Consider the following 144,179-nt stretch of genomic DNA (forward strand, 5'->3'; position numbering starts at 1 on the left):
ACGTTCAACTGGTTAGACTAAAAACCATAAACCCAAAACTAAAAAGGACCCAAAGTCATAAAGATAGTGTCAAAGTCAAGAAAAAAGTACAAGTCTCCTATTTTCTAATATATGGCTATCTCCATTCGTAAGAGGGAATAAGTGATTCCCTCTTTGTTTTTATTATTTATCTTTAAAAAAAAATCTTAAAATCTTTATTGACTTTTCCAGACAGGATCCAACCAATACCACATGTGAGTACACACGAGTGCTACATACTACTAAATTCTACTCCCCCTCTCTCTCTCTCTGTCTCTCTCTGTCTCTCTCTCTCTGTCTCTATTTCTATTTCCTCTCATTTATCCCACTTTACCCTGTCTTCACTACTAAGTAGTTTTCACATTATTTTTGTGTTTCCTAAATCCCTTATTTAATAAGAGAGGTAAGGTCAAGTGACATATATAATTCCAAGAAGAGATTTTACTTGATCTTCTCTGTGCTTCTCCAAAGACTTAGGAGAGCTAGAATCATAACTAGGGCTTGTATTACAAGGCTGGCTGTGTGCACCAATCTGATGGAAGAGACATTAACCTTCACAACTCTTTTGACCGCCTCTCTTTATGATAAGCTGCCATCAGTCCCAACAAAGTTTCTGTGCTCTCTCACCAGCTGAAGCCCTCCCATCCCTTAGTTGCCACCATAAATTATCTGTCCACATCCCAATCCGTGATAGACATGCTTTCTCCTACGGCCTGTAGAAAGCTATGATTCACCAGGTCATTTGAATGTAGGGTCCCTCTAATATCCACTGGGAAGATTGCCACTCACCTCTTTCTTTGGGGGTCATCCCTGCAATGGGATGAAGAGGGGTGAAAGCCAGTGTTCACTTGAACCTACATGTCAAGCCTACAAACCCTAAATCAAGTTCAGCCTTTGCAATCTCTGATAGCTTCTCTGAAGAGATTCTCCCATTCCCTTGTGATGTGAGCTGACAGAAAAGCAGAGGTATAACTTTCTGAAGTTATTAGTTGCCTTTATAAATGATAAAGAATCTGAGCCAATTGTTCACTCATTATGTCCTCTGTCCCATTCTAAATGTACCAATTTTATCTTACAGTGAGTTGCTTCCGGGCTTTCCTAAAACTATTAGTTGGTGTGTCTGTCAAGATAAAACTCAAAACACACAGTTAGGACACAAGTCACTGAATGTCCCATATTCAGTCACTCCTTCTCTACCAAGGCCCCATATGATTCTAGAAACTATTCTTCAAATAGTAAGGAACTCTTTGCTGCAGATGGTATTGTCCAGCCCTAGAAGCCTGGGATCTGTGCTTGCTGTAAACCCCACACATCTGTTCCACTGCAGACATCTCCAACACAGAGATCTGCCATGCATACCATCAAAAAGTCAGGACAGATGGCAGCTCCTAATGCTTCTACTGCAGAGAACTCTTTTCTTCTGAGTCTTACTCAAATCTGGAAGCCTCTCTATCAATCATAGGTCAACTTCAAGCTTCTAGCACAGAATAAGTTGCCTTCAGAACCCAAGGAACCCTACCAGGTACTGTGCCTCCTTAGTGATGAGATGCCTTTATTTTGAAAGGGATGTCTTTTCAGATGTCACCCATGACCCCTCGAAAGTAAGAGCATTGCAAAGGAAGGAGAGTCCAAGAGGCACAGCTCAAACAGTACCTTCCTGCCTGAAAGAGTTCAGGTAGCCATGTGTGTAACCAAATCATTCAGCCACAGAGAAACTCAGCCCTTGAAGAGTCCTGTTATCCCTATCACCCAGCATCTACACACACACACACATTGAAACCCTTCTGCAGGCCACTGAAGGTACACTATTACATATTACCCCCTTACCCCATCCCCACTATGACCTGTAAGTGCTCTGGACTCTTTCACAAGCTGAGCAGAACAAGGAAGTGGCCTGTTGTGGGAGCATGCCCCCACCTGGCAATACTAAATGCTTGAAGTACTAAATCCTAGACCTCCCATGCCACCCACCTAAATTCACCTGCCCACTCTCACCCCCATCCTAAACCAGAGTCAGAAGCCCAAGGCCAAAGAAGAAAATAAGAAAAGAGAAAGAAGAGAAGAATTACAACAGGGGATTTAACTTTACAATGATTTATAACTGAAAGTGGCTGAATACAAAATAAAAAACTAATTCTTAAGCAATAAGGTGTTTGGGAGCTACCTGAGAATTTAATATGTGGTTTGGGCAGCTACATTAAAAAGAGGAATACCTTTATCCAGACTGGATTTCATATGATACTACATGTGAAGAAACCTGGGAATTAGCTATATTACTAGTGATTAAAAAGGAGAACAATGATGGGGAAGTTCAGAAAAATAATCTTGAGTTTCCTGTACCTTCTTGATGTGCCTTGTTTTTGTACGAATGCATGTCCCAGTCTGTCGGCTTAATCAGAACTAGCCTTTCCTTAATCATCTCTCCATAGTCACCCAAACACTGGAGGGATCCACCTTCTCGTGCATCATGCAGATTCTCAGGTTCCTCAGGTACCTCTAGCCAAGTTAGCATCAGCCTTCCTTTCTGCCATCTTGCTCTGCTTGATGAACAGATCTGTAATACAGAGGTGGTTGGGAGGAAGATGTCTCTCCCACATCAAGCTCCTGCCCCCACATCTTCCCTCTCCAGGCATCAGGCTCAACCCTGACCTCCTTCTTACTGTCTACTTCATTGTTGCCACGTAAGATAAGGGAAAAGGGAAAGGGAGGCAAACCCCATCCTAATACCCTAGAGAGCCCCTAGCTCTGCCTCTCTATCCCAGAATAGAGACAGAATAGGAGGGGAGGGGAAAGCAGGTCTCAGAAACTGGAAGCAGAGAAAAAAGAGAAGAAAAAACTGCAACTTTCTCTTTAGCCCCCAACCTAATTCTTCATCCCCTTAGGTTCCTTCATAGCCAACCTTACCTCTTCTGTTCTCAGAGAGGTGTTCTAGCCTTCTCCCCTAAGTTCTGGAAGCCACGCACCTCTCCCCCACCTCCCACAACCAGAGCCTTTCTGAAGAATCTATTTTTAAAAACCTGTTCTCTCTCTGTCAGTAGATTTGAGCTGGGAAGTTCAAGTTTCTCAGCGCTAATCAAGAGTGGGAAGAGAAGCCTGTGGGCAAAGAGGGACTCCTACTTCAAATGCTGTTCTATGTGATGATAGGAGCCTTGGAAACATGGAAAATAATTTCCAGGCATTAGTGGTGACGGTAGTGAGAGTGGATTGTGACCCGTGCAATGATGACAACCAGTCACACAAGGTCCTGCTGTGACAAAATGTGTTCAGCCCCACACTAACATGCACCAAGTGCAAAATGCAGTAGACTATAGTGTGCCACCAGGGTTATAAAAATTGTGGACTTCTGCCCTATCCATTTATATTTTGACTTACAACCACAGGAAGCAAATGATTTAAGCTCTGTCGGCTTTTTTTTTTTTTTTTTTAGTAATTACCTCCACATTATTAGTGACTAGGCTCAGTGCTGGTGCTTAATTTGACAATTTAGACATTTTATTTTGACTTCTTACTTTAGAAGATAAAGATTTGGTGATTTTACCTCTCTCCTTTCTATCCCAATATGCAAACATACATGCATCTCTCCACATCTTCTCAATGTAATTTTATCACAGATTGGTTGTTTTGGTGAGTCAATCTTTGGTTTTCATATTATACATAATATGCACATTTATATGTGATAATACCTCAATATTATTAATATTTGAGCCTGGTAGTGTAGAATGACTATATTTCTTTTCTTGTACAACCCGCTTATTTTTTCTGAAGTTATTAGTTGCCTATCATTTTTTATTAATTTTATTTTTCATACACCTATCCCTACATTATCCCCAAATTCTCTGCCAAAAATATGAATCTTTTCAGTACATTTAGGCACATCAGAATTCTATGAGTTTCATCTCTTACTTGGAGAGATATTCTTTCTATGAAACTTCTATCCTGCTTCTCCAATCTGCTCTAGGTTTGCTGCACAGCTGCTACTCAGGATACCACCAGGAACCTGGAGATTTCCTTACCCTCTTTCCTACATTGCATACTTTTTTTTGTGATAACTAATCTTCTCTCATTATTATAGAAGATCACATGCTCAAGTAGCTGAGAAAAGTGCCCTGAAGACATATTTCTTGAAGCTTTGCATATCTGAAAATCAATTTATTTTATACTCATACTTGATTAATGAATTGGCTGGATGTATTATTCCTGTCTGGAAAAAGACTGGAAAACATTCCCTCTAAATTTTCAAAGTACTGCTCCACTGCCATTCAGTGCAATGTTTATTCATTATCCTTTAGGTGTGACCATTTCCCTCTGTCTTATAAAAAAATTCTACTTCTTTTTATTATGAATTTTATGAAAATCTACAATTATATATACTTTTTATAAATTTTTTCATTGTGCTGAGCATACCTTAAGATTGTTTGAACCTCAGGTTCATGTTTTTCTGCTTTTCTAAATTATCATATTCTTTAAAACTTTTTTCTTATTTCTCTCTTCATATTTTTTAGAATTCTAATTCATTGAATGATAGACAATCAAAGTTGATTCTCTTCTCTACATTATGCTTTACATTCTGGGAAATATTCTCAATTTTATTTTGCAATACTTGTTTTAAGTCGTTTGAACCATTGTATTATTTAATTTAAAAGTGTTCTTATTTTTGAATATTCCTTTTTATTGCCTATTGTTCTTGTTCCATGGATATAATATCTTCCTCAATCTCTTAGAAAATATTAATTGAGAAGGTAAATATTTTTTCTGTTCCCGTTTTGATTTATTTTGTTTTGTTTGCTTTATATTTTGTCATTTACATTAGAGGTTTTCTTCTACTATTAATTTTGGGCTATCCATTCATACGAAAGCTCTGTCTGGTTTTTTAAGAAGTAATGTTGATTTGTTCAGCTCCCTGGAGATGTCTTTTGCTGCTTTGTGGAGGATGGAAGGTATCAGGATGCAGCTAGCTGTGTAGGATTTTTGTCTGAACTTACACTTTTCTTTGGTTTCCTTCCCTTCCCTGACCTATTACCTAACCTCCTTATTTATCTCCTATGAGAATGCTTCCTTCATAAAACACTTGCAAACAAGTTCTTGTCACAGGATCTGGGGCATCCCCACCCTGAAAAAACTTCAAAACTTGTATTTTCAAGTATGTTATACTTCAAAAAGTCCTAGCCCAGTCTTCACTGATACTGTCAATACATTAGGTACTTAATACATGGTTGATAAACAAATGAATGTTTTGCAATAAAATTTAAGAAATGGCATACCCTTTCAGTAATGTAGATGGAAAATCATTTTCTCCTCTCTATATAGGTGTTCGATATTAATACATAAAACACTTTACTATGATTTGCTAATGAGTTTTAAAAATGTGTGCTTCTGAAGAGAAAGATAATACAGAAATCATCACAATATAATTTGTTAACACATGAAAAATCAGAGTAATAAGTGTTAAGTCAAAAATTATCAGGCAGACAAATTCTAAAGTATTTGAATAGCACATTAGAAAAGCTAAAATTAGTCCCCCTTAATAACTGTCATAACATTGAGCTTTCCCATATAATTTAATAAATGTGAAATTTCTGAAAAACTTTTAAAAAGTACCTTTTTTGGGCTCTCTGAATATCGTACCAACACACACATTATATACATGTCACCAGCACATACACATTCTCTTCGTTATGGAGCAAAACACAGTAAGAAAAAATATTTGATAATTTTCAGAATCCATTTAGAATTTATTTAAAAGGATTCTCAAAATTACTGAAACTCACCTGGAATAATTCCAAGCATTTTAGAAAAAAAAAAAAGGCTGATTATCTTTAGCTGTGGCTTGAGCAATACCAATTGGACCACACCGTCAAATAAATAGGAAAGAGTTAAAAACAAGGTTTATTTTGGAAAAAGGTACAGAAACAACATTTTCCTTGTTTTCAAAGCTCCAGAGTAGACACTAATCATATAATGAATGACTTCTTTCTAGCTACCCTGGAAAGAAAACACCTGTTCTCCAAAGAGAATTACTAAACAATGAAGCCAGAAGTGGAAGTTGTGGCTTCTGGAGTTTTCATCGTTGGTTCCCAGAGGACCCAGGCCTCGGTATGCCTGCCAGTGCCCAAAGTCCCCTTACTCCCTGGCTTGCACTCGAACACTTGTGTGATCAGGGCAGGGCTGTGTGCAGTAAACTTTCTTGGGCTGTGCCAGATCCCGATGCGCTGCTGCCAAATCAAGCCTGAAGATCTAATTTCCAGTCTACCTCCACCTGTTGCCTTACCTGGCTTGAGCCCTGAGCCCAGACATACTGCTGGGTCCTCCCTACCCAAGTTAGGCCCTCAGTCTCTGACTACTGCCTGGTGCCAGCCTGGTACCCTTGGCCTGCTACCCTCCCTTCTGTTGACAGACTGACCATCACAGGTGGTCACCTGCACTCCATTTTGTCCTATGTTTTCAGTAAAACATTAGGGACTACCATGGATTTTAGTAGAAGAAATCACTTATCTTCAACAAGGAACTATTGTTTTCTGGGGATAAACACCATTTAAATTAGCTTAACCAAAAAGAGTGGGATTTTCTGGAAGGGTATTTCATGGTACCCAAAGCAGGTATGACAATAGAGCTTTAGGAAGGAGAAAACAATCAAGTTCAACTCTCCAGATTCATGGGCCTTGGTGTATCCCCTGTCTCAGCTTCTCTCTGAGATGGACTTTCCTTGCTTTAGCAAATCTTAGCAGACCTAGACCCATCATGTCTAATTCCAAGCTCTTGGGGAAGTGAATTCAATGGACTCTGCCTGGTAAAATCAAGCATAGCAACAAGACAAGAATTATGTAGCTTCTCTGGCTGATTTCTGTGATGCTGTGGGAGAGACATGCTCCTTGGGAGGGGGAGGGAGCAATGCATATCTCTAACAGGGCTTGCACTCTGGAAGCCCAGAGGATGAGTCATTCTGGAACACTACTTTGATAGTGCCAAGATTTTGTATAAACCCTAAATTATGTATAATCGACATCATATTTGTTGAAAATCTTTAAAACGTACATTTTAAGCTTCTCTGCCTTCCTAATCAGTATGCTCTGGGCATCTAAGTCTTTCTTTTATGACTCAGCTGTCCTTATCATCATGGTGTATTGAACATTCTGCAATACAGAGAGAGCTTCTAATCCTTTTTGGGCCACGGGGTTATTTTCACCCACATAAAATGGCACACGTTGTTATATTTTGGGGTCATTTGTCTGTTGTCAATAGCTTCCTGTTGCTTTCAGTGTACCTATTTCTAAAAGCCCTTTTTCTCATGTTTAATTTACAATTGTTATAATCCCTGTAGCTTTGCAAATTAAATCACAGAGGCTATTTGTTACGATCCATTAGTTTGCAACGAACAGTCATGTTCTCGGAATCTGCTGTTAGCAGAGGATAATATAAAAATACACAAAACATTTAAGAAGAGTCATCATTCACAGAGCCAGTTTCCATGGAGAACTAGAACGTTGTTCAGGGTACACAAACCAGCTCTTCTGACCCAGTTAGTTTGTTCCCTGTGGTGGCGGCAGAACGGGAGTGAGTAGGATGAAACTGAAGGCCCTGGTGCAGTTGCCACCAGGTAAAAGATTTTGGAACATGTTTCACATTTAGCCTTCTGTAACTGAATAGTGTTACACTTTTTAGTGTGCATTTAAATTAGCTGGGGTGCTTATTAAAATGCAGATTCTGATTCAGTAGAAGTGGGTGGGGTCTGAGGGTCCACATGGCCAGCAAGCTCCCAGGCAATGCCCATAACAGACGATTCTGATAACAAGGCTGTTGGGCATGGTCAGCTGTGGCCAAGAGATGACTTATATCCCTTGCAAGGACTTCAGGGAAACCTCAGGGACTAGATGAGACCACACAGATGTGGGATAGATCTGTAGCACTGTCAGGATGTTATGAGTGGCTTGTCCGGCTGCTGAATACCCTTGGAGTCCCTCTTCTTAGGACTCTGATCCCCTGCTTTTAAAGTGAAGTCAACATGTTTTCCCGGCCAGTACTGACAGAGCTCAGGGAAGTGCATATGCCTTTGATCCAAGGCACTTCCAGTCTATTTCTTTGGCAGCAAGTCTTCACCACCTTGACTGACCCAGTTCTGTTGACCCAATTGCTTTCTTTTTTCCCTTTCACTTCCCTTTTGCTACCAAATTATCCACCTCCTCTTTCTTCTTTCTCTGATTCTGCTTGCACATGGCTTCTATTGCCCTACATTTCTTGCTAATACTTTCCTCATTATGTATATCTGGGCTTCTGCAAACCCCTTATGCCTGCCTCTCTCTCACTGTCTCATTCTCAACACCCTACTGTCACCACAACACAGAGAATCTGGGTGTGCTCACCACCACCCAGTTTGGGCCAACCCATCTGAACAGATGTATTGCACAAGACCACCTCCTCAGTCACTGGTTCTCTGTATGTGGCTACTCTTGCTTCTAGTTCTGGTCTCTAAATAAGTGCTAACTAGCTATGGCTGGTCCCAAATATCATCATAGAAAGTGCAGATTTGAAAAGCAGAAAGGCTAATTTTGTAGCATAGTTATACCATTATTGTGGTTTGAATCTAGAACCTCTCCCAAAGTTTCATGTGTTCGGAGGTGTTGGTTTGGAGAAGTGATTGGATAAGGAAGGCTCTGATCTCCTCCGTGGTTTAATCCATTAAGAGCTGAATGGACTACAGGGAGGTGGACCCAACTGGGGGAAGTAGGTCACTAGAGGCATGCTTTCAAGGAGTTTATCTTCTCTCTGGACTGCCTCTCTCTCCCTCCCTCACTCTCTCTCTCGCCCTCCCTTCTCCCTCCCTCTCTCCTTCCTGACTGCCATAAGCTAGGCAGCTTTCCTCTGCCATGCCCTTCTACTTTATGTTCTAGAAACCTCACCTTGGGCCCAAAGCAATGGGGCCAGCTGACCAAGGACTAAGCTTTGAAACTCTGAGCCAAAACAAATCTTTTCTCTTGTTTTTCTCAGGTATTTGTCACAGTAACACAAAGCCAATTAGCACAGCCATTTCTGATGGCCCCCCTGGGGAATGTTAGCTAACATTTCTGGATTCCTATTTATTCACTTACAAAATGGAAATATCATTGCAAGGAGTAAAAGGGAATAGTTTATTTAAGGCATGATGGCTTTTTGATGTGTCAACTTGGTTCGGCTGAACTATAGCATCCAGTTTTTCACTGAAACACTCATCTAGGTGCTGCTGTGAAGGAATTTTGTGATACAATTAAAGTTCGTAATCAATTGACAAAGTTAGAGAAATTATCCCGTTCAGGACTGAATTATCCGTGGAAAGGAAATTGTCCTAGGAAGAGGACTTAATCAATTGCAAGGCCTTAAAAGGAAACTCGGGTTTCCCTTGGAGAGAGAAACTTCTGCCTGTGCACAACAGTGTTGGTCTGTGCCTGGGTTCCAACCTGCTCAGGTTAGAATGTTCCCCTCCTGACCACCAGCTCTGTAGCCTCTGTGCTTGCTTAGTCAGCCCCTGCAATCACGTAAACCAATTAATTGAAATAATCTTTATATTTTGTATTTATATACTCTCCTACTAAGGACACTTGTCTGGTTGAACCCTGACTAATCTAAGAACTAAGTACAATGCCTGTAGCATAAAGACAAATGTTCAACAGATTTTATCCATCATCATTATTATTATTAACCATGCATACGTAGACACTGGCATCTGTTTCTCTGAATCACTGTTTATCTGTGTGGTGAGTTCTCAGGCTGCCTTATTCTGAGATATCCAGTCAGATTCCAGGAAAAATGGATTCAAAATAAATGCAAAAAAAAAAAAAAAAAGCAGTCCTCAGAAAGAAGACCAGAGAGTGCATCTACTGATAAAAACCCATTTTATTTACACCTATTTACTATTTGGTTCTTGAGCTTCAGTGGGATAGACAAGTTGTTAGATTATAGCAGTGGTATTACTAAGCTTTAAAAGTTGATCTTGCTGAGTGTGGTGGTGCATGCCTGTAATCCCAGCAACTCGAATCTGAGGCAGGAGGACCGAGAGTTCAAAGCCAGCCTCAGCAAAAGCAAAGTGCTAAGCAACTCAGTGAGACCCTGTCTCTAAATAAAATACAAAATAGGGCTAGGGATGTGACTCAGTGGTCAAGTGCCCCTGAGTTCAATCCTGTTACCTCCCCCCACCAAAAATGTTGATTTTGATTATTCTATGTATGAATATCCTGTTTTCCTCTCACCATTTGTTAAAAAGACTATCATTTCTCCACATATTTTTTTGGCACCTTTGTCAAGTATCCAATGCCTGTATTTATGTGGATTTGCCTCTGTCCTCTATTGTATTCCATTGATCTTCATGTCTGTTTTATTGCCAATACCATGCTGGTTGGTTGGTTGGTTGCTTGGTTTTTACGATAGCTCTGTAGTATAATTTGAGATCAGGTATTGCGATGCCTCCAGCGTTTCTCGCTCAATATTCTTTGGCTATTCTGGGTCTTTTATTCTTCTAAATGAATTTTAGATATTTTCTAATTTTATGAAGAACATCATTGGTATTGGATGGGGATTGCGTTGAATCTGTATAATACTTTTGGTAGTATGACCATTTTGATGATATTAATTCTGCCTATCCAAGAACATAGGAGATCATTCCATCATCTAAGGCCTTCTTTATTTTCTTTCTTAGTTTTCTATTGTTTTCACTGTACAGATCTTTCACCTCCTTGGTTAGATTTATTTCCACGTATTTTATTTTTCTGAGGTTATTGTGAATGGGATAGTTTTTCTGATTTTCTTCTCAGCAGGTTCTTTATGGGAGTATAGGGAAGCTATTGGTTTTTCTATGTTGATCTATATTCTGCTACTCTGCTGATTTGTTTATCAGCTCTAGAAGTCTTCTGGTGGAATTTTTTAGTTCTCCTAGATATAGCATCTTGTCATCAAAAAGCAAAGATAATTTGATTTCTTCTTTTCCTATTTGCATGCCTTTAATTTCCTTCTTTTGTCTGACTATTCTGGCTAGAGTTTTAAGAACTATGTTGAATAGGAATGGTGAAAGTGGACATCCTTGTCCTGATACTGATTTTAGAAGAAACTAAAATCCTTATCATTTACTCTGAACTAGAGTCAACACAAACTGGAACAAAGACCTAGGTATTAGAAACAGAAACTTCATATCTGCTAGAAAAAAACACAGGGTCAACAATCCAACATATTGGTCAGATACCAACTTCCTTAACAAGAACTTAAAGCTCAAGAAATGAAACGAAGAATCAATAAATGGAACAGCATCAAATTAAAAAGCTTCTGCACAGCAAAGGAAATAATTAAGAGCATGAAGAGAGAGCCTAAGGAATGCAAGAAGTTATTTGCTATCTTCTCTTCTAACAGGGGATTAATATTCAGAATATATAAAGAGCTCAAAAAACTTAACCCAAAAAAAACCCAATCAATAAATAGACAAAATAACTTAAAAGACACTTCTCAAAAGAAGAAATACAAATAGTCAACTAATATATGAAAAAGCATTCAACATCCCTAACCATCAAACTCAGAAAACTTAACACAAAAAACAAAAATACAATCAATAGACAAAAGAACTTGAAAAACACTTCTCAAAAGAAGCAATACAAATGGTCAACTAATATATGAAAAAACATTCAACATCTCTAGCCATCAGGGAAAAACAAATCAAAACTACACTGAGATTTCATCTCACTCTAATTAAGAATGGCAATCATCAAGAATGCAAATATTAATAAATGCCGAATAGAACGTATGTAAAAAAGGTACACTCATACATTGTTGGTGATACTGCAAATTAGTACAACCACTTTGGAAAGCAGTAGAGGGATTCCTCAAAAGACTAGGAATTAAACCACCATAAGACCCAGTTATCCCATTTCTTGGTATTTATTCAAAAAAACTAAAAGCAACTATAGTCTAACAAATATATGAAAAAATGTTCAACATCTCTAGCAATTAAAGAAATGCAAATCAAAACTACTCTAAGATTCGATCTCACTCCAGTTAGAATGGCAATTATCAAGAATACAAACAACAATAAATGTTGGTGAGCATGTGGGGAAAAAGTACACCCACATTGCTAGTGGGAATCAAGTTGGTGCAATCACTTTGGAAAGCTGTATGGAGATTCCTTAGAAAACTTGGAACGGAACCACCATTTGACCCAGTTATCCCACTCCTCAGTTTATACTGAAAGGACTTAAAATCAATACATACTACAGTGACACAGCCACATCAATGTTTATAGCAGCTCAATTCATAATAACTAAACTATGGAATCAACCTAGATGCTCTTCAACAGGTGAATGAATAAATAAAATGTGATATATATATATATATATTTACATATATATAGTCCATATATATATATATATGATGGGATATTACTCAGCTTTAAAGAAAGAGTGAAATTCTGGCATTTGCTGGTAAATGGATGGAACTAGAGAATATCATGCTAAGTGAAATAAGCCAAAACCAAAGGCTGAATGTCTTCTCTGATATGCAGAAGCTAATTCATAATAAGGGGGAGGGATAGGGAAGAATATAGTTACTTTATATTAGGTAGAGGGGATTGAAGGGAGGGAAAAGTTTATGGGGAAAGGAATGATATAGAGTGAAAGACATTATTACCTATATACACTAAAAAAAATTTAAAAATTGATATTGAGAACTTTTTAATGGGTCAGTTATTTAAAGTGATTCATTCTTCTAAATGGGTAGGTGCAGATGAACAAAATGAGAATCTTTTTGTGGATTCTACTTGATCCCACCTGTGTGAGACATCTTTTATTTTTCTCCTCACCAGCATCCTTAACCCTTCTTCTAGCAGTAACATCCTGCTGCTAGAAGGATGAGAACATTTAGTCTCTCACAGTCCATTAGGTTGGGACTGGTAACAGCGAAGGCTGATAACAATGCAGTCCCTCATGTATCCAGGTGCAGACTGAGGTAACTGCTCCATGAGAGCACCCTGGACAGAGTGGGCCTGCGGTATACATCTGACACAGAAGAGTCCAATAAGAATTCCCTCTTACGATCTCATACATGGACCCTGGGAAAAACACAGTCTCTGTGCTAAATCATGAGCTAAGGATGTGAACTTGTGATTCCTGAAGACATCTCTTCTGCCCCACACAGAGAACTGGCTTGAGGACTATGATTAGGAAAGTAGAACAGAAAGCAAAATAATATGTTCCATTGATGATCACATTTGAGTCCCAGGATCAGTCCATGCCTGAAACTGTGTCCTACTTTATTAATAGTGTATTGCTACATAAGAAATTACTCTAAAACTTTGCAATTTAAAACAACGACGCATTATTTCCTATAGTTTCTAGAATCTGGAACCTAGGTGGCTCAGCGAGGTGACTTGAATTCAGGCTCTCATGCAGTATGGTCATCTTAGGTTTGTCTGGGAACAGAGAATCTGTTTGCAAGATGGCTATTGGAAGAAGGCCTCAGTTCATTGCCACAGGGCTGTCTGAGCACCTTCACCACAGGACTCCCCAGAGTGACTGGTGTAAGACAGAGCAGGCAAGAAGTCTCAGTGCCTTTTATGATAAGATCTCCAAATTCACACACTGTACTTCCCCTGCATTCTGTTCATTAGGAGTGAGTTACTTAATCCAGCCTCCCAGAGAGGAATGTCCCTAAGGAGTTTGTGGACATTTGAGACTAAAACACCAGCCCTGGACTTCCACATCATATGGTCCTACAATCTCCATGTTTCCTTTTTTTTTTCCTCCTAACACATGAATTCTTTGTTTTTAAAATTTGTTCTAATTTGTTGTGCATGACAGTAGAATGCATTTATACAGTTTGATACATATGTATCAAAATGGAGTGTAATCTCTCATTTTTCTGATTATACATATTGCAGGATCACATCGGTCATGCAGTCATACATGTTCATGAGGTAATAGTGTCTTTCACACTACTCTCATTCCTTCCCCCATGCCCCTTCCCCTCCCTTCACTCCCCTCTACCTAATAAAAAGTCACTCTATTCTTCCCTAACACCTCCTGAACTGTGAATTAGCTTCTGCATATCAGAGAAAACTTTTGACTTTTAGTTTCTGGGGTTTGGCTTATTTCGCTACATTGTACCAGACTTCTACCACTTGCTAAAAACGCTCAGGGATTTGGCAGCATGACACTCATTCCTCTGTGAGCTTCAACCTTGATCCCTCATTCTAATAAGTGTGGCATCCTTCTCTCAGGCTGTGTCACTTGGCATGCTTGTTCCCCAACTTGTTTGATAGTGCCTAAACCCCCATGCTGATAACTTCTTAGAGGTCAGTTACTCCTGATCCTGATAACTGCACCACCCATACCTTGAATGACTACATTTACCTGAAACTCCAAAGATCTTCTTGTTGAATGTTCTGACACTTGACTTGGGAAATTTTTTGTTCTACCTGCTTGCCTGTTATCAGTTTTTATCTTGCTATCTATCTAGATTTCCTCTTCTCAGCAACAGCAAGATCTGTGATTCCTTGCTATCTTGCCAGTAACTGCCTCTTCCCCTAGCAATGACTATTTCCAGACTGTAGCCCTAAAACGCTGGCCCCTCACTCTGCCATTGCCTCTTCTACACCTGTTTGATATATAACCTACACTATTCTATAATTCTTTTCAAAAGAAGTTTATTTAACTTTACTTCACAAAACCTTGACTTAAAAAGATATTGACACACTACCCCCAAATTATAAATTCACACTGCTAGAGTTGCAGTGCTGACAGCTAATTGTGCAACAATATTTTTTAAATTTGTTTAGTGCATTAGTTGTACATAATAGTGGGGTGGATTTTTAACATATTCATAAATGCATATAGCATAGTGTTCTCCCTTTCAATCCCCAGTATCTCCCCTCCTCCCTCCCCCAGATTCCCTTCCCGTATTCTTATTGGTGCTCTTTTTTTTTTTTTTTATTGTAAACAAATGGGATACATGTTGTTTCTCTGTACATGGAGTAAAGGCATACCATTTGTGTAATCATAAATTTACATAGGGTAATGTTGTTTGATTCATTCTGTTATTTTTTTCCCTTCCCCCCACCACTCCCACCCCTCTTTTCCCTCTATACAGTCCTTCCTTCCTCCATTCTTGCCCCCCTCCCTAACCCTAACCCTAAACCTAACCCTAACCCTAACGCTAACCCCTCCCACCCCCATTATGTGTCGTCATCCGCTTATCAGCGAGATCATTCGTCCTTTGGTCTTTTTATTTAAATTTCTTTTCTGATTAACTATACATGATAATCGAGTGCATTTTGACACGTCATACATAAAGGGAATATAATTTCTCATTCTTCTGGTTGTACATGATTAGAATCATGCCGATCAGGTAATCATATATATACATAGGATAATAATGCTTGATTTGCTCTATCCTTTCTATCCCCATACCCCCTCCCCTTCCTTCATTCCCCTCTGCCTAATCCAAGGTACCTCTATTTTTCCCTAGGTCCCCCCACCACTTATTATGAATTAACATCCACATATCAGAGAAAACATTTGTTTTTTAGGGGATTGGCTTATTTCACTTAGCATGATATTCTCCAGCTCCATCCATTTACCAGCAAATGCCAGACTTTAATTCTTCTTTAAGGCTGAGTGATATTCTGTTGTTTATATATGTTACATTTTCTTTATCCATTCATCTGTTGAAGGATATCTAGGCTGGTTCCATAGTTTAGCTATTATGAATTGAGCTGCTAGAAACATTGATGTGGCTGTATCACTGTAGTATGCTGACTTTAAGTCCTTTGGGTATATACCGAGGAGTGGGATAGCTGGGTCAAATGGTGGGTCCATTCCAAGTTTTCTGAGGAATCTCCATGCTGCTTTCCAAAATAGTTGCAACAATTTGCAGTCCCACCAGCAATGTGAGAGTGTGTACTTTCCCCTACATGCTCACCAACATTTATTGTTGCCTGTATCCTTGAAAATTGCCATTCTGACTGGAGTGAAATGAAATCTTAGAGTATTTTTGATTTGCATTTCTCCAATTGCTAGAAATGTTGAATATTTTTTCATATATTTTTCGATTGATTGTATTTCTTCTTCTATGAAGTATCTGTTCAGTTTCTTAGTCCATTTATTTATTTGATTATTTGTGTATTTTGTTGATGAGTATTATGAGTTCTTTGTCTATCCTATAGATTAATGCTCTATCCAAGTTGTATGTGGTAAAGATTTTCTCCCTTTCTGTAGGCTCTCTCTTCGTATTATTGATTGTTTCCTTTGCTGAGAAGAAGCTTTTGAGTTTGAGTCCATTCCATTTATTGATTCTTGATTTAACTTCTTGTGCTTTAGGAGTTTTATTAAGAAAGTCAGATCCTAAGCCAACAAGGTGAAGAGTTTTCTTCTATTAGGATCAGGGTTTCTATTATAGTGCCTATGTCTTTGAACCAGTTTGAGTTTTGTGTAGGGTGAGAGAAACGGTTTAATTTCATTTTGCTACATATGAATTTCCAGTTTTCCCAGCACCATTTGTTGAAGAGGCTATCTTTTCTCCAATATATGTTTATGGCACCTTTATGTAGTATGAGATAACTGTATTTATGTGGGTTTGTCTCTGTGTCTTCTATTCTGTACTATTGGTCTAAATGTCTGTTTTGGTGCCATTACCATGGCATTTTTTTTTTTTTTTTTTTTACTGTAGCTCTGTAGTATAATTTAAGGTCTGGTATTGTGATGCCTTCCTCCTGTTTCACACTTCTTGCTAAGGATTGCTTTGGTTATTCTGGATCTCTTATTTTTTCAAATGAATTTTATGATTGCTTTTTCAAGTTCCAAGAAGAATGTCATTGAGATTTTAATAGGAATTGCATTAAATCTATAACACTTTTGATAGTATAGTCATTTTGATAATATTAATTCTGCCTATCCAAGAGCAGGGGAAATCTTTCCATCTTCTAATGTCTTCTTCAATTTCTTTCTTTAATGTTCTATAGTTTTCATTCTAGAGGACTTTCACTTCTTTTGTTAGGTTGATTCCCAAGTGTTTTTTTTTTTTTTTTTTTTTTGAGACTATTGTGAATGTGATAATTTTCTTAATTTCTCTTTCAGTGGATTCATCACTGATGAATAGGAATGCAACTGATTTATGAGTGCTGATTTTATATCCTGATATTTTCCTGAACTCATTTAGTAGTTCTATAAGTTTTCTGGTGGAATTTTTTGGATCTTCTAAATATAGAATCATGTCATTGGCAAATAGTGATAGTTTTGAGTTCTTCTTTTCCTATTGATGTCTGTTTGGTTGCTTTCTTCTGTTTGCTCTGGATAGAGTTTCCAAGACTATGTTGAATAGAAGTGGTGATAGAGGGCATCCTTGTCTTGTTCCACTTTGTAGAAGGAATGCTCTCAATTTTTCTCCATTTAGAATGATGTTGGCCTTGTATTTAGCATAGATAGCTTTACAATGTTAAGGTATGTTCCTATTATCTCTAGTTTTTCTAGTGTATTGGACATTAAGGGGTTCTGTATTTTATCCAATGCTTTTTCTGCATCTATTGAGATGATCACATGATTCTTGTCTTTTTAAGTCTATTGATGTGATGAATTACGTTTATTGATTTCCATATGTTGAACCAAACTTGCATCCCTGGGATGAACCCCACTTGATCATGATGCACTATCTTTTTAATATTGATGCATCACAGTTATATGTAAAACTGGAATGCACCATGGTATATTCATACTGCATCTAGTATAATTTGGTCAACTTCATTACCCAGTTCTTCCCCTTTCTCTCTGCTCTCCTTCATCCCTCATTTCTACTCTACTGATCTCCCTTCTGTTTTCACAAGACCATCATAGCCAATATGCCATAATTATCAAGGCTTTCAAATATGAGTCACTATTATAATGGAAAAACATTGATGACACAGATGAAATTAATATTTGATCTTTTAATGGATGCAATACATTAGGATGATTAAAAATGCAAAACATGAGGTTAATGAGAGAAAATTAATAGATGTAATTATTAGTGAAAAATTGTTTAAAACTATCTAGTTAATGCTTTTCTTTCACACATATGGGAACTGGCATTTTCAGAGAGGGAAAATGAATTTTTCAGGTTTACACAAGTAAGTGGAAGCAGTAGAAGCCACCTCCTACTCAAGGTTCTTGTCTCTTAAATATGTTATATTTTCTTTCACAACATAGAAATATGGCTTTATGCAGCCACATTCTAATTATTCTGACTTTCCAACTCATATATCTAATTGTTCATTTGAAAATTACACAAGGTCTCAAACTTAATAGACTAAAAAGTGAGCTCTTAATTCAGCCCCTAAATTTACTTGCTGCCCATTTTCTTCATCTCATTGATAAGTAACCTCCTGGAGTTGTTTCAAGATGGAAATATGAGAGTACAGCCTGATTCACATCAGTCACTGAAAGCTCTTGACATTTTCACCCCCAAACTGTTTCAGTTACATCTGCTTTTTTCCACTTTCTCTGCTACCACTGAAGTCACTAATACTTCCTGCCTGGAACTCTGCAATAGCACCCTACACAGTTGCCACTTTTCTCCCTAACTTGTACCAATCTACTTTCCTTACAATAGTCAGTGCTTTTTAAAATAAATCAGGGGGTGCAACTTCCAGCTTTCAGGAGTATCTCTTCATACAAGGGTTTTCACCACCTTCTCACTCTTGACATTTGGAGCCAAACAATTCTTTTCTCTGGGTCTTGTCCTGTGCACTGTAACAGGTTTAGCAGCAGCCCTGGTTTCTACTCACCAGAGGTCAGCAGCAGCCCCTACACACAGCATTGAAATTAAAAATATCTTAGGCCCCGACAAATGCTTCATGGGGAACAAATTCATCCCTGGTGGAGAACCACACCTTTTCTTACATGATAAACCTAAACCTCCACATTCAAAATGTGAATTGCAATGATTCTGTGTTCTCATGCTCAACCCATCCTTAAACGTTTGCCAAAGTTTTTCCAGATGTCTTTCTCCTTTTATACCTGTTCTAGATTGTCTCATCCACTTTAAATGATCTCAACAACTATCTAGTGCTGAAGAAATGCAATTCCATATTTGCAGCCCAGATCTCCTCCCTGAGCCCCAAGTATGTGCTTCCAATTTCCAACAGGTAGTCCACTTGTAAATCTCACAGATGCTTCAAATCTACATGTGCAGAACAACATCAAAGCCAGATCAGTTTTCAAATTCAAGTCACATAGCTGAAAATTTGGAGTAGGGTCTTACTAGGGAGCAGAATGATAGCTATTCAGGAAGAGAGAGATAAGTGGAGTTACAAACCCCCTGGGATTATAATCCCATGAACACTAGAGTGTGTCTCTGATCTGCCTTCATGAGGTTGTGGGTTCACAGTGTGTGGGGTGGTTTGGCCTGATAATAAAGACCAGATATGAAATGGGCAGAAATCATGCTTTGAACATTGAAGTTAACCCTGTGAACAAAGGTTCCATTTCATGTCTTTAAAGAAAACAACAAAATCAGGAAATAGAATTTTAACATTTTTACATAAAAACAAATGGTACCTTTTGATGTATTTGGTATCAAAACATAGTCTCATATTCCTAGAAATGACTCCAGGAAGTCAATGACTTTGCATGCTGTGATGCCAAGTCCCATACAGGTCAGACCACCCATCTTGACTTAAAGACAGTGTAACCTCAGGCCCCAGCTCTGCTAGCATGCATTCCTTGGCAAGTGAGCCCTGTGTTCACATTCTATTATCTTTTGGCTTTGGCACCTGGGCTATTGGGAACTAAAGAGCGGAGTGTTCTGACATAAATAAAGCAGACTATCCCAGACGAGGCTGCTCAGAAAGGCACAGTGAGCAACGCAGAAAGTGTTGACACAAGATTTTCTTGAAAATTAACCCGAGCAGGAACATAAGTCACTCCCAGAAGAGTAAGCTGCATGGTTTGAATTGGCTTCCATTGGCTTCCATTGCACTCCCACGGTACCACGGGTCTGTGATGGCAAAATCCAAACTCATTTCCTTCTAAACAAAGCTTCCATTTTACAGTGTATAAGAACTTCTTAGGAGAATTTCATTGCTTTTCAGCCATTTCCTTTAAGTTCTACATTTTCACAACCTTATATAAGCAATTCACAGCCAAGGTCAAACATTTGATGACATGGTTGTATTGCAGAACTCTACAGAACTGCACTGCACACCATTTAGAAAACATCACTGCAGCTACTGCCTCATGTTAGGTAAAGGAAGTTGACTTTCGGAGAGGTTAAATGGCTTCACCAGTTCACCCAGCCAGGTAGTGCAAGAGCATTAGCAATCAATCTTCTGCCTGTTGCAGTTCACCTGACTGTTTCAGATACTTGCAGATGGAATATGCCATGCTGATAGAACATCTAGGTGGAAATATTCAGGACTGGAATTTGCAAAGGAGGGAGATTTTAGAGTTTCCCAATTTGGAGTTATTCACATTGACACAAGAATTGAATCCATGTTGATAGATTAAATGGCCAAAATAGAAAAGAATTAGGAGCAATAGAAATCAGATTATAATTCCAAGCAAACACCTCACAACAAATTATAATCAAATCACTGAAAAATTACTTCAGAAAACATGAACTGAAGTGTAGCATAACAGAATTTTAGGACAGGAAAAAGTTTCCATCAGTTTTGTATGTATTGAATTTATTCAATTGATATTTATTTAGAGTCTACCAGCACAAAGTTACATCATGGGAATATGAAGATGTTTAAAAACTTTTGACATCAAGATTATCACCACCCACTGAGAAATCAAATGAACAATAAATTCTTAGGTCACAATAGAATCATGTTTAAAGTGTTACAGAAGACAGAAGATCATACTCAACTCTGCCTGGGGTAAAGTTCCCAATAGGATGGATTTTGAAAATGAAATGCAGTCCCAAATTTTTAGTGCAGTATGCAACAGTAATTTGGCAAGCACTTAGTCAAATGTTTTACAGCAGGATGCTAGGTAGACTGGAAAAATTCTCTAAAGGTAGCATAAGAGTAGCACTGCTTCCTTCTCTTTTTCTGTGCTTCACATTATTTCATTCTGTCTCTGCACAGAAACAAATTCTTAAGGTCATCACACTGTAGACACATGACCTCTTCTCTCACTAACACTAGAGCTATCAAAATAGAAAATAGGATTGATCACTCCTGTATGTGATCCCTAAAGAGTGACAGTTTCTCCAAGAGAGAAAAAAAGTTACACTGATTCCTAATCCACAGAATAAATGGAGCCATAGCAATAAAAAGAGAAAGATACCTGTTTGAAACTGCATTCAGTATATTTTTGGCAAATCAGTTTCATGAATAATGTCTTATGACCTTTTCTTTTAGCTATACCAAACTTTGTGCTAGTATTTCTTCCTGGTTCTGCACCCAGAAAACTGAGACTAGAACATGAAGGATCAACGGGAGCCGAGCACAAAGAACCCACAGGGTGGTACTAGCAGCATACCACACCTTGTCTCCACTCCACCTGAGCATGTCTAACAGCTTCCCCAAGTTCACTGTGCCAGTTATCCCCAAACAACCCAGGGCAGCAGGCAAGTATTATTAAACTCACTTATACATGTGAAAACTACTCTAATTCAAGGTTACAAAGCAAATTATTAATAATCCAGGTCTAAAACTCAGAGATGCTTTTCCTTACTAGTTCAGAAAATAACTCCTCCATGTTGGTAGTTGGTATCCTGGCTATAGAAGGCCAGGTGGCAAATATTTTAGGTTTTGTGGGACTTATAGTTTATACCTAGAATTGCTAGATTTATCAAAGAAAATCAGAGAACACAAATTTAATTTCAACTTCAAATAAACAGTAAATGATTTTTTTAAGGATATGTATGCAGCATATATATTTGTTGCTTACCTGAACTTAAATTTAACTGGGATCCTGTATTTTATCCGCCAACCCTAACTCTGCTTTTGGGTGCAAAAGCAGCCACAGGCAACATGTATATGAGCAAGTGTTTCTGTGTGCCAATAAAACTTTATTTACCAGCAGTGCTGATTTGGCTAGGGAGGCTGTGGTTGCCCATCATCTATTCTACATCACTGGCTTTGTCTTCACTAAGGGGTAGCCTGAGTAAAGGAAAAAATAAGCTGATATCATTGTTATATTTGATTAATAGACCATTTAAGAAGACTAAAGGTCATATTTTTCCCTGACAAAACAAATGACTTAATTTATCAAACATAATAAAAAAGCACTTCAGAGTTTCATGGGTCCCTCCTTTTGAACATTCTTGAACTGACATTCAGTTGCGGGACAATTTACTCAAGGTCATACTTGAATCAGCAGCAAAAACAAGTCTGTTGTTTGGAGATAGACAATCATTTAAATGTTATTTGTAGATTGTTATTATAATTGCTATTTGATTGTTGAAATACTGAAATTTACATCACCATAACACATATCCTAGACCTCATAGAACCAGTATTTCCTTCCCCAATAACTTTGGGACATAAAAAATAATAGGCATGTGGGAAAAATTAGAAAGTAGTTTGTTAAGTCAAAATTGCAACTACACAAGAGTGAAGAACTCAACAGGATTACAAACCTGGTTTCTGATTGAATAAATACGTAAGAATGTACATTTACTTGAATGTACTTGATAATGCAAATAGCATGTCAGTATAAAAGACTCAATATATATCATGGATTGGAAGTGTCATTTTTGCATTTGCATTTCAATTTCCCTTCTTCCTGTGTAATAGGTATCTGTCATTTTGTCTACCCAATATCTAAGCACTTTTCAAATTTGGAGAGAACTCCAAGATAGATGGGAACCATCTCCCACTGTAAAAGCAAAGGGGGGATATTATCTGTCCCCCCACTTCTAAAGAGTTGATGTCAGCCCACCCAACCAAATTCTGTCAGAATTTTTCATATTAAGGGTGAGATTCAAAAATACAGGGGGTCAATGACGTAAATACGCCACTGGTTTCCACAGAACTGAGAAGCCCATGGTGTGAAATAAAGATAGCCAAAAGTCCATTGGTGTGTTGGTGAGAGCCCAGCCACAGTGGTATACAAAGTAGCTTAAAAGACCCTAACGGGACATTATCACAAGTTCTTGGGTTGGTTTTACCTTCTGTAGTTCAGGCAAAATAAGAATTCACCAAATTCTTTGTCAATTCTTTGAGTCATCCTAAATTTTTCAATTAATACCTGATTCTACTTAACCCAATTGGATTCCAATTTTTATAGTCCAAAATCTCAGCTGATATAGCCTGAGATCAAATAATAGTGATGACCATATTACCTTAAAGAAATTAACATATGAGACAGACATCATTACCCTATGTACATGTCTGATTACTCAAATGGTATGAATCTACATCGTGTACAACCATAGAAACAAAATGATGTACCCCATTTGTGTACAATGAATCAAAATGCAGTCTGTAAAATTTAAAAAAAATTTTAAAGAAATTAATGTACATACACACACGGCAAATGCTTATTATTTCATTATTATAGTGCAGTCAACCCTCCATATCAACCACTGCAGATTGAAATATTTGAAAAAAAATTGCATCTTTACTGAACATGTACAGTCTCCTTTTCTTGTCATCATTTTCTAAACAATACAGCATCATAACTCCCTACACAGCATTTACATTGTATCAGATAATATAAGTAATGTAGGGATAATTTAAAGTATACAAGAGGATGTACATGGGTCATATGCAAATACTATACCATTTTATTTATGGGATTTGAGCTTCCATAGATTTTGGTCCCTGTGGGGAGGGTGGTGGATAGGAACTGAGATTAAAGGGAGACATTAATACCTAATTTCAAAGTCAGAACTCATAGCAGAAATTCTTATACCTTCTACATATAAACCCTCTTCTTAGATTTGCCATTTGTGTTTGAAACTATAATTCACCAGCACTCAATAAGAATTGTTATTAACACTGGGCTAGGAATTTTGTGAGCTATATATGACATCAAAACAATTTGTAATCCCAATAAGAAGACAAAAAAACCACAAACTAAGTTAAGGATAGATTTAAAAATAAGATGGACTATGATTAAGTTCTAAATAATGTGAATGAGAATATAAAGTCAAAGAAGGGTCACTTGAGAAGCTTTTATGAAGGGAGCAAGTCTACAGTATAAGCCTAAATTTTCGGAAGATGAAGGAAAACATGAAGATCAAGTCTAAGGTGAGGTTCAAAGGGAGGCATCATCTTTTCCCTTCGTTTGGGTTGGCTGGCCCTTCACCTCTTGCTCTGGCTCCTACCAATTAGAGACAACCACCTAGAACACCAGAGAGCCAGCCTCCTGGCTCCTGGCTGGCCTGCTGGCTCTTCCATCTCAGGAAGAGATGTCACGCCCTACCCTACTCACATCTTCAGGCCGGCCTCTTCTTTCTTCAGGGGAACACCATCTGTTCTTTTTCCCATTGCTTGTTGTGCACACATTCATGCACACATTCTTAGTCAGCTCTCACACTGAACCTTGAAGATCTGATTCCTGCCTTTATTTGTGAACTTGGGGGAAGTCTGTGATAGACTTGAATCCTCACTAACTTCATCTGTAGGGCAGGTGTTTATCTGGACCACCTATTTTTGGTCACATCTGCTAGGGACCCCTACATTTATGTAAGGGTCTTTTACAACCATGCACCTTCTATGGGTCCAATCTTTGCTTCCCAAGCCCCTTGTAGGTTATTAAAACCCAATCTCTGGGCTGTAGAGCCTACTGATGCCCCCGGGGAAAAGCTAGTGTTCAGTTTTGCCGATTGTCTCTGTTCAGGCTCATTCAGTTTTTACAGTATCCAAGGATTTACTCTACTTCCCAGTCATCTCAATAAGTATATTTTGAACTATTTATGGTTTTAAATGCTCTATATTGGAATAATTTCTCTGTACATTTACTAGTCATTTGGAAGAAGACAAAAGGTATACTCAAAAATATTCTCTTTTTTCTTGTTAATGTGTTTTCACTTTAAAATATTTCAAACAGAGAAATGCATACAGAATATATAACTTCAGATTTAGTGGATGTTAATGTTTCATCATAATTAGATCTTTTTTTTATATACATGCAAATAAGAGGTAAATATTATACTTGGTGTGGGTGATTCCCACCCTTGTTTTGGTATCTTACCAAATATATATGTATCCATAAGCAAATATATGGTGTTGCTTGAGATAATATTTATAACTTACTAAATAATATATCCTGAACATGCAACTGACATTTTTTTCAACCAATGTTATATTTTTGAGATATGAAAAATTCAGCACTTGTAGATCTAGTGCAGTAATTTAAAGGCTCTATGTTATTGTATTGTATGAATTAAACAATTTTTTCATCTTCTTCTTTATCCTCCTCTTTCACACCTACTCTTACAGATGATGCTACAGTGAATGTCCTTGTTCAAGTCTTCTTGAGGACACACTTGAGACAAGCTCAATGGTGTCTATGTAAAAGTAGAATTGCCAGAAGTGATGGGTAATGCATACCTGGATCTTTATGGATAATTAGTAAAAGGCACTCCAGAGTGTTTTTAATAATTATGCTGAAGTTTGTATGTGTGTTTCTTTTTTTAAGTTTCTGTTTGCCACACATCTCCACTAACACTTGGAGTTACCAAGTATTTTTATTTTTTCCAATATGGTAAGACTGTAGTAGAAACTTGTAACTTTAACTTACCTTTGTCTGTTTACTAGTGAGAGTGAGTCTCTCCTCAAATATTAGTTGGCTATTTCAATTTATGCCTGTATGAGCTACCTATTTTTCACTTTTGTTCATTTTACACATAAGTTGACTAACTTCCACAATGACATTAAAGTTTCTTTATATATCCTAAAAGCCGATTCTTAATCAGTTCTATACTTTCCAATGAATTCTCCCATCAGTAGCTTGCAAGTGAACTTTGTGGTTTCTACTTTTTATTCTGAATCTAGCTTACCAATATTTTATTTCATAATTTAGTTTCTGTGAATTATTAAAAAAAAATGTTTTCCTACCCTGGGATCGTCCAGAGTCTCTCTTGTGTTTATTCTTAAATTTCACACTTTTGTTTGTCATATGTAGATCTTTAAATGACCTCAAATTTATTTTTCCATGTGGTAAGAGATAGGGAACTAATTGTATCTTTCCCCATATCCAGAAAACTCTTTCAGCACTCTAAGTGTAGAATCTTTCTCTTCCCCTCTGAAAATGTAATGCCCTCCATCATAGACCATCTTTCCATACATCTGTGGAGGGTTTTCTATGTGTTCTGCTCCTTTTTTAATTGATTAGCTTGTTTGATCATTTGTTCATCTCTTTCTTTCTTTTTGTTTCAATACTACAAAAAATTTAGTTATTTAATTATTTAGCTCTGTAAGTTGTCTGCGCATCTTATGGAATGAGGCCCCACTTATAAAAAACATAATATTTTTATCTCTGCTCTTCTCAGACTTTGCCCATTCATCTCTTATTCCCAAGCCTTTGCTTATGCTCTTCCCTGCTTAGAATCTCTGTCCCATAATTCTCCATGTTTCCAAATTGTCTCTTTCTCTCAGGTCAAATGCCAGCCTCTCAAATATTGTCTCCCTGATTGTCCCATGTTGAAATTCTTCCCTTCTCTCTCTCCCCACCCCACTTAATCTGCACTTTGCTTTCACTTTTCACCAAATAACTACAGCATAAGTTCCTTGACAATGCCTTTGATATAGAAATTACTCCATAAATATTACTACTCAAAAGTCTCTTTGTCATTATATTTTTATTATTTATTAATGCAGTAATTTCAACAGGGCTACTTGAACATCTATGAATCATTTTCTATCTGCATACAATGGATACTCTTTTCTGCTAACTCACCTTTCCTTTCCTTTCCTCTTTCTCCCTTTTAACTGTATTTGGTTCAAGCATGTAGCTAAGCCTTAGTCAGCTCACATGATACCAGAGAAGCTAGATGTGTTGTTCTCAGTTTCAAAGAAGAAATTCCAACTATTCTAGACCAACCTATGTATGGCTTTCTTTGATCAGTGCTGATGATTAGGAAGTAGGAGTAAGACCAAGCTAGCTAATCAGACAGAAGGGAAAGGTTATTATTCTATAGTGGAGAATGGATTCCCTTACATTGACATGTGTACACACACATATATACACACACGTGCATAAATGCTTTATATAAACATTTAAACATATACTTATAATTAACTATTGTTACATAACAAATTAAGCCAAGACTTAATGGTCTAAAACAACATTACGTATCATCTTTTGGAGTTTCTGTGGATTAGAAATTCAATATAGTGTAGCAAGAATGGTTTTTATTTTCTCTATGATGGCTGGGGCCTCAACTAGAAGATTCCAAGACTGGGAGTTGGATTCCCTTGAAGGTTCATTCACTCTAGTTGCTGATGCCAGCTGTTAACTACAGCCTAACTGAGGTTGTGAGTTAGAACAACTGCATGTGGCCTCTCCATGGAGCCTGGATTTCCTCATACACATAAAGTGGTTTTTCTCATTCATGTGGTGATTGAGAAAGGCAAAGCATATCAAAAGATAGCAATCTCACATCAATAATAAGATAGGATAGACTGAGAAAAGCAGGACAGAAAGATATTGATAACTTGGTCTCAATCACACAACTAACCTGTGAATTAACCAAACATAATGCCTTTCCTTCCACTGGAATTTCTACATAGAATAAAACATTTACACAGGTTGAGTTGTGCTTTCTGTTATCTGTGTTCCAAACTACCTTAATTAATGCACTGCATTTCAACTATCAGTAACAGGCTAGCAGAAACAATTGTTAGGAATGCGGACCACACATCATTCTACATTTGACATTATACAAAACGTGGGTCTGTATTTGGAGGGTCCTCAATTCTGTATACATCTACATATCGTTTTTTTTATCTTATTTTTCAGTATGCACACCTACATGGTATAATTAAATTTCCACTGCAACAAGCAATGTGCTGTCTGAAAGCTTTTATGATGTTATCACTGAGCGTCCCATCCTGAAACAATTTAGAGCTATTGTGCCCTGAAGCCTGGTTATTTTGCTGTTTTATTCACAATATCCCATCTGGATATTGAATCTGTTCATTACTCAATTAAACTGATTGGAAAGAAAACACTAATATTATGGTGTATGCTACTGTTAGAATTTTCAGTCCAGGTCATTACTAAGTAGCTACAAAAAGATTATAATTCTGAGGATTTGCATCATTATTTTCAGTGTCCATGTGTTTTCCAGGATGCAGAATTTGCTCAAAAAAAAAAAAAAAATCCGGATCTATCCTCAAATTTTATATGCCTAGCTTTAGAACCAAGAAAACAATCTGGAGGAAAATGGGTGTTGCCTATAAATTGAAATGAGCACAGAGTTCAAATATTAATATTTTTATGCTACTTGATGCTCATTAATTTGAAATGGCATTTCTATTTAAAAGGTAATTTTCTAGATGATCAGGACATTATATTCATAGATGATATCTCTTAGAACTGTTTTAGTTTTTAAAATTATTTTATTGCAGACCTGTGAGTCAGCACACACTGTACTGCAGATAATTCAAATTCAGAAAACAAATCTCTAGGGTTTAAAGAAACAAATGACTTAAAGCAAGTTGAAATTTATTAAAAAATGACTCAGAAAATGTCAAGATGAAAATCTTTTGCCTTTCCTACACTTTATTATTATATCATAACAATTCTTAATAACATGTTGTATTTTACCTTTTCAAAACAGAGACAATACCCAACAGATAATCAGCTTTATTACCAATGAGTGAAAAAACATGGAAGACAAAAGAGGCCAGATCAAACTTCTTAGAGGAAGATAAGGCAGAAACACTAGCAGGAAACACATTAAATTTCTTAAAACCAAATAAAGGTGATTTGGAGATTAAATGTCATTAAAGTTTTATGATTAAACCTGCAAAATAGATTACAGAACTAATTGCATCTAAGAAAAACAAAAGAAACCTAATGGCCACAGTCATCTGGATATTGTGTTCATAATTCAAAAAAAAAAAAAAAAAAAGAAAAAAAGAAAAAAGAAAAGAAATGAGTAGACACTAAACAGCCTTGAAGTAAAAAAAAAAATGAAGCATCAAAAGGCAAAGTTAAAGAATAAAAATGGTTTGGGGCTGCATGTTCTTCACAGAACTATTTGGAAATAAAGTGCCAGTGATATGTCAAGTTTTGTTTTCTGTGAAGTAGCCTCTCTCTCCAGTGCAGGTCCTGTGCCCAGTACTTGGGTAAATGTCACTCTAGAAGGTGCTATTTTATAGAACAATAAGCAGTTATATAATATATCTATTTTCCCATTTCAGATCATCTTGTCCCCTTTCTTCTTAAAAATCTCTTCCAATCATCTCCCCCCCTTCTCTATCTTTTGTCTAGAAAGGAGAAAATAAATAAATAAATAAATATTCCAAATAAAGTGTTAAATGCCTCCTAGGAATAAGATAGAACAAAAAATGAGTGACTGAAAAGTTTGACAATCTCTCCAAGGACATGAAGGTCTATTGCACAGTGCTATGAGGGAAAATAAGAAAATAGCAGCCTTTGTGCTGATTGTTAAGAAAAATAAAAGCCCCCAAAGTAATAACTATGGATTTTTGATAAGATTTTTAGAATGTCACTTATTCATCATTTATTGATTGACATATTGACAAGAAAAATCATTATTTTGCAATTCTATTTTCTCACACATTTTTTCATGATGAACAGTTCATAGCAAAAGAGAGAAGGCAAGTAAAAGTCCTGACATTTTTTAAAATGATATTTTTTGGCTGCAGAATTATTCTGAATTAGACTTAACTGCAAATCCTTAGGGGGATCACTTGTGCCCACCTTAGGTATCCACCTCTCCACTCCTCCCTCCCAGCCTGTCCCAGCCCAGGACACTCCACTTCCACACATACACTCTATTCCTTTCTCCTTACTTGCGGATTTTAGATTACCCTTCACCCAATCCACAAGGCTACTCTTCAAGCCCCTATGGAGCTCTACCCTATGATTTCTTCAAAACTTGAAACATTTCTGTCTCAAGCAGCTTTCTTTTGCTAATTCTACTTCATAATGGAAATTTCCCCTCCTCTAAATAATAACACATCTATGACATGCTTGGTGCAGTGCCTGGATTTGAAAGCAACTTTTATTACTCTAACTTTGAATTTCTTCAGATGTTTCTTTGGTAAGTTTACTGTCCAAACTAGAATATCATAAAGGTCAACTCCAAATTAAATACATCAAGCATTCAGTTTTCTCCTTATCTTTACATTCCTGTCTTCCACTGAGTTATATATTTATGACTTGCAGTTTGTTAAACCAATTCTATCAGTAACATACACATGGTCAATTTACATTACAGTTCAGCATCAGTAAGATACATAACAATTACAAAAACTATATCCACTTGTGCTAAGATTAGGAAAAATGGCAGCAAACTAAAATCAAAAGCTCTGAAGATTACTACCCACCCTACATCTCTGCACTGAATCAGTTAAATGTTTAGGGCAGCTGTCTTTCCACAGTAAATGATGTTCATACTTTTATTTTTCACCTCAATGAAAAATCATCTTTCCTTTCTAGTGGGTGCAATTATTTGCCTAGAGATATCATGATTTCTGACACAGTTAATGTTCATTCTTTGATTTCTCAATAAGTTGATAAGGGTATTTGGAAACATCTGAAGAAACATATTCATAGGATATTGTCTCTTTAAAAAGGTTATAAGATATATTTTCTCTCTCTCAAACTTTATTTTACTGGAGGAAGGAGAATATGCTCTTGGTTCTCTATTACCTTGATGTTGATGAAGAAATTATGCCTTCTCAGGCATCACAAAACAGGTCTGAGAAATTTCTGGACTCATCAGCAAATGACAAGGTGATTAAAGTGGGCTCTGTTGCAGCTGTCTTGGGTGACTTGCTTAAAGTCTCAATATGGTTCGGATATGGTTCATTTATTAACCAAGTGATTATTAGAAGCCTGAAATATCAAAGTCACCTGTTAGACCTTCACCCAGACTGAGGATCATCTTTTTGTACATCTATTCCAATCCACCTGCTCTGTTCTCTCAGTCCCTATCTCAGCAGATGGCCACAGCTTCTATTGTCTTCTCCAGATGCCATCTGAGCTCCCACCTGAAGTTCAACATGTGTTTAGCTAATGTCCTTCTCCTAATCTGTACAGATCAACTAATGCTTTCCTTTCTTTCCATCCCACTTTTTTCCTCATACATTGATTTATTCAAATCATACTTATCTATAATTTCTATATCAAATATCTTTACTCATAAAGTTCAAAATTCACTGAACTCTAAACTCTAAATAGCTATGGATAATCAGGGACTGTTTCAATGAATAAAGGCTTGTCCCCAAATTCCTCTCTATCATAATCCCAAGAAACTGACATCCCTAAAACAGAGCATAAATTTAATCTCATACAAATAATCTTATAGCACACTTCAACCTTCTACTTACCATATGCAACCCATGCTGAAGAATGTGGAGGTATTCTCCTCTGATGGTTTAAGTTCACAGAGTCACTGAACTTAGTCATAGCACTTTTGAGGGACTCTGAGTTTACTACATCTTCATCCTTTCAGAAAAAGACTGTAATTCAGGTAAAGTGACTTCTCAGGGTCAAATAGCTAGTTTGCCACAGATCTAGAACTCAAAAAGTCTTTTTACTCTAGCCCAATGCTCTTTTCACTATTTTGTTAAGTCAGCAATATTCCAATTAAAGAAGTTACATAAAACAAATTGGATTCTGTTGAGTTTCTCCACAACAGAGCATCAGACTTTAGAAAAAAGAAAGAAATGCACAGATATAAATAAACACAAGTCACAATTGCCAAAAGTGCCCATAATGCAAGATGTTGCCAAGGCTACTCATCCATGTTGAAAGTGTGCTTGTGTCACACACACACACACCCCCATGGAAATCCCCCTCCCCCTGCCAAAAAAAAAAAAAAAAAAAAAAAAAACAAGTATCCCTTCTTTGGAAGGAGATGTATGAGATAATTACTGAGAAAATGCTAAAGGCTCTGGAGTAGCTTGAGGTCAAATATGACCCTAACAACAAAGGCTGGCCTGGAATATGCCATTATAAATAAATGTCAATCACTATAAATGATTGACAGCACTTTGAAAAGGCAAAGAAGATACTACAAGGATGACGTGTGGCCTGTAAAAGTAAAATCCCCTAATACCTTACCCTTAAAATAGAACCAACCTAGGATCATGCCTGCCCTGTCTTCTGCTTCTCTACCCATACCCCAACATAGCCCTCCTGCTCAGCCCATGTTCAGAGTCTTCCTGTAAGAACCGAGACTCCTTATTTCTCTCACAGAACAATCGAATGACTGGTGCTATGGAAGAACTGATTTATACCATTTCCCCACATATGAGACATCACTGAAGTAGTATCAAATAGACTCCTAGAGCTTCTGGCCTCGTGGGCTCTCGGGAGATACGAAATCTCTACAAGTTACTTTTGAAGAAAAAAGAGGTAGAATCAGTTGATCTGAGAGACCCACAGTCAACCTTTCCTCCCTTGCTCTCTCTTCCACCCTCCTCCTGTCCTCTCCTTCTCCCCCCACCTTCCTTTCTGCATTTGCTTCTACCTCCCATTTTCTCTCCCTTCCCTTTCTTCTTTTTATTTTTCATCCCTTTCAGATTATAGGAAGCTCAGTCTACAGAACTTTTTTGTTTTTTAATTTTTTACAGACTACATTTTGATTCATCATATACAAATGGGGTACATCATTTCGTTTCCATGATTGTACATGATGTAGATTGATACCATTGGTGTAATCATACATGTACATAAGGTAACGATGCCTGCCTCATTCCACTGTTTTTCATACCCCCCATTTCCTTCTACATAATCCAAAGTTCCTCCATTCTTCTCTCACTCCCCACACCCTACAATTGCTCCCTTCAAAGAACGACATAGTGAGCAGAGAGTGATTAACTAGTGCACCAGAATTGTCAGATGCAGAAAGGGAAAATAAATAAGATTTCACAAAAACATACCTAGAGAGGATATTTATTTTTTTGCAGGATGATGTTAGATTAAATAATACCCCTTCTCAACCTCCTCTACCCTCTCTACCTCACTCAGCTTACCCCTCCAGTCAGGGCCCATTAGGAAAAGAATTATCCCACCTTTGCAGATCAAACATTTCTTAAACACAGCTGTCGACTAGTCCATTTTGGTAATTCCTTCTAACTGCAGGAACAGCATATCTATCTGCCTGGGACACATTTTAAAACCAGTGCACCTGCCCTTAAAAATTTATATCACAAAAGTGGAGAAAAGTTGCACAAATACCCATCTCACTGGTTATGAGGTGAGTTCTGTGTAAGAGGGCTGTGGAAAAATAGAGGAAGGAGAGAGACTTTTGTCTAAGAGTTTGTCAGACCTTCTAGAAGACAAAGAAAGACTTCTAAACTCAGTGGACTGAAGTCTCTAATGAAGGTTTTTATTCACCATGCAGGGGTGGCTTGATGGAGACTTAATTTATAAGGCGTGTGGTGTGTTAACTTATAGGCACTTTGCTCATCCAGAAATTCACACCCAGGCCAGAAAGCACGTAGGGTGAGTGACATGTCTCAGACACACAGGTTTTAGCTTCAGACAGACCAGTCTGAATGCCTTCTTCTCCCAACAATCGTTGCATATGAAAAGTCCACAAGCTGCTTAACATTTTGGCCTTTAGATTCCTAATTTGAAAAATGGGAAAAGTACCAACTCATCTCTTTTTTGTGAGGTGTTCAAGATGTGGAACATAAGCACGCATTTAATAAGTTACAGCAGCATTCAATAGATCACTCTTACTATGTTACTACGGTGATGGCCTAAGAACAGCTATTTACACAAAACTGAGGCATATCTGAAATATAACAATGGAGAAATGAAACCCACACATGGCCAGTAGAAATCTGTGTGTTTTAGTACATCAATAAAATATCCAGGGCTCCAGTGCCTGTGCATGCTCCCCACCTCCACACATACCACATCTTTCACGTTGAACCTTCCCAATCCTCCCTCTACCCAACCTGCAGCAGGCGGCCGCATTATCAAACTGCAAAAAGAGTGTGTCTAAGAAGCTTGGCAGCTCGCCTGTCTAGCCTGTGCCACTTTGAGAACATAATGCTCCTCAAGCTGATTTACTAAATCAAACTGATTTGCTAAAATCGACTTCCTAGTGATCCAAATTAAAAAAAAAAAAAAAATCTTTTGCCTTCTTCCTGTCCTGCCTCACTTAGAAGTCTCCCTTGGTGAATCCTAATCCCACTGCATTGCAGGCTGAGAGGAGAAAAACAGGTGAGCAGGAGACTCAAATAAGCTGTGAAGCGTTGACTAGCATTTTCATTCTGTACAATATAAATGATGTTTGGTTGGTTGGTTGGGTGTTTTTCCCCCCTGACATTTCATTTGGTGGAGTAAGCAATATCTGAAAGTCTTTGCATATAGGAAAGGCTCTTTTTCATCTTCCAGGAAATAAAGTGAAGGATTTTAGTTTACACAACTTTATTTCAATACAAGAAGTAAGGAAGGAAAGGAAAAGTCTTGGGATGAAAACAAGAGTTCCTCCATGGTTCATAACTATGTGGCCCAGAGCCACTACTAGAGTTGGGAGGCCCACCACCCACACCCTCTCTTGAGGGAAACTGCCCACCCACAGGCCCTACAGAATAACTAGCCACATCCGTACCACGTGGCCCAAGCCTTAACTTGGGTCACAACCCGTCAAGTCAAATGGATCAGCCATGTTCCTCTAAAGACCTGGCAATACAACCACAGACTGACCCGGTAAGAAAAGATGTCGTGAGCCAATCAAATTCTACTCTCCAGAACTCGGAACTGGAAAAGACAGTAGAGGCAGTTAGCAATAGGGACACCCTGAAAGGGCCATCAACCCAGGTCAAGTGGCAGAAAGGAGCCAGCGACCACAGGTAGGTGATGCCAGGGAGCAGAAACTACGAAGAAGAAAGAAGAGGAAACAGAGAGAAGGAGACTGAGAATCCCTCCATCTTTATCCCACTTCTTCCTTCCTCTGCCCACCAGTTAAGGCTCCTAGTTAATGCCACCTGCCCACTTCGCTTCCCACACTAATATTTTTCCAAACAGACCTAACTTTAGCCTGGCTTTGGATCCAGTCAATTGCCAGCCACCCTGTAGCCATGTCCCAGGCCCTGTAGGCCACTTGCCTTTCCAGAAGATCAAAGGATCAGACTGAAATGTGAGAACTGATTTAGAATGATGGAAAGCATAGAAAGCAAGAGAAAGAACACCTTAGAAAGGAGCCAATGCAAACTTTCTAGGCCGAATACAATTTTGGCATTGCCCTGATTTCTTAAAACCATTTGCAGAATTGAAATCGTTTTTCATATATATGACACTATCAAAAGCATCCAGGCTGAATCATGCTCTCTGCTTTAATTTCCCCTCAAATCTGTTTCCAATTCCAATTATGGTCATCCTCCAAGTATAATTTCAGAACTTGGAATCTGATAGTGGTCAGCCAAATTTTTTGTTTCATGCTTCTCTCTTCCATGATAAACTGAGAAAATGAATGGAGAAGACTGAGGTCTCTAATGGCTGTAATAACATGATAGATACAACAACTTGAAATGACAGATCATTAATGTGATCATTGGAAAGGAAAAATATAGAAAAATATTTTTTATTTTTATTTTTTATATTTTAGTATCTCTGTTCTAAATGACAGTTCGTGTAGAAGTATCTTATTGAAACAAGAGTTAAGAAGAAAACTGAATAGATATTAGTTTTTTACTGCACACTTTGTTTTTCAGATCATCTTTAGGTTCACAGCAAAATTAGAAGAAAGTACAGAGATTTCCCATATACACTCTGCACCTACACGTGCATTGTAAACACCCCCACCAGAATGGTTACTTTTGTTAGAACTGATGAGCCTACTTAACTCACCTTAACAACCCAAGTCCATAGATATCAGTATGGTTCACTCTTGGTGTTGTATATTGTATGTGTTTGAGCAAATACAAAATAACATGTATCCACCATCATTGTATCCTACAGAATATTTTCTTTGTTCTGAAATCCTCTGGGCTCTGCCAATTCATCCCTCCTGACTCTGTAGCTCATTTTTTTTAATTGCCAAATAATATTCCCTTGCCTGAACTTATGAGAGTATAATTGTTCCATCACCTACTGAAGGATATCTTGGTAACTTTCAAGTTTGAAGAATTATGAATACGGCTGTTGTAAACATCCATATGTAGGTTTCTTTGTGAATGTGAGCTTTATATTCCTTTGGGTAATACAGAGGTGAACAATTGCTGGATTATATTTTAAGAGTATGTTGCATTTTGTAAAAAACTGCTGAAGTATCTGTCAAAGTGGCTGTAATATTTTGCACTCCCATTAACAGTGAATTAGAGCTCTCATTGCTCCACATACTCACCAGCATCTGATACTGTCTTTGTTTTGAATTTTTGCTATTCTGGTTGCTGAGAAATGGTATCTCATTGCTGTTTTAATTTTCACATCTTGGATGGCATATGATACAAAGTATCTGTTCATATGCTTACTTGCCACGGGTATAGATCTTCCTCAGTAAAGTGCCTGTTCAAGTCCTTCACCCCTTTTCTAACTGACTTGTCTTCCTATTGTTGAGTCTTTAGAGTTCTTAACTGTCCTTAGATCTGACTTTTGAAAATATTTTCCCCAGTCTGTGGCTTGTCTTATCATTCCCTTGATGCTTTCACAGAGTACTTTTAATTTCAATAATATTCAGCTAATCAATTATTAATTTCATGCATCATGCTTTTGATGCTGCATCTAAACATTAGCCACAATTCCCAAGGTCCTCTGGGTTTTCTTCTATGTTATTTTCTAGGAGTTTTATAGTTTTGTATTTTATGTTTAGGTCTAAGATCCATTTTGAGTTAATTTGGGGGAAAGATATAAGATCTTGGTCTAAATTAATTTACTAGTTCTAGTAGATTTCTATGGAGTTCTTGGAGTTTCTCTCTCTCTCTCTCTATATATATATATATGTATGTATATTTATATGATATATATTTGTACATGTCATATTTTATATAATTATATATCAAAAGGCACAGAGTTGTTTAAATATTCATATATTATATTTTTTTTCTATTATACATAACAATTTTTATGTATTTCAATATTTATACATATATACATATATACATATATACATATATATATAAAATCAGTTCATGTCATTTGCAAAGAATGACAAGTTGTTTTTTTCCTCTCAAATTTCAAGGGTCTTTATTTCTTTCTCTTGCCTCATTGCTTGGTTTGGACTTTCGATACCATGTTGAATGAAAATGTTCAAAGTGGGCCTCTTTACCTTTTTCCAGATATTAGAGAGAAAGCTTTCATTTTTCCCTGTTCATCATGTGTTACCTGTGGGTTAGTCATCCATGGCCTTTATTATGTTGAGGTATATTTCATCTATGTTTAATTTCTTCAGAGATTTTATTATTAAAGGGGTTGAATTCAATCAGAATTGTCTTCTACATGTATTGAGATGACCATGTGGAGTATGTCCTTCCTTCTGTCAATAGACTCCATCACATTAATTGATTCACATTATGCTGAACCATCCTTGTGTATTGGGCATGGTGAGTAATTCTTTTTTACATTGTTGAATTCACTCTGCTTATGTTTTGTTGAGGATTTTTGCGCTTATGTGTAGGAGACAACTTGGTCTGTAGTTTTCTGCTAATGACTTGGTCTGGGTTTTGTATTAGGGCAATGCTGGACACATAAAATTAGTTAAGAAGTTGTCCCCCTACTTCTGTCTTCTGAAAGAGATTGTAGATAATTGGCATAATTCTTTCCTAAATTATTGGTAAAATGCATCAGTGAAATTATATGGACCTGGTGTTTTTTTGTTTGGATGCTAAGTAATTATTAATTCAATTTCTTTAACAGATACATGTCCATTCAGATCATCTATCTCTTGTGTGAGTCTTGGTGGTTTTTTATCTCTCAAAGAATTAGTCCCTTTCATCTATATTATTAAACTGTGGGCATAGGATTGCTCATAGCATTTCTTTTTTATCCCTTTATCATTCATACAATTATAGTGATGTCCTTTCATTGCCAATATTAGTAAAGACTCTCCTTTTCCTTCACCTGACTAGATATTTATAAATTTTACTGATTGGTTTCATTTATTTTCCCTTTTGATTTCCTATTTTTATTTTCCTGAGTTCTGACTTAATTTTTTTTTTTTTTTTTTTTTTTTTACTGCTTTTCTGGGGCTTAATTTGGATTCAAATTATTTTTCTTTTTCTAATTTCCTGAGGTGGTAGCTTAGATTCTTGGTTTAATGAATGCGTTCAGTACTATAAATTTTCCTCTAAGTCTGTTTTTGCTGCATCCTACAAATATGATAAATCATGTTTTCATTTTTATTTAAAAATGTTTATAAGTTTCTCCTTTGACCTCATGTTATTTAGAAGTGTGTTGCTTAATTTCCATAATTTCTGGTCTTTTCTAGTTATCTTTCTGTTCTTGATTCCTATTTGAATTCCATTATGATCAGAGAACAGACATCATATGATTTCTATTATTTTAAATTTGTTATTGATTTTTTGCCTGTTAGATCTGTTCATTTCCGAGGGATGAATGTTGAAGTCTCCAACTTTACTAGTGAATTCATGTATTCCTTCTTGTACTTCTATCAGTTCTTGCCTCATGTAGTTTGATGTTCTATTGTTAGGCAAAGACATGTTAAGGAATATTATGTCTTCTCAGAGAATTGACCCCTGTATATTTTTGTAATGTCCCTCTTTATCCCTGATAGCTTTTCTCTTTTTTATTTGTTCTTTTTAGTTATACATGACAGTAAAATATATTTTTTAATTTGTTCTCGTTAGTTATATTATGACAGTAGAATGCATTTTAACACATCATACATAAATGGAGTAAAAACTTCTCATTCTTCTGTTTGTACAGACATAGAATTGCATCAGTCATGCAATCATATATGTAATAATGTAATAATGTATTTTGATATGTCATCATACATACATGGAGTATATCTCCCATTTTTGTGGTTGTACAGATGTGGAGTTACACTGGTCATGTATTGATATATGAACATAGGAAAGTTATATCCAATTCATTCTACTCTCTTTCCTATTCCCAAACCCCACCCATTCCCCTTTGTCTAATTCAATGAACTTCTGTTCTTCCCTCCCCACCATTATTGTGTGTTAACATCTGCACATCAGAGAGAACAATCTGCCTCTGGATTTGGGGGACTGGCTTACTTCACTTAGCATGATAGTCTCCATTTCCATCCATTTACCAGCAAATGCCTTAATTTCATTCTTCTTTATGGCTGGTTAATATTCTATTGTGTATATATACATTTTATTTACCCATTCATCTATTGAAGGGCACCTAGGTTGGTTCCATAGTTTGGCTATTGTGAATTGAGCTGCTGTGAACACGGATGTGGTGTCACTGTAGTACGTTGATTATAAGTCCTTTGGGTATAGGCCAAGGAGAGGGAGAGCTGGGTCAAATGGTGGTTCCATTCCAAGTTTTCTGAGGACTCTCCATACTGCTTTCCATAGTGGTTGCACCAATTTGCAGTCCCACCAGCAATGTAATGAGTGTATGTTTTTCCCACATCCTCGCCAACATTTATTCTTACTGGTATTCTTTGTAATTGCCATTCTGATCAGGGTGAAATGGAATCTCAATGTAGTTTTAATTTGCATTTCTCTAAATTGCTAGTGATGTTGAACATTTTTTCATATATTTGTTGATCAACTGCATTTCTTCTTCAGTGAAGTGTCTGTTCAGTTCCTTAGCCCCTTTATTGGTTGTGTTATTTGGTTTTATGGTGCTGTTTTTTTATTTTTTTAGTTGATAATGGGCCTTTATTTTATGTATTTATATACAGTGCTGAGGATCAAACCCAGTACTTCACACATGCTATGCAACTGCTCTGCCATTGAGCCACAACCCCATCCCTGGTGTTAAGTTCTTTGAGTTCTTTATATATTCTGGAGATTAATTCTCTAACTGAGGTGAAAGTGGCAAAGATTTTCTCCCTTTCTGTAGGCTCTCTCTTCACATTCTTGATTTTTAGTTTGATACCATCCCATTTATTGATTTTTTATTTTACTTCTTGTGCTTTGGGAGTCATGTTGAGGAATTTGGTTCCTAAGCCAACATAATGGAGAGTTGGGTCTACATTTTCTTCTAGTAGGTGCAGGGTCTCTGGTCTAATGCCTAGGTTCTTGATCCACTTTGAGTTGATTTTTGTACAGGGTGAGAGATGGGGTCTAATTTCATTCTGTTACAATGGATTTCCAGTTTTCCCAGCACCAGTTGTTGAAGAAGATAGCTGATAACTTTTCTTGGCATGAAGTCAGTTCTATCTTTAAAATCAACACAGTTACACTTGCTTTCTTTTTATTAGTGTTAGTAGGGTACGTTTTTCTCCATCATTTACTTTTAGTTTTTATATGTTCATATTTAAAGTGGATTTTCTCTAGACACCATATCATTCAGCTTTTTTCATCCCATGTGACAATATCTGTCTTTTAATTGATGCATTCAGTCCATTGATGCTCAAAGTGGGATCAAATTCTGTTTCCTTATAGGCAAGATGTTTATTTCCACTGACTTCATTCAGGATTTTTTTTCTTGCTCTATCTTTGATTTGCTGAAGTTTGAATATGATGATTAGTGTAGTATGTAAAGTTTTGTTTTTGTTTTTTGTTCTTATTTATTTTTGTCATTTTTCTTTTCCGTTTTTGACATATATCTTGCTTTAGGTTTTCTGAGTTTTCGGGACATGTAATTTTATATGATTTTTTTTTTTGGTATATTCTAATTTAGGACATAGTTTGGGAAAATTATGTTATTTTTTAAAAATATTTCTTTTTTCTCTTGGTATTCCCATTATACATTATACAAAAGATGTTGCTTTTGCATTTGTTGCACAGCTCTAAGGTAGTCTGTTCTTTTGTTTTCAGTCTTTGCTTCTTTTTAATTTTCAGTTTAGCAAGTTCTTCTTTGAGATATCCTCAAGCTTAGAAAAAAATTTATTTTTTTCTCAGCTCTGCCCAGTCTACCAATAAGCCCATCAAATAAATTTTTCATTTGTTACTTTTTTTTTAAATCTCCAGTGTTTCTTTTTGCCTCTTTCTTATGATATCTATATTTCTGTTTCATTGTCCATCTTTTCTGTACACTATCTACTTTTTTATTAGAACACTTAGCATATCAGTCACTCTTGTTTTAAATTCCTGGTCTGATTATTCTGACATCCCTGATGTGACTGGTTCCAATGCCTGTTCTATGTTTTCGGATCATGTATTTTGCCTTTTAGTGAGCCTTGTCACATTTTTCTTGGTAGCTGAACATAATGTACTGGGTAGATGAAACTGCTACCTAGGCACCTATAGGTAGGTATGGGAAAGGGGAAGCATTCTATAGTTCAGTAATCAAGACTCGGTGTTTTAATGAACCTGTCTCTGGACTGCTAAATTCATAAGTGCTTCTTAGTTTTCCTATCTTAGGTGGGACAGGATGTGTGTTAGCTAGCTTTTCATTGCTGTGACCAAAATACCTGACAAGAACAACTTAGAGGTGAAAAAGTTTATTTCAGCCTACAGTTTCAGAGGTCTCAGTGCATGGTCAGCTGGCTCCATTGCTTTGGACCTGAGGTCAGGAAGAACATCAAGGCAAAAAGGCATGACAGAGGAAGCTTCCTGAGTCATGTCAGCCAGGCAACAGAGAGAAGGAAGAGGCTGAAAAGAGATCAACTTTTCCTGGGCACACCTCCAGTGACCAATTCCTCCAACTAGGTTCCACCTCCCAGAAGTTCATTTGGCCATCAATCAATTAATCCAATTATGAAATCATAGCCCCCATGATCCAATCACCCCCCCCCCAAATCCCCACTTCTAAGCACACAAGATTTTCATGGATATTACACATCCAAACCATAACAGATGGCTAGAGCTGGCTGGAGTTGGATGTTTTCCTTCCCTCCAGGTCAGTTCTCTTATAAAGGTCATCAGGTTAACTCCTGGTTAAATGCTTTCTCCTGAGGAAAGAGCTTATTAAGAAAAACAGTATTTTGGCATATTTCAAAATTGTTCTTCCCACCTCACCCTCCCTAGCTGCTGCCACTGGAAGAAAGAGGGAAATTTTCTGTGACCTCCTATGACTAGTTCTCCCTGGAATCTTTAACCGTGCTGAGCCTCCAGCAATTTGCTAATTACAATTCAGGTTTTTCTACCTGAGCACTGGTTCCCAAAGCAATTTCCACTTGTGACCTCTGCTCAGGTAAGCTGTGATCTCCTATATTGGCCAGTCTGTCTTTCTAGTCTTGTGGCAGTGATTTTTCCTGTGTCCTGACCTCTCATAGATCCAAGGAGAGTTGATTTTTTATTGTTTCACTTTTCACTTGTCAGAACAAAGTGGCAACTTCCAAGCTCCTTATATATAGGAGCCAGAAAGTGAAGTCCAATACTAAGGATATTTTTTGTTTGTTTGTGTGGTGCTGGGTATTGAACCCAGGGCCTTGTGCATGGGAGGCAAACACTCTACAAACTGAGCTACATCCCCAGCCCAATACTAAGGATTTTTAATTAACTTTCATATGAAGTATAGGTAAAGTTATATGCTTCCAGAAACATATTTTGAAAAGGAGGTCTTGACAATGGGGTTCTAGATTCCTAAGATATGGTATTACTAACCTTAATATATAATATGATCTCCATAATTATGGTTTAGATATAAGGTATCCCCTAAAAGCTTATGTGAAGGACAATGCAAGAATATTCAGATGTGAAATGATTAGATTCTGAAAGTTGTAACCTAATCAGTGGAATAATCCACTGATCTGGATTAACTGGGTAATAACTATAGCAGATGGGGTGTGGATAGAGGAAGTAGGTCACTGGGGATGTGAGTTTGAGATTTATATTTTGTCCCTGGTGAGTGGAGCTCCCTCTCTGCTTCCTAGCTGTCATGACCTCAACTGCTTTCCTCTGTCACGCCCTTCTACCATGATGTTCTATCTTACCTTAGGCCCAAAAAGCTGGGGAGTTGGCTGACCAGAAACTGAACCTCTGAAACTGTGAGCCAAAGTAAACTTTTCTTCCTCTAAGTTTTCTCGTCAGGTCTTTGGGTCACAGCGATGAAAAAGTTGACCAAAACACACTCTTCCTATATAAATCAGTTGAGCTCAAAGATGAGGAGGACTAATACTTATTGCTCTGGATTTTAGATCAGGAAACTTAATTTAAATAGGCAATTAAAGGGAATAATTAATTGTGCAAAGGTGTTAACCTCTTTGAATCAATCTGGCGAATCAACAAAACTGATTAAACTCAAAGAACATGTAGCCATGTTCAAATATTTCTTGTCACAGAATGAAAATGAGCAAATGCAAGAAAAAGAACCACAAATATTTGTAAGAACTTTTAAAGTCTAGTGTGTACTTCCAAGTTTAACTGTCCACTCCAATGTTGAGAAGATCAGAATGAGAATAAACCTGCATTAGTCCATGTGTGCTGCCATAGCAAAATACCAAAACCTGAGGAGTTTACGGAAAACATAAATGTATTGCTCACAGTTCCATGGACTGGGAAGTCTAAGATCAGCTCACCAGAAAGTTGGTCATCTGGTGAGGACTTCTCTCTTTCCAAGATGGCACCTTGTTGCTACATGCTCCAGAGGAGAACACTGCATCCTCATGTGGCAGAAGGCAGAAGAGCAAGAGAGCTGAAAACTGCATGAAGCCTCCTCAAGGAGGGCCTTAATCTCAACCACAGGGAAGGGGCCTCCTGGCCTAATCACTCTTAAAGGCCCACTGCATATTGGTCATTAAGTTTTAATACCTGAATTTGGGAGAAACCAATTCAAATCCTATTGGAAACTTCATAGAATGATAGATGTTTGCTAACTCAGCAGGCTCACACAGATGGAGAGAAATTGTATGTAGACTGAGGTAAACATTCAGACAGCTGTGGATTGGAGCATGAGCCCCCTATTGAAGCAGCACAGAACTTTTGCTTGTAGGTGGGTCCTCAAAAAAGATAAAAATCACATAGAAGACAGACTTGCAACATCCAAACGTAGGGACAAGTACTGATGTTCCAAAGCAAACAGCATGCAGAAGAGCTCAGATTTACATAAGTTTCTGGTTATAGGGAATTTTTATTTTATTACCAGAAGGAAAGGTAAGCCTCAATAGCATCTCCATACTCCAGAAAAGATCGGACCACCTCTGTGTGAAAACAGAATTGGCAACAGGGAGGAGACATATTTCAGAAACTTTCAGTATATAAATGTCAAATCAAATTAGGCTCATTCTTTCTCCTTCATTGAGCCATAATTCAGTGAGAGTTTCATAATTCAAATTCACTGGAGAGCACAGGTCTCTAAGCTCTGCCAAATGCTCTTGTGCTACCATGGCAGTCATGTTGCTCCAGGAGGCAAACACGGTACCTCAAGGAGGGGAATTAGAGCCGATACAAAATTCTAATGCCCTCATCTTGCTTAATACAGTGACATCGTCAGAGAATGCACAATAAATAATACTCAGAGGCCATAGCATTCTGTGCCAAGTTAACAAGAATGAGAATGTGTTCCGAGTTAGCTATAAAATATTAGTCTCCCAAATACGTCTCTGGCTCAAAAGTTTCTTGAGCTTGTTTTTGTTACCATTTAGGCAAAGGGTAAATATCTTATGTTTGCTTCTTTTTATAAATATTACCATATATATAATCTTTCAAGATTAACTACCAGTTTCATTAGATGTAAATAAGTGTTTTCTTCACATTTATCAGAATATCTCAATTAATGGGACAAGGTGAGTTACTTAAGATACACTTATTCACACACACACAAGTGGCTTAAGAGATTAATGCTTCAGCACGCTTATGCAATCAATAAATTAGCTAAGTAATTTCCCAGAAGTTTAGAGACACTTTGAAAAATTTAAAACCTCTAACTACCTATGAAATAAACTCATTAACTTTAAGAAATTGCAATAAAGCTCAGTAATGTTCTTTAAACATAGCATTTACTCCAATCTCCACTTCTGGTAAATGCAATTCAAGTAATGATAGAAGAGCCAAAATTTTAAAAAATCCTCATTTCTAGCAAATGTTAAGAGTTCTTTTGGAATACATAATTTCAAATCTAAAACATTTTATTTTCCTGTTAGACTAATGTTGATTTAAGGGAACTAAGGCTTAGTTCAGTTGATGTAACTCCTCCTAAGCTATAAGGAAAGTCAAGTCCAAATTCTGCTGCCAGTCTCTTGTGACAACCCTGATCTAAAGGAAACAATAGTCAATAATGCTGCGAGTGCCACACCCTGAGCTATTCCTGGAGCATAACAATCAGATCATCTCTCTGCAGTGGAGACTCGATTGTCATCTAGTCTCAACATTCACCTTGCTACATGGAGCCCTCTCCAATAACCCCAGTACAGGACCATCCAGACCATGCTGAAGAATCCCAGTAATGACATGCCCATGGGTCATTCATACTATTACTGGGCTTTTAGAGGGTTTTCTATGTGACCTTGCTGTCTTAGATCCAGCAAAGGATCTATAGTATCCATGTATTACACTGCCAGAGACAGGGTACCAGCCTACAGTGCCCTGTATCTACCCACCCCCATGGCACTTATCCTGGGCTGAGAGACCATACTTTTGCTTTCCATTATTCTCAGAACACAGGTTCAGTACCAGAGCTCCTTGGGTCAACTTTCTTTAATGGCTACTTAGACAACTTCTTCCATATATCCTTAGTACACTCACAGGAATGTAATTTTTTATTTGCTCTTTGGCTCCAGATAGCAGTGAAACTATAGGCAAATGCTGTCTCCATTCCTGCCAACTTCTTCCTCATCCTGCCCTGACCAGTTCTCCCTCAAAAAAGCCCAAATCAGAACACAAAGAGATGAAACTAAAACTTCTCCAAAAGTTCTATTCACAAGTCCCTGTTCTATAATGTGAGACTAAACAGAACAAGATATGGTTTATAAAAAGCAGATCCAAGTTTATCAGAAAGACAGGACTTGGGGCTCCTATGTGCAAACAGATTAGAGTCTGCCATTATCTCATAATCAGGGGACCAGGCAGGAGAGAGGACAGGGGTAGAACCCCAAAGGCAGCACCAACTGTCCTGTTTGAGGCAAACTGTTTACCTAGCTCCTGAACCACCTCAACCATCCTGCTTTGGAACTGCTCCCACAGGACCTCTCTTCTTCTCTCCTAGGCGGCCATGCTTGATCCCTTTGCCCTCAGACCCTGGCATAAAACTCCCAGTCACATGTGCCAATTTCACATTATCTGTGTATTTTTTAATATTTTCTCTCCAACTCTGCCACTGCCACCTGATCCAGCCCCACATCACTTCACACTTACCTTCTGCACTCCAGCTCATTAGCCTCAAAACCATGTGGCCAGAGAGAGTTTCTAAAATGCAAAGTTGATCATTTCTTCTCCTATTCACCCGTTTTCGGGATTCTGTGGCCATAAGTCGAGAGTCCAAGTTCTTCCACAGGACAGACATGTACTCCCTGATCTGGTCTCAATGGACCTCACCTGCCTCACGTCTCACTGTCTCCTTTCACTAATATTCCAGACAAAGAAAAGTTGTTTGCTGTTTCCTTCATGTTCTGAGCAGGATGCTCAGCCTCAGCTTTTGCCTGCCCTGATTCTCTGAACCCAGGTTCAGCACCAGAGCTCCCTGTACCAACTTTACCTCTGTCTCTCTTTAATGGCCACTTACACCACTTCTTCCTTATACCTTTAGCATGCTCACAAGAACACAATTTTTATTCCAGGCCTTCTGCCTAGAATGCCCTTCGTTCACTTTCTCACTTCTGACTTGAATATTTCACCTTCATTCTCCAAAACTCCACTTGAACATCATCTACCCCAAGGAGGCTTTTCTGAATCCCTTGATCCAAAAGAAGATTGTGGGCTCTTGATAGCCAGGGCCTCTCCCTAACAGTGTTGTATTGATCATGACTGTTCACTGTCTGTGGTCTCTTGAATACAAGGTCTGTTTTATACCTCTCTGAATCTTGAGATCTGGTGCAGAGCCTGGTACATAGCTACAAAAGTAAAAAGTATTTCCTAAATAAATGTCTAAACAAATTCTACAAAAAATATTTAAGTGTAATTGGTTTCACAGACAAGGGCAAAACAAAGTTTCTAGGTAAGTTCTGTAATAGCTGAATTGATGATGCAGAATAATCATGAAACCCTGGGGTGGTTTAACAAAGTAGTCAATAGTTCTGAGTTGGCTAGAGAATAGGAGGTGGTTTGTTCTGATGGAAGTTGCATAGCAATTAGGTTAGAGAACATAAGGGAAACCATTGATCTGGAAATGAAGAGGGATCTGAGCACCCTGTATCCTTTGCTACCTGGGCTCTTAGATTCTAACACTGACCACATAACTAAAAGTGGTTTAGGTAGTAAGAAGAGTACGATGGCATTGTTCTCAACTCTTGAAAATGTTAGAGCAAAGAAAAAGGGAAGGAGAAGCCGAGACAGGGAGCGAATGTGAAAAGGGCCCTCCTGAAGGGCTATGCCCCTTCAGACATGGAAAGCAGAAGCGAAAACATGAAATCCAGTTCTAGTCTATTTCCTTGTCCTCTCCTTCCTCTCCTCTCCTCTCCTCTTCCTCTTCCTCCTTCTTTTGTTTCTTATACTTTTTATATTCCTCCTAGTGGCTACATAGACTTTACAAACACAGCAACAGGATCCAGAATATAGCTCAGGAGCAATCTTAGATTTAAGTGCTCCATATGAATTCTAGAATACTCCACTCCTTCTTGGAACCAATCCAAAATGATTACTTCAGGCATCCACCAAAGGATGACAATCTCAGTTAACTCTGCCATAACCCAGCTATATCTTAAATCTTTTAACCAAGAGTTGAGCTCTGTTGGGCTGCAAAAATTAAAGTTCAATTATGTTAATGTAATTTACATTTATATCATGAAGGAAATTCCTGATATTTTGCATATACCCTCCAATGTTCTCCCCCCAAAATCATGTATTCATGATTCATGGGGTGCCCGGTAAATTTCAGTTGAAAGCTAGATCTTTAGATGCTGTACTAAAAACCTGTTTAGCTAATTTTAATTCCTTTGGGTATAAACCGAGGAGTGGGATAACTGGGTCAAAAGGTGGGTTCATTCCAAGTTTTCTGAGGATTCTCCAAACTGCTTTCCAGAGTGGCTGCACCAATTTGCAACTCCACCAGCAATGGAATAGTGTGCCTTTTTCCCCACATCCACGCCAACATCTATCATCGTTTGTGTTCTTGATAAAAACCATTCTAATTGGAGTAAGATGAAATCTTAGAGCTGTTTTAATTTGCCTTTCTCTAATTACTAGAGATGTTGAACACTTTTTCATATATTTACTAATTGCCTGTGTATCTTCTTCTGTAAAGTTCTGTCCAGTTCCTTGGCCCATTTATTGACTGGGTTCTTTGTATTTTTGGTGTAAAGTTTTGTAAGTTCTTTATAAATTTTGGAGATAAGTGCTCTATCTGAAGTGCGTGTGGACAAGATTTTCTCCCACTCTGTAGGCTCTCTTTTCAAATTATTGATTGTATCCTTTACTGAGAAATCCCACTCCTCGGTTTATACCCAAAGGAATTAAAATCAGCATACTACAGTAACACAGCCACATCAATGTTTATAGCAGCTCAATTCATAATAGCTAGATTGTGGAACCATCCTAGATGCCCTTCAACAGATGACTGGATTAAAAAAAAAATCTGTGGTATATATACACAATGGAATATTACTCAGCCTAAAAAAAGAAAGAAATTATGGCATTTGCAGGTAAATGGATGGAGCTGGAGAATAAACCAATCCCCAAAAAACCAAAGGCCAAATGTTTTCCCTGATAAGTGGATGATGATATATAATGGGGTGGGGGGGGTGAGAGAAGAATGGAGGAACTTTAGATTACATAGAGGGAAATGAGAGGGGGTATGAAAAATGGTGGAATGAGACAGACATCATGACCCTATGAACATGTATGATTACAGGAATGGTATGAATCTCCATTGTGCACAACCACAGAAACAAAATGATGTACCCCATTTGTGTATAATGAATCAAAATGCAGTCTGCAAAAAATAAAAATAAAAAACAATTTAAAAAAAAAAAAAAGAACCTGTGTAGCCTGTGAGCCATGTTGTCTTCTTCTGGAGAACATAGGCCCTTTTCTTCTCTAGACAGGTGAATAGAGGCTAGCTGTCACGGTCCTGTCATCAAGGTTGGTTACTTGACGTTCTATCCTTCCCTGCAGAGCTTCTGCACCAAGAGTACAGCACCCCAGGAGTTCCACGCAGAAGCCTGTTGTGTTCTCCAGAGCCTCCCACTGGTTCACCAATAACCGCACCCTGTCTTCTAAGTCCAAAGGGCTGATAAACACTGCCTTCTACACTCTCCTTTAATAAAATTTCTCAGAAACCTGCCCACTTAGCATTAGTACTCAATAAATGCCTCAAGGGGGCCGTTGGCAGTGTGTTCTGTACCCTTCCCTCACAAAAAAACCATTCCGTTCCCTCAAGGATCTAAGGGGGGTTTTTGTCTTTCAAGATCCACTAAACTGATGTTTTCTCTCTCTTAGTAAAAACTCTCTGAAAGATATTTTTCCCAGATTTTCAACCTCTTGCCCCACACTTAGAATTGCCAAATGCCCCAAATATAAAAGCTGCTACACAACAATAACTAACCTCCCCATTTTCTGGGATTTTGTCCCTTAAGTATTAATTTCTCAGAAGCTCTCCAAAGCCTTTAAACATACACATATATATTTTTTAATCAACCTTTTCTAAATCTCTTTAAGCATTGGGGGGTGAACACTCACCGTAGCTGAAAGCAGATGTTCACAGTACGTGAACAATTCATATACGGGGAAACCCACTGGCCGAAGAGTAAAAGGACACATGTAGAATCTCATAAATGATCAGAAAATTGAAAACAAATATGATTAAATACCACATTGTACCCAATTTTGAGAAGTATTTAATATCTAGAGATAGGAAAGATGTGTCAAATCAGGAACTCTCTTGCACTGTTGGTAGAAGTGTGCACCACCACAGTCGAACTGGCATCCTCAGCAGCTTGAGCATCCTCACAGGAAGATGGGGACAGTTCTTGGACCTGGTGATCCCCCTTCTATGCACGTGTGCTCGCCATGGCATTGCTCTTAGTGGGGTGTTGGAGGCAACATAGGCGATCATCACTAGGTCAGTGGCTAAGTCAAGGTGAGAGGTGTGCACCGTACCGTGAGGCAGATGCACCATGAGGCAGGTGCAAACAAGGAAACAGATGCAAATACAGACGACATATACATTTCAAAAATATAGTGCTGAGTGATAAAGCAAGAAACAGTACAAAATGTGTGGACTAAGGCCAAGTCAAACACAGACACATCCACATTGCATATTTTAGAAGAATATATACATACTTAAGAACATGAACATATTAAAAAACAGGTTCCTATGGAAGTGGCTCTCAGGAAGGAAGGGGGAAAGCAAAAGAATGAGGATTTTTTTTCAGAGCTCTTACTAGGTATGTGATGTTGCTCTAAGTACTTTATATTAAATTACTTAATTCTCTCAGTGCTAACAGGCTAATGCTATTACAGACCCTATTTTACAGTTGAGGAAACTGAAGTACAGAATGATTAAGTAACTTGCTCAAGGTCACACAGTTAGAAAGTGGTAGAGCCAGGACTGAATCCTAGGAAATATGGAATGAGAGTCTGTGGCCTCCCTGGGAGGTGTCATTTCAACATCCATACTGATGCTCAGGAATGTAACCAATTCAAAGCTCTGCCCCTGGGGTCCCAAAACTAATCAACCAGTTGGTTTATATGTTATCAAATGCAGATATCTGAGCAAGGCTGACTGCATCTAACGTCTGTTTCTTCCAACAGAAGCTCATCTTTTATGAAAAATATTTTCCTCGTTTCCCCTCAGCATGAACACTATTAAATGCATAAACAATAAAAGCTGAGCAATGATTAGAATCCCAGCAGAAACCTGTGGTCTTTTATGTGAGATCAAGGTCATGATCTTTTACTGTGTGCAGCCTTCCATATGAGCCCCATAAAGTCCCCTAGAGATGGGGGCTAACAAGAACAAGTAAGACACCTTGGAATGTCCGGGGGAAATGACAGGAAGTCAAAGGTAGAAAGGAATGTAGGTAACTGAGTTTAAGGAGGGTTCAATACCATATATTGATTTGGATCCTAAGAATGGTCCTAAAAATGATAAAAATGTAAAATAAGAGATACTGCTGAAATAATTCTGAAGCCTACCGTCTTGATGATACTGTAATCAACAAAGGGAATGGTCGACGTCAGTTGAGCAGAAAGGAAGGAGACAGTCACCTCAAATTGTCGCTTGTAGGAATGTGCCTGTTGATTGAGAAAAGCTGTGCTTGGAGAAACAAATGTAAGGGGCTGGGGATATAGCTCAGTTGGTAGAGTGCTTGCAAGGCAAGCACAAGGTCCTGGCTTCAATTCCCAGCACCACAAAGAGAGAGAGAGAGAGAGAATTGAATGTAAGAAAAGGATGAAGGAGTGGAAGGAAAGGGTGCAATGGAAGCTTTGAGAAATAGCAGGCAGAAGGGAACAAGCGGGGAGGAAGGGAAAAAAGAAGGGAAGATGTGCAAGCAAAGGGGAGAGGGAGAAAAGGCAGGAGGAACCCGAGATGAATGATCAGAAAAAAAATTACATAGGATTTCATTAAGAAAAAACTCTTGTCCTTTTCATAGTGGCTAAAATTCTTTTCAGATCTATTCCTTGGGGAACTCCTACCACAGTGAACATCAATTGCTTCTACTCCCATCCCCCCTCAACACAGACACACAGCAGTGCTTATAGATGAACTCAAAGCAAAGGGTGCCAGATGTCATATTCATTTGCACTGGCTCATCACCTGAGATGGGCAGGTCCTTTACCTGTTTCCTCATACATCCACTGATGGTCATTGTTTCACAGGGACCCACAAACTACAGCCTTCTTTCACCTACTAGTTTTGGTTGTGTTGGCCAATGAACAGCAGGCTCTGCTGGGAGATGGGCAGTGGAGAAGAGAAGAAGCCAGAGTATTTCCCCCTCCCTTTCCTCATGGGAGGCAGCATCTCCACTGCGGCTGGGCCTCTTCCATGAGCTCATCTCTTCACAGAGAGAGATGCCTCCTCCATTCTTTCAGCAGGGAGACCCTGGCCCCTGGGCTCAGGTAACACCCCTTTTGCAGTACTCTCTGAGTGGCCTCACCTTCCTTTGTTTTAAGCTTCTGCATTCTCTATGTAACTAGGTTTCCTTGTTCAGTTCTCCCTACTGAACAACCTGGTACCACCCAACTTTGCTTCCTGGACCCCGTATGATAGTTATACTTACCTAGCAAGCTTCATATAATATAGTAGAGCATACAGTCCATCCTCCTTTTCTCAATTCTCTTGTGTGGTAAGCTGTATAATTTCCACTCCAACCCCAAGACAGCCACATCCTACACATCCAGGAATCTGTGAACATATTAGTTTACATGGTGAAAAGAACTTTACAGATGCAATTAAATTAAGGGTCTTGAGATGTGGAGATTGTCTTGTATTAGCCAAGTAATCTAGTGCAATCACGAAGTACCTTACAAATGAAAGAGGGAGGCAGGAAAGATAGAGTCAAAGAAGGTGGTGTGATAGGGGAAGCCAAGCTTAAAATGATGTGGTTGCTAGAAGAAATCTGGGAACCAAGGAATGCAAGAGGCCTCTAGAAACTGGAAAAGACTAGGGAACAGCTTCCAAAGACTGCTCCCCACACTCCGGAACCTTCATTTTAGCCTAGCGAAACCCATTTGGAATTTCCAACCTTCACAATTGTATGATAATAAATTTGCATTGTTTTAAGACTAAATTTGAACTAATTTTTTTAGCAGCAACAAGGAGCTAATACATCCTTCAAAGGTGATCTAGTAAGAGGACAAAAGACTAGGGAGCAGAAAACACTAAAAGAAATTATAGAGGCTCATGGAAAAATAAAAAGCATCATGTGCTCAAGGAGGAGCAGAAAGGGTAGAAAAAGTGACCTGTTTATTCAGGGACAACCAGTCTCAACACCAGGTCTCAATGAGCACAGACATGGGGGTCCATATATAAATTCTGGAATGATAAGAAGTCCTGCACAAACTAGATGTCCAGTAAAGCACATAATTTATCAGTAATGGAGCATAAGAATGTTATCAAAGTTGCATTTTACCACCTCACACACGGGGAATTTTTTTAGTTGACTATCAGGAATAATTGTGTTCCACCTGTTAGGTTTGATGTTTTCCTAGTGGATTCTGTGCTGTGAAGCTTGTTCAGGTTATGCTTCCCCTTTCCAGTTGCTTGGTAAAAGATTTGAGGTCCAAATCATGTCCTATCTCTGATAATAGTATACAATTTTATGTTATGCCCTTTGTGGTCTAAACTCACTTCTGTGAATATGTTGTATCTTTCTCCCCTGTTTTACCTTTCCGTGAATGTCTTGCTTTAAATTTATTTGTTCTTTATCATACATACTTAGAAAAAAATAAAGATCCTCTTGAAACAAGTTAGGGTATAAATAAATGAATGAACAAATCAATGATCAATAATAGATGCTACTAGCAAAATAAAATGGAAGAAGAGAATGTTATAAATGATAAATATCCCAAGATGAATAAAGTCATAAGTGAATTTCATATTACTGGGATGAACCTCTTTCTAATTAGGTCAGGTTGTATCTGCAAGTGCACCAGTCAAGTAAGAGGAAAAAGTACTCTTTTGTACTCTTGAGGGAGATGTACAAAGGTCTCCATTGGTTCTCTGGGTAGTACTATAGACAGATAGTAAAGGAGAAATGCTTGTGAAATATGACTAAAACTTGGAAAATCCTAGGTTGAAGACAAATATACTCAGATATGATCTCTAGCACCGAAAGTATTTACAGCCTAAGTTTTCCATTCCTTTCCATAAAAAGAAAAGAACCCATAGATACTTCAGGTCAAGTTCAACTTTGCACATGGGAATGTTCTTCTCCATATTACTTCCCATCTTAAAAATGAGATTTTGCCGAATGGTTTTTAGATCTGGGCAAAAACAGCTGAGACTCAAGCTGTTGCTATTCATAATGATTATTTGAAGATTTATAATATGCATGATATAATCACTTCCCAAATTAACACTCTAGACTACAGCATCAGGTAACTGATCTGCAGACCCAAAATATCCTGACAGCAGGGAACATAATTGCTTATTTATACAAATGGTCTGTGCACTCAGGCATTCTTTGTAAATAGATCATTATAGCCATTTCCAAGACATTATAATCCATTAGGTAAATTAGACATGCTTTACAAGTCCTAATGATACAACCCTAGGACCAAATATCTCCAGAAACATTTATCCGATTTATCTCCCAGACAGGCCTGGCTTTACATGAGGTCATTCAGCTGAAAAAACTACCAAGGGCTCCTATTTTGAGAAGAGGCAAGCACAGAATCTCAGGGTTGAGAGAGTCAGTGGCTTTTTTGTGTTGCTGAGCAATACAGAATCAAAACCTGCATTTACAGTCACTAAATGCTCATAATAACCAGACTGTTCTCTGTTAATTCATTACCTTCAACTAATGATTTTCTTTTGAATGCCCAAGGTAGATCTCATTTTTCCTTCTTGCTACCATTATTAATGACTGCTGAAGAACGGTAATGCCTGGGCCTTCTCCTGCCCCCGACCATCTCTTGCCTAGATTTTTCTGCTTGTCTCTAATTGGTCTTCTTGTCTCTGGCTTTTCTCCCACCACTCATTTAACACTTGGCAGCAGATGAATCTTCCTACATATATAAGAACTTCCTACATATATAAGAACTGGTACATATACTTTGTTTCACCACATGTTAATATGTACTTTTTTCATGTAATTATTGGAGTAATCTGAAGAAAAAAAAAAAAACCTAAATATTTCCCCTGATCAAAACTGTTTCAGGACCAAATATCTCCAGAAACATTTATTCGGTTTGTTTATATAGAAGGTGACCTTGAGTTTCAGTTTGTTCCAAATTGCATCCATTATTCCAGAACAATTCTTAAAAGCACTCCCCTTGCATTCTCAGGTGTCCCAGGTTTGGACAAGAATTTTATTATTCGAATATAAAGTAAAGCTGAAACTTGTTACCTTCAAGTTCATTCCTGTGCTGAACAGTAGCTTCTCCAACCACAATTCTGTTAACCACATACCCAGGACTTTAGAAAAATCTGAAGAGCCAACAAACCACCTTGCCACACTTTACCCTAAAGTCTTACAGGACTGGAGACTTCACTTAAGAATCATGGAGCCTTTGGCTAGAGGAGATCTCCCTATTCAAGCACCTCCATCATTTTGCACATCTAGTTGATAACAGAGCCAGACACAGGCACTGATGTCTCCTAACTCTTGGTCCAGGGTATTTGTCATGTTGCAAAGACTGCACATAATCAGCAGGCTGTGAATAGGGGGAAGACTTTTTATTCAGTATTAGGAATAAATTTTGGATAGAGCTGTTCACATTCCTCCATACCCAGTGGCTGTGGCAGTTTCTAAGCGGACTCTACAGGGTCAGGGGTGCAATCTGTTCTTGTGAAGTTCTAAAGCTAAATGACTCAGAGGAATCACACTCACAACCTTGATTTCATTATCACCACCTGTGCTTTAAAGAAAGAAGCCCGTAAGTATGTTTTAAATAAAAAGAAACTAGGGCCTCACACCCAACTGCCCAAACAAGAATATAAATGGATCTCTCACTTCTTTCACAGCACCTATTTCTTCTCTAATCCACAGGATCTGAAAGAAGCTTGGCTCTTTGTCCCTTATTTCCTGGTATGTCTTTCCTTCTCTCCTTGCATCTTTCCACCACAAATTGGAAAGACAGGCCTGAGTCTCCCTGACATTCCTGGGTCACAGAGGCTGAAAAAGTGATAACAATAAGTCACCTTAGCCAAGTTGCCTCAATGTCTGGCCTCTTTCTTTTAGGACTGGTTGCTGTCTAGCAACTGCATGTGACTTTTAGGAAAGGACTAAAAGTATGAAGTGGGTGTGATGGTCACTTGTTGGCTGGGCTTTAGACCTGATTGTTCAATCCAACACATCCAGGTGTGGCTGAGAAGGTATTTGGCAAGTGTGAAGAAAGTCCATCATCAGTTGCATTTAAGTTAGGAAGCTTATCCTAGATAATCTAGGTGGCCTGATTCAATCTACTGAGAGGGCTTAACGAGCAAAGCTGAGCTCCCCTGTAAGAGAAATTCTGCCTGTAGACAGCAGCTTCAGAGCGTGTCCACAAGTTCCAACCTGCCCTTCCTGTTGACCAGTCCTAGGGAATTCTGGCTTCCTTTGGATTTTAAACTTGCCTTACTAGCCCTTGCAATTTTAGAAATCAATTCTTCCCAATAAATCTGGTACTACATAACTCTCACTAGTATATTTCTTTGGTCAAACCCTAAGACAGTGAGGACAAAAGATCCTTGGATTTTTTTCCCCCATTTGTTATAGAATTATACAATAGGAAAGAATGAGATGGGTTTTCTAGTCAACATATATTCCAGGCCTGACCAGACCAGGCCCCGCTACAGGTAGGTAGATCCCAATAGAAATAGGGCCCCCATTGGAGTTCATCTTGCTCTTTTCACCTAAGCCCCCAATCTTTTATATTTGCCCTTCAAAGTTATATATTCTTACGACTTCCCAAAAGATGGTTTACTCCTAACCAGTGATTCTCAGCCCTAGTTTCACTTTAGAATCTTCTAATAGGCTTTAACAATGCTGAGAACAGAACCCATATCACATCACATAGACTGAACTCTGGAAATCCTAGATATGATTCTTGATGGACTTTGAGATGACTCTAATGGGAGCCACTGAACTCAACTGTACAGTTATAATTGCAACTTCAACCTCAGCCAAAATCACCCTGCCCAAGATAGTCTAGATAAGATTATTTAATCCCCATTCATCATTTGTGGAAAATTTAATGCTCTCACCAAGACTTATACAAATTTGCAAGGTCCCTATAGTAGGATTCCCAGATTTAGCAAATGAAAATACAGAAAATCTAGTTAAATTTGAAAAATAGTTTAACAGAGGAGTTTTGCAATTCATTGGTAAAAGGCCAAATACAAGAAAGTTAGGGCATCCTGATGAAGTCAAAACATGCTTCAGAACAAAATCATGAAATACAAAGGCCTCTTCTGTGTATACAGAATGCCTGTCAACCCTGTGACCTACGAGCACGTTCAATCCAAACTCTGTTTCTCTTTCACCAACAATCTCACATATTCTGCATACATGAATGTAGATGCACATTTCTCCTGTCCTATGTCCACAAAAGCAATGCAAAGCCCTTGTGGGTGAAGCTAACTTTGCTGAAGGTCTGAGGAAGGTGGGGAAGTTAACACTGTAGCAACACAAACAACTGAAGATTGAAGGTGAAGAACCTTATTCAAGATGGTGGTTATCACTTCACCATATTGTTTAATCATTTTTCTCTTCCTGTTCTCTCCTCCCTTTTCTTCTTTGCTCTTCCTGAACTCAAATTCCCAACCTGTTCCAAAGCAGAGTGATTTGTTAACCTCCATAACTTCCTTCTCACCTTCTCCCTGAAGTGCTTTACCCAGATATGGTTCTAAACAAAGATGGCCCCTTCTTTATGAGGGAATCTACATCAAGATAGAAAGACACTTTTCACCCAGTTCCATGATTATGTTAGTATTTTCTATGTCAACAAATGCTAACCTGGGTGTCCTCTGAGTTTCAGAAACTCTTTTGAATTTCCAGTTTTCAGTAAGAAGTTCCTACTTCTGTTTTACAATCAACACAGGCCTTCTTGGGTAGACAAATTTGAGCTAGAAAAGCTCAATTTTCTAAAACTGTACAGTCCATTAGCTGAAATGTACAATGCTACTAATTATCCTTTGGATTTAAGGCAGTTTTCCAACATATGCCAATCATTATAATTGCCTGGGCCTGTTAATAGTAGTTTCCTAATCTCAGCCCAGACATAGAAAATCAGAGTCATGGGAGATGATATGAATGATTATTCAGTTTTAAAAAACTTGAAGATCCTGTTAAAATTTAAATAAAGGCATTTAGAACATAGAAATATTGACATAAACTGATTCCACTGCAGACTCCTGGAGTGGAGCTCCAGAGTCACAGTTCATCTTGAACTTCCAAGTCTAATACCTTCCTGTTTGGTGACAGGCCTAGAATGATCTCCAAAGGTCCTTCAACTCTAGCATTCCATGACTCTGCACTTCACCACTACGATTCACTGGAGTCTTATAATAAGGCAACTACGCTCCTGGGACTAATCCATGGGAGGAGGAAAAGACTTAAAAGGAAGAACCCCCAAAATTGAGATGATGAGGTATTGAATAAAAAATTTGACTCTTACAAATGTCCTTCTGGAGAATGCCTAATAGTTTGCTAGTAGTTCACTGACTCTGGAGCCCAGCTGTTGGGATTTAAAGCACAGCCCTACCATTTGCTAGCTGTGTAACCTTAGCAAATCACTTAACCACCCTGTGTTTGGCCTCAGAGTGCAATGGACAGAATGCTAGAATATGTCTCAGGAGATGGTTGTGGGTCCTTTATGCCTAGCACCAAAGGAAATCTATATAAAGGACCAGTATTTTATCATCATCATTGCTGTTACTAAATTAAATAAATAAAATCCCTCAAAAGGACTGAGGAAACCTTTTTAACTGCCATTTGCATAGTTATTATTTTATCTTTAATTACTTTAATATTCTCATTAAGTCTCTCTAAATCATAGGTTAGTAAGTCTCAATATTTCTAAGTATAGATGGCTTATATCTCGAACCAATCTCAAGGACTCATACATAATAAAGTAACTTAGAGTAAATATTGCTTGAAAAAAACACATTTAAGTTTTCCAGTTGTTTTTCTAAATTCAACCAATTCAAAAGTTCAAGAAAAGAATCCCAAAAATGTTTCCAAATCCAAGCATCTAAAATAAAAATCACCCATATCATATTGCCATACATCCAGGCATTCTCCAAGTAGATAGAGAAACAAATAATTTTAGAAAAGAAATTTACATACCGGAGAGTATTACAGGGAGTTGAAGTGGAGAAGAAAAGAGAGGGAATATGTAATGACTCAGTCTTTAGGGATTTAGTGGAATCTTTTCCAGAATTCTCCCCCGTTTTGTTTGTAGGTTGCGGCAGCAAAAAAGGAATCCAAATCAATCCAGTGGACAAGATGGAGTACTGTACCACATTCTATCATAAACACATGTGTTAAAACTCCTCTCTTGAAAGTTAGAATTGATACAGTGCAGAATGTTCTTCCATCCCCATTAACCACAAGGACGGATCCTGACTTCAAAAGGCATCAGCCAAGAAGCTATAACCTCAGTAGTGACCATCTTGCCAAATACAGCCAACAAATTCTAAATCACTTGAAGTTCACTTCAAAATAAATATGTTTCTAATCAAAGTGTGTTTTCATAGATCTTCACTGATGTTGACATTCTTGGCTTGGCAAAAGCTCTTGGACTTTTATCTCTAAGGCAGGCAGGCCCATGCATGCAGTGGGGGAGGAGGGTGGCCATTGCATTATATGAACTGAGCTGCCACAGAAATGTAATTACTTTTGACATTCAAAAGTAAAAGAGAAGCAAGAGAATAAGATTAGAATGTTTAGCATTAACTGTACACATACAGACAGAATCTCTTCCACCATTTTGGTTCAGAATAGACAAACCATGTTCCTTCTATTTCATGGGTCTATAATGTCCATTAGCCCACAGTCAAAATGCATAAACATTATCTTAGCAATGAGACTTCCCAATGATTTATACAAAATTAGAATCCTTTCAGAGCTAGAGATTTTTGCATTTCCCTAAGTAGCTTATATTTTAGGAACTTCCAATGAAGCTATAAAACTTCTTTTTATAGACTGGCAAATACATCTGCCACAGGATGGTTTAACACATTTTTACAGATGTATTAAGAATTTACTCTTTTGAATTACCACTGTTGGAAAGGATGTATCTTAGAAAAATTCTGTACTAAGAGGATGATTTTAAATGATCTCTTGAAGAGAGTTTAGAAATTTTTTTACGATAAAACCTACAAAAGTCCATTTAAATTATATTTGGCCAATATTGCTCAAAATAAAAATTTAAAAATAATGATTCTTAACCATTGATTAATTTTGGCCAATTTCTGTGGTTAGGTCCAGTAGAGGAGAGAAGAGATCCCCTAACAAGGAATCCTAAACCAGCATGATAAATGCTCTACAAAAGGGAGGAAGCCCCGGGTACTTCACAGTACACAGGAGAAGCAACAAAATGTGCTTGGGTCAGAAAGGGCTTTGCAGAGTAGGGATGCCTACACTGAGACATAGAGGGTGACTTTGAGCAGTGTTTCTCAAAGTATGATCCAAGGATAGCTCTGAAGAAGGGGCCTAAGAAGTCCTGCCATTTCCATAGGTTCATGTTGGAGTGTTATCTTCCAAAAGAAACACAGTTAAGTCCTAATACCCAGTATCTCAGTGACCTTATTTGGAGACAGGTTCTTCAAAGAGGTAATCAATTAAAAATGAGATTATTAAAATAGTCCACAATCAAATATGACTGATATCCTTATGAAAAAGGGGAATTTTTCACTGAGAAACACCCACAAGCAGATGATCCCATAAACAATGTAGTTATGCTGCCACAAGCCAAGGAACTTCCAGAATCTTGGAGAGAAGACAGTCTCACCTCCCACCTTCAGAGGGAGCACCAACTGCTGGCTCCTTGGTTTCAGACGTCTAGCCTATGGAATTGTAAGGCCATACATTTTCGTTGCTTCAGCCACTCTGTTTGTGGCACTGTGTTATAGCAATCCTAACAAAATAATATCCTAACTGCATTTCTGTTTGAGGCCAGATCTTTTTAATGTGCTTCAACCAAACAACATATTGCAAAGATTGAATTCAGAAGCAGCTCTGAGACTCTTGCATCTCCTGGTGAGCCAAACATTGAAGATATTTATAAAAATGCAAAGCAATGCTACTCTTCTCACTACAGCTTTGTCTTGTCAAATACAGTCATTTTTATAGCATGTTATTTATGTATTGTCACTACTGTTGTTGAAAATTAATTAATGATATCAATGATAACTACTTTTTTTAAATCTTTTTCTTTCGGTTTCTAATATTGCAACTGTTGATAATATAACCTCTACCTAAAGGTCTTTGGGGTCCCCAATAATTTTACAGCTTAAAAAAGTTGTAAACCTAAAAGTTTTAGAACTACTAGAATAGAGTTTGCCAGGGGAAGAAAGTTGGAGAAAGACTGTCCAAGACAGGTACAGCATCTGCAAAGACCCAGAAGATCAACAGGAACTGCAAAATCAATGTAAAGAGAACACAGGATACAGGGGCCAAAAGGGGAGAAGAAAGCCAAAGCCAGACCACAAGGACCTTGTATAATTTGCAAGGGAGTTAAGCAAAGAAACCACTTGACTGGTGCTTTTGGAGAAAGTCTCCTGTAAACGCAAGGATTGATAGAAGGAAGAGTGAGGGCAAAGAACTAGTCAGAGGTTAAGTAACTGAGAAAAGAAAAAACAGTAGTGCTGGAAATGAGGGGAATATATGAATAATAAAGATATATAACAATTTGAATCAGAAGGACTTGCAGATTATTACATGTGAAAGGTGAGAGAAAGAGAGGGGGAGAGGGATTTACCTTAGAATATGAGTTTCAGATTTGGTCAGCTGAATGACTGGTGGTATTATTTAGTGAAAGGGAAAACAAGGCACAGGGTCCAGTTTAGAGGAGGGAAAGTAATTAATTCGGTTTTGCAAATGGTGAGTCTGAGATGCCTGGAGGATATCCAAATGAGTATAGACTAGTCAGCAATTTATCATGTGGACGTAGAGCTCAGGAGATAGGTATAGCTTGGACATTAAAACTATACTGACTGAAGTCATCTGAAATATTAGAGTAGTTTTGATTTGCATTTCTCTAATTGCTAGAGGTGTTGAACATTTTTTCATGTATTTGTTGATCAATTGTATTTCTTCTTCTGTGAAGTGTCTGTTCAGTTCCTTAGCCCATTTTTTGATTGGGTTATTTGTTTTTCAAGTTCTTTTTATATCCTACAGATCAGTGCTCTATCTGAGGTGTGTGTGGTAAAGATTTTCTCACATTCTTTAGTCTCTCTCTTCATGTCATTGATTGTTTCCTTTGCTGAGAAGAAGCTTGTTAGTTTGAATCCATCCCATTTATTGATTCTTGATTTTTACTTCTTGTAATTTAGAAGTCTTTTTAAGGAAGTACTGAATGTTCTCAACAAAATATGATTAAATGTGTTTGATTTTTATCAAATTTTATCTGTATTTCTCTACTTAATCTATTTCTGTTCCTAACTTTTTGCTTCCTACCATATAATTTGAAAATAATTTGATTGTTATTCTAGCTTCTTTCTGATACAAGTGCTTTAAGATATAAATGTTCATCTGAATACTATTTCATCCCAGACATCCTGATATTTTAAACTTTTATTATCACTTAGTTCAAAGCACTTTTTATTTATTCTCTTGTGCTTTCTTCCTTGACCTCTAAGATATTTATAAGTGTGCCATTTAATTTTGAAATAGTTGACATGTCAGGATGGGGCTCTATATATCCTTAAGGTGATTAATTTCTTTTTTTTTAATTTTTACAGACTGCATTTTAATTCATTGTACATAAATGGGGTACATCATTTTGTTTCTGTCTCTCACCCTGCACAAATCTCAACTCAAAATGGTTCAAGGACTTAGGAATGAGACCAGAGACCCTGCACCTAATAGAAGACAAAGTAGGTCCAGATCTTCATCGTGTTGGCTTAGGATCAGACTTCCTTAACAAAACTTCCAAAGCACAAGAAATCAGAGCAAGAATCAATAAATGGGATGGAATCAAACTAAAAAGCTTTTTCTCAGCAAAAGATACAATCAATAATGTGAAAAGAGTGTCTATGGAGTGGGAGAAAATCTTTTCCACATGCACTTCAGATTGAGCACTTACCTCCAAAATTTATAAAGAACTTATAAAACTTTACACTAAAAATACAAAGAACCCAATCAATAAATGGGTCAAGGAACTGGACAGACACTTTACAGAAGAAGACATACAGGCGATTAATAAATAAATGAAAAAGGGTTCAACATCTCTAGTAATTAGAGAAATGCAAATTAAAACAACTCTAAGATTTCATCTTACTCCACTTAGAAAGGTGATTAATTTCTAATGTAATAAATCATGCAGGAACCAGTCTATGATTTCAAATTTTTAAAAAAGGAATAGAAATGCTTTGTGTATTAATTGTATTGGTTACATACATGTAAAAACTGATCAAATTGCATATTTCAAATATGTGCATTTTATTGTACTTCAATTTTACCTCAATAAAGCTATGGGAGAAAAAGAAATGGCAATTATCGAGAATACAAGTAGTAATAGATATTGGCGAGGATGTGGGAAAAACAGTTCACTCATACATTGCCAGTGGGACTGCAAATTGGTGCAGCCACTCTGGAAAGCAGTATGGAGATTCCTCAGAAAACTTGGAATGGAATCACCATTTGATCTAGTTATCCCACTCCTGGGCATATGCCCAAAGAACTTAAAATCTGCATACTATAGTGATGTGGCCACATCAATGTTTATAGCAACTCAATTCTCAATAGCTAAGCTATAAAACCAACCTAGGTACCCTTCAACATAGAGATGGATAAAGAAAATGTGTTACATATACACAATGGAATATTACTCAGCCACAAAGAGAAATGAAATTATGACATTTGCCAGTCAATGGATGGAACTAGAGAATATCATGCTAAGTGAAACAAGCCAGTCCCCAAAAATCAAAGGCCAAATGTTCTCTCTGATATGTGGATGTTAACTCACAATGGAGGGGAGGGGATATAGGGAAGAACAGAAGTACTTTGGATTAAGCAAAGTGGAATGAAGGGAAGGGAGGAAGAATGGGAAGAGAAAAGACAGTAGAATGAACTGGACATTACTTTCCTATGTTCATATATGAATACATGACATATGTAATTTCACATCATGAACAAATAAGAAAGGGAAGTTTTATTCCATGTATGTATAATATGTCAAAATATATTCTACTGTCATGTATAACTAAAAAGAACAAATTTTTAAAAAGCAAATCACTTTTCCATGGCTACCTGCAAACTCTCCTTGTGTCCCATCAGACAGATTTGGGCTGCATGCCCCTTCTGGAACCAATCGCAGGCCAGGGTGTTGGGATTACACTTGGACAATCAGGCTTCCTTTTCCAGAGCTGAGGATAGATAACTGAAAGAACTGGCATTCTGTTAGGAAAGATGAGGCCAGAGATTCTGCTGGATAAGCAACTCACAGTATCCATAACTGTGTTTAAATACAAAAAGGTAGAAGCCAATAAGGGAAAGCTTAAAAACACACACACACAAAGAGAATTTTATTTCTAGCCAATTATTCAATTCTGGGCCAGCATCCATCAGCCTCCCATCAGCCCCACATCCTTGGCTTGGGTTGAGGGGAAACCACCTAATTTTAAGTGGCCAAAGCAATAGGTCACTGTGAAATTTAAAACTTCATAAAAACAAAGATTATATTTCAAAGTTGAATGTTAATGATTTTCAAAATATCTGCCATTTAGTACTATCAGTACCGCCACTGCCTCTGCTTATTTGCAATGGTTAAGAATCCAATCACCCTCACCCAGCCGCCTGCTCCACTCTCAGCGACATACTTAGCCCATCTCTTCGCCTTCAACTACCCCACGCTGGTTCGAGCCACCTTGGTGCAAGTGTGTTCTGAGCCAACCGTTCGAGCCTTGTTTGCTACAGATGGGTCACGATCTAAGAGGAAAGAGAAAGACTGCAGGCACAGGGTTTGGTTTGTGACTGAGCAGGAGACAAAAGATGTCCTTCAGTTACTGTTGTGTTTATCACAAAAACAGCTTGGGTTTTGAAACCCTCAGTGTTGAATATTCTAATTCCCCCACATGACTCCTTCTGTGGCAACCCAAAGGTCAAGATATAAAGAAGGAATTGGAACTCCACAAAGTTGTCTCTTCATGGAGCACAAGGAAACACAATGACAGCACAGAGTCGGGGCTGGTAATTAAATGAAACAAATCGTGCTGACATGGCTCCAGTCGACCCGCGGAATTTTCGGATTAGAAGAGAACTTCAAGACAATCTAGCCCTCTGTAGTAGACAAAATAAAGCACCCCCCGACCAAAAACGTGCATGTCCCAATATTCAGAACCTGTGATTACATCATTTTACATGGCAAAAGAGAATTGCAGCTGGGAGATTATCCTGGATCATTGGGGTAGTCCAAATATTATCACAGAGGCCCTTGTAAGTAAAAGAGAGAGTTGGAAATGCGCATGGATGGGTGGTGGAAGCAGAGGTCAGAGTGTTGCTAGCTGGAAGGGGGCTATTGGATCAAAGAATAGAAGCAATATGAGGGAGATAATAGTGAGCCCCCTGTTTTCTCTGTGGAAAGGGACACCATCTCCAAATAAGGGTGGCTTCCTGAAAACAGGTCCTGTGCTTCTGGACACAGGTGGACTGAACTAATCCCCCACTGAGACCACAAGGCAGCATACCAGGGGCGGGTACCCAATCCCTGGCAGGTCAAGATCTTTCCCCAAGGAGTTCACGTAATTGTTGGGAGAGCCCAGTATCTCTCTTTTGGTTGCCAGAAGTCATGTTCTTGCACGTTTCCATCCAAGTCACAGCTGGGAGCAGGGGGGAAACCTCAGAGAAGCAAGGAGGAACGGAAGATGCCTGGCAGGCTCAACCCTAGGAGGCCCCAGGGGTTGCCCTGTTTTTGTGACTCTTCATTGGGCATAGAGAACTTCGCCACCAACTCTCCCTGCACCTTAACCTGGGTAACCAACAAAAAGTGATGCAAAGCACATCTTGACCCCTGCTTCTTCTCTGTGCCATAGTTTCTCAGCAAGAGTTCTTCCTCCTACATGCAACACTTCACTCCTGCCAGCCTCTGCCCTCCAGCCTCGTGGCTGTGATGTGAAGTCTTGCCAATGTCACATATTTAGTGTTCCCAAGGTCACAGAAAATAGAGGAGAGAGGTGAGCTATAGGAGACAGGCAGAGGCAGCAAGAATTTCTTCAGATATGAATACTTCCTTTAAGGGATTCTAAGGACTATGCATGACAAACTTCTCAGTTTTGCCAGTTTTTATTGTTGTTAATCCAGAATATCATATGGCAGATAATACACACAGCCCAAACATTCATGAGGAGGTTCAAAGAGCGAGGGAGAGAAGGGAATTTCTTGAATAAAGCTCTTTTATTTGCTCAACCAATGAATCGCCTCTTTTGGCTAGAACAGAGTCATTAACAAAGTTCCCAGCTTCTGAGTGCAGCTTTCATTGCCTACAGCCTCTCCCACTGAAGTCCAAGGGTGTGTCACCAGCCCTCAAATGAGACCTCAGCCAACACCCCCAAGGGCCTGAGCTTCATCATGTGCTAAACAAAGAAGCAAATTAGACCTCAAACTTGTTCCAAGGACCTTTAACATGCAAGGTGCTGCCTCACGCCTTGAAGGTTCATCAGTATAGTCCTGGCCCTCAGGAAGCCAATAATAATGGTGACAATAATGACAACATTTACCAAGACCTTACCAAGTGCTGAGTCTATGTGCAGTACCTAATTTAAACATGAAAAGAAATCAGAGGAACACAAAAATTATCATTATAGTTATTTTATAATTGAAGAAGCAGACTAAGAAAAAAATTGTCCTGCTGAAGGTCATATAAAATGTAAGTGAGAGACTCAAATTTCGATATGAATTCCAAGTTTCTGCCCATAAGTCTTAACTTAGTAGAAGAAAACTTTGTTAACAGGGGGCAACCTAAAATATAGACTACAGAGATAAGTATGGATATCTATACATATAATATACATGTATACACATACACACACATACACAAGGTCCATAAATGTGGTGTAAAATCTGAACATACATAGAGAATCTGAGTGACAAGATATGAGTGTTCTTGCTCACCTGAGACTCAAAAGAAAAAAAAAAAAAGGATAAGCAATGTTATTTAAATTTTTTGCAGATCAAGTTTTTGCAACTGATGCTTCTTGCAGTGTTTCAAAAGTCATTGGTACAGTTTGTGCTCTAGGCATCTTCCTTCAGACGACATCCGTGGGAAGCAGAAAGGTAAATGTCACCGTATCGCCTGCTCTAAATTTCAGCATTATAAATTTGCTTTTGGAGGGGTTTGGGAAGAGTTGTTTCCCACATTTATTTACTGAAAAATATGCAATCCTTTAGAATGCTTCACAGACAGAACATTCACCTTCATAGCTCCAGTTCACAACTTTAGCATAAAAGAAAGGTTTATTTTCTCAGTAAGATAGAACCATGTATCTATCCAGGCTCAATTTGGTCTTGAAAATGCCTGTTTACTTCATTTTATCAATAGCAACAGTAAGGCCTTTCTAATACTCACCGAAAAAAGTTATCAATTCATTAAATAGTTCCTAACTACCATCCCTCACTGTGCAAATTAGTTAACCTCTTGGGCAATTACTGCATCTCTTGGTGCATTATTTTCCCAAGTTACAACATGTTGATGGGGATCCTGAGAGGATTCAATGACAAAATACGTATAAAGCTCTCGGAAAAGTACATAGAACATTAAAAAACCCTATCTGTACAAGCAACAATAAGTGTTGGCAAGAATGTGGGGGAAAAGGTACATTCATACATTGCTGGTGGGAATAAAAAAAAAAAAAAAACCCTATGTGTTAGGCATTCTATTATCATCATCACTGCTATTATTAATTATAAGCTTATTCCATGCACCTTCTATATGCAAAGCAAAATCACTATTTATGTGTAATATGGTTCAGTCTTCTCCTCTAATTTTCACAGGTCTTTCTCCCCAAATGTGTTACTGAAATTTGATAATTATACTTACTTTCTGTACTCACAATAAGACTCACAAAGCCAAATAAAGCTTTACAATTCTTTCTGTACAAGAGCAAAGAAAATATTTAATTCTATTTTATTCTTAATTAGAGACATTTGTTCTATATCTAATTGAAGAATTGTAAGACCCCATAGTTGGAGTGATTTTAAGATTCATTTTAAATCTTTCCAAATTCCCAAAGGGTAAACTCATGTCAAAATTCTGTGCATAATGAGACAAACTTTAGAATAACTATCAGAGCTAATCATAGGTTATTATATTTGAAAAAATGCTTGTTTTCTAAATATAAAATGCACAGTTTTCAAGCATTTTAATTTATTCCATGCAATGGAAGAAGTATATGGATATAAATGTTATAAAAATCAACACAGCTGAAAAATCAATATTCTTTTGTTTGCTTTGCAATAGTGATTTAGACTTATTAACATTAAGGGCAAGGAGTCAAACTCTCAAGCTGGGGTTGGGGAGATAGCGCAGCTGGTAGAGTGCTTGCCTTGCAAGCACAAGGCCCTGAGTTCAATCCCCAGTACTGCCAAATAAATAAATAAATAAAAATTTAAAAATAAAAATAAAAAAATCTCAATCTGGCAGGGATTGGGGTGGAAGAAGAGGTGAGTAGGTGGCACCTGGACCATTAGCAATTTATAGCTGTGCCGACCTGCCCCTGGGCACACAGCCTCCGAAGTGGTGATTTGCTCAGCAGAGGCCAAGGAAGATGAAAGAGCAGTCCTGGTAGCTGAGACAAGAAAGTCTCCAGCCCTGCTTTTGTCTGCTCTAACAAGGGGAGAACTTGGGCCAGGACCAGAGAGAGACAAAATGGTGAAGCCATTTTTATGTCTCCTCAAGCTCTGTCGTTGGTCCATTTACTCTTTGTCAGTAGCCCAGGCCGTTTTTACTTTGAAAACTCCTCTTCCTAGCAAAATGAGAACAAGACTCACGTCATCATTTGTACTTTGAAGTTCATTCACATCTCCTTTCTGTGGAATCTAAGAAGTCAAACCCAGAGGAGCTCAGAGAAGAATGGAGGTTACCGATTTCTGGGGGAGTCAGGGAGGATTTGAGAGATGTTGTTCAAAAGATACAAAATGTCAGTTAGATAGAGGAATCAATTCAGGAAACTTATTGTACCACAAGCTGACTATAGTTAGTAACAATGCATTATATACTTGAAATTCCCCTGGCACTGCAAAAAAAGAAAAAGAATAAAAGAAAATTGATTTTAAGAAAGTTAATTTTAAGTGTCCTCAACACAAATAGCTGACAAATATATGGGGTGATTCATATTAATTAGTTTGATTTAGCCATTATTGAATATAGACATTTCACAACATCACATTATATATCACAAATATGTACATATCATTTTAGTTTATCAATAAAATTATTGTTTTTAAATCAGCCCATAAAAATTCCAGATGAGCTTTACCCCATGCATGTGTTCTTTTCTATTCTTTCTTCCTAATTTTTAGATTTCATAAATCCTTTTGCCAAATAGTTACAGACCTTTGTAGTCTTTTCAGGTGACTGATCTTTATCTTTCATAGATGACAGCTTCACTCTGTTTTCATATTTTTAAAAGAAAACTAAAGTATCAGACATTTCTCTTCAATGACATTAGAATTTCTGGATCTTGCCCTATTTCTTGATTGTATTTTGTTAAGGAAATCATTGCTAAATCAGTGGATCATTACTCAAAATAACTTACCATTGATTTTCTATAAATTGAATCCATCTCTGTTTTATCAAGATTGAGTAAATAGAAAACTGATTAGAAGGTTCCTTTAGTAAATACAGTGCAGATAATGCAGGGATCTATTTAAATAAAATGTTTCTATGACTTTAAGGACAAGGCATTTCCCAAAACCTTGGCAAGCCAACTACTTACCCTGTCATCCATAGACAGAGGTGTGGTCCCAGTGGGGAGAAGGGGAGGAAAGGAGCTTATGAGCAGGAGGGGTGTGGAAATACACACAGAGTACTGCATGGCGTCTCGCTTTATGCAGGCTTTTTTTGTTAATTAGACTTTAAACACTGATAATAAGGTACTAATAACTTCCTTATAAAATGATTTTTATCCATACAGTTTCTTTGAAGAGCAAAATACTCTTATTTGTTCCACATCAAATAAGAAAAGTTCTATGCTAGGACAAGGGCATGAAAGAAGATTGTCAACGTTAATACCTCCCGACCTTTCTCAAAGGGCATATTCAAGAAAATATTGATACATTTTCTACATTATAAACAAACCCAAAATGCATATATCATCTGCACGATCTTAGCTAATATCAGTAAAACATACTTCTAATTGCAAAGCACTTTTATACTGACTTTTTATCCTTGCAAACCCATGAGGTAGATAGGAAAATGATGGGCAGAGAATCAAAAGCAGAGAGTCGTCTTCTTTCTGCTCTTAGAATGTATGCTGTTCATGGCATAACCACTGCAGGAGGACTGGTCTTTCTGCCCTGAGCCCCCATTAGGGCACTCTCTGGTGCTGATGAGAAGAGCTTGGCAACATTTGGCCACTGCCTGTTGGGACCTGGCCTCCGGCCTGCCAACAGCTCAGTGAATCCCCGGCTGCTAGACGCTGCTCGCTGCACTTGGCTGTCAGTCAGCTTTGTTTACCAGCACTCCTCAGCAAGGCCACATCCTGGAACTGTCTCTCACCTTCTCTAACACTTTTGCTCTGACCACCCAGCCTCAGCAAAGCATGTGCCACATCCACCCAGGTAAGTCCACTGTGTAACAGCTGCAGGTTTCATCCCTCCCACTTCTGAGGGCCTCCTGATCAAACAAGTGACATCGAAGCCCAGAGACTTTGATAAGGAGCTCACTGCTAGTGATGCCAGGACAAAAATACTGCTAAAAGCATGGAAACCAGGAGTTCCCAGCATTTCATCTCTCGCAATTCCTAACTCAGCCAAGTCTCCCCCTCATATATACTCACAGACACTCTCATCTTGACTCAAGGGGAGAGGTGGCCATGCTCCGTTTATTTACCCCTTTTAGTAGGCAATCTATAGCTCTGACTGCCTTAAGAATTGTTTTCTTAAACATTTTGCAAACATTTCTATAGCACCTCTGGATGCCTGACACTGTTCTAAGCCCTTTGCAAATAACTCACTGAATCTTCATAACAACCCACGTGTGCTGTTGTCTCCGTTGCACAGGTAGGAAAACTGACGCAAGATCCCTTGCCCTGCTAAGAAATGGGAGCCAGGTTTTGAACTCAAGGAGTTTAATTTCAGCATCCATCTCTCCACCCCTACACTGTATGAACTTCTGGTTGGAGCTTATAAGAAGGGATTTAATAAGAATGAATAGAGATGGATAGTATTGTAGGATGAACAGAAGGACAAGTGTCCTCGGGCTGAGAAGATAAGCGTGCTCTCAACAGACTCATAAGGGAACAGGGCAGATTCTCTGCCAACAAATTAAACATTACTTAGGTTTTTTATGCTTTGCAATTTTCTCAATATCCTCTTTTTCCTCTCCACCCCTACACACCCAAAATAACCAATGTGGAAACATCTCTCCAGCCATTTTCCTCCCAGCACACAAGGGAGTGCTTATTTATAATAGTGTCTAATTGTCAGGATGCAGAGACTTTATGGATTCACAAATGGAGGCATGCTTTGATAATTTATAAATAATTGTTTTTTGAGCTGCGGCATACCCACACTTCCCTTAAGCTGGCAAAGAGGAAAAAAGCTCAGTTGTCTTATATCTCAAATATCTATAACACCATTGTTTAGGTGGAGTTTTCTGAAGAGGTTGTTTTTGTTTTGGCTTAATTTGGTATTCAGATCATGCGGTTGTGCATTATGATGAGCTTGATCCACACTCATCTGTGGGTCTTTTGTGTGTGGTATCACACATATCTCACTATTCTCCATAAATTCTGGTTTATTTTATGATGACTTAGAGAAAGTGGTAATATTGTAACTGAAAAGTTTATGTTAAAATATTGGTCCTTTTCTAACCTTGAAAAGGCTGACTGTTCACCGTTCATATTGCTGCAGCTCCCTCCCTCACAGAGTTAGTGTTGAACTGTATCAAACCATCTGGGTGGGCTTCATTACAATGCCATCACCCTGGGGACAGACAAGGAGGACAACAGCAAAGCTTGAGGCAACGCTTCACGGTCATCTGGGGGATGATCTGAGGGCTCTTTGTGTTTGCTGTTCTTCTGGCCTCAAAGCTGATGATAAAGTATCCTTTAGATACTAAATAATTTATTGGGCTCTTGCTTACAGCAGGGTTCCACTGGTTTTTGACACTTTATTTTCACAATAGCAGTGACTTTGGAAACACATTAAAGACTTTTAAATTACACTGGTGATCCAAATGTCAATAAGGATCAGATTTTGAATACTTAGCCCTAAACCTCAGCATTAGAGGGGAAAAGAAGAAAGAGAAAGGGTGGAAAGGAAGAGAGAGGAAGAGTATATTATGAGGTACTTTGGATCACTGGGGGAAAAAGTCCTGGTATTTAGAAGTGAATATTAATTATACCTCTCCAAGTGATTAAAAGACAAGAAAATGAAAATGTTCTTAGGCTCTTATCTCCTGTATCCAAAAGCAAGAGACTGGATGAATTACTTAGATCTAGATTAAGCTGAGTTATTTTTTAAAATGGAGGAGCTGAGGATGTAGATCAGTGGTAGGACACTTGCTCAGCACAAGCAAGGCCCTGGGTTTGATTCCAAGCAACACACACACACACACACACACACAGAGAGAGAGAGAGAGAGAGAGAGAGAGAGAGAGAGAGAGAGAGGATAACAGGGATGTAAACACATTATAGAAATTCAAGGCTGTCAGCAGAGGACTCATATGGTGAATCCTAGTTCAGGGCCCAGCATCTGTAGCCCTTTTCCATTCTTAGTTTGCCAACTGATGGTTCAAGGTGGTTTCTTGAACTCTAGTCATCATATCTACATTTTAAATAATAGGAAAAAGGAAGAAATAAAGAAGCAATGTATCCCCTCCCTTGAAGGATCCTTTGCAAGTCTCAACAGACTTATTACCAAATCACAATTCATTGTCCAAACAATCACATAGCTGCACCTTGGACACAAGGAAGCAAGAGAAGATAGTTCTGTGCCAGGTAGCAAAGTGCTCAACCCAGGAGGAAGCAGAGATTGCATCTGGGGCAGCAATTGGCAATTCTACATAAAATTACAGGTGTCCCTTCTTGGATATTGAAATATGTCAATGAGACACAAATAGAACACTAAAAGTAAGGCATTTGGATAGCATAACACTGTGGTGGACAGCTTGCCCTCCTCAGCCCCTTCCCCTTCAACCTATCTTCCCCATCGTGTACTGTTGATATGGCTGACCAGCAATTTTTTTAAAAAAATTAGATTTTCAGAAATGACCCCTAAACTGACAGCATCTTCTGGGTGTTCCACTACTGTTTCTACGTCATCTGCCATTATGTAGAGGCATGAACTTAGCAGATGCTTTCTGGTGAAAAGATCACCGAAACATTGAAATGTGGGGATAAATATGATAAATACTAGAAGTAACTGGTAAAGTTAACTAACAGAACAGCATTCACTTCAGAAACTGCTGAAGATCAGGGAGAGAATGAAGGATTGGAATCCTGTTCCCAAGAGAGAGTCAGGGAGATAAAGAAAGCTAACGCCTAAGGGTCACATGAAGCATACCGGTATCATCAGGACTGTGCTGATCCTTTCACAGTGTCATTTGGTTACCTCAGGACCTTCTAAGATAGGTGCCTTGTTTTCTGCTATACTTTGCTTTATTGCTACAGTTTGTGTATTAAATGCCCCGCAAAGACTCACGTGTAAAAGGCTTGGTCCCCAGCATGACATTGTTGTGAAGTGGGCCCTAATGGGTGTTTTAGGTGATTTGGGTTTACCCTCAAAGGAGACCGTGGGACCACATCTCTTCCTGTCTCTTGCATTCCCAGTAATAAGGGGAATGGCTTTGTACTCCATGTCTCCCTGCCCTGATGTGCTGTCTCACCACAAGCCCAAAGCAATAGGAGTAGCCAATCACAGGCTTATGGTAACTAAGTCTAGTCACAGTATTATTGACAGTAGGAAGAACATCTTTTATTAGATATTCTTTGCAAACACATAGTGTAGGCCAGCACTCTATCTTCCAAGAGACTTTTTCCCAGGTAATACCATCTGTGAGTTTTCAGTTGACCATCACGTCATTCTAAACCACCAACTTCCCTAGGTGGTGGGGTATGTTGTAAGATCGATGGGTCTTGGTCGTACAAGCCTGTTTCATCCTTTGGCTCATTCCACATCTCTGGGGAGCCATCGCATTGGTTGACCCTAACTGTACCCAGAATCCTAGTACCATGGACGTCTAAGAAATATAGGTTTTCAGACAGTGAAATAGCTGAAATGTGTGGAAAGGAGATTGAGTGCTCATTACAACTGACAACATAAGTGTGCACAACTTGCTTTGTGTTAGGACTCTTCACAGACCTAACTTCTGTTAAAAAGACCTTCTCTGGTTCTTCAAAATAGCATCTCTCTTCCTTTATATTTCTTTTCTATGGTTTGTCTTACAGAGCAAATATGGTTAGCTAAAATAATGTCTAGCTACGTGTATACTTGTTTATTGCCCAATTCTCCTCCTAGTATGCAAGTTCTAGGAGAGTAGGGTACTCGTCCCACAATTCTAGAAAGAGAGGAAACCCTCAGATATTTGTTGAGTGAATGGAAAAGCTGATGAAGATTAGAGAGAATATTAATACCAGTAGTTAAACAAAGTTAATACATCATCAACTCAAACTGGATCAATGTCCTAAATATGAGCTAAAATCATAAAACTCTTTGAAGAAACAGAGGTAAATCTTCATGAGTTCAGACTTGGCAATGAATTTTTATTTATTTATTTATTTATTTATTTATTTATTTATTTATTTAGGTACCAGGAATTATTGTTGAGATAAGTTCCCAGCACTTTTTTTTTTTTTTTCTTAATTTTGAGACAGAGTCTCACTTATTCTTAAGGTCTCACTGAGTTGCTGAGGCGGGCCTTGAACTTGCAATCCCTTGAACTTCGGTCTCCCAAGTTGTTGGAATTACAGGCATGTACCACCACACCTGACTGGCAATGGATTCTTAAATCCACCAAAAGTATGAGCATTAAAAGAAAAAATAGATAAAGTAGACTTCATCAAAATTTAAGACTTTTGTGTTAGGACATTATGGAAGGTGCCTACAAAATGGAAGAAAATGTTTGCAGGTAATATTCAGAATGTATAACTCTTACAACTCAACAACAAAAAGACAAACAACTGAATTTTCAAATGGGTAAAGGGTTTGAATAGACATTTCTCCAAATGGGTTTACAAATAGAAAATAGAGACATGAAAAGATGTTTAGCATCATTAGTCATTCAAGAAATGCAGATAAAAACCACAATAAGATACCACTTCAAACACACTAAGATGGTTATGATTTTTTTAAAATAGAAAATAACCAGTGTTGCCAAAGATACACAGAAACTGGAACCCTTGTACATTGCTGGTGAAACTGCAAAATTATTGAGCATTACAGAAATCTCAAAAAGTTAAACGTAGAGATGCAAAATGACCCCACCATTGCACTCCTAGGTATATATCCAAAAGAACTGAAAAACAGGTTCTCAAATATACAGGTGAAGGTTTCTAGCAGCACTATTTACAAGAGTTGTTTATTGGGTGTAGGGTTTTAGTTTTGGTGAAAATATTCTGGAGATTGGCCACACAACAATGTGAACATACTTAGCACTACTAAACCCCATACTTAAAAGTGATAAAGATAGTCAATTTTATATTATAAGAATTTTACCAAAAGTTTAAAAAATTAAAGTTAATACACTGGTTTTAACCTCCTATGTTTAAGTACCATCCTCACTTCAAAAGTCATCTTATATCAAATATTTTAAACTAAAAATAAAAATTTGTTTCTACCTACTAAACATTTTTGCATACGTTATTTTATTTGAACCAAGAAATGATATTATTGTTATGGTGGCATTAGCCTTTCTCTAAGTTCTCATTCAATATTGAGAATACCATAGTACATTTTACATGTCAGAGATAAGCAGGATGGGGAATTACAGACCCTATGCTCATTGTATAAAAATGCAAAAGCTAGAGATTTTCGAAATATTTCTTTTTGGATAAAATTAGGTTCTTGTCCAAATCATTTTCCATAGACTGAACAGAAGACTAAGAAATACATAGACCATAATTTATTTCTATAATACCCACATTACCTCCTCCTGTGCACATCACCACCACCACTACCACATACCACACACTGGTTCTTCATAGGAAATCAAGTGCTGAGGTCTATAGTCTAGTTGTCATGGCAACACAGTTGACTCTCCAAGCAGCCAATTTACTCTCAGGCTACTAGGATTAAAAAAAAAAATAATTAAAAATAATTTTTTTTTTAAAAAAGCCATGAATTTATTGTTAAACCCAGACTTGAATGGATCTTTCATTTAAGATATTTGAGATTTGGGTACAGTTGGTATAGCAGAAAGAATAAGCATCCTAAGATCAAATATTTAGAAGCAGCTTCAAACATCAATTTTAGTCATGAATACATATGTTGCAGAATGGTGCGAATTTAGTCCCATACAACATGAGAACATTAAACCAGACCATAGGCGTTCCTTTGTTGCTTGCTTATGACACTTGGCAGTCAAGAAGGAGGACATTACCAAGGCACCTGACCCTTAAAATGTTTGATAGAAAAGTGTTGTTTCCAGATTCTACTTATTGTTATTGTCAAACATTTTCCTTGTCCTACTGACCCCTTAGCCAAGAACACAGACTCTCAAGTGTATTCTCTCTCTTACATTCTCAAAAGTTTAGAACCAAAGGTCCCTTATCCTCATCAAGGATACTCCACTAGAATGCATGGGAAATGGACTATACCTGTTTTTTTTAAAAATATCATTCCCTACTGTGATGCTTGCATACCTTGAAAGGGACTTCTCAATGACCAAACTGTGGTTCTTGCAGATTTTCACAACGAGTTAGAACAAGAAGAGGCTGCCATGGGCATTCAGGAACTCGTGGAATAACACCAGTAGTGAGTCAAAGAGGTTATCACATGAAGGCCAAACCCTTTCATGATCCCAGCCCTGACTCTCCTGAAATTCTTATTACCAAAGATCAAGATAGGTTGTAAACATATCCATGACTCACACCGTTTCCTCTGGCAGGCCTCCCAGTGTATGAAACAGCGACCATGAAGACTCTTGCTGGAAAGCTGGCTGAGTGTGTGTTTCCCATGTTCCTGAGATATGGAGACCTACACCTCCCAGAGAATTTGGATTTCTGCTTCCAGCCTGTCTGTGAACAGACTCAAAATGCTATACTGAAACACACCTGCAGAGCTGAAGATTGAAGAGACTGTTAATGAGTAAATAAGACCCCCAGGGGTATGACCTACTTCTGTCCGAGTTTGTGTCAAATTCATAGGGATAAGATTGCTTTGGAAAACATACTTCATTATAGCACCTTTGTCCCTGGGGCCTTGCTCTTGGGCAACCGTACATGGGCGCATCATCACCACAAATCAGAATCTTCTCTTGGTCTACGTTAGTAGGAAGGAAGAGACAGTGCTTAGAAAACTCTCCAAATGAAAGAATAGAGGAGAAGAGCAACTATATAAGCTTTTTTTGTTACTTGGGTTTGGATTTTATTTTTTCTCAAAAAGATGTTCAAATTTTCCAATTGCCTGGAATTGGGTCTACACCTCCAAAAACAGCTCATCTCTGTGTGTGGCCAGCTTGGGTTCAGAGGGAGCTCTTGGGTGGGCATGCTCATTCTAGCCTCCCAAGGGAAGGGTTTAAAGACCAGAAGGTTCCTGCTGCTTTGCTTCCCACAGAAACTGGGGGCGGGGGGAGAAAAATAAATACTAAATAATAAAATACTAAAACACCAGAGCCTCACTCTTGACAATTACTCAGCCTCCATACAGGGTTCCTCCCGTCTAGGGAAATGACTTGTTAATGTCTAGAGGAGGACCCTGGACTGAAGCAAACACTATTCCTTTTCTTGCCACCCTCTACTTCCTTCTCAGCAATAGCCTGATTCAAAATAATTCCATTAAATAGCAGTTCCCAGCAAGGTCTGCTAAGCCTTTTGCTAATGTTTCTTTAAGCCTTCAGAGTCATTCTTTTATAAAAGAACAAACTTGCTTTACCTCCAAAACCTGATTTAATAAATTATATATAAAAATTAGCTAGCTGAAACACTATGGTATTATGTGCAAAGAGCATCTGGAGAGAATAGAAATGGCCTATTGAGAGTTTGCAAGAGTCCTTTGTCATTGTCTCATTTATCTCCATGCCTGTACCTTCCTTTCTGCAATAGAACAATTGTCCCCCAAAAATGTTCATTTCCCAATCACTGGGGCTTTGGATATGTTACCTGACAAAGAGATTTTGCAGCTGTGATACAGATTCTTGAGATGGAGAGATTCTCCTAGATTACCTGAGTGGGCTCAGAGTAATCACCAGAGGGAGGCAAGAAGGTCAAAGTCAAAAAATGGAAAAGAGACCATGCAACCAGAGGATAAAATGATTCATTTTTTAGATGGAGGAAGGGGCCTTGAGCCGAGAAATGCAAGCAGCCTTAGAGACTGGAAAAGGCAGGAAAGCAATAATCCCCAGAATCCTCCAGAAGGAAGCCAGCCCTGCCAGCACCTTGACTTCAGACTCCTGACCTTCAGAACTCTAGGGGAATCAATCCGAATGATTTTAAACTGCTAAATTCTTGGTAATTTATTACAGCAGTAAAGGAAACTAATTAGACCTCCCCCTGCTCCTTGCTTGGCCTCAGGGGGTAATATCAGCAAACTATTTTGCAGGCCTCCTTGTTGCTTGCTCCAGTTCTGCTCAGTCATGAGAGGCACTGGAGAGGCACCAGAGATTGGGAGGAAGAGGCCAGGGTATCACTTCTCTCCCAGCTCTGGACAGTGTCTCTAGCAACTGCACCCTTCCACAGTCTCTTCTTATCCTAGCACCCAGGAACACAGGCTCTCAAAACACCACTGCCTCACTTTGTCCCTCCAGCCTGACCTCTTAGTGGCCTCACCTTCATCTGCTTGCTTGTATAGCTATTCAAATGCCTTTATTATGAATTTAGCATAAAAATTTTATGTAAAGTACCTGACCTGGGTTATGTTTCCTTGGCTGGGTTCTTTCAAGGATCTGCCACAAGACTAGTATGAACTTTACATGTATTTTCTGTCCTGGGGTTGCTTGTTCCCAGGGGGCTGAGATGATGCCACATTTAAAATCCTCTCTCTTTGAGGAAGGGAACCAAGGGGAGGAGGAGAAGAAGGGAAAGGAGAGATACAAGAGAATGGAGTTGATCAGATCATATTATGTGCATGTATGAATATGTCACAATGGAACACACTTTTACATATAATTTTAATGCACCAATAATATAAATAGAATAAAATCCTCTCCCTCACCTTTAACTCTCATCAGAGTAAAATTAATGGCTTTCCAGGGGATTGACAGTCTTGTCCTTCCCTTCATGTCCTTCTTATGTCAGCATAATAAATTGGAAAACTCCTCACAACAGTGGTTGAGCTGCAATTTCATTAGTTTATGCAAATTGTTTAATCCAGGTATGAATCCACAAGACTCTTTCTGTGATCTAGTGACCTAGAAAAATGAGAGCAATAATGATCAGTAAGAAATTTCTCACTCAATCAGCCTAAATCTCATTGGCAAATCAGAGCACACATGTTTTCAGTGTATGAACTAAAAGTTCGTCCTCCCTAATTGTGCTCCTTTTTCTACTGCTTAGGTAATTGGGCAAGATTTCATTTAAAACAGTGCTAAATGAGAGCATCACTTAGAACAATTCAACAGACTATTAGTCCTTGAATTTTATTTATTCATTAAGTTATGGGGAGTAGTGGTCTCTGGAGTCCTAGCCTCAGTCCCTGTAAGTAAAATCTCAAGATCTAACTCCTTCCTTGATGTTTAGTTTGCTATGGTTGCCATAATAAAGTTCCATGTCTGGATGGTTTACATGACAGAAATCAGTTCTCTCATTATTCTGGAAACTAGAAGCCCAACATCAAGGTGTCTCCAGGGTTGGTGCCTTTTGAGGCTGGAAGGAAGAACCCACTTTAGGCCCCTCCACCATCTTGAGGTTTGCCAACAATCCTTACTTTTCCTTGGCTTGCCTTAGAAGCATCACCCTAATTTCTGTCTGCCTTCATCTTCACATGGAGTTCTTCCTGTGTGATTATTTCTAAATTCCCCCTTTTATAAGAAGGACAGACAGATTAGATTAAAGACCACCTTAATGACCTCATTTTAACCCCACTACCTGTGTAAAGACCCAATCTCCAAATGAAGTCATGTTCTGAGGTCCTGGGTTAGGACCCCAACATATGGATTGGAGCAGGGAGTAGGGCACAAGTCAATCCATAATACCTGTTCTCCAAAAAAAGCTGTTAATAGTCACATTTATAATTCTGGTAAATTGGGTTTACATGATACAGGCTTTTATTTTAAATGTATTTACAAATTTCTTATGCACTAAAAAAAAAAAAAACTCATTTGAACCAATGGACTATTTATTTTTAATGTTCTTTTCTATGGGAATAAAACTGATGTTTCCTTTTAATCCTGAGGATACTGAGACAGATTGAAGATGTTTCTCTACATTCCTTTTATTATCATTTAGAAATTAAGAATCACTGTGATCTGGTATTATCAAGTTGTGGGTTCCTATTCATCTAGTCCTGAGAAGTTGGAATAAAGACATTTTCAGGCTATATGCCTGGAATAAGAAAAGATAGTACATTTTAGGCAGAGAAAAACATCCACTATCATAGGATTAATGCATATTATGGTTTAGATATTAGGTGTTCCCCAAAAGCTCATGGGTAAGACAATGCAAGAGGATTTAGGGGTGAAATGATAGGGTTAGAAGAACCTTAACCTAATCAATGCATTAATCCACTGATAGGGATAACTGGGTAGTAGCTATAGGCAGGTAGGGTATGACTGGAGGAGGTGGGTCACTGGGGGCATAACTTTGGGGGTTATATTTTGTCCTTGCTTCCTGTTGGCCATGTCCTGAGCCATTTTCCTCCCCCATACTCTTGTGCCATGATGTTTTGTCTCATCTCAGGCCCTGAGGAATGGGGTCAGCCTCATGGGATGAGACTTCTGAAACTATAAGCCTCTAATAAACTTTTCTTCCTCTAAAATTGTTCTTGTCAGCAATAAAAAGAAGCTAAAACAATGCATAACGAACCACTCTGAGGTATGTTCCTCTCCTTTCCCAAATTTCAAGGGAAATTAGTTTATTAAATTCCTAAATAATGAATTTTCCTACTTTTTGTTCCTTCTTTAGTTTTATCAATTCTTTCTAAATTTTTGAGGGAAAAATTAAATTTACATTAGAGAAAAAAGAAAGATAGTGAGGTTAGCAATACCACACTTGAAATCATAAAGTGTGTCAATGAAAATCATCAGCCCAGACACTGAGTGGAAGCTTGGAGTGATGTCTTGTGTTTTATATGATCGCATGCAATATTAACATGCAAAGACCCTCTCAGCAAACACGTGAAAAACATGTTTTTATCTCACATTAAAATAAAAACACGAAGTCATTTAAGGAAGACTTTTCTAGAGCCATCTAAAATAACTGAAAGTCATGCCTCTCCTGTTTAGAAGCTAAAAAAAATCAACCACATAAAAAGAAGAAAACAACCTGCAACTCATTGGCTACATTCCTTGAAGAAATTACTTACCTTTTTATTTAACCTTTACAATTTAAGTTCTTCTAAAAATGTGTTTACAGTTTTATAGCAAGTTAATGTAATGAGGAGAGCATGTGATCCTTGGATAATTGAGTTGTGATTAAACTGGCTACAAAATATTTTGCAAGAAGCATTCCCAAGGAGAAAAAACTATAGGGTAAGAAACAGAAGCTCAGGATATTATTCCTCCACAGGTACATTTTTAGCCAGCCACTCACATAGCAAGTGGGCAGATGCATGACTCAGGCATGTGGACCTCCTAACCAGTTTTATTAAGTGAGCAGCATGATCCGCCTCCACAGCACGCCTTCACAAACTCTTCCAACCTCCATCCCCTGCAGTTGTCATCTACATCATTCCTTCCCGTCCAGTTCCAACAATCCTAAACGTCTTTGGAGTACACTTGCTGTTTCTCCTACAGCCACATGGCCCATTTATTTTAACATTTATTGTATTAAAATATAGCCAGCATTTTTCATATAAAGCCCTTTTGTTAAGTCAAAGAACTTCACCATGATAAGAACTGTCAGCAAAAATCACAGAGAAACAAAGACCCTTTTTGAGAAGCTTCAATCTTTTGTGAACCACATGCATTAAAAATTAGATGATTATAATGCTTAAGTTTGAAAGAGCTCTATACCATTTCAGGGGAGGAAGTAAGTGTATGTTGGCCTCCTGATGGAAGACTATTCTTTGTTGTGTCTTCATTGCATATTTAGTCACTCCAAAGGATCAAATGTATCAAAAAGGTTGGCAGGAAATCTTTCCTTCCTTTCCCAATTTTCCACAGATTTTATAAACTCTGGCCCTTGAACAATCAGAACTGTACAGACCTATTACTGTAAACCTACTCTGGCTGAAAATTAATACACAGAAGCAACTTTATCCTCCAGTCATAGTTGAAAATTGTAGTCCTTGAGATTTGGAACGAAGCTGCAAATTATAGGTCAGAACACAGGCTATTTCAGTTCCACGTGTCTACCAGAAAATTGACAATAATACCTATAGTCTCCACTCCATAGGAACTAAGCAGAGTAAAGCATGTGACTTCCGTTGCTTCCTTCACATGTCCACTCCTCCACTCCTTCAGATCCATCTTTTATTCATACTGTATGTAAGCACAGATTCATTTTCAGAATCCTATCACATATTAATTTTGAAATTCAATAATGCATTTAATCTGAGAGGTTTTCTTTGCCATTGAAAACCAACAGTCACTGGTGTATGTGATAACTGTAATGATGGAGCAATGCTTAGGAAAGGGTTCCAGTCAAACTAACCACATTCTGAGCCCAGTGTCACCCCGGTTTACTCTTCAGCCTAGACCTATGAAATTGCTTTTTTTGTAAGTCGGTCAAAAAACAATTCAATGTGTATCATTTTTGTGACTCAATTTAATTGAAGTCTCACCTACCTGAAAAAAAAAAATAGAAATAATAATAGTTACTTTGAGTAATTATGACATAAGCTAATGGGGTTTTTTATTAATTTTTTTAATTTGTTCTAATTAGTTATACATGACAGTAGAATGCATTTATGCACTTCGATAAGTCATACATAAATGGAATACTATTCCTCATTTTTCTTTTTTTTGTCATTTTTCTTATTGTACATGTTGTAGGATCACGTCGGTCATGTATGTACATGAGGTAATAACTGGTTTTTGGTTGCATAATTAACTATAATCAAAACAGCAAGTAATAAAAATAGTTAAGACAGTGCTTCTCTCATATTAATGTGCATTGCCATTACCAGGGATCTTATTAAAATGCGGATGCTGATTCAGTTGTTCTGCAAGGGGCCCAAGATTCTGCATCTTTGTGTGTATGTGTATGTGTGTACATGTGTGGTTGATAGATGAACAATATGCCTTCATTTTTATTTATTTTTTATGTGGTGCTAAGGATCAAACCCAGTGCCTCACACATGCTAGCACTCTGCCACTGAGATATAGCCCCAGCCCCAGCCCCAAGATTCTGCATTTCTAACAAGCGCCCAGAGATACTGACGTACAGTTGGTGTGGGGGCAGTACTTGGAATAGCTAGGTTACAGGAAGTGTCTCTTCTCTGATCATAAGAATCACCTGAAGCACTTGTTAAAAATGCAGCTTTCAGACCCCACCTTTGAAGACTTTCATTCAGTAGATCTGGGATTGGGCCTAGATTTTTTTTTTTTTTTTAACAAGTTTTGCAAACGAGTCTCATTTCAGGAAGTTATAAGGCACATTGTTGAAAGTAAGAGAGGTAGAAGCAAATTATTTGTGAATTAAGAGGAAGAAGAAAAAAAAAAGAGGAAGAAGAGGTTATTTCCACAAGAGAGGTTAGGGTTAGCTTCAAAAAGAAGACAGCTCTGAAATCAACCTTGACAGACAGGTAGGAACAGAAGCCTAGAGGGATGTGGAGGAAATCAGAGAGAATGGGTGAAAACAGAGGGGACTAGGATATTGTGGTTCAGTGTAAACCAGCAAGTACTTCCACTTATCTGGAGTGGAGGATTCATGAAGGGGAAGGTCTCAATTACCAAATAAAGATACTTGAACTTTATTTGGAAAAAAACTAGAAAGATGTTAGTCATTCCTGAGCAGAGAAATGACATGAGCAGAACTGGACTTTTAGCATGATGTCTGTTCATGGATTGAAGCTGGGCTCAGAGGGCTCAGACTGCACATACAAGAATCATGTTTACCTGGAACAAAGGGATGGCCCGGCGGGTGACCTTCCTTGTTTCAACTTTACCAAAGGTGGGATGTCCACTTGAACATCTCAGTGTTCATATGATGAGTGGTTTTCTAAATATGTGTTTTATGTTAGTCATTTCAAAGAAAACCAACTGTGAACAACTATGTGGAGCCCCTCAGCAGTGAAATCGTGGCAGAGTCATCTGCAAATAACAAGTAGGATTAGTTCTCAACATCACACAGACTTCCAGAAACTCAGATGGTGTCCTGAGGATTCCTTGTCACTCACTCAAACCCACTTTCTCTAAGAAGTTTCATCTTTTCCTGGAAGAGCATTTCATGAAGTCCAAACCCTGAGCACCAGAGTAATCAGTGACTGAACAAGACTGCCTTCAGAAAGTTGTAGATATCCAACTCAAGGACACCTCTCTTAATTTAGGACAACATATTAAAAATGCAGAAAAGTGTTTTACCTTTGGGTGGGTAGGTGGATGGATGGATGGGTGGGTGCATGGGTGGTACTTAAGACTCACTCCAAGTTTATCAGAGTGCTTTCAAACCTCTTCACACCCCAATCTTTATGATGCATCTCCTAAGCCCTAGTGGAATTCCCAGCACTCCTGCTGCACTGGCTCCCTTCCTCCAGGATTATTCCCACCTGAGGTTTGCTGGGATTCCCAAGACTCCCATTAGGAAAACGCATCTCTACACATGGGGGTCTGACACTCCCTGATGCTCTTGCTTTGCCCAGCCAATAACAGAGCCAATATCATTCTGGTTGCAAGGTTTCTATTCCCCCTAGTACACAGTAATGAACTATTCAGCTAATGCAGATTTCTCAAATGCTGAAGTCATACTACCTCTTACAGCTTTAAACTTTTTTTTTCTTTTTCAACAGCAAATGGGATTCAAGAACTTTCTGAGAGGATTTGGCCTGATTGGGGTAAGGTAAATTGACTAAGATTTGTGTGTGCCCTGCAAGCATAGTGAAGGACAAACAGACAAGGACTTCATCAGCAATATTTGAAATGGCATCCACAAGATTCAAATATACATCAAATAATTCTTTTAAAATGATAATTCACATGCACACAGTTTTGCCTCATAAATAATAGGCACAGCAGTCTCTTGGATCCCACGCACTCCGCTGTGTACAGTAAGTACTTCTGTCACAGCCGACATGCATAAATAGTCCTGAAATAGCACTTCGTGCTAAAGCTTTTATTCTTTCATACAAGTAAACAGAGCCCACTGCTATCAAGGAGGCTTAGGGCATCTCAGCACTAGTACTGACTTACTGCAGCCTGTTTAACTTCTGTTTCTTGGTTCATGACTCTATAATTGGGAAGCAATACTGACTCACACATTAGATAATAACAGCTGCCATTGATAAGTACCAACTCCATGACAGGGCCTTCCTATACAGTAACCTACATTATCCTCACACTAACCTATAGATGCTGTGCTTTCCATATATAGTTTTACCACTCAACACATCTTAACAGATGGAGAAATGAAAACTCTCCCAAAGACAAAACCAAGATTTAAATCCAGGTTGAGGGCTGGGGATATAACTCAGTGATAGAGCATACACAAGGCCCAGGGTTCAATTCCTAGTATCACTGAAACAAAAACAAAAACAAACTGAATTCAGATTGATCTAGGACCAAGGCTTGCATTACCATGTTTCCCCATGGGACAGTGATTAACCTGAGCAGTTAATACATTTCCAGTTAAATATCCTACAAATGATAAATAGCTGAGGATAACCCACCTACATATTCCAGTTCTTCTTATCATATATCTCTAACCCTACCCCAGCATCTCATTCTTCTGAGCTTCACTATAATAAACCACAATACACCTTCCCTCGGCTCTCTCAACTTTCACAAGGCTTATGTAACTCTCCCTCTGTTGCCACCATACATATTTTGAACTATTAGGGGAGTTTCAATAAGTAGACTATGACTATGAGGATTGACCACTTTCTTTATCACAGCTGAAGATGAAAAAGAAGCACTCTCACTAGAAGAATGTAGAAATGAAGAAGAGCACTAAGATTCTCCCCAAAAAAATCAAAAAAAGAAAAATCTGCCACACTACATATTACCATCACAAAGCCAGTTTTACAATTTTTTTCGATCATTTTAGTTTATTCCACTAAGAAAAATAAACGTGTATTTTTTCTCTTAATCACTTTAGTTTTATCTCCTCAACTTAATAAAATCACATGGTTTTGTTTATAGGCATAATGTATTGATTTGGGAAAACATGTATTTGATTCTTGCTCAAGATATAGATTCTCCTTTAACTACATTACTGGGAGATTCATCTGCAGTAACCCATCTTTAAGTAAATTAACTCAACTTGATAAAGCCTTGGGTCTGCAGGATACATTGCTAATACCAGGGCTTGAAGAAGCTGGCCTCAGGGATGGAAGAGAAGCTGGATCCCATTTGCTTAACTATATGTTTGGGTTAACCAAAAGCCAACTAATCAGAGGCACACAGTACTTATGTGAACTCTTTTCCATCAATAAAATAGATTCCCCAAAACCAAGTAAAATAAAATAACCTTGCTTAACCAAGTGTGTTGCTCTCATTAGCTCACTGTTCTTGATGTTTGCTCATAAAAGTTGATTTTGATCACAGTAGTGGTCATTTAAGGAAAGGTCCATTCTATAACAAACCTCCTAACGACCAGAGCATAGAAATGAAAACAATGCTTCTACGGCAAGGCCAGGGTCAAAAGTGGAACACTAGCATCTTGTTGCTTTCCATGGCATCTTTACCTAACCTCAGGAACTGCACCAGTAAACAAACGTTGCAATCTACTAGGTTAAGAGTTGACAAAAGAAAAGACACAGCCCAATCATGTGATTTCTACTTGGGGTTAGAAAGAAAGAAAAGGAAATACAAATGGAAAAAATGTGTGTGTGTGTGTGTGTGTGTGTGTGTGTGTGTGTGTTATCTTTTTCTTTCATCCATGGTTTAACTCTTTCCCACCTTCTTGATGACAGAAGAATTTCCTTCTTTCTATATCCACTATGTGCCCAAAACATTTTCTAACAGTTGATATGGTAAGGGAAGGAGGAAAGCAGGTGGGAGGGGGAAATGCAGCCTTGGAAACAGAAGCAGCAGCCCACAGATGACTCACGTAGGGAGTTTTGACTCCAGTGTGCATTTTGCAGGTCTAGAGAGAGATGTGGGTTTGAATCCCACCCAGAAGCCACAGTTCAAGAAGCCATCTCTTTCTTCCATTCCTCCTACCTCATTCCTAACTTAATTGAGACCATACCCCCTCCCTTGGGGCACTATTGAGATGTGAACTCATATATGATCTAATCATTAGCTGCCTAGTGTTTCCCTTATTTTTCAGGACAATCTCAATATGGGATAGTGAGCCCAGAATTGGAGAGACTCAGCCATCAAATGGGGAGACTGGTGGGAGAATGTTGGGAGTGCTGGGCAGCCAGCTGGGAGCCTGCCCCATGTGGAAGGAACGTGACACTATGCTCGCCAGGGAGTAGATGCTAACTGCTACCCAGAGGCAGGGCAGACAATTCACCTTTTGTTCCTGTTGGTTTATTCATAGTCCTGAGGCAACTGATAGCATTTTTTTTTTTTTTTGAGTCAAGAAGGCCTGTTGGTGGAGGATAAACTAGACTTTGAGTCACAAACATCTTCCTGATGTGTTTGTTCAGTTGTAACTCCAAAAGACCATTGTCTCCCCTGAAAAGGAGACCAGTGCCTTTAGACAACACAGGAAGACTAAGACACTGAAATCTCAAAGTGCCCACCAATACCAAGCCCCTTAGACCTTACCAATCCCCGTGCTTTGCCCCTTGCAGCAATAGTGGTAGTAACAGCTCATGCATGTATCAATATGCAGGGAGGGAAGGAAGGAAGGAAGGGAGGAAGGAAGGAAGGAAGGAAGGAAGGAAGGAAGGAAGGAAGGAAGGAAGGAAGGAAGGAAGGAAGGGAGGGAGGGAGGGAGGGAGGGAGGGAGGGAGGGAGGGAGGGAGGGAACAGTTGCTTTCTCTCCATTGCTACTGACGCCTCATCACCTGCTGTTTTGTGTGTGTGTGTGCGTGTGCACATGCACGAGCACACACATATATGTTGAGATCAAACCCATACATGCAAGTACTCTTCTGTTGAGTTACACCCTCTGCCCATTCTAGTAACCTCTTGTCTCAGAATACACAACAGTCCACAAATCAGCCTTCAGCACCACTTCCATCATATTATCCACCTGCTCAGAACCTAAATCCCTGCCTATTGAAGCAAATTTAACTCACTGCTGAGTCCCCTATTCCCCTACTGGACACTACATTTATTATACTCAGGTCCACCATTGTCACTCTCCTCCTATCATCTGTTCATGAGGAACAACTCTCACTACATCTCCTACCTGTGTAAACTCCACTCAGCATTGAAATTCCACCAGACAACAACTTCATCCCACACTGAAGAACAGTTCGTCAAAACTCCTACATGATTTATGGTCTGACTAAAGTAGGTCACTACTTCATCATTGTGGCAGAGATTATGACTTTGTGTCTTTGTTTCTATCATTCTGTTCTTCCTTTTGAGTAACAGAATTCCCCTTCTTAGCCAACCACATGGTTCCCAGTTAAAAACCACATTTTCTAGTTTCTGAATGAGCATGTAACTTAAACTCTGCCACTGGAATGTTAGCACTTCACATCCTGTTTTGTTTGTTTGTTTGTTATTTGTTCTGACTAGTTATACATGACAGTAGATGCACTTTGACACATACACAAATGGAGCATAACTTCTCATTCTTCTGGTTGTACATGATGTAGAATCACACCAGTCATGTAGTCATATATGTACACAGGTAATAATGTCTGATTCATGCTACTATCCTTCCTACCCCCATAATGTCTTTAAAAAAAAAAAAAAAGAACAGTATCTAAAATTTCTTAGGAATTTCAATTGCTTCTAAGTAATTGATAGAAGTAGAGAGATAATCAATTAGGATATAAGAAATCTTTTACAATATCACAAACCAAGTTGATCTAATTGGTATTTATAAAACACTAAACCTAATAAATAGACAAATACACATTCAATTTGAATGTTTTGAAGCATTCACCAAGATACACCACTTACAGTTTGGCTATAAAACAAATCTTGATAAATTAAAAAGATTGACATTATATAGAATATGTAATCTAATTGTAAGAGAATTAAATGAAAAATTAAGAAAAATAAGATATCTTGAAAAATTGCCAAGTATTTGGAAGTTAAATAACACATTTGCAAATAACCATGAATAAATCAAAAGATTCAAAATTATGTTGAACTGTATAAAAATAAATGCAACATATTAAAATTTGCAGCTACACTGATACTTAGAGGGCAATGTATGAGTTTAAATACATATATTAGAAAAGAAGAAAAGTCTAAACTCTCTGACCTATATTATCACCTAAAAAGCTGGAAAAGGAAGAACAAATTAAACTGAAATTAAATGAAAGTACTTCAAAAAAAAAAAAAGGAAAAGAAATAAATACATCAAATGACAAGCAAGCAATAGCAAAAAATCAATAAAACAAAAAGCTGGATCTTTGAAAATGTGAATAAATTTTATCAACTTCTTGCTAGAATTATAAAAAATAATTTTGAAGAGGCGGAAAACAAATTAACACTATCAGGAATGAAAGCAAGAACATAACTACAGATTCAGAACAGGAACATTAATACTAAAAAGAGACATATAAAGTAATGTTCTGGACAGTTTTTTGATAATGAAGACAAAAATGGAAAGAAATCATAGTGCCTAGATTTAGCATAATAATAAGAAAGCAGGCATTGAAGAAAACAGGAAGGAAAAAGTAGCTTGAATCACCCCTCCCCCAACTCCAAACAACTCAACATGAAGAGAGATGCCTTCTGCTTGCAAAAAAGGGAAGGAATTAAGCTCAAGACCAAGCCTTGGAATCTAGGACTAGGCAGGAAAATGTACTGCCATACAGAGCCCCTGAGCCTCTACCCCAGGGCCAGGGCCCAGTGACAGATTTTCTGGATCTGCTTTAGCCTGGTGGCCAATGGCTGGCTCCACTATCTCTACTCCAACTTCAGGAAGCACCGTACAGAGAAAGACTCTGTCCACTGAGTAGGACAGTGACTTAAGCACAGTACTTTGTCTTGAAACTCAGCACCACACCATTGATACCCAACACCAGAAAATTTCTAACAGTCCCTGTCCTCAGGCTTAGTGACTATAAATGAAGCCTCTAGACCTGTCCCAGTGTCAACCAAGTATCTGCAACCCCACTGGGACACACATTCCAGCCAACTTCACCTGCAGTTGGCTACAGCAGGCTCAGCCCACAAGTATGCCTGTGGCAGGTGGGCCACAACACCTTTGGCCTTGGTCCTGGTCCCGTGCTTCATTGGCCTTGGTGGGCTGTGGGCTGCAGATAGGACCTGGTGTTTTGGTATTAGTGGCTATCGGATTGCCCACCATCATTTTTTCAACCCTAGGAAGCACAACAAGGACAGTCATTATCCACCTGAAGGAAGAAGTCTTACACTGTCTATGCACCAAATCACTGCATAGGAAGGTAGGGACTATATTTCCACAGTGAGGTCCAGGGCCAAGCAGAATCCCATGGCTTTTGACTATAAGCTGGTGACTGTGGATGACAAATGTGGGCATGGCCCAGTCCCAGATGGAGGCTTGCAAGAATGACTCTTCCTTTTAGGAACTCCTAGTCTTTCCTGAACAACACACCAATTGTGGATTTGGGACAAACTTGGGAATGATATATAAATAATTTATTTTACAAAGTGCCAGGGTATTTCTTTGGAGAAAAATAATACTTTCAATAAATTATGAAAACAACTTCATTCAAAATGTATCATAGACCTAAAATATTTTTAGAGGAAAACACAGAATATTTTTGACACTTTGGTTATACAAAAATGTATTAGATCACATAAAGCATGAATCAGAATATAAAAAAAATTCTTCTCAGTATTAAGAAGATAACCTAACTTTATGGGCAAAATATTTTTTAAAATATTTCATAAAAAATATACATATTGCCAATAATCACAGAAAATGGGCTCAATATTATCAATCATCTTAAGGGTACAAATGAAAGCTATAATAGACATCACTACCCAGTAATTAGAATAACTAGTTAAAAGGTGTTAACAACTAGCTAGTTAACAACTAGGCTGTGGAGTAACTGGAATTCTGATACATTATTAATGAGACTGTATACTTATTATACTTTCAAAAACAGTTCAGCAGCCTCAAAGTTCAAAACATAACTACCATATGTCTTACTTAGTCCCTATTGTGCTGCTATAACAAAATACCACAGAATGCATAATTTAAAAATCTTATAACTCTAGGGGGTGGGAAGTCCAAGACTGAAGTGCAGGTACCTGTTTTCCAGAGAGGGCCTTCTTGCTGCGTCCTCACATGGCAGAAGTGGAATGACCCTTGTGTCTCCACATGGCAGAAAAGAGCAAAGCCATTCCTGCAAGGCTTTTGACAGCAGTACTAATCCACTCATGAAAGTACCTAAGCACCTCCATTACTCCCCACCTCACAATGCCGAGTCATCGGGGGTTAATTTTCTGACACATGAATTCTGGGTGACACATTAAGACTGCAGGACTGTATTTTCCAGTAACTCCACTGGAAAATACATTTACCCAAGAGAAAGGAAAGCATACATCCACAAAAACAACTACATAATTGTTCATAGCAGCTGTACTCATAAAAGCCCCACACTGGAAACAACCCATCAATGGATGTCCATCAATGGAAAGATACATAAGTAAATTGTAGTATATTTATAACATGAACTACCACACAGAAACACAAAGGAATGAATTATTGATCAGTGGCTGCCTTGAGCCAAGAGAGAAAGAGTAGATGGTATTTTCTGCAAAGGGCTGCAGGGGACTTGAATGTGATAGAAATGCTCAGTATCTTGATTTGGATGGTGGTTAAATGGGTAAATACATTTGTCAAAGATCATTAAACTACATACTCATGAGGTCTAAGGTATAACTCAATCAAGGTGAGGTCTAAGTTATAACTCAATAAAGCTGATTTTATAAAAAGACATTGCTCATGTTCCACTTCCTCTCTTCCGCCTTGCTGGGAGCTGGCATGTGAACGAGGTAAGGATCAGCCAGCAGCAACCATAACAGAACAAGGAAAAGAAAACTGGATCCCAAGAGCTCCCTGGCCCCTGAGCACTGGCCAACTCATCCCTAGGGGAAACATGCTCTATCTTGTTTGGGTCACTGCGTTTTTAAATCACTACAGAAAACATCCTAGCCTGAACCCCAAATAACACAGTAACACATAACTGAATAGCTTTATCATTTACTTTCAAGTGTATTTACCTTATCTATCCCAAAGAGACTGTTAATTTTTTGCAAGGCAGGCCTGAATAAAAATGAGCCTTATTCCTCAAGACAGTCAGGAGATAGAGGCTCAGAGATTACAGCAATTTGCCATGTTTCTCTGGAAGAATGCTTCATTTAGTGCAAGCCTGTAGTGGTGGCCAATGCATTTTGGCAGCTGATTAGGGCCTCCTCTGTCCCAGGAATACCCAACAATTAAGCAGATCTACTGGACATATTCACAATCTCCGGTGGGGGAAAAATTTTTTAATTAATATCATTAAGCAATAAGTTCAAAGAAAAAACTTAATTTTTAAGTTATCAAAACTCTGAGTTACCACCCAACACATACACATCAAATGAAACTTTCAACTTTTAATTCATTTTATTGTATTGCATAAATAATACATCCCTGTGACATTCTAAAACACAGTACACTAACCTACTAGAACTTAAATTCACTTGTTCTTTGAGTATTGGAAGAAATTAAGGATAATGGAAATTTTTCTATGTGGCTAGATGGTAGTAATACACACTTCTTTAAAAAGGTATAATGAAATGAAAGGAGTTGAGGGTACAAGTTAGGATCAAAAACTCACAAATGGCTCTTTTTGCTCATTGAACACCTTCTGTGTGCAGGAACTCATTCAGAATTCCAAATAAAGAAAAATAGGTATTCTGAAGCCACTCTTTTTGAATAATAAATAGTAGTGTGCTCAATTTTAACAGGAGAAGAAACTGAAGTATACTGCCTTTCAATTCTAAAGAAAATGCCAATCATCTGTTGAAGAGCATCTAGGTTGGTTCCACAATCTAGCTATTGTGAATTGAGCTACTGTAAACATTGATGTGGCTGCGTTACTGTAATATGCTGATTTTAAGTCCTTAACTGTGGTATATATACACAATGGAATATTATTCCATAAAGAAGAATAATATTATGGCATTTGCAGATAAATGGATGGAATTGGAGAATATCATGCTATGTGAAATAAGCCAATCCCAAAAAAACCAAAGGTTGAATGTTTTGCCTGATAAGTGGATGATGATGTATAATGGGGGAGATGGGGTGGGGGGATGAAAGAAGAATGGAGGAACTTTAGATTACATAGAGAAAAATGAGAGGAAGGGAGTTATGAAAAATGGTGGAATGAGACAGACATCATTACCTTATGTACATGTATGATTACAAGAATAGCATAAATATGCATCATGCACAAACATAGAAACAAAATGATGTACCCCATTTGTGTACAATGAATCAAAATGCAGTCTGTACAATAATTTTCAAAAAATTAAAATAAATCATACTCCATGTGTGTATAATATGTCCAAATATACTTTATCATGTATCTAAAAAGAGCAAATGAGAAAATAATAAAACATATAGTTTTTAACTGTTAAAAAAAAAAAAAAGAAAAGAAAATGACAAACTATCTCCAGCCTCATTTCATCATTTTATCTCTGAGAACTTGGAAAAAGAACAACAGCAAAATCCACCTACATCGCATTAAATCATAGGTATTGCGGAAGACCTCTGCTTTCTTAGAGATATTCTAAGTGCACTCACAGGAGTAGTTTCCTACAACACAGTCCATTTATCTAGAAGATGAAAACACAAGATGGTGACCCACATCCTTGTCATCTTTAGGAAACAACAAGAAAACGCACTCTCACACTCTCAAGCACAATAAACGCAAACCTCTCCACCTTCCTGGATTTCCCGATCAGATTGTCTTGTGATGGCACTGACAAGGCACAAAACTCCCAGCAAAGAGATATCCTTAGGGTCATAGACCAAAAACTCCTCTGAAGTGTTATGCAGAGCTCCTTATCCTCCGTGGTTCCTTACCCTTGCCTTCCTGGGCCCCTTGGGGACCGGACGTAGCCTCTTCTCTGTGCAGAAGCAACTAAAAAGGGAGCCTGTCCCCCTCTGGACCTCTTTAATCTACTGCCTATCCATCCCTTCACGTTTCACCCCTTTCCCCCCAACTCCAAGGGAACAGAAATTGTTCACCTCACCCTCCGAGCCCAGGACCAGGTTGACTGAGCCACCGCAGTGACTGCCCTGAGCCCAGCCCAGCTGGGCTCCCCACCCACACGGCATGCCAGCCTCAGCCTCTCAGAGCTGCAGTTGGCCTACGTTCATTCTCTCTCTCTCTCTCTCTCTCTCTCTCTCTCTCTCTCTCTCTTCATGTCTTTCCACATCTACCACTCTTTCCCTTCTGACGACTCTGCTCAGGATTATAGAGCCTTTAGACTTGAAAGTTAAACTTAGACCTGGAACCTAAGAAATTTTCCAATATTACTCTTGTAAAATGAGATTACTGGGGGCTTATTAAATATTAATAAAGTGGTAGCTCATTTCCTATTTAGCTCCTGTTTCCTACTCTGTGCTCCCTCAGTAAGGATCTCCCAAAGAAGAGAGGGGGATTGTTAGGATTCCCAGGAGCCATCCTAAACACATAAGAGGAAAAACTAACTTCCTCTCCCTTTGATCCTGCCTTGGCCAAACCATGATTACAACCAATCATGCTATCTTTTTTTTGGTTCGTGGGATTGAACTCAGGGGTACTTAACCACTGAGTCACATTCCCTTTTTTATATTTTTTATTTAGTTATTTGCAGACAGGTCTCACTGAGTTGCTTAGGGTCTCACAAAATTGCTGAGGCTGGCTTTGAACTAGCAATCCTCCTGACTCAGCCTCCCAAGCTTCTGGGAATACAGGCATGTGCCACCACACTCTGCTCGTGTTACCTTTATTTACACAATACCTATTATGCTCATTTTCCTTTCTACGTGCTAACTTATTTGAGTTGTCTACACCCTGTAAGTTTGGTACAATAGAGATCATAAACTCTATAATAACAAAACTAGGCTAAGAAATAATAATTTGTTCATATAATGAGTTCATAGAGGGCCAGAACCCACAGCTGAGACCTATAACTTAAAGGTCAGGACATTTCCCTCCATGCACAATCACACTCTCCCAGTGCCACATCCTTTTAAGAGAGAAATGAAACTGTGCTCAGGAAACATCCAGAAGGGGCATTTTGTGAACATCTGAATACATGAGAAGTGAGCAAGTGTTATGGTTCAGATGTGATATCTCCCAAAAGTTCATGTATGAGACAATGCAAGAAGGTTTGGAGGAGAAGTGATTGGGTTATAACCTTAACCTAATCAGATAATTAGTTGCTGATGGTATTAACTGAGTGGTAACTGAAGTGCTAAGGTGTGGCTGAAGGAGGTGGGAATGGGGGCCATGACCTTGGGGTATATATTTGTATCTGGCAGATAGAGACCTCTCTTTCTGCTCTCTGATCATCATATGAGCTGTTTCCCTCTGCCACACTCTTCTGCCATTATGTCCTTCCTCACCTTGAGCCCCAAAGAATGGAGCCTGCCTCTTAAGGATTGAGACTTCTGAAACCATGAACCATGAGCCCCTAAATAAACCCTTCCTTCCTCTACAATTGTTCTGGTCAGGACTTTTAGTCACAACAGCAAAAAACTGACTAAAACAGCAAGTAAATGTTTGTGTATACCCCTATGTTAACAAAGGACTAGAGAGATATGTATATACATCATTATCTGATGGCACACAAATTTTCGTGGATCTTATTACTGTTCCAAATTACATTAATAACTAAACTTATTCAATACCCTGCTTTTTAGAAATATGCACAATTACAAGAGTCCTCATAATCTCTTTTTAATGATTGTTTTAATTTCACACAGGAAACCAGACTCCCCTGGCTACAGGAAGTAATTGCATATACTACCATATATGGTTAGTGTTGATTTCTCATCCTTCTTTGCTTTCGTAGAATAAACAACATACTTTTAAAATGAAGAGGTTTTGTTATTATCAGTATAGAAGCTATCTGTTGATATATTCTCTGCTTTAGTACTTCTTCCATACTAAATATTACTTTTGAACTAGAATTGCACAGTAGAAACTAGAGTATGTCCAGAATCAATTAAAAAAATAGTGATAAGATCAAACAGAAATCACCAGCTGTCTTCACAAGGACAAATAGACAAGTCAGCCTCAGGGGTTGGTATAGAGACATGTCTAAAGACTTCAGGACAAAAGCAAACTCTTATTGTGATAAAAATAATTCTGACACAAAATAATAAGCCTGCTATGGTTATTAATAGTAACAGTCTATACCCAAAGCATAACCAGATGATGTAGATATGAAGCAAAGGACAATAACACGTAATTAATTAACCCATTACATCCCAAGTCTTCAATTCTGTGACTATTCCAATGAAATGGACATAGGTACATTAAAATAGGTTGAAAATCAGGGAATTATATATCATTATGAATTAATATAGCATATTCGTGTTATTATTGTATGATTATATCTTTTATTATCTATTACATATGTATTTAAGTTTTTATAGGTGCTTCACATCTGGGACATTGAAACTAAACAAACTTAGCAGGTAATGGAGCTTCAATCAGCTGGAGGGAAACCAAATCAAGTTTACTCTCTTAGACTCACTCTGCTAGGGATCTCTGAAGCAAGCAGAGCAGTGTAAGTGCTGACAGACCCGCGAGGTCTGGATCTGTCACCAGACTCTGTTCTAATACAGAGTATGTGCTCCGATTGCTGGCGGTTGTCATTCGGCTCAAGGATCTAACCAAATTCTCACCTACTAGAGTCTTAAGACGTGTTTTTATCAAACATCTGGGTCTGTGGTCAAAGTTGGAAATGAATTCCAGAGCATTTCCATGAATTTCCTATTTTCATCAACCGCAAAGCTTAGTTGCTTACAGGGTAAAAAGGAGACTCTGAATCCAGAGACCTTGACCAGGTAGCATAACCTTGAGATAAATGGGTTTCTCCATTTGTTTTATGCTGGTAACAAGATGTTCCTGTGTGCTTTCAGTCTGAGGCTTTATTGATCCATTCGTTGATCTCTCTTCCCATAACATCTTTCTGGAGCATCCACTACAAGCTACAGTTACAGCTGTAGGGAATGGGGAAGCAGCAGGTAAGATACAGCAGGGAACAAACAAACAAATATTACTGCCCCAGGGACTCACATTCAGTGGGAGGTAGGTGGGAGGGGAGAGATCCAACAATAAACAAAGAAACAAGCAAATTGCATAGTATGTCAGCATATGAAAAGTGTTAGGGAGAAAGAGATTTCTGGTTAGGAGTGCAAAGCTATGGTGGGTTTCTGTTTTAAATGGGAGAAGTCCTAGATAATAAGGTGTCAAAAAAATGTTTTATTGTGTGTATCTTTCCAAAGTTGGAAAATACCTAAGTGAAGAGAACCTGCTCTTTATCCTGCTCCCTCTGTTGGGACCTTCTCCTGAAAGTTAGTCATAATGAATGACCTGAATGTCCTCGAGTAAGTGCTGCCCATTGCACAGGATCAATCAAATGTCGTGCTTGGATCTTATTCATTTTTGCGGGAGGAGTAATGAGGAGCAGGATGATTTGAAGGCAGAGGACTGGGACCTGGGGCTTTGAAGATAGACTCCCTGCTCTAAATCCTTAGGTTACTTTACCAATGTAAATATTTTTATTGTTTTGTTTAATTAATGAACCCCTAAACACTTAGGAAGTGAAGTATATGATGCGAGAACCACAAATGAAATCAGAAAAGGAAAAAAAAAAAAAAGACATATATATATATATATATATATATATACACACTACTTCTAATAGGGGGCAGGGAATTCCTAAAAGAGATGTGTAGAATGAACGAAGTCATTTGTCAAGTGAGAGATGAGAGGCAAATCAGAACATTCAGAAAAGAGGACATCTGGGTCAGAGTCTGAGGAATGGGTGAAAAGAAAAATTTTTAAGTCATTTCCTTGGCTGGAGTCAAAATACTGAAGAGGATGAAAGCATACGATGAAACAAAAAATATAAACCAGAACCGACTGAAGAATCAACTTGAGGATGTGAGGATCTAAACCTTCAAGGGAAAAAAAGAGGCTCTGTGCCTTTATTTAGGCAACAATCTAGAACAGGAATGTGAGAAGTACATTCATTCCATGAGGGAAGAGCAAAGATTTTCCAAGTCAAAGGTAACATGTAGAAGACAAAGAGATAACAGATACTAAATTCTAAGGATGGTCTATTATAATTTTTGGACTCTCCAACTTTTTACAATTGGAATTTAGTGTCTTTATAATCAGAAAGAAAAATGTAATTCAACATAAGCATAGTCTGAACAAAGGAATGTGATGCAAGAAGCAAACAGGAAAGTAGATCTAGAGTCCAAATTAAGTCACTGCTGCAGAGTCACGGTCTGAGGCCATCTATTTCTCTTAGAAACTTTTGCATAAAGCAGGTTTGTAGCCTTAGAAAACATTTTAATAAATATTCAGACAGAATCCCCCTTAGCTGTTAAAGGGGCTTCTGCAGGATAGAGGACTTGTACACTAGAAAGCGTAGCACAAGAAGAGTATCAGAGCCAGTGACAGGACCAGAGCCAGAAGAGGACCATGACCCTAACCATTCTAGCAAGAAAGCATTCACCAATATCCTAGGTGGAAGAGATTGGAGGCTAACAGGAATGACATTTTAAATCAGTGATTTTTAAGTTGTGATCAAGAGAAGTCTTCCAACCAAACCTCATTTACAGGTGCAGATAAAACAGGGTCTAATCCACTGTAACAGAAGCGTCTAGAAGTTCAGTGTCTCAGGTCTTACTCCACCCACAAAGTACATCACCTGGGGCACCTCTGTGGAATCCTCAGCTCAATGGAACATGGTGGAATATGGCTTGAAAACCATTGCCATCTCCCACACATGAGAGTCTTCATTTGCTCTAGAGAATGGAGGTTCATATAAATATACATATATTAACATAAATATACATAATTATAATACACATCTCCTCAATGCATAAAATGAATTTAAATTAACATTTCAATTAATTGGTGTTTTTCTGATATCCAAAGTTTATGAGGATTATCTGAAGCTGGTTGAAAGCATTCAGTTTAGAGTCACAGTCTGATAGGTACTAGTATCAAACATAACTGGCTGTCTATCACAACCTGATTCCACATATGTAAGGTCAATAATAGCATCCTGTATTTAAAGGCATTCCTTGGAGAGCATATTCAAGAGGGATTTGTGATATCCATGAATAGGTTATCTGAAAGTCTGTGAATAGTTTTGGTAAAGTGAAAAAAAAAGCAGAAGTAGGACTAAAAAAAGCCAAAGTAAATCTAAAATTAGAACAATTTTTTTTTGCGTAAGAACATTATAAATTAATCATTTATTGTCCTCTGAGTTGTTTGCTTTTGTTTTGGAAAGAGTCTTATTATTTAGCTCAGGCTGGTCTCCAACTCGTGGACTAAAGTGATCCTCCTGCCTCGGCGTCCTAAGTATCTGGGCTGCCAAGACTGAGTCACCACACCCAGCTTGTTTTTGCTTTCAATTTACCTAGGGAACTTTTATTTTTTTTGCATTGATATTTGCCACTTAGACCTCTTAACCAAGCAATTTACAATGACATCTGCATATATGATTTCAATTTCTCCTACTTCCTCGAGTACACAGCCCAACCGCCTACATGTGCCATGGAGAAATCCACCAAGATTACTAAGAGAATGGGGGAGCAGAGGTGACAAATGATCTACAAGGGACCCTTAAACAAGCTCCGAGGTTCAGCCATAATTTAATTATATTACATAATGGAAATGAAATCATAGTTATTTACCCATTCCTTTGACATTTCTTTATGGGTTAAGCAAAATAAGAAGAGCAGACTTAGATCAGAACTTTCCATGCAGACAAGTCAGGAATAAAAATGATCTAGTTAGCGGTACTTCGTAAATCAATTATTAGAACAAATGGAAAGACTGTCTCCATATATTTTCCTATTTAAATACATAAATAGGAACTGAGCAAGAAGCCAGAGGTTTGATTAAGAACCTAAGGGAAATTCTCTCAAGTTCTCTAACCCTCTCTTCCTCGCAGGCTTTCTTTCTCCTTTATCACCAAGACTCTGAGGCCCAGAACAAAGACACTAAAGCCAGAGTTCTCTGAAATCTGAAGGAACTGGAAACATGAGTATGAGGTTGGAAGGAGGAGCTGTTCTTTCCCTCTTCCTAATGAAATCCCTCAGAGGGAAATCCCCCTTCCATTCAAATTTAAAACAGAGACGGCAGGTATGACCTTTTTATAATTTATAAACCATTGTCTCCAGTTGCTGTGACATGGGAGGTCACTTTCATAAGAGTAAGCATCACCAGCTGGTTCTGCAGGCAATAGCGGGATCCCATCCAAGCACTGAAATGACAAAACCCATGTTTAATGGGCTACCATGATGATATCCTTTAAAGAACTAGAGGGAGAGAGAGTGAAAGGGCTGGGAGAGTTCCCAGCAGTGTGGGTTTACCATACACTGCAAAGGGCTTTATGATTTCCATCACCACTGGGAGGAAGCACAGGTTGGGTTCCAAATGAGCCCTGGAGACACACCTCCCTGGGGGCTCAGGGTGAGGGTCCCTTGCAAGGGAGGGTAGAGGTAAGAAAACAGAACTGCCCATTTAACTAAACAATTTGCTGCTGCATTCCTTTCATTTAACTTCTTTGTGGAACCCTTGAATAAACCTCAGGAAAAGAAAAAAAGGGAAAAAAATACCACATATTCATTTCTCTGGAAAAATTAATATCTAATTTCTTTCTTTAAACAAAGTCTCCAAGCAAAAGAGTAGGAAAAATAAAATTTTAACAGCCTCAGGAAGTTCTCCTCTGATGTCTCTTTGGCGACTTGAATCTGCGTAATTCACTTTAGACTTAATCATCTCATTTTGCAAGTATTTATTCTGAATTTTTTGCTCAAAGCAACAACACAAGTTCATCCAGGGAGAAGTGGGTAGAAGAAAAGATTTTAAAAATTCTATCATCTCATCTCACAAATGCTATGTCAATGGAAGAGCCCTTTAGACAGTTCATCTCTATGGTCAGATTCTGTAAGACCTGTACGGAGTACAATTTAAGGGAACAGGAAAAGAAAAATTCATTGAAAGCATCTTTAGACAAAGAAATGTTCTAGAACTTGACAAGACACTCCCCTTGACCAAATTTTGCCAGGCTCTACTGAGCCACCTGTTTTTCACTAGGCTCTTTCAGCATGTTCTTAAGAACCTGGTTTTCTCCAAGAACCCTGCTAAGTCAATTTAGATAGTATCTCCAGACTTCATATTTGATCACCCTCAGTGTCTGACCAAATTCCTCATTTTCTATCATTGCTATCAGATCACTCTGCATTTGGCAAGAATCCTGTAAACTGACTTAGCCAGAAGCCCCCTTATCTCTGATGCTTCCTCTTAGTAATTTTCCCTACACTGACCCCCATCCTGCCCCTAGGATATCAATGACCACTTATACAATCTATCATCAGAATGGAGGCCAGTTATACACCAAGGTTTCATTTCACCTATTATCTTAATTCTCAATAAAATACATTTGTAACACTTCAACTATTATGCAGGTCTAGTTGTTCATGGACGCTTTCCCCTTCCTTGGGTATAGGAACCTTGACTACCAGATTTATGGAGGAGGTCATTTGTTTATACACATAAAGGAAGGAATTGTACATAAAACAGATGGTTTATAGAGACCTGACACACAAATAGTTTTATTAACTGAGAATGTTTATTCCATAGAATCAGTTAATTGTTTCAGCTCAGTTGTAGGAAGTAATCACAAGACCCCAGACACTGCACTTAACATAGATACTGAGAGAGGAGAGAAAATTGCAAGCACTTCTGAGTATGCAGAGTCTGTTGGACTCTCTGCTGGAACTTCCTGCTCCTCAAGCCTTAAGTTTCTCCCTGAGAAATCTAGGATTAGCATCCTTCCAGTTATACCCTCCCCATATTTAGATTTTAAAGTGCAATGACAACCAATCTATAAGATGACTACATACTAAAACAGTCCTCTTGAAAGGAGCCACGATGATCATCTTCCAGGTCCTTCTTTCACAGATGTGGGAACTGACACTCCCAAACTTGTACCACTACTCCTTGCCACATGGTAATGTGTCCCAGAAGAGACATTCACAAACAAGCAAAGTTCAGAAGAGATTAAAACAAAGCAAAAGAGCTTAACTCTAAAATATATTCAAGCAGTGGGCAATTGTAATGAAAGAAATCAGGTTAAGCCATTATTCAGCTCCACAGATTTCAAAAGAAGACCAAGTTTTTTGATTAAAATCTATCCACCTTCAACTTGCTTAACTCTGCTCTTAAAATTCCATCTTTTTAATCAAAAGAGCAGACTTCAAACACAAAGAAGAAAATGCTTGTGGTTAGTACAGAATTGGAGAAAATGTAGATTAGAAAATGAATTTAAAAGCAGAACATCGGGTCCACCCAAATTACATTCTAAAGAAACAATAAAGTTAAATCTACTGAGTGCCCACTTCATGGTAAACGTTGTTCAAGTCCTTAATGTAAGTTAATTCATTTAATCTTCACAACTTATTTGCTAGGTATTATATTAGAATCCCCTGTATTTCACAGATAGGGAATCAGAGTTCAGAGGAATGGATGTGTTTCTTGAAGGTTCACAGTCAGGATTCCTGCCCAGGCAGGTTAACTAACTCTTTACCACTCTGCTGTATTGAGTGCCAAAGGTACCTGCAGATTCAAAACTAAAATAATGGCACTAATCTCTGCAGGGGGCAGAATGTAAGATTGAAATAAGTTTCAAAAGATGTAACAACATCAAACATTCTTACTTTCTAAAAACAGATAAAAGAAAATTGTTATGTTTTGGATGTGAGGTGTGCCTCAGAAGCTCATGTGTGAATCAGTGCAAGAAGGTTCAGAGGAGAAATGATGGGTTGTGAGAGTCTTAACCCAATCAGTGAATTAATCCCCAATGGGATTAACTGAGTGGTAACTGGGGGCAGGTGGGGTGTGGCTGGAGGAAGTGGTTCATTGGGAAGTGGCATTGGGATATCTATTTTGTATCTGGAGAGTGGACTCTGTCTCTCTGCTTACTGATGATGTGAGCCACTTCCCTCTACCACACTCTTTTGCCCTGATGTCCTGCCTCACCTTGGGCCCTGAGGAATGTGTGTGGATTGAGACCTCTGAAACCATGAGCCTCCAAATCAAACTTTCCTCCTCTATAATTGTTCTGGTCAGATCCTTTAGTCATAGCAGCAAAAAAGCTGACTAAACCAAAGGCTATGAAAAAGATATCCTCATGAGACTGACATCAAACCACAGGAAGTACATATCTAAACAGGTAGTTTACACACTAAAAAAGTAAGTACAGAATACCAACCAGCCCAAGCTCATTAAGGATGAGTCTTGCCTCCTAACAAGGCACTAAAATGACAGATCACAAAAATTAAGCAGACAGAGGGTACCTGAGTTCAGTAACACATTGGCAATGCCCATCCTAATATCATGATAGCCAAATGTGGTTAGTTGAAAAACAAAATTCCCAAAGAAGGTTAACTAGGAGATGTCTGTCAAATAGGAAGGAAGTCTTGAGTGACTCAAAGCTCAAAGTTCTGATCTGTTCCTATGAATAGGATAAAATGTACTTTTTTAATTTGTTTTTTTTGTTTGTTTGTTTGTTTTTTGTTTTTTTTTGTTTTTTTTTGTTTTTTTTTTTTTTTTTGTGGTGCTGGGGATTGAACCTAGGGCCTTATGCATGCCAGGCAAGCACTCTACCAACTGAACTATATCCCCAGCCCCTTTTTTAATATTTTAAGATGCCCCAGTATTTGGAAGTATCTCAAATAGAAACTAAGGCTAATCAATATTTTAGGACAGTTTTTGACAAATTGGAATAATGTATCCAAATTCACAAGCTCAAATTTAATGGAACAAATAAAAAACATTGCACCTACAGTTTTTTTTTTTTTTAATCAATAGCAAATATGCAGAGTAAAGGATTGCCTTAAAAGCAGTTCATGTGAAAAAGACCTCAGGGTTTAAGTAGATGGAAGCTCTAAGCCCAAGGCCAAAAGAGTTAATGCAGCCTTAAGCTGCATTAAAAGAAATGTATCTGCCAAGCTCTGAGCTCTAATCACACCCAGGACTACATTTGCTGTGATCTACAACACATTTGAGATGTGTGTTGGAGTGTATGCAGAGGAGAAAAAATCAGCATCATAAAGGGGCTAGAAACTCTATTAGGAAGGATGGTGGACAGAACCATAATTCAACACATGCAAAATTTAACTTACTAGTCTCCCTTTCTTCTGTTTTTCCAGAATGAGCCATCTTGGTTAAGGATACCATCTGTTTATCTCTCCTCCCATCCCACACAGTTTAGAAACCTAAATATCGCCCACCACCACTTATCCCACTGGTGACAATTGATCCCTCAAACCTGTCAACTCCCTAAAAAATCCGTTCTTTTCTCTCCATCCACTTTGAATTATTTGGCTTTCAACATCCACTTCTTGGACAACTGCAAAAGCCTCCCAATGGTTTTCTGTTTTTGTTTTTTGCCTTGGACAACTTCAATCCACCTTCCTTGAGATAAGCAAAGTAACTTTCTATACCTGTTATAAACCCTATTGTCTATAAATCCAAACTCCCTAGCACAACCTCCAAGACCTTTCACTATCCGAACAACTTTTTTTGTGACAAACATTACCTCTTCTTGCTCTGCTCTATACACTCTACCTTTCATATATACCAGACTCTCTGAACTTTCCATTGATGTAATTGGAATTGCGAATCCATTCCACCATCAGAGGAGTGAGTCTAGAGGATGTGGTACAAGCCACATGGGTAAGGCTTGACTCATTGCTTAAAGTGGCTGCTCTCCTGTGCAACCCAGGATGTGCCATTGGATCACCTGCTGCAGGGAAAGTCTAGTCTCGTGCTACTGCTACTGCTGCTGCTGCCCCTCCAAACCTACCACCTCCTTCATGCAGACGCCACTGTCCCTGAAAGTTGCTCCCAGCCCCAGCATAGGGTGGGTACTGAGTCAGAGCCATTCCAGTGGGGTGGAGAACTCCTCTAAAGGGCAACTTTGGCTTGGAATCTCTCCATCAGCCTAGCCAAGACTTCCTTGGAACTGGGCTACAGTATACTTCCCCGTCTTCTTCCTGGGCTCTCCCCTTCCCAGACGGAAGAACTGCATTGTGGTCTGAGCTTATCTACCTCCAAGCAGTTTCTTGCATATCCAGTAGCATCTTGACATCCTGACAGACAGATCGAACATGTGGTTCTACTTTTTCTCTATTTTATCTAAGTTCTTTTCATCAGAGCCTTATTACCATTGTCAATATATTATCTTTAAAATTATTGAAAAGGCATCATTCTTTCAAGAGTATATTCAGGGGAAAAAAACCTGTTTTCTTCCCCACGTGGGGTTCTTCACACCATGCTGTGTCACACCCCCATGCTTTTCTCTGTATGCCAAATGCCCTTGGTCTATTAGTCCTCCTACAGCCTCCTACTCATCCTTCAATGCCCATCTGCAGAATCATCTCCTCTATAAAGACTTCTTTGAGCCACCCACGAGTATTGGGTTGGGACTAACCAAAATTTGGGCTCCTCAATTCCTACTATGTATTCTATCATTGCACTGTCTTCTTAACAGTAAGCCTTAACCTACTGCTTGTCACACAGTAGGTACTCAGAAGTGGTCCTTGAAATAAACAAGAATTATTTAATTTGCAGGAGATAAAACATAATGAGGCATAACTACCTTCAAATATTCAAAGCATTGTCACCAATTGTATCAGGTGATATCTCAAAGATACTCTCAATGAGCCCTTTTGTATGGTATAAAGGAAAAGATGGAAGTTGGGGGGTGGGGGAGTATCCAATATGAAATTACCAGGGTCTGAAAGTGTTTTTATTCCATAAGGTTTAGCAAGAGTATAAATTGTCTCTGACCCAGCCATCCTTTTCAACGATTATTCCAGGTTTTGGAGGAAGACAGATAAATAGCAAAGCTTTTTTTTGACTGGGTACCTGTAGCAATGGTGCCAAAAGGTAGCATTTCAATTCTTGAGCAATCTCAGAAAAATGGTTTAAAAGATTTGGCACTTTTCTCTGACACTAATCCTAGGCCCAGCATAGACCATTCCTTAAACTTAAATTTATCACATACAAAGCAACAGAAACCAAACTTCATATCTGCTCAAGTTTCTTTAAAAATTCAATAACTTATTCAATTGAAATGCTTTCTCAGGTGTAATATTTTCCTGCTTGGGGAAGCGGTATTTACCTCTGTTTGATTCTTATTTTGATAGAACTCCTTAGGCAATTCTTTTACCAAGAACAACTCATTTCCTACAGATCAACATGATTCTCCCAGTCCTAGGTAAATGTAAGCACAATTATGAAGAATTTTTGCCAAATCTCTGAGAAGGAAGACAGATACCATCTCCCCACTGTTATAACATGCCCATTACATTAAAAAAAAAAAAAAAAATTCTGTCGGCACATAAAATACTTGCTCTATATCCCACATTTGCCTGCAGCGATCTTTTATGGCCCATTGTTTACATGATTGTTTAATATTTCTCAGGCATGTCCCATCCCAAAAGGTTAGGTAGGGTTTCTGTCTGTTTTGCTCAATCCCTATCACTATAAAAGACTCACAATACATATGGCTAAAGTGAGTGAAAGTCCTAAAGTTGAAAACAATTATAACTCCTCAAACTGAAATAGGAAATGAAACATGAGAGTCTATGAAATCAGATGTGAATCCTGTCCCATTCTACTTCTGCGTCAGCAATACCAACATCATTTTCAGAAGACGGGAAGGTGGAGCAAGAAGAAAACTAAAAGTTACATTATGTGTCAGCTGAATGATGCCCCTCCCAGGTGTTTAGGTCCCTGGAACATTCGACTATTACCTTACATGATATGGTTAAGTCAAGGATCTTGAGATGGGGATATTATATTATATTATATTATATTATATTATATTATATTATATTATATTAGAACCTCTTGTGGATCCTAAGCATATTTACAAATGTCTTCACAAGAAAGATAGAAGCATATTTGACACAGAGACAGAAGAGAATATGATGATGAATCAGAGAAAGATGCTTTTCTGATGGCTTTGAAGGTAAAAGAGTCATGTGCCAAATAATGTGAATAATGAAGCTCTAGAAGCTGGAAAAGTCAAGGAAACAAATTCTCCCCTGTATTCTCCCAAGAGAGCCCAACAGAGCAAACCCATGATTTCAGCCCAGCGAAACTGATTTGCACTTCTGAGAATTAGAACTGTAAGGGAATACGTCTATGTTGCTTTAAGCCACCAGGTTTGCAGGAATTTGTTATAGCAGCCATAAGCAACTGCTACAGACAATGAGTATCAACCTTGACAGTATCTATAACACCGAAAGTCATGAATATCTATTGAGGTTTACTATGCCCCAGACTCCATGATACGTACCTTACGTACTGTCTCTGAGCCTCATATGGCCTCTGTGAGGGAAATACCATTAAGAGGTCCAATTTATACATATAAAACTATGCCGTATAATTATTCCAGTACAGAACTGGAAATAGAAGCAAAGTAGTCTATAGTCTTTTGTGGACTACTTTGCTGAAGATACTTCTTTATTAATCTGAAGATACTTCTTTATTATCTAATGTAACTCTTGAGTTTCTTGATGTGACATCAATTATTTAATATCCACTATTTCATGACTCTTGTATCTTAACATGTTAAAGTGTGAGGAGCTGTGATGGGCCACCCAGAAACACCACTGCCAGGGTTTATTTTGTCTACTGCCATTATATCATTCACTTCAAAGAACTGTTTCACATAGCTCTGCCTTCACAGATGAAAAAGCTGAGTCATAGAGAAATCAGGGCTATTCAAACCTGTGGCAGAACTAGAGACAGAGATACCGCAAATGGCTAGCTCGACTTGAGCAACTGCGTCATATTTAATGTGTTTTTACTCTTCGAAACACCTTCAAAGCTTTTATTCTTCTTTTAAGCCTCACAACAATTCTACAAGGTGAGTAAAACAAATTTTGTGATTTTCATTTTTAAAATGAAGAAGCTGAAATACAGAGGGAAAGTACATATGTTCACTCTATTAGTTTGTGTGGTATGGAAAACAAGAGTCTTAGGTGCAGCACCATTTATGGGCTCTTCCATGAATGACACAAAACCCAAGGCTCGCCACTGCAAAGGGCTTCATCATGACCCATGCTAACTAATGTGGTGGACAGCAGGCACTAGCTACATGTGGCTACTGAGCATTTGAAGTAGTTAGTCCATATGAAGACGTACTATAGATCAGCAGAGTGGAGCAATTGGATCGGGGGAGGGAGGAGGGAAGGGAAGGGGAAGGAACTGGGGGAAGAGATGGATCAAATTATGTAATGTGCATGTACGAATATGGCATAATGAATCCCACTACTGTGTATAAGTAAAACGCACCAATAAATAATAAATGAAGCAGGAAAAAAAGATGTACTACAAGAGTCAAGTATACACTGGATTTTGAGACTTACTATGAAAAAATGGTGTAAAATATCTCATTAATTTTTATTATGTGTGTTGAAATTATAACATTTTAGATATAGTAGGTTAAATAAAATATTTTTAATTCAATTCTGCCTGTGTCTTTTAACCCTTCTAATTATGACTCCTTCAAAATTTGAAATTAAATATCTGGCCCCATATTTTTATTAGATGTACTAATCTAGATTTTATCTGAACCAGTTCAGAAGATAGTCTCTTCCAAGTATCCACGAGACAGTCTCACTTTGACCATTTATCAGGTCAGAGAGAACTCAAGAAGCAGTCAATTCCACTTTCAGAAGGCTCTAACAGAAGTCACTTTCTAGTGAATAAATACCAGAAGTACAGGGAGAAAAACAGTATGAATATAGATTCTCAGAAGAACTTAAGATTAATAAACTCTAGTTGAAAAATGATTCCTCAAATCACCACTCAATTCAAAATCATTCCTAAAAACATAACACCATAAAGTAACTGAAAGAAAACATTATATTTTTTAAACATAAGACGCAAAACTCAAAACTCAGAGACACACTAGAAAAAATAGACACTCTCCCCCCCACTCCCTGCCCCACACACACTTACTTAAAAATTACTCCAAAAGAGGAAAAAAAAAAAAAAAAAAAAAAAAAAAAAAAAAAACTCTATGGTCAAAAGACAGATATGAGGGAGAAAATAGTACTCGTATAACAGACAAAGATCTAACTAATCTCTTGTTACAAAAAAAAAAACCCCGCAACTCATGTGAAAACAAGATCAGCAACTCAAATAAAAAATGGGCAAAAGATGACAGTTCACAGAATAGGAAACACAGTGATTCTTAAACGTAATAAGATGACCAGCCTTATTGAGAATAAGAGAAATGCAAACTGAAACAACTACAGTAATATTTCACTTTATATTGGCAAATGTACAAGACTCTTCCAGATGATCTATGCCATTGAAAGTGTAGGTGTAACCTGGAACAACATCTAATAAGAGCAATTTAGCATTAATTAGAAATATCCTATAGATTCATCACAAAGGTTCACAATAGACACGAGATTACTCTTTAAACCATAATTATTATAGCAAAGAGTTAAATCCAAAACAAATATGATCAATAGAAAATTGGTCAAATTGTGGCACATACATAGAACATAGCACTAGGCAATAATTTAAAAGAATAAGATAGGCAAAAGACCTAGAATAGCCAAGAAGAAGAATCAGGTCACAGGACTGACACACCCTGACTTTAAATCTTATTATAAAGTACAGTAATCAAGACAGCGAGGTTTTTGGCAAAAGATTATACATATAAATCAATGAAACAGAACATACCAGAAATAGACTCATATAAACATAATCAACTCATTTTGACAAAGGAACAAAGACAATAAAGCAGAGAGAAGAGTCATTTCTATAAATGATGCTGGAACAACTGGACACCTGCGTGCAAAAAAAAAAAAAAAAATCTAGGCAAAGGCAAAGGCCTCACTTAGCTCTTCACAAAAATTAACTCAAAATGGATCATAAAGCTAAAATGTAAAACACAAAACTATAAACTCCTGGAAGATAACATAGGAGAAAACCTAGATGAACCTGGGTATGATGATAATTTGTAGATACAATCCACAAAAGAGATAATTAATAAGGTGTTAAAAGTTAAAAACCTCTGCTCTGTGAAAGACACTGTCAGTGTATAACAAGACTTGCCACCAAACTGGAGAAAATATATGTAAAAGTCACATCTGACAAAAGAGTATTATTTGAAATATACAAAGAATTCTTAAATCCCCAAAATAAGAAAGCAACCTAATTTTAAAGTGAGCAAAAGAAAAAAAGAAAAACTAACAGACACCTTACCCAAAAAGATACACAACTAGAAAATAAGCATATAAAAGATGCTCCATAGCATATGATCATATGTCATTAAAGAATAGTAAGTTAGAGCTGGGGATGTAGCTCAGTTGGTAGAGTACTTGCCTCACAAGCACAAGGTCCTGGGTTCAATCCCCAGCACCGTGCACACACACACACACACACACACACACACACACACACACCACACACACAAGAATAGTAAGTTAAAACAATGAAATACCATACAGTAAACCTCTTCTAATGGCCAAATTCCAAACCATGACGTCAAATGCTGACAAGGAGGATAGTACTGTCACTTTGGAAGATGGTTTGGTATTACCAAATTAAACATACTCGTACCTCACAGATCCACAAATGACACTTCTTGTTATTTACCCAAGTGAGTTGAAAGCACTTCCACACAAAAATCTACACACAGATGTTTATCCCAGCTTTATTTATAATTTCCAAAACTTAGAAGCAACCAAAATGTCCATTCAAAGGTAAATGGATAAACTCTGATATGTTCAGACAATGCAATACTTTTCAGCAATAAAAAGAAATGAGCTAGCAAGCCATGAAAATACGTGGAGGAAACTTAAATGCATATTACTTAATGAAAGAAGCCAATCTGGCCAGGTACAGTGGCACATGCCTGTAATCCCCTCCTTGGGAGGCTGTGGCAGGAAGATAGCAAGTTCAAAGCCAGCCTCAGCAACTTAGCAAGACCTTAAGCAACTTAGCAAGACCCTGTCTCAAAATAAAAAAATAAAAATAAAAAAGACTGGGGATGTGGCTCAGTGGTTAAGCACCCCTAGGTTCAATCTCTAATGCAAAAAAAAAAAAAAAAAAAAAAAAAATGGAGTGGGAGGAGCCAAAAATGGAGTGGGAAGAGGCTACATACTATATGATTCCAATTATATGACAGTTTAGAAAAAGTAAAATTATGGATACAGTAAAATGTTTAGTGGTTGCCAGGGTTTGGGGTAGGGAATGAAAAAAGGTAGAACACAGAGGACTTTTAGTGAATACTATAATGGTGGACATATATCATCACGCTTTTGTGAAAACCAGGAAATACATAGCACCCACAGTGAACCCTAATGTAAACTACAGTCTTTGAGTGATAATGATATGAATGAAGTTTCACTGGTTGCCAAAAAAAAAAAAAAGTACCATTCTGATGTAGGATGCTGATAGTGGGATAGGCTGCTCTAAACAATAAAGTATATTTTTAAATTTATAATTAAAAAAAGAATAAGACAAATCATTATAGTTTTATGTGTCAACTTGACTGGGCTATAATGTGCCCATATATTTGGTCAAACCTTACTCTGGGTATGTTGTGAGGGTGTTTTGGGGTTGAGATTAATATTTGAATATAGGTAAGCCACATGCAAATAGTTAAAGACCTCAGTTAAACAAAATGTCAGACCTTCCCTTGAGTAAGGGTGAACTCCTGACTGAATGAGTGATCTGGGATATTGTTGTATTTTTTTTCTGACTTTCAGCCTCAGAATGAAACATCAGTTTTTCCTGAGTTTCAAGCCCACCAGGTTTCAGGCCTTGGGGTCTCCTGAGTCTCCAACCTGCCAGCTAGAGATCTTGGGATTTCTCAGCCTCTATCATGGCATGAACACACACACACACACACACACACACACACACACACACACACACACACACACACACACATACACCATTATTTCTGTTTCACTGAAGAACCTGAACAAATGCATAGGTCTGTAAATGTTGCCATGCAAAATATTTTGTTAAATGAAAATAGCAGTTAAAGTGAAGGTCACTTGTGTAAAAAAAAAAAAAAAGAAAAAACTAGGTCTTCTTCTTCCATATAGTTTTGTTAGTATACAGAAAATCTGTAGAAAATAAACAATTCAGGGGTACCAGCGATGGATGCCTTCAGAGTGGAAAAGTGGAGTCAGAGACGGGTGGATGCAACACACACTTTTCTTATGTTGCCTTTTTGTAGCCTTTAGCTGTTGTTCTAGAACATGTGTTTCCTATCCAAATAAACATATTCGGAATAAAAATAAAAATGCCTTGATCAAAAATTCCTGTCAAAAACTTAAGAAGAGACACTGCAAAGAAGGCCTTTCAAGCTTGAGTAGCAGGCTGTAGTTTGGTAGCATAAAGTGTCATTTTGTGCCTCCAACACTGGCTTTAAGTCTCACCCCCAATTTGAAAGGATGACAGCAATGACTGACCCTGAGAAATAAAAGAAGAACATCAACCCATATCTGCTCCCCAGATGGCCCTATCCCAGCAGATCCTCCCTTCTCTGCAGGAGGGTGGATTTGGGTGTGACAGGGATCAAACCCCAGAGCCACGCTGCTGAGATCGCCATGAGCCCTTCACTATCCTGTGTACCAAACACAACATGAGTTCCCTGGAAGGTGGCCCAGGTGCAAGGGCCCTTCCTCCCCCACATAGTTATCCGACAGCTGAGGCAGATGAGCACTAAGAACCCCAAGACCCTGTGCCCAATAAGGAATGCAAACTACTAAGAGTGAGGGTCCAGGCAGGAAAAACTCAACGAGGCACTGATTCTTGTACCCTAGACTTTTTCTCACTCATACAAAGCTTTCAAGATGAACTGGTCCTCACAAGAATCTAGCTAAGACCATAGCACACAGCTTTACAAAACACATCTTCACTTTCACATACCAGCTCCTACCTCCTGATGGAATCTGGTCTCCCCATTTCACAGGCAGGGAATGATGGTCGTGACATCTGTGCCCTTAATTTATGGACACCCATTATAAGTTTTTCAGAGTCACTTACTATTACCCCATGGACATTTCTCATCTGCCACCATGATCAGTAGATATTCAGGACCTGTAATTTCAAGGGTGAGACTAGAAGCATATGCAGAGGAATCATCCAGTCCTTTAATATTTGAAAACAAAAAATTCCCTGCCTTGCTTGGAAGAAGGGGTGTGAAGGATTGTTTCTAATTGTCTCATGACCAGAGACATAGTTTAGGAGTCACTTCATAGCTATTTTTCCCTAGGCACATAGCCTAATGGCTCTCAATTTGTTCCCTCATCTTCAAAGTGACAATAATGATTCCTTTCTCCTGGAGTGGTGATAGGAACTAAATTAGAGAATATATGGAAAAGCACCTAGTACTCTTGTCAGTCACATCATCTTGATCAGTGAATTTAACTTCCTCTCCCCTTAGGAGAAGACCAGATGATTGATACAGCATTTTGCATATAGAAAGTTATTGACATCTTCTCAATTCATTAGTAGCCTTACATTTGAAATCTCCTTATTTCAACTAAACTGTAATTCACATACCTTCTTTTAATGTTCCCTGGAAAATAACAGAAAAGAGGATCACTGTGTACCATGTACAGCCGCCATGTGGGGGCGAGGGTCTAATCCTTATACCATTTTTAGCATCAAAGAACCAGTGAGCTAGACCACAGAAGGAAATTGGCTTCTAACTTTCAAAAGTTCTACTGTCCTTTATTTCTAAACCTAACTAAGTCCCCAATCACCAGTTTCCTGAAAATCTTGCACTGAAGACTCTCAACAATTATAGCCAATGCCCAAGTCATGACACAGCCTTCGTATGGTTTGACTCTGATTTTAACTCTTTCAACAAACCAAAGGTAGGTATTATTATTTTCCTCCATTTTAATGATACAAAAGTAAAAGCACATCAAGGTTGATCTGTCCCAGGTCACAGAGCTCATATGGCAGACCCAGAATTAGCAAAACTCATGTGCTTAGTCATCAAGTTAGACTGCCAGCCTGCAGGCAGAGAGAGGAGATCAGTGTTTGAAGTCAAAAGGAAACACTTCCCTTGTCCCTCTTATCAAACTGCCTTTAAATAAGGATCTCTTTTATATTTTTCCCATATTTTTATTGGTGCATTATCATTTTACATAATGGTGGGATTCATCATTACGTATTTGTGCATGCATACAATAAACAATATAATTTGGTCAACATCATTTCCCAGTATTTCCCCTTTCCTCCTCCTGCTCCCTTTCCTCTACTCACTGGTGTCCCTTCCATTTTCATGAGATCCCCACCACCATGTAAGACTCTTCTAATTTCACCTCTGCCCAGTTCTCTAACTATGTGCCCTGTTCTCCTTGAACCCTTGATCCCTTAACTGTTTCGAGGGCTTTCTTTTTACATTTTTGACAGGTCTCCATTTCCCAGATTTTCTCTCCACTTCTGTCTCTCCACTCTTACCTTTCCCAACTCATTCTCCTTCCAAGCTCTTACCCCTTTAATTTAATAGGTCTGTTAACTCCTGCCAGTTATATCCCTGATTCCTGATCTTCCTGTCTCTGCAGTTCCTCCACCTGCAAAAGCCTTCCTCCTGCGTCACTCAAAGTCGGGAAGACTTTCCAGACACTGCTGGGTCCCATTCTGCATGGACCTGTCCTCTCCTGACCACTTCTGAGAGGGGAGGTGTTGGCCTCTGGATTTCTACTGTCAGCATCCCTTGTGACACACCTTCTGCACACTCATAAGTGCCTACTCTATTGTGAAGTGTCCCCTCTCACCTGACACAGTGCTGATACACTATGGCTGAATATTACCCACATCAATAGAATCTTCTAATGCAGCACACCAGTTGTCTTGCTATATCCATTGTTTCCCCTAAGTCTATTAAATTCCCACTCTAAAGTTCATGTTTATAGAACCTAGTTCTGCCCATGATCATTCCGATTGCTGGCAAATCACAACTCCACTGTGCCTGATGTTGGAAAGGGGCTCTATTCCTCACATGGACATAGGGAAGGCAGCACCCAATAACCAGAGAACAGGACAGGTAAGGAGGAGGAGGAGGAAGAGGAGGAGGAGGAGGAGGAGGAAGAGGAAGCAAGAGGGATGCAGCAAAAGTTAGGGTAAAAGTTGCAGAGCTGAATTTTGGGGAGATCTTTAAACAAAGAACTCCTACCCCAAGACCTATTCAATAATAGAAGAAAGGTAAAAACAAATTCTGAGGATACACTGAAAACACATTGCAATGAGTTTAATAATGTTTAAATTTCTGTTGCATGTCATGACAGTGGATCAGCTGCCTTTTTCATTTGTTTTTATTTACTTTCTGATTCACAAATATATATTTGTGCAGATCTGGAATATGTATTGTTTTTGCTTATTTTTACTAATCATATTTAACTAAGAGGAGTTTTCAATTTTTATTAAAAGTAAGTCAAAACAATTAAATGTGAAGTCCACTGCTGCTTTCCAAATTCACCAGACCATTGCTAACTCACCAAAGGCAGGAAGCAATAATAATTCCTTCTCTTTATAGAATGACTTTTCTCCCCAGGAAACTTCAAAGCTCTTTGCTGACGTTTGGGCTCTGCAGCTGCCAGGAAAGAAATGTGGCTCCACTTACCTCAAAGGGGGTCAGAGCACATGGGGGACCAGCTAGACCCACAGCAGGCATGCGGGCCCACGCCCACTGCTGCCTCCGCTCCATCAGAGACCACACCCAGGGCTCTGGGGTGGGGATGAGAGAATAGAAGCGGTGGCAGCAGTGCCAAGCGACTCACATCCCCCACCCACCCAGATCAGCATCATAGATCAGGAGTGGCCAGATGCGATGTTGTGGTTCAGTAAACCAAATCAGCTGTCTAGATAACAGAACAGACAAAATCATGCAGCTTTGCGCTACCAATTTGTCTTGGACTGATCCTAGCAAAGTTCTAACAACACAGACTTGCATAAACCGGAGAAAATAAGCAAACTATGAACTCTAGTAACTTCTGGCCTGTGGTATGCTCTCGAGCTAAACCCTGTCTCCTCAGATACCATGGTGTAACTGTTAATTACTGAATTCCTTATGAATTCAGTAATTCAGGTGTGAAATACTTGTTTTATTGTGAATCCTTGCAGTCATCCTGAGAAGGAGGTATTAGTATCCGTTTATTATAAATGCTGACACCAAGGCTCAGAAAGATTTAGTTTTTTAGTTTTTTTTTTTTTTTAAATCAATGATAGCTATCTATGGAAGAAATGTTTCTAAGTTCTGCAACTGTTAAGATTTCCCTGGGAGAGAGAACTTCACAGCTGTGAACTTGCTGCTGTTATAGGAGCCAGCTCTACCTTACATATCAAAGTCAGTTTGATTTCAACTCAACTATCAGCAACACACCTTCATCCAGCTTCCTGGTCCCTTGATGGCATTCCACTCTTGGGGTATGAATGAACAGATGGCAGGCAGAACATTGCTCGGACTGTTTCTGGTTTTAGTCCCTTCATTTCTGGTTTTTCCCTTAGCTAAATGTCAAAGAAAACAAGACAAACTTGAACATATAGACTAACCCATTGATGGCAAGCTAGCAGCAATCAGCAACATGAATACACCCAGCAAAACAAAGCCCAGGCTGGGTTTGCCACCATTTAACAGATGAGGAGACTGAGATGCAGACTGACTATTACCCAAAAACATAGCTAGTTGCTGGGTCAGAAGTCAGGATTTGAACTTGAATCTATCTGCTCTTATTCCTCGATTTTTTTTTTTTTACAGTCTGCATTTTGATTCGTTGTACACAAATGGGGTACATCATTTCATTTCTACGGTTGTTCATAATGTAGATTCATATGATTCGTGTAATCATACATGTACATAGGGTAATGATGTCTGTCTCATTCCACCATTTTTCATACCCCCCCTTTCATTTCCTTCTACATAATCTAAAGTTCCTCCCTTCTTCTCTTACCCCCAACCCCCCATTATATATCATCATCTGTTTATCAGGGAAAACATTCAGCCTTTGGTTTTTTGGGATTGGCTTATTTCACTTAGCATGATATTCTCCAATTCCATCCATTTATCTGCAAATGCCATAATATTATTATTCTTTATGGCTAAATAATATTCTATTGTGTATATATACCACAGTTTCTTTTTTTTTTATTGTAAACAAATGGGATACATTTTGATTCTCTGTACATGGAGTAAAGGCAAACCATTCGTGTAATCATAAATTTACACAGGGCAATGTTGTTTGATTCATTCTGCCATTTTCCCCCTTCCCCCCCACCCCACCCACCCCTCTTTTCCCTCTATACGGTCCTTCCTTCCTCCATTCTTGCCCCCCTCCCCAACCCTAACCCTGAACCTAATCCTAACCCTAACGCTAACCCCTCCCACCCCCATTATATGTCATCATCCGCTTATCAGCGAGATCATTTGTCCTTTGGTTTTTTGAGATTGGCTTATCTCACTTAGCATGATATTCTCCAATTTCATCCATTTGCCTGCAAATGCCATAATTTTATCATCCTTTATGGCAGAGTAATATTCCATTGTATATATATGCCACAGTTTCTTTATACATTCATCTGCCGAAGGTCATCTAGGTTGGTTCCACAGTCTATCTATTTATTGTGAATTGAGCTGCTATAAACACTGATGTGGCTGTATTACTGTAGTATGCTAATTTTAAGTCCTTTGGTATAAACTGAGGAGGGGAATAACTGGGCCAAAAGGTGGGTTGATAGAGCACTTATCTCCAAAATTTATAAAGAACTTACAAAACTTTATACCAAAAATACAAAGAACCCAATCAATAAATGGGCCAAGGAGCTGGACAGACACTTTACAGAAGAAGACATACAGGCAATTAATAAATATATGAAAAAGTGTTCAACATCTCTAGTAATTAAAGAAATGCAAATTAAAACAACTCTAAGATTTCATCTTACTCCAATTAGAATGGCTATTATCAAGAACACAAACAATAATAGATGTTGGTGTGGATGTGGGGAAAAAGGCACACTTTTACATTACTGGTGGAGTTGCAAATTGGTGCAGCCACTATGTGGAGAACCTTCCTCAGGCTTTTTGCTAATGACCCATGTGTCAGCCTTGGCTGTGGTTGCTAGGCAGCCATGTGGGCCTAGGCACTGAGTCAGACCCACACTCTCCAGGGTCTCACACTGAAGCTTCAATGTTAGCATTAGCCCATAGGGTTACCAAATGCCATATTTATTCACTCAAATAGCAACGGAGTTGTTTTTGCAATAATGTGGTCCTTTTGGTGGGAAAAAGATAAAATTATTTTTCTCAGAAGGGTTTACACCTCACAGATTCCTTACTTCAATGGGATGCTGACCATCAGCACCACCTGAGCATCACCCTGGTCAAGGGTAGTGTGACTCAGAGGTATCCTTTCTCTATGTTGCTTCATATTAGTTATGATGCTGGATATATTCTATTAAAAAAATGATCCAGGTTTGTAAGTTTTACAATATGTCATTTCTGTACCTAACAAGACCCATGAAGAGCCCTATGTGCCTTCAGCATAAATTCTAGAATTTAGAATTGTAGTTAGTAGTGGTCTTTTTGTCAAATTTTGTATAACTTGACTCTCTGAATTAAACCTCTACCCAATATTCTGAGGATGAAGAGTGCTCTTCCATGTTGGGATTTTTCAGAAAAATGTCGCAATGCACACAGCTTCTGAGGATGGCTGCATTACGTAATTCTCAAAGAGATCGTAAGGTGATTTCCACTGCACAGAGAAAATAGGAAGGATATGGGGAAAAGGGCATACACAAAGTGCATGACTTCAAAACGTGCACAGGTAGCCTGCCCTGTCTAGAGAACGGGGGGGAATGGTGACTGACACTATGAACTGAATCCACTCTTGTATGTGCTGAGAAAACATCCTTCCCCTTCCAGAACAGATGCCAAGAAGGTGGTCCAGGCCCCTCGGAGCTTTGAAGACCAGTAATTTTGGAATGGAGTGAACATTACTCACCATTCCTTACTTAAATCTCCCTACCTGAGTGAGCACGGAGGCCCACATTCTGTGAGAACTCCTGGAAGGACCAAGCAGCCTCTTTCTGGTTGTTTCTAGGTGGCTCCACGTTGCTACCAACTCCCACAAGGCTCCCCACAACCATGACTGCAGAGCCAAGGTACATGAAGCAGAGTTCCCTTTTACTACACACATGACCAGGATGACTCACTGAAGAAACTAGGAATTTCATGACATGAGAAAAATTAAGAATTATTGGAAAAGGCCAAGGTAGGAGATTAAGTTCTAGCTGGGCTTCTCTTCACTTGTGACTTCCACACAGTAAGGGAGGGCAACTGTTTTAGTCAGCTTTTTCGCTGCTGTCACTAAAAGATCTGACCAGAACAATTTTAGGGAAGAAACGTTTATTTGAGGGCTCATGGTTTCAGAGGTCTTAGTCCACAGAAGGCAGGCTCCATTCCTCAGGGCTCGAGGTGAGACAAGATGTCAAGGCAGAAGAGTGTGGCAGAAGGAAGCAGCTTGCATGATAATCAGAAAGGAGAGGGAGGGGAGGGGGAGGGAAGGGGAGTGGAGGGGAGGGGGAGGGGACCACTCTCCAGATACAAAATATATACCCCATAGCCACGCCCCCACTGAACCACTCCCTCCAGCCACACCCCACCTGCCTCCAGTTACCACTCAGTTAATCCCATCAGGGATTTAATTAACTGATTATGTTAAAGTCATAAACCAATCATTTCTCCTCCAAGCCTTCTTGCATTGTCTCACACGTGAGCTTTTGGGGGACACCTCACATCTAGACCACAACAGCAACCAACATGAGGTGAATTCCTAGTTTCCTTATTACTTCATTTACACTGTCATATTTAATCCTTTCCACAGCATTCAAGTTACTTATCCCATTTTATAGATTAAGAAACTGAGACTTCACAGAAGATCAGATAGTAAGTTGTGGAGCTAGGAGTCACACCCAGGTTTTTCTAACTTTGAAACTGATCATTCTTTTTATTATATCAATTGCTTTTCTGTTTTAAATATTAACACCATTCCTGGTCTTTCAACTTTGTTAGCTCTTAAATTCTAAGATGATTCTAATTTTGGATAGAGTTATGATAATTGAATTCTAATAGGAAAAAAATGTATTCATATGCCCTAGGAATCTTATCAGAGAAGATCAAAATAAATTAAAGCATAGAGAGCTCATAATGTATGGCAATAAAATTCTAATAAAAATTTGTACTTTCCCCCAATGACTTTGACATTTCAGAAAATATGAGGTTTACAATGTTCCATGAATATGTGAATATTTGAATTGTTCTACAACAACTAACAATCTACAAATCAAGAAGTTTTTAAAAGCATCTGCAAAAATACAAATATATATAAAGAAGCCAGGAGATCAGGTCTATAATGGTTAATCTGAATTGTCAGCTTGATTGGATTAAGGTATGCCTAAAATTAAGAGACTTCTGGGTATGTTAATGAGGGTGTTTCTAGAAATGATTGGCCTGTGGAATAGAGAACGGAAGTGGAGACCATCTAATAGGTTGGAGGCTTGGATGGAACAGAAGTTGGAAGAACAAGGAAGCAGCACCAGATGAAAACTCGATTCTTCTTGCAGATTCTTAATTGCTGCTACAATCGCCTGAGGACATCAGACTCCAGGTTCTCTACTCTTCCAAAGCATACTTTTCCATTGACTTTCCAGGGAGTTTCCAGGCCTTTGGTCCGCCATTCAGGTAGCATCATTGATCCTTCTTGTTCTGAGGCTTTAGCTTCTTGGACTGAGCAACTACTGATTCCTCCATCTCTCCAGCCTGCAGATGGCCATTGGGACTATCCAGCTTCTGGTTGTGTAAGCCAACCTAACAAAGCCCCTTTTTGTGATCATATATTTCCCTAGAGAACCCTGACTAATACAAGTGCCCTAATATTACTCAATTTCTGCATTATGTGTGTATGTGTATGTATGCATTGTGTGTGTGTGTGTGTGTACCTATATAAGTATATTAAATAGATAGATATATCCCCAAATCTAGTGATCAGCTTCTAGCATTATCTTGCTTTTCCTCGCAGCAGGTTTTGGTAGCATTGATAATTCCCTCATTCTTGAAACACTGTTTTCACCTGTGAGCTGGAAATGGACTTTGAATACCGGTGGCTGCTTCTCAGTCTTCTTCCTTGGCTTTTCCTGTTCCTCTGACTTCTAAACATTGTAGTACTCCAGGACCAGTCCTCTCTCTACATTGTCCCCAAGTTTATCTACGCTACAATTGTGGCTTTAAATGACATTTGTACATTTGGTACCCTCCTCCCAGCTCCTGGGTTTATATATTCAGTTGCCTTCTTATCACCCATTGGCATGCGGCAAGCATTTCACACTTAACATATCTAAACCATCTCTCCCAAAGACCAAATCCCCTTCACATAATTGTTTAGTGAAGAAATCCAGAGGTTATTCTGTGTCCTCTTTTTCCTCCAACCTCAAATCCTGTTGACTCTATCTTTAAAATATGTCTCAAGTCCAAAACCCCTTTCTAGCTGTTTGATACCACTGTGGTACAAGTCTGCCCATCTCCTAAAGCTTCTTAACAGGTCTCCAAATTGGGCTCCTTTCCCTCAAGTCTAGTCTCAATATGGTGGCCAGTCAGAACTTCTAAAAATAAAGCAAACTAGGACACCCATCCTTGTCCAAGCCTTATTTCTATCTCATAGTGAAATCCAATGCTTACAATGCCCGTTAAAGCAGACCTGCCTTCCTACCCCTTGAACCTCATCAACTACCCACCCTCATGGACCCTGACCCATCCACACCGCAGTTCTTGCTATCTCCAGGTTCTCTTCAACCTTGTTCTCACCTCAGGACTTCATACTGGCTCTTCCTTTTCCTGGAACATTGTCTGCCCCAGAAGCTTACATAGCCCAGGCTTCCACATCACTCATGGCTATGCTCAAATAGAACCTCCTCAGAGAAGATATCAGAACGTCCTCTCCAAATCCATGCTCTATGATCTTATTTTACTTTGACTTCAAAGCCCTTTGTATTATTGCAAATCATACTATTTTAATAATTGCTTAATTCAAATGGGCATGTTCACCCACTTACATATTTATTCTCTGTCTCCTCCTTAGAATATAATTTCCGAGGGTCCTTGCTTGTTGTTTTTAATCACTGTATTCCAGTGCTAACCACAGTGCTTGGAGCATAACAGGAACTCAGGAAATATGTGTTAGTTGAATGACTGAATCTTCTGTGATACCTGTTGTTCTTTTGAATATGGCCATTATCTTTGGTGTCTGACTATAAACTTGCCCAGGGTTCATTTGGTTTATAGTTCTTCTCTACTCAATGGTTTATCCCTTCAGTACTGGCTACCCACTTCACCAATGATGGCTACAATCACTTTTCTTTCTATTTTTTAAATTTCTATAGTGCTGCCATTTTGCCTGACCATTCTGTACTATGATTAGTCCATACATTGTTATGGGGCGCCACTTAAGAACAGACCGATGACCACTAAGAAGTCCAAATTTGAGAGTCTTTATTAACCAGCTGGCTGACAGTCTCACACAATGCCCCAAAAAATGGTTATTGGAAGAACAGCCCCAAGTAGAGGGTTGTAGGAATTCTTATACCAAAAATCACATCAATCATAAGTGTCTGTTGCTATCATTAGAAATTACAAACTAACATCATGAGATCATTGACAGAGGGGGAAGTGGGTCACCTAGGTACAAACTAAAGAATGGTTACTAATAACCACACAATTACTGTTTACATGGTACATTGGTTAGGAGCAAAAGGGATCAAAAGAGAGCAATTTTTTATTACATAAGAATTGCCATTTTGTATTGTTAAACATGTCACACTAAGTAACTGATGATGGGTACAGAGGCGGGGTGTTCCCATGGGAGAAATTTATTTCTTACATAACATGGAGTCTCAGAGAAAAATGGAGTCTGTTTAGTCATTTCCCTTATAGCCTGGCCTATAATACATTCTCATGGAGCCAGATCTGTCAACCCATCACAACATGACTAGGTACCCACAGTGGAAAGAGTACTTAACAGTGTTCCTCTGGAGAGGAGTAAAATCTGATTCCATTTCAGAGAAAAAAAATTCTCATCTCATCTGTGCCTCTTCCCAACACCCTCAAATATGAAACAGCAGTACTGGCATTATGTCACTTCCTGCCGTGTGCCATAGATCAGTTCCTGTCTGTCGCTGTGCAAGCAATATAATCATGGAAGAAAGATGAGAAAACTCAACATTTCTCGCTTTGCCTGGTAATGGAGCAGAACGCTCCCCCTTGTCTGGAGATGGAGCAGAAGGTTCCACTCTTGTCCTCTATCACAGCATGGACAGGAGTGTGTGTGTGTGTGTGTGTGTGTGTGTGTGTGTGTGTGTGTGTGTGTGTGTTTTGCTGGGGCATAAATAGAAGTATAGTCAAATTGGCTCCAGTTCAGAAATAGCCAATCAGCCATGTTCACAAGCTTATAGGGTTTCATAAAAACATTAAAGACCATTTCAGACTATCTTAAAAATAAACAAACCTTTGAAAAAATTATATTGGAAATATTTTTAAGAGCTGCTTACAGAGGCTGGGGTTGTGTGGCTCAATGGTAAAGTGCTTCTCTTGCACGTGTGAGGTACTAGGTTCAATCCTCAGCACCACATAGAAATAAATAAAATAAAGGTATTGTGTCCACGTACAACTAAAAAAAATATTTTAGAGATGCTTACAAACCCTTCCTTTCACAACACACGAAACAATTGAAAGAACAATACAGAGTTGTTATTCTAGAGTGAGACTATACCCCCAGAAGTCTTTCAAAAATGACTGACAACAGTATTACTTTCCTGAACTTTACAGGAACTGCATCTGCATAATTGCATAAAGTGATTCTGAATTGACCTCACACGTGGGAACAGGCAACAGATGGCATTAGATGTCATGCTGCAGGAAAATGTATTATGGAAATCGCTTGCAAAAAACTAAGAGATCAGACTATTTTTCAGGGTCCATGGAATTTGTAATCATTCATTTATTGTTACATTCATTCCTTTTGAAGAATGTAGCCCAGGCTATAGTGAAGGCCCTTATGGATGGCCTCCAACTTTTTATTTACCTGGGCTTGGCTATGGAGGGGAAAAGAGATTCCATAATCTTTGCAGTGCAAGCAATCAAATCTTTTTCATTTGTTGTATCCTGTTCCCATTCTCCTCTGTTTCTACTGCAAATCCGCAGTTGTCCTCTGACAGCCAGCTCCGGTAGGAAGCAGAGATTCCCAGGTTGACCTGGAATTCATCCAGAACAGCATAATTCTCAAAGCACCCTATTGAACGAATGTTGGATACAAATAAAGATTTTTAATTTATGTAGAATCAAGATAGGAATGTGAATTATTGGAGAAAGGATAAGCATCAGTAAAAATGGCGTTTTCCTACATAAAATATACAATTAACATTGAAATAAAGAAAACCATTGTTTTCTAAATGAACATCCGGCCTTCTCCTAAAGTAGTCAGTTTCCTTGGCAATATAAATGGGAGAAATTTTTTCTGAGATCTGCTACATTTCCCTCCAGAGAAATCATGTACATGATGTTTGAGAAAACATAATCAGCACTGTTTGGTTGCCAGGCAACCTTTACCATGAACCTACTATGTGTCTGCCACTTACCCTAAGCTCTGAAAATAGAATGGCCTTTCCTGCATTAGCAAAGACACACTTCTCCTCTCTGCTTCGTAACTCACGAAGCAACGCCCCACTGTCCACTCTGTACAGTCTCCGTCGTGACGATGCACATCCAGCGAGGCTCACAGGCCTGACGCATCCCTGGGTCACACTCGTCACTTGTCAAGACAGACAGCCCTCACTGGCCTCACTGACACATCCCAGCTGTCACGTGGTCCATGTGCATGAGATGCTCTTCAGACCCTGGCTGCAGGCTGCCTGCTCCTGACAGCACCCAGCCAATTACCCCGCCCCCGCCAGGAAGCAGTCTCCCAGGAAGGGCAGGGAGAGTTTTCCACTCCGTTTCTTAAGGTTTTCTATGGGAAGGTCTGCTCACCTCGAGGCCACTGCCATCAGGACCCCCCTCCCACTTCTCCCCTAGACCCTGCCCCTCCACTCTTCACCACTGGAATCAATAGAAGGCCACACCTACTGATGCCCTCCTCATTTGTATATGGGTCCCCCAGATACCTATGCTCCTTCCCTAGATTTCTGTCCAAGGGGACAGGTCATCCGGGCACAGTGGTCCATGCCTATAATCCCAGCAGCTCAGGAGGCTGAGGCAGGATAGACAGTTCAAAGACAGCCTCAGTGTAAGCAAGCTACTAAGCAATTCAGTGAGACCCTGTCTCTAAATATAAAAACAAAATAGGGCTGGGGATGAGCTCAGTGGTCGAGTGTCCCTGCATTCAATCCCTGGTACTCAAAAACAAACAAAAAAAAAAAAAAAAAAAAAAAAAAAACATAGAAGGGGATAGGCCAAAGAGGGCAGGAGGATAGCAAGAAAGGAGACAGTGGTCCTTTTAGAATGTTGATAAGAGTAAACTGTTCTGCAGGGAAGGAGGGAGGAAGTGCTGGGGGGTGATATTGGCCAAAGTATAATGTGTGCTTGTACAAATATGTAAACAACAAATCCCATCATTATGTGCAACTGTAATGTACCAATAAAAAATATGGAAAAAAAGTGAACTATTCTGAACTTTCCAATCTAATGCTTAAAATGTTTCTCCTCTACCTAAAACAAAACATACCATAGATTGAGTTCACAGAAAATTGCCAATACCCAACTATTTTTGACATGCAAAAATATCAATTTCATACAGTTCAACCTAATAATAAAAAGTGACTTGATTCTTTGGCTCTGTTAGTTCAATGGTTCAGCTTTTTAAAAATTCAGCTGGACTACCATAACCTGCCACTTTCCTCTATAACTTTGTGATTATGGGAATTCAAGTCTACATCTCTAACAACTGACCACAAACAATTTTGGAACATTACCCATTCATAAGTAGAGGACTGCCTACCAAAGATGTTCTTTCCTATGCAAGACAAGGCTGATGGATTGCATTTATTAGACTTACAGGATAAAGAAACCACAGAAGGCTAACTTTGGGTCTCCAGATAGCCCTCTCAGCTTTCTGGCTCCAAAATATAATCATAATCTAAGCTTATGTGGTGGTGAGCCAGGCCAGCCCAGGGAGAACTGGGAACCAGGAACGCAATCAGACCCAAGGGGAGGTTCCATGTCTGCACATGGAAGCACAAGAAAGCCTGTCTCATCCAAGGGCAGACTGAGGTGGGAAGGCCAGCCTAACAGTGTTCCAACCATGCCTGCCTGTCCCATAACCTGTGAAGGCTTACAACTACCTTCACAACGTCCTGCGCAGGAAGCTTTGATTTCACTATGCAGTTATTCATCCTGGGCATCTAGATTCTATAGAATTCCCTGAGAGATTCCAAGAAGCAGTCACTTTTGAGAACCTTAGTTTCCATGATTAGCCCAAACCCAGGAGACAGATCCACAGAATGAAAGTGCAAAAGTGTGAATAGCATTTTGAGTTCCAAAATGAGCCCTTGATCCAGAATGTCACCAAAACAGAGTAAGACCTGGGGCCTGAAGTCTGTGTGGTGGGTGCCTGCAGGCATGCAGGCTGGCCTGTGGCATGAGGGAGCTGTGCCACACAGTCACAGGGCCCCAGCCATGATTTCAAGAACGACCTATGGGGGAGGTGGGCAGCTAGCACAACTTTCCATCACGAGAGAGCTCCCAGGGATAGACATAGGCAGCACCCGAGCTGAGAGATGAGGCGATTCAGTCAACGCCGAGTCCTTGGCTCTGCCAGTTGCTTCACGAGACAGCTGCATTGTTCCTATATCCCAGAGGAGTCTTCATTAGCCCAGTTGTGGGAGCAAGCATTTCAGGAGCCGGGACCCAATAGGTCTTCATAGTTTTTCCCTCAGGACAAATAACTTAGCTCCTTCTGTTTGCCAGACACAGAAAAGAGGGACTTCTCTTTTTTAAATTCTGCTCAAGATCCAGTTGGGCACCTGTAATTCCAGCAGCTCAAGAGATTGAAGAAGGAAGCTCACAAGTTCAAAGCCAGACTCAGCATCTTAGTGGGGCCTGAAGCAACTTAGTGAAACCCTGTCTCAAAGTAGAAAATAAAAAGGGCTGGGGATGTGACTCAGTGGTTAAGCGCCCCTGGGTTCCATCCCTGGTAAAAAAAAAAAAAAAAAAAAAAAAATCTGCTCAAGATCTATTTTTTCAGGAAAGATTCCTGAGATGGCATAATTTATGGTCCACTCTCTCCCCTCAAGGAACAGTCATGTACAGTGGTACAGTTGGTACGCTGCACAAAGATACTCAACTGAGAGAGTTGATGATTGAGGTTATGTTCCCAGATGCAGAACTCTTTCTGCCCCAAGGATTTCCTTTCCCTAATTTGCACCAAGGTTCAGCTGCATCTCTGACAGTAAGGACTGATCTGTATCTATTCAAATATTTGTTGGACAAATGATTAATCTATTGAAACTTTAACCCACCCCCTGCCAAAGTAGATAGATAAATGCTATATTTGAAATACTTGAAAGGGTATTTTGTACTTATTTTGTGCACACACACACACACACACACATCTTCCTAAAAAAATTTTTTTTCAACAAGTGTAGCAGTGTAGCAAGAGAAAACTTGTACTCTGCCCAGCCAATTCCACTTACTGACAACAGCAGAGCAAAGCATAAGGGCCCCTTGTATTACTGTCTTTGTTTCCCATGATCTGAACAGAACTGTGCAGGAATTAGGAACAGTTAGCAAATGCTGCATAAATGATCAAAAACCAAATAAAAGCTCCATGAACAGAACCAGACTGACCCTAGCTGAGCAAAGCTGCTTGAGTTCTGGAACAAGAACTGGAGAGTTGAGTTCTATCCCTGGCACTGTCCCCAGTTCTTGCTGACCTCCGCTTGCTCTCAGATCCTTGCTTCCCAGAGCACGCACAGGGCTTTGTGACCTCCACTGCAGTGCTGAGGTCTTTGACTTGCTACTTGACAGGATTTGAACATCTCAGGCAGAGGCTCCTAACCATGCCGCTGCTGCCAGGGCTCCTCAGATGTCTCTCCCCGGGGTCCAGCTCTCCAAACGATGTCTCTCTGGAGCTGTTGAGCCTCTGTTTAGGTGCCAACCTTTGACACCATGAGAGTCATGGGAAGAGAAATGGGTTGAAGAAAAGTTCTCATTTCCCAATGGGACAGACCTCCTGACAGAACTTGATCCAGCCAGGTAGGAAAATTCAAGTACCGTAGGACTGCATTTTCAAACAGGTGCATCCTGTCCATCTGAACAGGCCTTCTCTCCACCCTCCAGGTACTAGCCCTCCTCCAGATGCGAGCAGTATTAAACCTGCTTTCATAACATCTATTTCAGCCAATGATTTCATTACTACCGTTTAGGCCCAGAAGATGACTCAGGTGATTCCATTAAGATTCCAGTTTCTAGCCTTTGTGTCCTTCTTCAACAGGAAAAGTATCCCTTCTATCCTGGACATCATGTCTGTTCTAGAGGTGGAACATGGTCCCTGCCCAGCTGTGGGGTTTTCTGAATACATGACCCAGCCTGGAGGTGCCTGGAGAATTGTCTCCTATCTCTACAACTGTAGGCATTTCCAAAGCAGGAGGAGGCAGGAAAGTCACCTAGAGAATTTGTTTAGCTGTGGCCTCTGGCCTTAGGTCCATTTCCTTCTCCCACCCACTCTGGTGGAATGCTCCAGGAGTATCTAGAAAAAACCCTAAGGATGTTCCTACTTGACATAAGATGGTGTTTTAGCTGTGACGCTGGGTCCCCTCGCTCTCCAGGTGTATCTAATTCAGGAGTCCTGTTCTGTCTAAAAGTATTCTCCAGCTCTGGTGCCTCAGTGTTCTGGGAACTTACAGTGGAAGATGGATGGGAGACTGGCTGGATTTTGTTTTATTTGTTTTGCAATAAACCAAATCTCTCTCAACTTCTAACCTTGCCCAGCAAGAATATGCTATAAGCTGAGAAACTCAGGGGCTTCTGCTCTTCCTCCCATCTACACTCCAATGACTGCACCCCAGATTGAAGACCCATAAGTGAGACCAAGTGACCCTTCAAATCCTGCTATAATTATTTGAGGCTTTTACATCTGCTGAAACAAATTTTAAGTATAATCCCTTATGGTTTTTTCTCCTTCTCATCATTCATACTCAGGTGAGTTATAATCAAAAGGAGTAAAACGTAACAGAACTAATAAGAAACAATAATTGAAAACACCAGTCATCACATTTAGAGGTGAGTTGGCTCAACATCTTTACTTGGCTTTTCCCCTTTATTTCTTCTTCCCCACAGTATTTCCCAAACGAACAAACAGAAAAGTAGAACACATTTAAAGTATAAGTAGATATGCTTTAATTTAGCCACACCGACAAAATTAAATGGATAGTAATTTGGGACCAATCTTCAGAGGTGGGTTAAATTACCCAATTCAGTGATTCTGAGTCAGGGTGATTTTGTTCCCCAGAGAATATCTGGCACTATCTAGAGACATTTCTGGTTTTCATGACTATGGAGCGGGGATGGGAGTACTGTTGGCATCTAGAGGGTAAAGGCTAGGGATGCTATTGAACATCCCACAGTGCACAGCCCCCCACCACAAAGAATTGTCCAGACCCAGATGTCAAGAATACCAATGTTGAGAAACCCTGATCTAGAAATACAAATGGTCCTAGATACACAAAAACATTATTGGTTCCATTCAACAGAGAAATTCATGTATTCTCATTAATAGTGGACTCGCTAAGCTAGGCAGTCACATCAATAGTACATTAAAGGCACTATGTCAATCTGAGAGCAAAGACAAGAGGTGGGACTGCAGCTGCTTCCTTGACTAGAAGTTCGCCAAGCCCCAGAGCAATCCACCAGTTCAGCGCTGAAGAGTGTTGCTGCCACCTAGAGGCTTGAAAGGGAATCGCCCAAAGCATCCCCTTGTGCCTGGAGAGCTACAAGACCTGCAGGCTCACGTGAAAAAGAAAAAAGCAACAAACTTTGGGTTTATGGCAAACAGGCATTTACGAATCTTTAAAAAAAAAAAAAAAAGTATCACTTGGAGTCTACACTGGCTTTAATTAACTTGTTTTCTCCATTTTGCGTGTGTGGCATGAAAACTGAAAGTCCAAGTTTCTGATAAGTATAACAACAATGTTGGGTGACTGATTTTTTTTTCTTGTATTTAATTGGGGTCAAGAGGGTCAATGAATTGCTTCAGAACTCTCAGGGGGATGTGTGTTTTTATGACCCTTTTCTTTGGGTCATAGCCAGTCAACAGTAAGTTCTGGTCAAGAAAAGTCTTTTGCCTTAAAAAATATATATGAATACCTTCTTTCCCTCACCCCTTTTTTTAATTTTTATTTTTACAGACTGCATTTTGATTCATTGTACACAAATGGGATACAACTTTTTGTTCCTACGGTTGTACACAATGTGGATTCACACCATTCATGTAATCATACATGTACATAGGGTAATACCGTCTGTTTCATTCTACTATCTTTTGGTCCTCCCCGCTTCCCACCCCACTTTCCTCTACACCATCCAAAGTTCCTTCATTTTTCTCTTCCCCCACCACCACCCCCCTCATTATATACCGTCATCCACTTATCAGAGAAAACATTCGGCCTTTGGTTTTTTGGACTTGGCCTATTTCACTGAGCATATTTTCCAACTTCATCCATTTACCAGCAAATGCCATAATCTTATTCTTCTTTATGGCTGAGTAATATTCCATTGTGTATATATACCACGGTTTCTTTATCCATTCATCAATTGAAGGGCATCTCGGTTGGTAATGATGTCTGTCTCATTCCACCATCTTTCCTTCCCCCACCCACTCCTGCCCCATCTCCCTCTACACAATCCAAAGTACCTCCATTCTTCTCTTGCCCCCCTGCCACCCTCCCCTCACTAAGTATTATCATCCACTTATCAGAGAACATATTCGGCCTCTGAATACCTTCTTTAAGTTATACTTCACATATGTATAATGTCAAAATACACTCTACTGTCATGTACATCTAAAAAGAACAAATAAAAAAAGAAAAAGTACATATGAAATTCTAAAACTTAAATCAACTATAATTAAATGAAAATTAAGAAGAACTAGGGTGCATGGTAGTGTAGCTCAGTGGTGGTGTGCTTGCCTCGCATGCACGAGGTCCTGAGCTCACCCACAGCTCTGCCCCTGACCCAAAGGAAGATACCAGGGTTCAAAAGACAGAGGCCTTACTCTCGGCCACCCCACCTCTGCCCACAAAGGTAACGGTGCTGAAAGGACTTCTCTAAGAGCTTTGAGAAGGTGCCCCACACACCTCTGGAGAGCTGCTTCCAGGATGCAGGCAGATGTGTCACAAAGTTGCAGGCTCCCTTTCCGTTCTCCCCCTGGTCATCCCAAGCTTCATCATGGCTGCAAGGGCTGTAGCTCGATTATCTGGCAAGCCTCAAGTAAAACCTTCCGACTCCTTCAACATAGGGATTCCCAAACAGTCCAATACCATACGAAAACTTATTCTGAGTTTCACAACATGCCTTTAGAATAGATCTGAACCCCCTGCATCTTAGACAAATTCATTTTTACAAGACTAGAACAAAAATATCCCAACTGGCCAATCCAGACCTCTCGACCCCAGACCAGTTCATACTCAAGCTCAGAGTTGTATAAACAGGATGGCTCTTCCTCCTCCATGTGTTAATGCAACACCCCACCTAGCTTCCACCTCTAGCTTTTGCTGAGGCCCTTAATCCAGACCTTAACTTTATTCAAGGGAAAAAAATCTCAAAGAAAACTACCATCAGAGAAAGAAAAGAGAAATTCAAATTATAACTAAGATGATTCCACATTAGCCAAAAAGAATTACATGATTACCCATGAGCCTACTTTTATCGGTCACAGACTACAAACAGGATATAGATGGTCGCTTAGATGGATGGATGGATGGAGGAGGAGGATGGGCGGATGGAGGAGGATGGGCAAGACGTAACATTTTCATTAGAATCCCAACATTTCCATTGTCCAATTTTCTATGTGCATTTTCTACAGCCCAATACTCTAAACAAACAATTCCATGGAATATTACATGAGAAAGTCCTGGTATTATTACAATAGATACTCTTATGCTATTAATATTTACATTATTTTAATATTAATGTGTTTGAGATGCAAATAAAATTGTCTATTTGCCTCCCTCACAGAATAATTGTGAGAATCAAGTGAGACAGGCAAGAGAAAACTCTTAGAAGTTCTTAAAGGGGCACTGTACATACATAGGATGACACTGTTCTTGTCAGAGTGAAATAGATTGTCAGAGACAGTTTTCCTAAATGTGGTATCATGCTCCACACAGGTGGGTGCTCATTCCCTCAAAGACCACTAACCCATGGAAAGGAGTACTAACCCATGGAAAGGAGCATGATTTGACATAAGAAAATTTGAAATTGAAACAAACGCCTACTCATCTCTGGATATATGGTCTTTGAATCTAGTCCAATTCAATAGGTTATCTTATAGAGGAAAGAATCCTTAAAGAACATCTACTGCAAGCTACTCTTAATTTATTTCTCTACTATGTTTTATTTGATGTAGGGGAAATGAATATGTGAAGAAAAATAAGATAGAAATATGTGTAGACACAAAAGTCTCAAGAAAGTTAAACAATATGAAACTAATAATAATGTTATCCCTAGGTGGTAGAATTATGAAAGATTTATTTCCTGCTATAATAAGTGCTTAATAATGCTTTGGGGGATGCTGGAGGTTGAAACTAGGGGGCTCTCTACCACTGAACTACATTTTTTTTTTTTTTTTTTTTTTTTGAGACAGAGTCTCACCTGAGGCTGACCTTCAACTTGCAATCCTCTTACCTCAGCCTCCCGAGTCACTGGGATTACAGGTGAATGTCACCACACCCAGCTGAGTTCAGTGCTTTTTAATCTTTTGATTTTATCAAAGTTATATATGCACTCTCTAAATTTTGTATTCCACTACAAAAGACTTATTAATAAAAAACAGGATTCTCCTGCCCAAGCCCTTTCTAACACCCATTCCTTCTCCCCAGGGGTAAGTAATATCAACTCAATTAGATGTTGGTTTTGTTTTTTGTTTCCTTATTTACAATGACATATTTACACAGTTATTTCTTGATGTTTCGGATTTAGAGTTTACCTGTAACTTTGTTACGGAAGAGAAAGGTTTACACTCTTAATGCCTCTGCTCACTCACGGATTCCCCTGGTCCTCCATCCTCTAGTGTAATTACATCCCTAATTGATGTCATATTATTATTCAGTATTTACAGTACGGTGACCATCTCAACAACATCCAAATTTCCACTTTTGTGCTATTTTTCATTTCCTATGAAGCTAGTAACAGTCCATTTTCTCTGTTCAATTAGTATTACAGGAATAAATATTTCTTCACATTCAAGCAAATAGGTAGGTATTCTGTAAGCCTCATCCTTTTCTGTAACATCTTTCTGGAAATTTCTGCCCACCTCTCTGGGTTTGCTGTTCTCTAAGCCTCTTCACAGCAATTATACAAGGATCTCCAGAGGTTTCTTTGACTTATCTCCTGAGTTATTTCCTATTTTCAAAATCTCGTCTTTTCTTCTTTCTTGATATATACTATGCTTTTCCTGGAGCACACAGGTTAGTATTATCTAAAAGGGAAGTGGGACATAAAATTTCGAGGCCTCGTATGTCTGAAAAGGATTTTATTATTCCCTCCTAATAATTGTGAGATTGAGTAGAAAACTCTTGACTTAAAAAAAAAAAAAAAAAAAAAAAAAAAAAAACACCTCTAGCTCGAATATCATTTTTCCTCAGAATTCCTTGCTTCACTACTGGAAAGACTAACAACCTTCCAATTCTCATTTCTTGGTTGTGACTGTTGGGATGTTTCACGGTCTCTCTCTTCCAGCATTCTGAAGTCCCAGGGACATGGTTACCATGCAGGTTCTCCCACTTGTTTGTGGGTTAACCAGTTCAATCTAGAGGTTTGCCTCTCTCACTTTTGGAAATTTCTTCTTGATTTGTGTAGTTTATAATATCCTTCTTTCCGCTTTTTTCTTCTTTCTTTTCTTTTTTCCTGTAACTTCCACTAGTCAGATATTGTGATTACCTGTTTAATCTTGTAATTTTTTGAATTCTTTTCTCCTATTTTTCTGCTACTTTATTTTGTTGTATTTTCTGAAGTAAATTTTCTCAACTTCATCTCCCAAGAATGCTATTGAAATTTTCATCTGTGCTATTTTGTGTTTAAGTTCTCAGAGCTCTTTTTTCTCTGAATATCTCTTTTTTATGTTAGTCTAGACATGAGGCAATAAAGAGCTGAGTAGATGCTCTGCATTCTTGAGGTGGCAGACTTCCCTGTGGGATGCTGCTGCCGCTGGGCTGTTGACTGAGCGGTTCCTAGAAGTCAGTGTCTGCAGGTCTTCCCTGCAGGGCTCGTTATACCACCCCCCTTGCCTACGTGGCGTAAGCCTGGCCATGGGCATGTTCTCAAGCCAAGTTGGGAAAGGTGGCTGAACACTCTTCAGACTCTATGAACGTTAACTTAGTCCTTCAGTGGAGACTCTTCCACTATAGATGTGGTTCTGTCACACAAATAAGCTTATATGAAGTAGAAAAATTACATCAGTACAATGCAGAAATCGTGCACAATGTGATATTTGAAAGCACAGAACAGAATATGGAACGGTACGGCCTTCAGCAGAAAAAGTTTCCAATTCCATGGCTGCACTGCTAACAAGAAAAAATTTGTTTTGCATTTTGAAAATTAAAGACAAGTACCTATACCTGGGCTTCACCTCAAAGAGGCTTTGCCCCAGACCTCCATGGCTCCTGACTCCTGGCAAGTTGTACTGTCTCTGTGGCACATTCAAGGCAACTGCGATGACTCGGAATGCCACGTCTACTTTCACCGTCTCTGCTCTTATCAGCCCTACTCACGTATAAGTGACACCAATGCTCTCATTCAATTTTCTTCTGACTTCTCACCAGTAGAGCAGGCCCCAGTCACACTAAGCTGCCTGCCTTGATAATCCAAGTTAACTCCCTCAGTACCCATGATCGTCTTTATCAATGATTTGCAAAGGTTTCACTTGTGCAAATTTGGAAACTGTGACTTTTCCAGCATTCCTATCCTCATTGTTCTGTATGGTTGTTCCCAAAACTGGCCACGGATATTCCTCTCCCTGAATCCACATCCCTTTGCAATGTGACTTTGCAGTTTTGTCCATCAAGAGATAGAATCTGTCCCTCCACTGCCCCCATGAACCTGAGCTAGCCTCTTGCTTTGCCCAGCTGGATGCATGAAAGAGACATTGTCAGGTCTGAACCTAACCAGCCACAATGCAAAGCCTGGGCTGAGCCTGCTGGAGGGTGACAGATAATGATATGAAACCTGCACAGACCCATATCTTCTCCTGAGCCCTTTTCCAGGGGCTGTCAATCAACTCAGATTCCCCACTAACACCCCAGAGATACAGACCGAGGTGGGGGAGGACATATTTGATTCATTTGTTTTGTATCCATGTTTTTAGCTGATTTTCCTGTTTCTGATCCCACTGTGCCTCCATTTCAGAAGTATGTGGTGTCTCATTCCTGCATCATCTGAAGTCTGCCACAAGAACACTCTTGCTTCAGGGCCTCTGTACTTCCAACTGAGGTTGTTTTCTCAGTTGGCTTACTTGCAACTTGTGCTTGTTCACCTCTTTCCTACTTTAAAAATGTTGTGGCTGTGATGTCCTCTTCTGCTGTCTTTGTACTTGTTTTTAATGCCTTTATATTTCCTTGCTGCAAAATTTAATGGCATTTAGAGAAAGCATGAGATAAACAGGTGCATTAAACCTGCCAAAATTAACAAGAAATCACCTCACTTCATTTTATAGATGAGGAGATGAAAGTCTATAGAATCTGTGTGACTTTCTCAAAACTACCCAGGTGGTTAGTGAAAAATCTGGAACCATCCAGGGCCCTGGGACCAGTTCAATGTTCTTTCCTCTGTTCCAAGCCACCCATAATTATGTCAGGAAGCTCACATGACAGGATCAAATGCACCCCTGGTTGGTATTACTATAGGTTTCTTCTGTGCTTCAGATGAGACTCTGCAGTATTGTTTTCTGTTCCAGCCTTGACAAATAACATGGTAAGCTGATTTAATAAGCACTCTGAAGTATACAACCAAGAGAATATTGTATTTCTCTGCAGCTGTCTAAACCATCATCCACACAGAATTGCAAATTTCATAAACTCTCAGACACAAATTGGAAACTATTCAATCAGTGCTTAAAATTCTAGCTACATGAACAAATGCCTATGCTCCAAACTGAAACAAACTTGCAAGGTATAATGAAGTGACCTTGCTGAGCAGGTAAATGGCGCTCAGCCAGTAAGAAGTGGCTAGAACTAGGTGCTTCACAACAGCCTTTCCCGATGTGTAATGACTCACAGACCCATAACAGATATCTAGTTTCTGCCAATAATCATCACTGATTATGCAGAAAAGTTGGTTCAGATGTTGGGGTCACTTGCATGAAACCTGTAAAGGCCCATCCATGTCATCTCCTAGGTCCTTTTCCAGGGGCTGTAACCAGTTCCACCACACAAATCGCAGTGAACATCAAGCCATCATGGAGATTTGAAGGAGCACATCCCCCACCTCTGAACTCCAAGAGTAAGAAAGTACTAGTCGGACATGGTAGCACACACCTATTATCTTAGGAGGCTGAGGCAGGAGGATTGCAAGTTTGAGGCCAGCCTAGGCAACTTAGTGAGACTCTCTGCTGTTTAGCAATTTATTAAAAAACAAAGACCTAGGGAGGTAGCTCAATGGTAGGTACCCCTGGGTTCAAGCCCCAGTACCAGAAGAAGAAGAAGGAGGAGGAGGAGGAGAGAAGGAGGAGGAGGAGGACTGCATCTAGATAAGTAAGACGATAAGCAAGAGATATTTCTTGTGTTATTTCTTCACATTGATCTGTTTAAATCAATGACCCTCCCCCCAAAAATTACCTTCTATCTCTATGCAAAATTTGGTCACCTCTGACAATAGTCTAAGCAACCCACCTGGTTTATAAAATAAAAACCACTCAAGTGAAATACCATAACAGTTACTTCAGGGGCTTTTCACCCATAGTCTGCCTCCCTTTAGCCACCCCAAAGTTTTCTAACCAAAGAATCTGCACCATATAGAGGGTCTGCTCCATCCCCAGTAGGGATTCTTGCCAGGAGTGTTCTCTTCACAGTGATGAGTTTTGACTGACCAGAGCAGAGCAGCCCCTCAGGAGAGTAACAGGAAACACTGTGTTCGTTACTAACATTTGCAGGACTCTGCTCTTACAGGGCACTCTGTCAAACACTTTACACATACCATTTCATGTCAGCCCCACAACAACTTTACAAGGCAAATACAATTATCATCTTCCACATGGAGGCAGAAACAGAGACTCTGGAAAGTTCTGAAGTGGCCCAGTTTGCAAACCCAGCAAAAGTGGGACAAGCCTAGCTTTGCCAAATTCAAAGTTGTATTCTTAATCACTGTATTTCCTTAGTTACTATAGGACTAAATGAAGGCAGAAAAGTTTAGATCTTATGTGGACAGCAAATCTCAAGCCCAAGAGATTTTAACATGCAAGATATGAATCTATTGATAGTACATTAGGTCTGCAGAGGGGTTTGGGATTGAAAGAGATAATTTGGCAAAGTACTCTGGAACTTAGCTAACTATGTTGGGACCAGGATCTGAACTAGGGCAAAACAAATAAGAGCAGAAAGGAGCGGAGGTTATAAGGAATAGTTCAAGAACATTCAGTAGAATTCCATGTCATTCTGTTTAAAAAAGTGAAATAAATGATAGATTGAAAGATGATCCCCAAATTAGAAAATTGAGTTATTTTGAAAATGCTGAGTTCACTTTTATAAACAGAGTACCTGGGGGAAGCTAATGAATTTGTTTTCAAATATGTTAAGTTATAACTTGAACACTTAACTCGTTAACACAACCCAATCAATCATCTATCTCTTTCAAAATAAATATTGGTAGCACAAGTCAATAGTCAATGATTAAACAACTATAGTCGCAACGTTAGAAATAGAACCTGAGGGTGCTAAAGAGAGTCGAGGGATAAACCACACAAGACAGAAAAAGAAATTCACTAAGAAATAGAAGCTTGACTGTGGGACTTCGAAGACACACAGATTCATTCCTCCTAGGGAAAATGGAAAAGGTTTTTGAGGCAACTGGTGAGCATCTGAGATGGGCTTTCAAGATGGATTGAACACCAAGGGGAAGAGAAGGTGGGAGAGACGTTCTCAGGCGGGTAAGCAGTGTCAGCAGTTCTGAGGAACAGGCTGTCTAGGAATGCAATTAGGTCAGGAGACTGGAACCCAAGGTTCAAGGACCAGGGAGGAGAAAGGACTGTAAATGATCAGGCAGGAGAAGTAGGTTGGAGCCAGATAATAGAAGGCCTTAAAATGTATACTAAGGAGTTTAGACTTAGTCCTTTAGCTTAATTTGAAGTCATGAAAAGCTTTCAGGGAGTGACATGTCCATGTGTGAGTCATATTCTAATTTTTTTGTTTCCGTATATAAATATATGATTTTCATAACATGAAATTCTGCTGTGTATCTCTCCCCAGTCCTTCTACTTCCTTTGGTAATCTTGTCCTTGGGTTAATATTCCTAAATTCTTTTGCATCTTTTATGTTCTACACAGGGTTTCCAATTAACCTTTTCCCTAACCTGAAGCTCTTTTTTTCTCCCTTCCTCTCTGGCTAAGACTGAAAATATCATCAATGTCAACCAGGGATGTTGACAAAATAATTCTCCCTCTTTCATTTTAATCCTAAAGTCTATTTCTGATACTCTACTAATTTGACCCAGATCCCACTTGCAGCTGGATATAACAAAAGGAAAACTTGCTCTGAGAGTTTTAACCAAGACTTTCCTTTGGCAGGTTCTTATACCATCTTTGAGGGCTCTTCTTCAAAGAACTCAGTTTCAGAGGAAAGTGATCTAGAGAAGTAAAATGCATCCATCTCCCTCCTAAGGATAGCTCTCCTGCTAAAAGAAGAAAAAGAAAGTCCCAGAATGTGAGGGTATCACTTCAAAACTGCCAGTCCTTTTCAAACCCTTCCAATCAGAAATAGGAGAAAATCCAAGGAGCCAGACCTCTGAGTCTTTTCACCAGTATCAACAGAAATAGTTCACCAGAAAAGTCACATTTTATTATACTCTTAATAATTTTACTCTAATTAAAGTGTTTCCATTCCACCATATCTCATCCCCAACCGAGCAAAGAACCCAGCCAGACTTTCTGCTCTACTGCCTTTTGAATTGTATTGCTCCTTAATTCCTAAAGACTGAGCGTCACGTTTGACCATTTGTCATATAATTGAAGAAACTCTGCCACGTGCATTTTATATTCTGCTCTTGTAGAAGCCAAGCATCCCCAAATCGAGAGAAGACCAGAGAACACGGCCTCCCTCAAATGCAGGGTTCTCTTCGATCTCTTAGGACATATTCAGCTCTCAAGCCTGAAGAACATGAGTGGAGTGGACTGGGAGCCAGGCTGCAGGGACGTGGGGACTGAGGAGATGGAGAACACTCCCCTTCTGATGGGGGCAGCTGCTGTTCAGCCATAGTTTGGGAATAGGGTCCCAATGTTGCTTGAGTTTCTATTTTTTCAAGAGAAGTGGAAATTCAGAAATCTACTTATTTTTTAAATATTCAAAACTTAAAAATCTAAAAGTGTTTTTAGAACACTGAATGGAGACAAAGGCCAAAGAAGCTGTGCTGGGGGCCTTGCCTGCATGCTCTGCACTCAGCTGTGGTCTGGCCCCTCCAAGAATCCAGAATCTGTACTATGTACTAATAGTATCTCTTCTGCAGTGTTTTGATGTCATTTTTCCTGGACTTGGTGATGTGATAACTAAAGGAAAGAAAACCATCTATAGGCAGGTTGTAAGTCCTAATATTCCACTGCCCTTGCTTTCACCTGGATTTCCCATTTTCTCTGTAAGTTCTATCCCCTTCTCTCCTGAATCCCATCAGGCAGGGCTTCCTGCCCACTCATCCTTTCTCTGTCAAAAGATTACATCCTGTCTTGATGTGAGCAAAAGGACTAAGACCCTCCAGAGGCACTTACCAATTCCAAATACCTGAAATAATTTCCTCCCTGTGTCTCCTGAGATCCTCAGAAAAGCTGGTTCTCTTAGCTTAAGGGAGAAAAAAGGAAAGATACTACATTGAGTTATATCCTACCAATCAATAAGTTTTCCCCTGGAAGTGAACTAGGCAGCATCCAAAATTGAATTAGCCTTTCATCCTGCATCATCCACCTTCAAGGTCCTTTAGGCAGGACAGCATGTTTCCATAGCATCAGGCTCTCTGTATAGCAGAGACTGGACATGTTCTACTGCTTGACAAGCCACAGTCCTGTTTCATGAGTTATAAGTTGTCACGGGCTTCTATATGATTGCAATGAAAATGTGCAGGAAATCACATGTGAGAGTTAAGCATTCACAAAGCCATGTCCCCAGAATGAAGAATAACCACTGCCTACAACACAGCAGCCACAAAGCTTTTTTTTTTCATTTTTGCGCTTCACGTTTCCATGACAGATTGACTTGATTAAGTTAGCCTTTAAGACCCTGTGATCTCTGGACCCCATCTGTTCTGGGTCACAGCTATATTCACAGTTGTTTCCTTTCCAACTCTATGAGACCTTCCTTTCAAATCCCTGCTGGCCTAGGATACCCATGCTCTGTGAATTATCTCAGCTCACAAGTGAATTACCCCTGACTCCAGCTCATTCTCTTCAAGGTGATCTGATCAGTAGGGCCTTGATTCTGACCCAATTTCCTTGCTCTCAGGTCTTGCTACTTTCATCCCTATGATCTGGTGGTTTTTGTCCATCTTGGTTGACTTTTTCTCTGGACCTTTCTTAGAGGCATGGGATTTACTCAACCACCCCAGGATCTCCCAGGCTCACTTCACTTCCTAAGCCAGAGCCTTGCCCCACTTTCTACTGTTCACATCCTGGGTTACCATGGTCAAACCTGGATGTCTGAAGACAGTGCCATTTGGGGTCTGAAAACTGACACCTGGCAGGTTCCACTTCCCATATGGCTCTGATCTGATCCAATGGATGCATTTGGCTTATAGGTTTAGGTTTTGCTTTCTAATGGCCTGTTACCTATCTTATTATTTCCTCCAGAACTTACTTTCCTACTAATTTGTTTTAGATAATAATAGATTTGCCTTTCTCAAACCAAGAAATAACTGACCATGTCTTATTCTCCATTTTGAGAATAAGATAGCCCAATATTAATATTAATATTAATAAAAAGGAAGAACCTGCTATAGTTCTCTAGAATTTTGATTTTCTTCTTTTGATTTCAATGTTCATCCTGCTTTGCACTCTGAGATGGCATTAAAACACTTTAAAATGGTGTTTCCCCAACAAGGACTACAAAGACTTCACAAGGATAGTCCCAGTTGCCTCTCTCATGAAGGGCCAGCCAGATGCCATTGTGTCCTCTCTTTCAGCCCATCAGTTGGCAGGGCCTGGGCTCTGGAATTGGCCTAATAGATTCAAAGTCACTATTGCTCTGAGCATCCTAGGTCAGGTTGCTTTGAAGCTTCAGCGTACTTCTTCTAAAATGGGGATGATGAGCCCCTGTATCTAAAAAGGGTGAAACATTTAGCAGAGAATGGCACACATGAAGTGATCAGAAATCGATATTTTTCTTTTTTTTTATATGTGGAATGTTCCATTTTTTTTAATAATGTATTTTTTTATTGTAAACAAATGGGATACATGTTGCTTCTCTGTTTGTACATGGCGTAAAGGCATACCATTTGTGTAATCATAAATTTACATACAGTAATGTTGTTTGATTCATTCTGTTATTTTTTCCCTTCCCCCCACCCCTCCCACCCCTCTTTTCCCTCTATACAGTCCTTCCTTCCTCCATTCTTGCCCCCCTCCCTAACCCTAACTCTAACCCTAACTCTAACCCTACCGTCCCCCCATTATATGTCATCATCCACTTATTAGCGATATCATTCGTCCTTTGGCTTTTTGAGATTGGCTTATCTCACTTAGCATGATATTCTCCAATTTCATCCATTTGCCTGCAAATGCCATAATTTTATCATTCTTTATGGCTGAGTAATATTCCATTGTATATATATACCACAGTTTCTTTATCCATTCATCAATTGAAGGACATCTAGGTTGGTTCCACAGTCTGGCTATTGTGAATTGAGCAGCTATGAACATTGATGTGGCTGTATCTCTGTAGTATGCTGATTTTAAGTCCTTTGGGTATAGGCCAAGGAGTGGGATAGCTGGGTCAAATGGAGGGTCCATTCCAAGTTTTCTAAGGAATCTCCACACTGCTTTCCAGAGTGGCTGCACTAATTTGCAGCCCCACCAGCAGTGTATGAGTGTACCTTTCTCCCCACATCCTCACCAACACCTGTTGTTGCTTGTATTCTTGATAATCGCCATTCTAATTGGGGTGAGATGGAATCTTAGGGTGGTTTTGATTTGCATTTCTCTTATTACTAGAGATGTTGAACATTTTTCCATATGTTTGTTGATTGCTTGTAGATCTTCTTCTGTGAGGTGTCTATTCATTTCCTTAGCCCATTTGTCAACTGGATTATTTGTATTCTTAGAGTTTTTTGAGTTCTTTATAGATTCTGGAGATTAGCGCTCTATCTGAAGTATGATTGGCAAAGATATTCTCCCACTCTGTAGGCTCTTTCTTCGCATTGCTGATAGTTTCCTTTGCTGAGAGAAAGGTTTTTAGTTTGAATCTATCCCAGTTATTGATTCTTGCTTTTATTTCTTGTGCTATGGGAGTCCTATTAAGGAAGTCTGGTCCTAAGCCGACATGTTGAAGATTTGGACTTACTTTTTCTTCTATAATCTGCAGGGTCTCTGGTCCGATTCCGAGGTCCTTAATCCATTTTGAGTTTAGTTTCGTGCATGGTGAGAGATATGGGTTTAGTTTCATTCTGTTGCATATGGATTTCCAATTCT

This window comes from Sciurus vulgaris (assembly GCF_902686455.1).
Source record: "Sciurus vulgaris genome assembly, chromosome: 6".
NCBI classification, from domain to species: domain Eukaryota; kingdom Metazoa; phylum Chordata; class Mammalia; order Rodentia; family Sciuridae; genus Sciurus; species Sciurus vulgaris.